Below are 144179 nucleotides of genomic sequence, written 5' to 3'. Positions count from 1 at the left end.
CAATTTGGAAAGGAATGGGAATTTAGGCATACAGTGGAGATTTTAGTACAGACTACAGGCTGGAAGACATACAAGCAAGGTGTTTTGTTTTACAAAAATTGTCTTTTCTGTTCCATGAATGAAGCAAAGAAAGAATTTTTGGAAAATGTAGAGAGGAAAACATTAATTTCTTCTGGTGACTAGGAATATTGATAGACTTTGCTTTCTGCCAACAGATAACTGGAGTCTTTATTGCCTGTTACAGATTTATCTATCTATTCTGAAACAAAAAATAAATCAGTTTTTTTCACATATATATTTGAATATGTAACCATTAAGCTTGTTTCACTGTTTTCATTTTGATAGGTTTTCCACCTGCTGTAGTGGTAGCAAAACATGAAGCAAACTTTAAAATGAACATTAAATATTCAGTCCAAATGCTGTCTTTTCATTTTAATGCAGCTATAAGCTGACAATGAAGTCCAAGCTAAACTCTAATGTGACTGGCATAGTAAAAATGATCATTTTCTTTACAGCAACAGTTAATGACAGATTCAAAATTACTATCAGAAATGAAAAATTTGAGCCAGTTTGCCTCAGGTGCATTTGTACCAACTTGGTGATTCCAATGAGTCTGCAAACCTGAAAATGGAGGAGCAGAGTTTTAACAAAATTCCCATTTTATTTTGAAATAAAATTACATCTCTGTGCAAAGCTATTCTGAACTTATGGAGCGGGTGATCTTCTCCCTGTAAAAAAGATCCATGGCCACTCAGGAGCAACCCAACATAAGAAGAACCAAAAGATACCTGATGATATAAAAAATTTATTTTTGCAGGCACAAAGCAAGTCTTTACCAGCAGTGGAGCTATGACTGTAAATAGGACAGAGCTTCAATTCCAGGTGTGCTGAACTCCTTACTGCAATGGAAAATTTGAATTTTTGTTTTTGTTGTATATATAAATATACATATATTATACATGTCAATCCTTCATTAAATTTTAAAATACAGGGAACTGAAAAAAAAAATAAAAGCGAGGGGTTCACAAGCAGCTATAAGAATGTGAATGGTTTTCAAAGCATTAGAGAGAACAGGAGGCAATTTCAGGAATAAAAATAATGAAAGTTGGCATATTCCCTATGCAACAAAAAATCACTTACAGACAAAAAAGGGAGCAGTTGCAACTAAGTCTCAAAGACATTCAGAGCCATAAAAATGTATAAATAAAAGTTCAGTGAAGTTTTCCATGGAGTTGTACACCTTCAGTTTCTTCTCATAATGTTTATTCTTTCTCAAATTTCCACTTTCCAAAAATTAAAAAAAATAAAAAAAAAAATAAAAAAAGAAAAGAAAAGAAAAGAAAAGAAAAGAAAAGAAAAGAAAAGAAAAGAAAAGAAAAGAAAAGAAAAGAAAAGAAAAGAAAAGAAAAGAAAAGAAAAGAAAAGAAAAGAAAAGAAAAGAAAAGAAAAGAAAAGAAAAGAAAAGAAAAGAAAAGAAAAGAAAAGAAATCAAAGCCCATCCTGGAGAATGTAGAGGGAAAATTGGCAAAGCCTGTTTTGTAATTACCTTCTTCAAATTAATTTCATAGCATTGCTAAAAATGAGTAGGCATTTTCAGTGACATCAGAACATTTATTCTGCTGAAATTTCATCCTTCTGAGCAGCTTTTGTTACAAATTCTGGTTTCATAGATCCCCTCTTTTCTAGAGAAAGGAAATTGAAAGAAAATGAGAAGTTCATAAAGGTAGACTGATAGACTGATACTACAATATTAAATACTTTTTATTATTGCACTCATTGCTACAGTTTTTCTATATAGAAACAGCATTTTAAAGTTGACAGAATTTAATTCTACAGAACAAAACAATGTATTGCAAAATCATATCACATAAGGGATTGATCTGGTGGAATAAATCTTGAAACTGAAAGTCATTTAACTGTTCCATCTTTTTCATCATTCTTTGTTGTTCCTTATTATTTGTTCATGCTCAATATTTGTGAAAAAAGTGATTTTTTTCCAATCCAGAATTTCTAGTGTTATATCTGTTTCTGTTAGCACTTGCATCTATGGCCAAAATTTTGTCTATTTTCTGGTACTGCAGATATAAAGATATAAACTACACTCCCAATAAGCCATCTTCACTATAGTAGCCCTGGATTGTATAACATTTTTAATAAAATTACTCCTACTTTCAATAAAGAAATAATCACTTTTTCAACCAAATTTCATGTAAAGACAGCTGCTTGTTCATTGAATGGTCTCCAGCAGGAAATAGGCACTAAAGGGTTGGATTGGTGTTGGATGGATCTCAGTAGCAGCTGTGGGGTGAAAAGAGAATGACCCAAAGGTAATGCAGCTCTCTTTGAAGAACGGAGGGAGCACAGAAAATGCTCTCTGTGCTCCATCTTTCTCTCTATTCAACTGCATTGGTTTCTCTGGGATATTTATTATCATATCCAGATACATAGAGAAAGGAATCTCCCAAATCAGAGGGCAGTAAGTATGCAAAATCTTCATTTGTCATCAGAAGAGTAATCTGAAGATGCCCATTTTTACACAGTTTTTTCTCCTTGAAACCATATCAATGCATAGTTCTTTATGACATTTTAAAACCAAGACAATGAGAGCAATCATGGTCAGTCAGCAGTGAATCTATAAAGCCACAAATGAGTATTTACAAAAGGGTGTGTTTGACCCATGTGGCACTGCAATTCCCACCAGCTATGATGAACAACAGCAAAATCTTATGCTTACAATGAAAACATCTAATATGTGCAAGAATAATGCTTGAATGTTTACACCTTTTTTTTTTAAAGTGTAGTATTTACAGTAGTTCTTGCAATTAAACTTTGTTTCTGTTGAAACTCCAATTAAAAGTTATGTTTACAGAAAACAGCAAGGATGGTAGGCATTTGTAATAATCTGTGATAAATGTTAGGAAATAATCACTATCATAGTTTGAAAGTAAACCAAAATCACATGCATTCCTTTGACCTTTGTAATAAATACTGGGAGAGAGGAATAGCATTTCTTTATTCTTTAATGCTGCAACACCCAGCCTACATCCCTGGTCAGTCCTGAAATATCTTCTGCACTAGCTATAAGAAATTTATTCCTCCAGTGTCCTGATCTTCTCTTTGTTCATGTATCTATATAAGGGATTGAGAGATATATGCACAAGCAAAGCCTGAAGGCTGAATTTACAAGGTTTCAGTAGCAATGAAAAAAAAAATCTAGATATAATGTCCCAATGTCTTTGCTGATCTTCCTTACTAGATTCCTTATAATCAATGCTTCATTTGGTGTGAAATTACAAAAGTGAATATAATTTTGGTTAAAACTGCGAAGGAAAGTAAGAATTTGCTTGCTATCTCAGCTGGAGCACTGTGCTGCCTTTGACATCTTGACCATCCCTGGTAAAGTACTTGAAAAGTACATGAAGAAAGTGAAAAAAAAAACCAAACAAATTATTTCCAGTCACCGCAGACCTGAATTATTTTTAAAGTGGTGATTGACTGATGGAAGTCTCTGTACTCTCCTGAGTGATCCAGAAATAAATCAATTAAACAACTCCATTTTGTTTTTTTTCCCCATTTTTTATTTAGGCCATCGTATCAAAGCTGGTATTTCAGTAAGCATTGAGGCACTTCAGCACTGGAGACCTTGGTGTTCAGATGCTGATTGTTCCATAGTTTATTCCACTTCATAAAAGTGTGAGTAACAGGGAATTCCTCGACAGATTTTCGTCCCATACATCCTCTGACAAAACCTGAATGTTTTCCAGAATGTCAATACAAAACTTAGTGTCCTCAGCTTTCACAAGTTTCATAAAATCTGTGGCAAACTGCCTTTGGTCTGTCACATTTCGAGTCTCACTCAGGCTTGCTGACAGCTACACGGAAGCTGGCAACTTCGAAGCAGTTTGCCTGGGGAAGAATTCCTGTAAAACGAGTGGGAAATGGAGTCAGGGTGTAAGTCCAGCCTGATTTCCAAGGGCTGTCCCAGTGATTTGAAGGCTGATACTGGTGTGCCTCAAAGCAGGACATGGACAGCTGCTCTTGCCCAGGCTGGTTTTGAGGACAGGGAAGTTCCCAGCAGGAAAGTGGGAGCTTGGGTGGCCTCCCAGCACTTTGGGGTGGCATCCCACAACTCTCAACATCCACCATCACCCTGTGCCGTGAAGCCAGCTGGTTCTCCAAGGCCCAAAGAAGGGATTTCCCCCCAGGTCTCTGCAGTGGGTTGGTAGCACAGTGCTCCTGGTTATCTGGGGGAAGATGTTGTGCTGGCAGCCTCTGCCTCACCAGCTTGTCACCTTGGACCGGGACAGAGAGACCTCGGCCAAGCTGGCCAAGCTCCCCTGGAGGACATTGGCACGGCTGGCTGCAAAAGGCCTGCTCTGCCCCACACAGCTCCTGCCAGCACACGTGCTGTGGGTGTGGGATATCCTAAGGGTGGGAGACGGGCAGGGCCTGGGGACACTTTGTGCTGGAAGGAAAAGGCACAGGATGGTGGCAGGGTGGTGGAGCAATGGGTGGGAGACAGGGGCAGGGCCTGGGGACACTTTGTGCTGGAAGGAAAAGGCACAGGATGGTGGCAGAGTGGTGGAGCAATGGGTGGGAGACAGGGGCAGGGCCTGGAGACACTTTGTGCTGGAAGGAAAAGGCACAGGATGGTGGCAGGGTGGTGGAGCGGGGGCAGGAAGGGGCCTGTGCTGGGCGCCTGCAGTTTGTGACATCACCAGAGCAACACTGGAGCGACACTGGAAGGATGGGGGAGTGAACATTCCATGCCATTCTGTCAGGTCACAGTGGCATGAGGAGCCCACTGTGAGCCCAAGTGAGATCTCGGCTATGCCACTGCAGTGAGGGGCCTGGAGCAGGCGGTGCACAGCCACCATGGATGAGAACAGATATCCTTTTCTTCTTCTACCTTCTCCTCTTCCTCTGCTCTCCCTGCCCTGTGACAGCTGCCATTGGGATGCCCCTGACATGGCCCTTTCCCCTCAGGCCTGGGCACACAGGGGATGCCCTGGAGGGCCTGGGGCAGCCAGTCCTGTCAGCCAGGGCCGGTTGATAATGTTTGGGTGGGCACAGTGCTGGGAGCACTCGTTCCCTGGTGTTTCTTGGCACTCCCCACCATTCCCTGAGCCTGCTGAATCCCCTCGGCTTCCCCACGTTTCCCTCCTCTCACTGCAGCCCTTTTTGCACCCTGACCACCCCTTGATCACACCCTCCCTTCGGCCCTTCTGTCACTGCTCTCTGGGACTTTGAGGACAGAGCAGAAATCTCTTCCTGCACACCTTGGGGCCTGCTGCATTCTCAGAGGGCAGAATGCAAGGATGTTCTAGATTATGAAGAAAGGGAAGCACAATCTTCTTAGGTTTAATGAAATTAAACTTTTCCCCCTCATCCCCTCCATTAAAAGGCAATTTAATTGGCCAGAATCTTCCTTAACCTGACGTCTCATACGTGGTTTTGGAATACAATTCAGAATGATTTCAAGAATGGGAATGTTGATTTAGAGGGCTGCAGGAGGCTGCTTGAAAAAATGCAAATAAAATTTGATGAAGACCATTTAAAACATATTTTCAAGGTAAGGTGTATGTCCATTAAGCAATGAATGGTTTAGAAGTTCAGTTACACACATCATATGTTTGCTGATTTTTTTCAAGTTAATTTTTTGGGAAATGTATTTCAAGCTAGTGTGGTGTGCAAAATCAGCAAAGAATTTTCCTCCTCCAGGTCTTTCATGTCTGTGTAAAATAGATAACCCAGGGTTTGAATTTGAATCATGAGCCTTTAGATTGGAAGGTATCTCTAAGATCACTGAGTCCAACCATTAATACATTGAAAAGTCCACCTCTGCAACTTGTCCCTAAGCACCACATCTGCAAGCATTTAAGTACTTTCAAGGAATGGTGACGCAGACACTTCCCTGGACAGCCTGTTCCAATGCTTGACAACACTTTCAGTGAAGAAATTTTTCCTAATAGCCTGGCACAACTTGAGTCCACTCCTGCTTGTCCTACTGCTTGTTACTCGGAGAGACTGACACCCACATAACTCTGTCTTTTCTCCACAACAAATTAGTGTAAGATGGAAAATATGTTGGTTTGGATTCCCAGGTTTTTTTTTGTAACATGTCTGCGCTTGAGAAAAGTTAAAGCATTCTGGTTTCATCCTATTCAGCTTCTCTGGTCAAGCTAATGAGCCCAGACATGTCTGTCTGATTCTGGACAGAGCCATGAGAGCAATCTTCTCAAAATCCTCTTTCCAGGAGGACAATTGGGATTTCTCTGAGCTGTCCAGGCTTTAGATCCAGCACACATTCATTCCTTTCTCCACAGTTCCTCTCCTGTAATATTTAAGAGGTGTGCCTGAATGGATGGGAATTGCTCTCTAACTCCCTGGGAATGGATTTGGCCTTGAGAGGTGGCAGTTTTTAAGATATTTCTGTGAAGATGACATGATACAGCTAGAAGCTGGACTTAAGTTCATTTAGTGTAGGCAAGCAAACTACTGCCAAGCAGATCTTGTCTCAGTGAGCAAATACTAACAAATGAGTACTGGATACATATTTTCTTCATGTAATGACTCAAAATATCTAAGATTTTCCCTTTACATCATTTCCCCCCCAAAAAACCCCATCTGTCTGGTAATGCTTTTTCCCTAAGGGAATGAAAACAAGTCTGTATATATATATAAATATATATATATATTTATATAAATACATGTATATTTACTTACTTTCACCTTTATAGATATGATTCTTTTGAGAATGTTGCAACCAGCTGGCAAATTTTGTCCTGATTTGGCAGAGACAATTAACTATGGCAAGTCAGAAAGGTCATAAGAAGGAAGGCACTAAGCTTTCCTCACCCTGTCTTCCTCTCTCATTGTTTGCCTTCTCAAGCCAAGGTAGAACCAGCAGCATGAGCTCAACCCTGGCTAAAGAGGCTTCCTGTGGTTTTTTGAACTTTCACTGCATGGAGAAAGTTTCAAAGCTAGAGGATCTCTTGAGAACTTAAAGATATTTCTTGTTGTTTCCTCTATCTTCCCCCTACTTTAGTTTCTGGCAGGAATGTGAGAGATGGTCAGCTGTGGGAAGAGAAAAGGAGATTTGAGGGAAGTGACCTGCAAAGAAGAAGTCTGATCTAGTTGTATTTAACAACATATTATACCCAATAGCCTGATCTAGTTATTTATAGCAGTACTGTTAGGTGCCCTATGCTATTTGAGAAAGATTTACAGGGGTTCAGTAGTTTGGGGGGTTCAAATATTTCATCAGCGAAACAATATGTAAAAATCCAAAGCATTCTGGATGTTACTGACATCTTTGTAATTAACTGCACATCAGCAGTTAATCTAATGGTTCTACATAGCAAAATACATTTTATAGAAAGCTAATTTTAAGGAATAATCAGCTTTTTTCTTCTCTGTTCTCTTTGAGCTTATTTTACTGTAATACTCTTTTGAGCAGTATCAGAATTATGAACATTAAGGTTTTAAGGAATAATAAATTTTCATCTAATTTCTCTCAAGACTTTGTCTCTTCTTTTTCTGAACAGCAAAAATTTGATGTGCATTAATAAAAATAGGAATGATAAAAATCTACCCCAAAAATTTACAATATCTTTTTATAGTGACATGATTTTTATCACTTTAATTTGAAGAGTTCTTTTGTGTAGTATTATTGCCTGTATTTCACCAGGAGGCAGCTAAAATAGAAACTTTACTTTTTTGTCCAGCTTCTCTTTGTGCCAGTAACTAAGTGAACATCCTCCAAGTCCTGATAGACTGTTTATTTTCAAAAGAAGTTGGTATTTTCTTTTCCTGCTTAATGGTTATAAGCAAATTTGCAGCACTGTTAAGAACATTAAAAATTGGATGGAAGAAATCAACCTTAGATGGGGAATTTCTCAGCAGTAATGAAATGTGTATAATTAGCATTTGTACAGAAATATTTTCTTGCTGGTGATTTCTGTTAATAATGATCATTATTATTCTCTTTTGCAAACTCAAAGCAAACACTGAAGTACTCATTTGTAAGATTTTTTCACTAGAACTCCTCATGAAATTTAATTTTGTACTCGTTTCAGTTATTTAATATATTTTTACTCCTATTGTACTTATTCAGAAGTGCAGAAAGAACTTTACTGCATAGGAAGGAACTGGCACCAGATCTTTAAACTTTTGGCTTTCATGGTATGGCTTCAAAACCAATCTAATTTAGCAGTAATCCAATCTCTTGATCAAAGAGCAGCCAGAGCTCAAGTAAGCAATTTCCTGCTTCTAGACATTTCTGTGGAAGCCAAAGCAGCCATAGTAAGGGCCATGTTTGGATGTTTGGATGCTGGAACGTGGTGTCTTTGGCATCTCAGTTTAAGGAGCCAACAACTGAGAATTTTCATCAGTTTACAGTCATAAGCACTGAGGCAGTGGATTGCCATTTGTGGTTTTTGTGAGCAATTTTGTCAGAAGATTTCTCTTGATTTGGCAGGTTTTAAGCAAAAATCAGGCTAAAATGATAGAAACATTTATATTTCTATATTGATATTAATTAATTAATCAGTACATAATTAACTAATATATAACATATATACAATATACAGCATATAGCATATACTATATTTTATATTATATATTAATAAATAATCTTAATATACATAGTATATAATATATAGTTTATATAATAGAATATGTTATATATTATTATATATATGCTATTATATCTTAATATACGTATTACATATTATATCTTATTATGGTTATATTATATTATATTATATTATATTATATTATATTATATTATATTATATTATATTATATTATATTATATTATATTATATTATATTATATTATATTATATTATATTATATTATATTAATGTTTTAATAAATTTATATTTATATTTATATTTATATTTATATTTATATTTATATTTATATTTATATTTATATTTATATTTATATTTATATTTATATTTATATAGAAATGCAATTTATATTTATATATTATATATATTATATTTATATTTTTATATATTATGTTTATATATATGCAAGACATATATTTATTTCTATGCTTATTTATATATATATATGCAGTTACTTATTTTAAGTAGAAAATTTTAAAGGAAAAATAGAATTGTTAAACCTGTGAAAAATGTAAAAAGCAGAAATGGTAAAAAAGCATTATTCTGCTCAAATTCTTTTGTGGCCTTTTAACTTTTCTAGTGACTTTTATACTGAAACACAGAAATTAATTACTATGGTAACATTTTGTAAGCTGTATGAAAACAAGCTTACAATTCAAGAATTCTGAAAGTGTGAATAATTAATCTAAGTTAAACATTCTGGCTTGTTAAGATTAGAACATGGTGTCATAGGTTATTACAAAATATCTTGTCTTCAAACTTGAATATTGTTTTGTTGTGAAACAATAAACTTCGTTTATTGAAGTGTTGAAAGGGTTGTATTTCTTGGTAATTTGGTCATCCTTATTTCATTTTTAAGATTACTGGTTGCTGATTTTGTGTGCAAATTTGACTGACAGTATTTACAATATGGTGTAAATAGCTGTTGGAGAGGTATTATACTAAATATATTTTCCACTTGATAAGTTTTATGCTGCACATTTATTTTAATGCATAGCATTTTAAAGATTTTCAACAATGTGTTTGAATATTAAAAATGCATTAAATCTAAATTTATTGCACTTATTTAGATGCTAATTGTGTCATATGGTCCATTTTACTTTATATAAAATATTTGTAGCACACAAAGTGTCATCTTAAAGTTGAGGAGTGTAATCTGATTGTAGTCACTGTTGCCTGAGGATTCTTCTATGATGCTCACTCTTATGGTCAGTTATAAAAGCGTGTTTGGTGCATAACTTTGTATAATTGCATGTTGTTTCATTAATTTCTTTTTTTTTTTAATAAATTTTGGTTGCTTTTTTCCCTCAGGAAACTGTGGACGAACAGTCAGGAAATATTATTGGCATGGACGACTTCAGAGCAATTTATCGAGCTCTTGTACACAGGCCTGAATTTGAAGAACTATTCAAGGCTTACTCGACAGATGGCAAAATTCTACCTGACAGCCAGCTCCTTAAATTTCTTATAAAAGAACAATTTCAAACTGAAGCTAATGAAACAACTGCCTTAGAAATTATTATGAAGTATGAACCCATTGATGAAGGTATGTACAGTTTAACTATTTGATATCTAGCTCTTATTTCTCGTGCTTCTCTCAATGACTGTGTTGTCCTAAACCTCATATATTTATTTCTTTAAAAGCATGTCTTTTCATCTATTTATTATGTTTTCTTCCTGTGTTTTAATTTCTTTTTATGGTGCCCTCCTTTCTCTGCTCTGTTCTTTTTTCTGTCATTTCTTTATATTTTTATTTCTAGTCCTTCTACAAATTCTGTTCTTCAGCTCATTACAAACCATTTTCAATTTGTTTTTCTTAAAGTCCATATCTGCCATTTTTCTTCTCTGCTCGTTACACTGTCTTCTCTCCCTTGAGTAACTTAGTGAAAATTCAAGGCCTCAGACAAGACTTTTATGTCCTTCTGACTTCCTTGCAGGGGCACTGTGGAAAATTTTTGTAGGTGCCTGGTCACCTTTTGTGAATCACTAGAATGCTGAGATGAGGAGGGCTTCATAAATCTGTAACATGTTCTTCACCTATTTAAAGGTGCCTCAAGTTGGGGTGTAACACTTCTGCTGAGCATCACTGATTTCAACTTGTGGCAAAATTTACAGCTAGGAAAAGGATAGAACTGCATTTTGCTGCAAGCTGTTACTTTATTCAGTGGAATATGTTCAATTCTTTCGTTTCCTTGGTTCCCAGTCGTTGAAAACGGGTGGAATTGATAAGTGGTTAAGAAAAACAAACCCAAGGGGAAAATATTTCTTCTGGGATAATAGCACTGGATTTTCTATGCTGACCTGTGGTGGAAGAAGAAAATGGAAAATGCCACTTTTTCAATGAGAAACAGAAGAACATTGGGTGTTTCATTTAGAGGCACTTACTGTCCAGTAATAAAAACATGTGACTCCTTATGCCTTTACTCTTTAAGGCTGCCTTTCAAATTTAACTGTATTTTATTAAACATATTCTGCTCTTTCAGAGGAGCTAATGTTTACTAATTGTTCAAATTACCAGCTTAAAAGGTTCCTTTTATTTTGTGTTACCTGTTTTGATGGGAAAGTTCAAATCTATAGCACAGTTAAACAATGAATAATCTTCAGTCCATTAGAAAACACCTTTATAAATATCAACTGAAGTTTCTATAGGTTTAATTTAATGTCTGGTTGAAATTTCAGATGCTGAGACAAATTCTTGTTTGTTTCTTCACCTGTGATAAATTTGTTTGTCTTGTTATTGGAAATAATCTCGCTGAACAAAATAACCTCTGTATTGTTCATGCTCCTTTGAGTGAATTCATACTCCCACTCAAACATATTTCTTGAAAAGTTCCAGTTATGATTGACATGAGAGATGATTCATATGGTATTGTGATAGACCATTTTGTGTAAGTGTCGTTCTGAATTTGCTACAGAACATTATTCATCAGGATGATCTGTTGGACTCATCTGTCACCCTTGCCCTCCCTGTGTCTTACAAAAAGGGAAAAGGCCAGGCTTTGACATTTGATTGACAGGTTTGCTAATAGGAATGACCATTCTCTCATAAATGTGATAGCACTGCTATGTCAAGATTAGGATGAAAACAATGACTACATTTTACATCTAATTTAAATAAATCCATTTATAGCATCCAGTGCATCCCTAACATTTCTGCAGAGAGATTTTCAAAGCTATTGAGCCAGATAACTTTGAATTTATTCTCTGTAGGTACTGTAGCTAGCTCAGGACAGTATGGAATAAACTAATCTTTCATTCTTGTTATACAATTTAGATGCCTAATGTCAAAATACTACACTAACAGGTTTTTTCACGTGTGCGCTAAAACCTTGCATTTTTGGTAGAAAGAGCCATTTCTATGGAATTGATCACAAAATATGTGATTCACACCTGACAGTTGTGTCTTACTAGCACCCCAATGAGAGTTTTATTCTTCCCAAACATTCCATTATCTTCCCATTTTACTATTAGCTTTGAATAGAAGACTCAACTCATTAAATGAGATTAAAGAAAACATGCTAACTAAATAATTTTTTTTTAAGCTTGGTATATATGTCTTTTTTAAAAAAAATTCTGCTCATTTACATGGATAGGATTAGAGGCACAGTGAGGATAAGAAAGTGCATCCCAGTATTATTTACAATGTAGAGCCATTCAAGGACTCTATTCCTGCCTATTTTCCTGCTAGGCAATACAAAAACAGGGCAAAAATGCAATCCTGTCTTAAAAAAAACAGCTTGCTTTGTAAATAACAATATAAGCCTGGTGCATCTGTCAGACAAGGACTTTGAGTAATCCAGAATGTATTTGTGAAGCAAAAAAAAAACATTCGCAGTTTATTCCTAGTGCACACAGTCGTGAAGGTTTTTTTTGGATTTTTGATGTATGCGAGACAGAGCTGAATGTAGAGCACAAATTTGCAGAAGAGAGCATTTGATCCCATTGGCCAAGGTAAATCAAACTTAATAAAGGAGACATCTCTGCCAAACTCCCACAGATTTCATAAAAAAACCATGTGGAGTAAGAAAGATGGCTTAAAAATCTCAACTAAGACAATGGCTGTGGCTGGATTTGAGAGACACAATATATCAGATTATGAAAAGATGTGTAAAGGTCTAGTCTCAGGGAAAAAATTCAAGACAAGGTGATTATGAGATATAAACCCTTAGAAAACTGAACTGCTGTTCAGATAGATACTTTATTCCAGCATGCACCAGTTGTAAGTGTGGGTAAGGGAGAAAAAGCCTCCCTAGAATATAAACTGAGACTAGAAAAGAATTAAGTGTATTATAACTTTAGTCAAGGAAATACTTCTCTTTACTGTTCCCTTAGAGCATGAATGTTTCATACTGATGTAGTCAAATTTCATAGTATGAAATTCCATCTGATGATGTTTCTGCCTTTTAATGACTGAAAGATTCCTCCTTCCATTATAGCAGAGTAAAACCCTTGTCTGTGATTGCAAGTATTTCTCATGGGTTCACCCCTAAAATTCCCAGCAAATGTATCTGTACCCACTCCACTCTCTCTGTCCCAAGTACCATAGACATTTAATTACTCATTTAGCTCTCTGGAAGCAAAGAGCACTCACATACATTTAAAAACATGGGAAACATCTCTCTCTCCACATTTCCTAGTCTCACATTCCGTTCAGGCTCTTCTCCTCCCCACTCCTGAGTCTCTATTTCAGTCCAGACACCTCTCCCAGACCCTGGCAGGGCTGCAGGTTGTACTCAGTCCCTTCAGGAGGAAATGGGTCTTGCAGGAGGCTCTGGCCAGTGCAGAGTGATTTCTTGCTTGTTTTGTCTGCCTCATTGTGGGTACTCTAAAGGCCTTCAGGGCAACAAACATCTTGTGATAGTTTTCCATTTTTTCTTTCTGAAGAGAAACATTTTCAAAGAAATTCCAAGGTAAATAAGAAAAATGGAATGTAATAAACTCTGAAAATAATGTATAATGTAATCCAAGTTTTTCAAATACCCAGGTTCAAATATCCATAATTCCTCTCTGATATGACAGTATTTGTATATATGGCAGAGCTGGAGTTTACCCTAACAGGAGGAATGAGAAAAATAATTTTATCTTAAATCAGATTTAAAAAAACCCCAAACAATATAAAGGAATATTGTTAATAAAATGAATTGTACACTATCCAAAAGAGGAGGGCAAGACAAAAGAAATCATTGAACTTTGTGAACAAAAAGAGGCAACGAGAAGGCAGAAATCTTTTCTTGCCTTCCCTTTCTACAACAAATGGATAGGTGTGTGCACACTAACTACTGCTAAAAGGTCCTAATGGAGAAAAAGACTGAGGTTCCTCCAGGGGAGAAATGTAAGGTCTTGATGAAAGTCTTTTCACTGTGGAATAGTTATGGAGATGAATTCCCATTTCCTTTAATGTAGAAGCAGAAAATGTCTGTAAGTGGTCAGAAAATAGCATGGCTGGGCTATTCCTCAGAAATGTAAGCTCTGTAAAAATACAAAGATTTTTAGTCTGTTGATTGGAGACATGAGCTGAATGTTTTACTGAAGTCTATGAGCTTACATATTGACTAACAAAACAATGTTAGATGTCCATTTTTTGGGGATTATGGTCATTAGCATATTTGCTTGAACATTAATTTCTCTTGAGAATATTGCAGTTAACTTTTGTCGATGACAAGAACAGCCAGGAAAACATCATAAATAATTCAGAAAAAAAGCAAGACTGAAAAGCCAGTATTTTTTCACTAATTTAATAAATAAATGCAGAAAAGGTAGAACATAAAAGATGTACACACACACACACACAAATAGTTACTAGCTCTACTTGTAATTGCTCAGAGAAATCTATAGACCATGAAAAATAAAATAATCCAAAATGAAATCCAGACAGTTCATGTAATTCATTAGAGGCAAAACATACAGGATGAGTGTATTCTGTTTTGAGTAATGTGAAAAAATTCAAAATGTTTTTTAAAGATCCAGACAGTAGAAATTTAATCCAGTTGTTACAAGTATAGAACAATATACCACGTGCATGTGGATAAATCTATAGGATTCACTTTTCAAGAGTCATCAAGGCTGCAAGAAGTCATCCTGCAAATCTCTCAGCTAAAAGAAGACCAAAGAAATTCCCGATGCAACAAGTACAGTCGGTTCTGTAATATTATTAATATTATTAATCTGAGTAAGATAGTCAAAAATATGGATGGAACAGGGTAGGACCTTCTTAAATGATGTAATCAGGTCAGTGAAGACAGGTTGACAAATCCAAGTTCTTAGAAAATTGTAACAAGCTTGACTAATACAAGTCAAAGGTTACTTTTGAAAACAGGGGGGAAATGAATGATGAATTGAAAGACTGGAAAAGATCAAATGTAATATTTGTTTTAGAAAGGGAACATCTAAAGAACTAGTCACTGTCAGTGACTAGAAAAAAAAAGGAGAAAATAATAAATACGTAAACCCTTCTAAGACGGTAAAAGTGAGTAGCAGTTTGTCAGGACATTCCATGAAGAAATAGTATCCTGTTTTCTCCTATGAAAGATTAACAATACAGATGGATAGCAGAAAAACGAAAATTATCAGAAATCTGAAACAGAAAATGCCCTGGATTGGATTTTTTTTTGAGGAAAGGAGTGGAAAGTGGGAAGTGCAAAAGCAGTGTTCATAGGAGAAAAAGTGTGAAAAAAGAGGAGAGGAATAATACCAAACAGAACAAATATTTTGGACAGCAAGGAAGTTTCAGGGTAAATTTCTGTTTCCTAATTATGAAAAATTTCCTAACAAGGTTATTTAGCAGTTGAAATGCTTTTGTTGGGTTGTCTGTGGATTCTTCATCAATGGAAGACTGGAAGAATAACTTCAGAAAGACTTCTGTTAGGAATAAGTTGTTGGGTGAATGCATGTTTGATGTCTGGATGCCCTTCTGTTTTTCTTTATCATTGTAAAACATTGCAAGTTTTCTAGTTCAAAGACCTGTGTAATTGAGAAACAATTATTTTCTGTAAATTCTCATCCAGGTGTAAAACTTCCAGTCTGTCACACACCAAAGATGGATAATTGCAATTCTAACTTGTACATTCTGATTCTTATAGCTGCAGTAAGAATTACCAGGGCAGAAAAGGGGGTTTTCCTACTGGTATTTCCAGTCCCCAAGTTTGTATACATCGACTTCTAAACTATTATTAACATAAAATAATCTTGGATTATTTACTTATTGTTAACTACTAGCCTAACGGTGACAATAAAATTATTTTAGAGTAAGAACTGAGCAAAATCCCTCACTAATTCAAACTATATTTTGAAGCAAATCTAACTTTTGAGATTATATCATTTGTAAAATGACTGCATTACAAACATGACATTGAGAGCAGTAGCTGGCAGTGTAATGGCTCTGTTTGCCATTAAATCAGTCAAAACCAAAACAAATGGGATGACTATCACTGGTATGGACTCAATTAGTTCATTTTGTTATAAATATAGTAGTGTAATAGGCTTGATTTGCAATTCATCTGTGTAGACAGTTATTTCTTTGGTTAAAATGCTATTTTTATTTCAAATATTTCTAAACATGATTTGATCAATATTTATTTGGAATTTTCCACCCCTGGCGAAGACATTTGGTGCTAGAAGTCATAGTTTCTGCAAGATTATATTGAGAATTTCTGACTTTTTAGAGAACAATCCTGGTTCTTTTAAAAGAGAAGATTCCCTTAACACGTTGTCTGGCATGTTACTTTCCAAAGTAAATGACAAATATTTTATTTATATTTAATTAGGACTACTGAAAATTCTTCTTAGTGCTGTCCATAGAAGAATAAAAGTGTCAAAACACTTTTTTTTCTCTCAGAAGTTTGAACCACAGCAATTCAGCTCCAGAGTCACACGTATCTGATGTTTGTGTTGTTTATACATTTGGTATGAATTTTAAAATTGCAGGAAAGCTTTGTGCTGTATAACCTTTAGCAGTGTTCAGAATTGGCTATTAAAAATTTCAGAAAGTGCATCAGAGTGGCTTCACAACAGAGATTTCTTTTTTTTTCCTTTTGTTTTTGTTCAGTGAGGAAGAAAAGGCAGTTGTCATTTGAAGGATTTATAAGATACATGAACTCAGACGAATGTTCAATATTTAAAAGCCAGCACAAGACCATCTATCAAGATATGAACCAGCCATTATGTGACTATTTTATTTCATCTTCTCACAACACCTACTTGATAGCTGACCAGCTAATGGGACCCAGTCACTTATGGGGCTATACCAGGTATATAGACATAATTTTTAATATTTTAAACTTTCTTTGGCTTTTTTTTTTTTTTAAATTAATGCTAAGTCACATACAATCCTACTTGGAAATAAGGGACAAAGCCATCAAAGATACAAGTTGAAATGAGAGTGGTATTTTATTTTGTGTGTACACTTTTCAATATATTTGCCAAACCATCTGTTCATAGTCTGGAAGCAATCTATTTTTTTCACTTACATCTCAGAAAATCAACCTTGCAGCAAATGGAATCTATAGTATATTGTACAGTACACGATTAAATCAGTTTTTAATCTCAACGTGCCATGCAAAAAATAAATAACTCCCTGAAAGAAATGTAAAATTCCTGGGCAAGCTGTGATCTGTTCAATGTAGAAGATGTGTGTTGGAGTATGTCTGTGTCAAGGATATCTGTGTTCAGTGCATGTTGCAGTGTGGGCAGGTTAGAAACAACAAAAACAACAAAACATGGGCTTTCAAGTAGGCAGCAGGGAGAGGAACCTGTGCAGTGTGTGACTCCAAGAGGATGATGACCAGGATGCCTTATTGCCAAGACAGGGAAGAAAGAAATTAATTGTGTAGTAAATGCAACACTGAGAGGGCAGGATGTATTAAGAATTAGGAGGAGATGTGTCCAGAATTATTTGTACTACTTTAATGAAGAGAAAGCAGCAGGAATCATCATCTATCTGAACACTTTGTAATTTTTTTTTTGGTTGCTCTCTTGATGTTCTTTAGTGACTTGCAACCATCAGAAACAGTACTGAATTTCTAACAGTATTTAAAATTCCATTATGTTAATGCTGCCTTGCTGAAAGTAATTGCAAAGAAGGTATAACCCCCTCTCTCTTTATCTCATACATGTGTGAGGAAAATGCTAAAATCAGCTAAAGGCATATTTGACATATTGTTAATGTGTGAAAAGCAGGATGTAAAAGACAGCTTGGTAATTAAGTAAAACAGTTTATAAGAAATGTTTCAGTTAGTTGCAAGTCAAATATTGGAAACCTAAGAATTTAAGGGATGACACTAACATATTCAGATTAAAGCAGTAAAGTCAGGGTGTCTCAGAAACTTTAGCACTCTTAGAAATGTGGTCTGGGGAGAGGAACTGTTTTATGTAAAGACCAAGTGCAACCTGATTCTCCAAGTACTATAGATTTTTAAATATAGTGATTCTCAAAATTCTAAGCAAGTTTGGAATAGTAGCACAAAATAGCATTGAAAATATTTATTCTTTTATTTTAAGTGGCAATTTGCCTTTGTTCTAAAATTCCTTTATTGAAATCTTTGATTTTTAGCCTTTTAAGGAAGATAATGCAGGTAATCCCATATTCTTTAAAGGTCTAATAAAGTTTATTAAATAACACACACCTAAAATAGGCAGAAACAGAAAGTATGTCTGTCTCATATAATTCTGTAGGATTTCTATTTATGGTGAAAATGAGGTGTTTTTTCTGTAATTAATCCCTGTGCTTGTAATTAGAAACACAGCAACTTGTATAAAAAAGTTTGCTATCTTTCTTTTGGCTGCAAAATTGTTTCTCTTGTTCTTCTGAAGTGCTCTGTTAAAAGGATGCCGTTGCCTGGAGATTGACTGCTGGGATGGCACCAACAACGAACCTATTGTGTATCATGGTCACACTTTAACAAGCAAAATTCCATTTCGCTCTGTAATTCATGTGATTGACAAGTATGCATTTATGGTACGTACAGATCTGTGTGTGTATACATGAGTTGGTTAGAATGGGATGGTGGCTTTAACTAAGTGGGGACATGGCTCTTGTAAATTCTCCAGGGTAAAAAAATGCAACTGAGCAATGGGTATTTTAAAAATTAATTGCAGAGCAATTGTGCTATTTGTTCTTAATGTAGTTTAAAATCTAGTTAAAGGAATCATAATCATTTTTCCTGATAATGAATATAAACCAAACTTAGTGCAAAGGATTCAGGTGATCTCACTCAGCTTGTTAGGTGGAATTCTCACCTGACATAATTTAAACAAGGACTGAATCTATATTGAAGACCTAGTTCAGATTTTTTCTGATGTTTTCCTCCTTCTTTATATCCCTTAAAGGTTTTTTTGTCACTTACTCTTCTGCTGCTATGAGTCTGTCTTGTATCCTCTGTGTGAATTTATAAAATAGACAAAAATATTAGATAATAGATGAGTTTGAGACTTTGTTTTCCATTTCCTCTCTTTTGATTTTGAATGTTGACACTGATAAATGTTAGCAGCTACTGATGTTTTTTGGTCAGGTGACCCATCAGAGCAAAGTTCCTTTTACCTATCTCTGGAAAAACACTGAAATCTGGAGAGGTTTTGCAATGTCTGAGGCTTTTGTATAAGCTTCTGGTGAAACTCCTGCTCAAAGGAAGTGCTGAATGACTATTAAGATAAATCTCAGAATCAGGCCAGCATTATGTGTATGAATATATACATCCACAATCATAAATTTATGTGGATTTTCATGCATATGTATTTATAGCCTTCTCAGTGTTAATCAAAGCTGTGTTTTTTTTCTGTTTTCTATATAAAACTTAATTAATCTCTGATTTTAAAAGTGAAATTAAAAACATGATTTTATTCCACTGTTTTTCAAAACCCACTGGATAAAACTTTCCTCTTCTTGCTAACACACAGCATATTGTGCTTAACTCTAATTCAAACTTCAGTTCTCAAGCCCAAGTGCCAATGAGATGATAAAATCACAACAGGTCATGGTTGGTACCAGCTGTCCATGCAGGCTGAGCTTTTCTTCTCTTAAAAGTCAATAGCAAGTGCTCAGGAGACAAATGTAAAGACAGGAAAAACATAAAATGTGTTTTCCTTATTGACAATTTAGGCTCTGCCTGAGCAAAGATTTCATTCAGACTATATTTTTGGTATCCACCAGTATTATTGGCAACTTATGAGATTTACTTATAAGTCTAGATGGATGCATTTCTTTTGAGTTCTTCTCTAATTTTTACTAATTTTCTCTTTTTCACCTTTTAGCTTTAATTTTTACTCAATTACCCTTGCTTGAGTAGTGTGATGAGAAAAGTGTATACTGTCCCTAGAAAAGTTTGTGGTATTATCAAAAATAAAAAATATCCATAGCTTGTTCATGTAAAGGAAATAATTTCTGAACAAGCTTTGGGGAGACTATCAAAGCCTTGATAGACAATTTGAAAAGTAGTCAAAAAATCTGTCATAAACTAAAGCAAAAGACATTTAATTCTGATTTATGCTTTCAATTTTAATTTTAGAATCTGATTTTAGCTTTTAAAACCAAAACAATGCAGTCCTTTTTTCATATATGTCTAGCTCTGTTTTAACTTTCTGAAGGTGCATTTCTTTTTTCTTCTTCAATTGTGCTTTCTTTTTTCCACAAATGTTACCTGTTTTATTGTGTTACTAACCTGGAACAAGTGATCTATATTCTGAAGTTTTTGAAAATGAATGTAAATACAGATGGCCAAGGGGACTTTTGTAAGATATTTTGGAAAAGCAATTATTCATATTTTTATTTATTAATAATAAAATCCTAAAATTATATTTCCAGTCATCTGCCTATCCAGTTATACTGTCTCTGGAGAACCACTGCAGCCCTAAACAGCAGGAAGTAATGGCAGACTGCTTGAAAAGTATTCTAGGTGACAAACTTCTCACTACACCAATTGGTGGTGCAGTAGATATGACTGAACTGCCTTCTCCTGAGGTAATAAGTTTTCATTTTTCTCTGTGAAAGAAATGGAAATGATGGTGGGGTTCTTCATTATTTTTTTTTTCAGTCCTCTGGGACTGAATTTATGGATCACATCTGTGTCAGAAATAGACTTCAGGTAGTAACAAAAATATTTAAACTGCACCAAAAAAACACATGGAAATACATCTGTTATTTGCTGATTTATTTTTTTGTTGCTTAAATTGAAGGAAATTCCTGAAATTTAAACATGTTATTGAAATGGAAACCTGAGCCTACATTTTTTGCCAATAACAGTGATGATGGAGGTTTTTTTTGGTCCTCTGCTACTGCAAAGCCATTCTCTTTCTCAGTGTGTTTCTCCCTCAGACAGCGTTTCTCAGCGGATGGCCCGAGACCCCTGGGACATGAAGTCAGAAAAGGCAATTAGATGGGTGTTGAAAATTTTATTGCAAACTAAAACAAATACATTTCCTTTGTTCCAGTCTTTGCACATAATTTTCTTTCAAGGACAAAAACTTTTTTCAAGTCTTTTGTAGCACAAATACGTGCACACATACAAAATACTTATTTCAGCTTCTCGCTGTTGCCAGTATAGCCATATTTTATTCCTTGTGTTTTTACAGTAGCTAAAAAAATGCAAATGAAAATGTGGGAAGGAAGCACTGTCATAAGGAAAAACAACACACAAAAGGTGTTTAAAATAATTTTTTAAGGATTTGTCAAGGAAAAATATTTTTGAAGTGATCTGTGCAAGAAGATGTGCTGAAATATTACCGTACTCTTATATTTCCATGACAATGTTGTAATATTTAATGTTCATGTTTCTCCACCCTTTTTTTTTTTTATTGTAGCAATATATTTTTTTGCATCATGGTTTCCAACATAATTTTGAAGCCTTGAAAACTGTTTTTTCAATTAGGAAAAAATCTAAACTCTATCAAACAGGAGGGCTTGTTGTAAAGCTTCTCAAATCACGGCTGGATTCAGTGTAGGAGATGTGCAAGGATCATATGTCCTCTGAAGCAAGCACAAAATCAGTGAAATGGAATCACTGAATCACACACTTAAAAATATTAATTTCTATGATATATGTCCCTTACCATATGGTTACTGTGATACAGGGAGTTCATACTTCATATTTCCACAGCTTAGAGTTTTCATGAGTCAGCTCTGTAGAGTTTTGCCTGAAAATGGATTGCTGGGTCTATGTATGGAAATGCTGTCAGCTGAGATTAATTCTCCTGAGCTTTTAACATATTAAAGTATTGTGAGACATATTTCCCATCTGTGCAAGGTGTAAGGATTACCTAAATAACGCCACTGTCGTCACCTGATTACAAAAGTTTTAATTCAGAAAATTATTATCTTGAGGATGAACACAAATGAGGATCTTCTCTGTTTCTCCTAGGTTTTCTGATCATGCATGTAAGAAAAGTCAGTAGGACTTTACTTAGCAATGGAAATATGTAGCTATGACTGAATTTGTAAATTCAGTTATAAGCTTGACTTTGGCTGGCATCTTTTTGAAGAGCCAAAAAAGGAGTTTAGTGACATCACATCTTTAAAGCTTGGGACCTTGTGCATTTTCAAGGCCTGGGTAAATTCATTGTCATTTGAGAAAACCAAATTCTGAATTTAGTCTTCAGACTGCTTTACTCAAGCTGTGCAAAAGAGATGTTACAGAACCACAAATGATGAATTTGAAATGCTCTTTGTTGGAAGGATCCTCAGTTAGTGTGAAAAAGAAAAAAGCTGTCACCTATATAAGTTGTTGGTCCACTTTTTTCAAGATGGAGCATTAGCAAGAAAAGGGAAAAAGCCACCTCAGTGTTCTTCAAGATCAGAATTGAATGGTTATTTTGTGGGTACATGAAGTGGGAAATCACATAGTTTCTCCAAACACTTCAAAGAAACATTAGACAATTACAGGTTCCTTTTAGGTTTTGGAGTTTTGGAGGCTTCCATCGAAATAATTTTCTTTTATATGGTCAATCTTCTACTTCTTTCTTTAAGTAGGTCTTGAACTATACCTTTGTCAACTGAGATGATTGTGTGTGTGTGGAAGGAGGTTAAAATGAGGAACACGCCCACTCTTAGGTGGTTCCTTGGACCACCTTGCAATGATGTCTCCTACCATTGTAATTCTAAGTGAAAATCACATGGAGGCGCAGGAAATAAAAGTGGAGGATCACTGAACACTTCCTCTCTCTGCTTTTCCCAACACTTGCTTCATCTGAAAAACAAACCCCAGAAAATTTCAGGACTAAAGGTTTTTTAATTCTTTGCCTTCAGTCATATGTTCACACTTCCATCTGACTATATTGATATTATTAATTCCCTGCAATTCCTGTATTCTGTGGCATCTCAGCACACAATTCCTCCTCTACATATGGAGGAAGGAGAAGACTTTTGCACTACTTCTTTCTTTCCCACAAACTTTATCCCATGAGAAACTGAGGCTGCTTTTAAGCTTCACCTGTCCCATCTCTTTCCCAAGAAGATGTTTTGCCACCCAAAGCGACAGACCTGATACAATTCTCTGCTCCCAGTCTTGGCCATCATGGTGCTTCTAAAGAGACTTCATGAACTCCCTCTAATCTTCACTGGAATAACAGGTCCTTTGAGTCAGGTCCTGCATTAAATTAGATTTGACATCAGTGACGGGCGCCAGACATCTCTGCTGGTTGTACCAGCACTCCTGGTGATGTGCTGATAGAAAGTGAAGGAATGAAGTGCCTTATGCAGCAATTTGTAGATGAACTTAGAAAATATCAGGATGCTAGAAGAGATAAGGTTTTACTTACCCTGCTGTGTTCCTCCTCTCAAGAGATCTGACAGCAATTGAAAGGAGCATGTGGGCATCCAATATAACACAGAAAAGAATGTAAGCACATTGATGCTTTGATGAAAGTTTGTTCCTCAATTATTTTGCATTGTAGAGCATTGAACTGCCTTACACTGCTGACAGGATAGATATATCAGATAGTTAGGAATCTTTTATTATTTGCAGGTTTCCTGTCACAAAGTTGGAATGAGATATTGATGTGTGATTAACTGAAAGTGAAGTGGCAACTACTGTGATTTTACAAGTTCTCTTTAATGTTTACCACACAGCTGCAAGATCAATTACTGCATTGTGATGTCTCAGAAGCATTTCTGGCCAGGATTGCCAAGGCTTCCCTATGGTTGTTAAACCTGTGGTGTCCAAATAAAAGGATCTGTTTAATGAGATCCTTGAGAAAGATCAATAGAAGGCCCCCAGTACAACTTCATGGGCTATGGATATTTTAAATTCTGCTATTATGGGGAAAACCAGCTAACTCCATAAGCCAGGACTCATCCTTCACACTTTTCTTCACCTTTATCTACTCAGTATAAAAAGGAGAGCTTTCTCTACACAGTGAGTGTTTTCAGTGAGAAATTCAAGATTAAGCACATCTAATTCTGTTGCTTCATTTATGAGATTAATTCCTATTTATTTTGACCAACACATTCACATATGCAAATGTCTTGACCAAGTCTTTGCATCAGAAATACTTTTGTTTCTTAGCAAGTCAAAATGTTTCTAGTCACTCTTATGCCTTTTGATCAGTCTATGGCATCTATTCTTTACAAAAAATATGAAAAAAAAAAGAAGAGAATGTGGTATGTCTTGGTGATGACCTCAAAAATAATAATAAAAAAATCCATACTGTTTCTCATAAAATTTCAGGAATCTCTAGGCTGTAGTGAGTACATACAGAAGACTCATCTAATTCCTTCACTATTTTTAGGCATTGCACTCTTGAGGGAACATGATTTTCCCAGAAATGTGGTAAACATGTGACAGTCATTATCTGTTAATAGCTTCTTTGCATTGTAAAGCAACTTCAGGAGATAACTAAAAACAAGACATTGCCATATTTTATATCATTACCCAGGTAGGTCTTGGGTCAATGGCTTATTTGGTGTATAAAAATCATGTGGTTTGTTTGGTAAGGCATCTTCTTGGACCATTGAACTTTGGTAAGGAATCTGTGCAATGAAGACTCTGAGCCAACCTGTAACCATCTTTCTCTGCAATCATCTGGACTTATTTCCAATGCATCCAGAGATTTAGTTGCCCATGTAGAATATAGTTTCAGCTATAGCACAGCTATTTATCCTTAAGTAGACTTAAGGTAAGTAGACTTACCTGAAGTCTACTACAGAGCGCAACACAGAAATGGAATTTTCAGGGTAGGGTGCTTCTCACTGGGTAAATGTGTTGTAGGAAAACGTGCTATGAGGTAGCTAAAATGCTGCTCCTGATATAATTAATATTTGTTTGCCTAGAGCTCAGACCTTGCTGGTGGTATTGATTAAAAATATCTGTATAATAAGTATACAGTATTGATATAAAGTATCTGTAGATGATAACTGTGATTTATAAGGCTGCCACAAAGACATCCATTCACACTTCACTAAGTGTGATTCGTTAAAGATAGCTGGTGTTGGGTTTTTTTAACAGTTGTACTTAACAAATCTTGTCATTGTCTCAAAACCTTTCCCTGTGTCAGACTTCACAGGAGGTGTTGTATCTTAACCCTATATCAGTATTTAAGGCAGCAGTATCATTCTTGAAATAGAATATTATGTAAAACTCAGAAGAGATTTTAACTTTGTTACTTAGCAAGATTTTCAAGGCTTGATATTCCTCTAACTGAGCACCTACAGCTGGTCAGGAGAGAAGAAGGGAGAACAACAAGCTCAATTTAAACAGGAGAAGCTATTCTGTCTTTAATACTTCTGTCTCAAATCCAGGGTTTGTTCCTTACATTTCTGGGCACTGAATTTTCACATTAATTGTAGTCATCAATAGGTGGGTTTGCCCGATCCAAAGTGCTTGTGATTTTTATCTTGGAAACTTGGCATTACTTCAGCTGATTTGTGTTATACATCCCATTAACCAGAATGCACAAGAAAAAGGTTTTGTTCATTTAATTATGTAAATATTTGTTCTAGTTGATTGCACTTCGAGGTTTTTGCTTATGCCAGTCTTGAAGTCCCACTATGCTCTAGGGAGGTCCTATGATGTTTTACATATTTGAATTTTTTAGTATGCTTGCAGTTTTTATAGAAGTAAACAGCAAATGTATTTTTAACATATTTTGCCTTTCATAATAAAACTAGAAAGGAGAAGTTATAGTGAATGCTCAGACTTTCAGCTCATTAAAAGGCTTTTCAGCTCTCTTAGAAGACCTGGACATGTAGAGGAAAAGGTGTCACATATTTAGCAGTGCTGATTACCAATTAAAGAACTCAGATTTCACACAGTCACTGAATTTGTAACCATACATTTGTTATAAGTTTTTTTGAAGATGTGTGAAGTTCAGACAAAAGCCTATGCCATTTTTTCACTCTGTGTTTCACTTTCAGTGATTGGGGGTAACTATTATTGTCATTTGCTTCTGGCCAAAAAATAGCAAATTCTCTGGAGTATTTTTGTAACTGTTTCTGAAAAGAACCATGATTTTAGAATGTTGCCTTTGTAGAAAACAAAGCAAACCTTAAAAAACTTCTCCTACCTCAGGATGTTTATGTTTTTGCTAACAGCTCGCAAACAGAATTTTAGAGACTGATTGACACCATGACCCATTTTTATATCATTACACACACACACTATTGTCTTTTTTTACTTAAAGTTATGTTTGCATATAGGAGGCAGTAATGTAACCATAGATAGTTTTTTCTTCCCTTGTATACCAGGTCTTTTTTTATTTTATTTTATTTTTTTTTATTTGTAGAATGAAGTCTTCCCATGAATAACAAAATACAAGATCAAAAGTGGATAGAATTGCTTTTAGATACTGGGAAATGTGAACATGCAAAGCAAAATTCAGAACTCTTAAAAAACATGAGTAGCATTAATCATATTAAAACTCTTCTAAAAATACCAGAGAAAAATAAAAAAAAGAGTGCATTAATAAGAAATGAAGGCAATGTTAAAGGGCATCCTTATCCTGAGTCACCAGTGCAGAGAGACTAATCAAACCTTCCAGCAGCATGGCATTGATAGATATTGGGCATAGGATGTCTCATTCCACTGGCACCCTGGCAAACTACCAACACGAGATCTGAAGCGATAGGGGGATTATGAGCAATGGAGCTTGCAATGGAAATAAATGGAATGTCTCTATCCTTGCCTATGGCTCTGGTTTCTACTAAAAAACTTTGGCTTTATATATTTCTGTTATCCATACCTTTCATATTTACTTCGTGGATACCTTAAAACACAGCATTTCAGTTACCTTTCATTTATTGTGAATTTTTTTGTTCCCTCTTCCCGCCACACTCCCAGTAGTGTAATCTTCCTTTCCACTAGAGCATAGGAAATTCAAAGAACATTTTTGTGGATCACTTTATTCAAGAGTGACAGTAAGTCCTGTTACTCCCTGACAGCTCCTGTGTACAGATGTACTGCTGCATAATAGAAGCTTTACTATTAATATAGTTTTGTAAATTGAAGTGAAATATATACTCATAGGATTCTGTTCCATAGATGAAAGCCATGCTGTTAGAATCAATATAATTCAATGATGTTTTTCTCCCTTTACATTACATATTATGGAGGTTGATACACGTCCATTTAAAAATAGAGAAACTGCTTAGGCAAAATCACCAAACTTTTGTTTCCCTGGCCAGGTAAGACCAGCATAAGGTTCTACTGTAAAATAACACAAGTTATAAACAAAAGTTTTCATTTGGTACACCAGAGAGATATGCACAAAGGCATTAATCAAATAACAAATTTCCTGCAGGCTTAGTGATAGATGAAAACATTCCAAATGAATAGCAGACACATCTTTAAGTGTGTATATACACATAGAAGTACATTTAGGCTTAAAATAGAAGTAAAAAAATAAGTAAAAAAATATACCTTCTATGTCTTGCCTGGCTATCACTTTTGGCTCTTACTTAGCTTTCTACTTTTATCTTTTCATAGTTTCAGCATCTGGGTTCCTGTGGAAGAGAGCCTTTTTTCCTGTCATGGTGTTAGATAGGCTCATTCTGTTGTGTACATTGATCCCCAGATTCTGTTTGGTTTCTTTGGCTTTGGCTTCTGCCTCACTCTATTTTAATTCATTTTGCAACCTCACATCATTATATTTAATAAACAACTTTGAAGATTGGTTAAATAACACCAAGAGATGAAAACCTAAGTAATTCTAGTTACTATTGTTCAACCTCTTTTCTATAGGCATTAAAATTCAAAGTTCTGATAAAAAATAAAAAAGTTGGAACAATTGAGGAAGGTCTGCTCAGGATGGATGCTGAATATGGTGGTGAGATAGAGGAACTGAGTGACTCTGAATCTGAGTCTGAGGATGATGACGCAGATGACACGTTACCTCTTCAGCCATCAAGGAGTCCCACCAGAAGAAGAAGAGATCATAGACTTTCACCCCCACCTCAAAAAAAACCAAAGGTAACTTTTGCTGCAATTGAATATAGAGAACACACAGATTTTTTTTTTTTTAAAGAAACTCGATTATCTTAAAATAGAGACTAAACTGAAAAGTTGTTATAAATAAGTTATTTTAAAATAATTTATATTTTAAATTTAATTTAAAATTTAAAGAGAAAACTTTAAAATTACTAAGATCAGTGCATTTGGAAATTACATTTTTTAGCTCGAGGTTTCAGAGTTTTCCTACTCTTATAAGAAAAGTCAGACTGGACCACATTTTAGTACCCAACTAAAAATCAACCCCTTCCTGTGCTCCCATCTTGAACTTCAACATTTTCCTCTCTCAAAACTTGTGCTTGTCCCAGGCTCTCGGTCCCACAGTAGATTTAAGATGTGTTTTGTTGGTGCCATGGCTCTCCTGGAACTATGTATAGAGAACACTTACAGCAGTACCTGATGACAACAGGCAGAGTTAACCATTTCTTCCCCAGGTCTTCCAGTCTATTTTTAAGATAGATAAAGTCTCCTATTTTCTTCAGTTCTGGATTTTTTTGCATTAAATTAGGTGCACATTCCTGGTTGTGCTGGAACATTTTTCAGCACCTGGAGCTGAAGAGGTGTTTTTAGATTTATCATGCAGAGACTTAACTTTATTTCTGAAAAAAGTGTAAAAATTTGGTGTTTGAAAGTCAAATTGAACTTAGTTTTTTTAACCAACTATAATTCTCTACCACGGAAAATCTGTTGCTTCATCAAGGTTGAAACTGCCTTGTTCAGCTTTTTTAGGATGTCAGGCAGCACCTGGTGTACCCAGTCACTCTTGCACATCATGCTCTGATTGCCTGAATGTGGCTAAACCAGCAGTGCTCCTCAGAGCCCAGCACTCTCGCTGAGAAGCAGTGTCTCTTTTTTTTTATATGATTTGAAAGTTTTTTTCTTCTTTCTCATTCCAACTGACATGGAGAAATAGTAAGGAAAAATTCTGAGGAAGGATGGACTCTGACCAGGAAGGACCAGCTCTCTAGACAATAGGTTTCAAGAATATTTGTAGGACCATGTAACGGACTAGAATGAATTCCACAGACTCTTAAACAGCAGCAACAAAAAGGATCTGCTCATGTTTCCCAGGCAGAAGAGAAAGTGGTTTCCAGGGTCCCACTCTGTTGGAATATTTGCCTTGATGTCCCACTGTATTGCTTTATGGGAGGGTGGGAGAGCATTTGAATCCACAGCCAAGATACCCCAGTGATGCTGCTGGCTTTGCCTGCCTCCAGAGTTGTATTTTTCAGGATTTCCATGGCAGTAGACTCCTGGTGTCCTCATGGGACATAGCCCCAGAATAATTAATGCACTTGAACGTTGCATAGTTTAAGAGCCATGAGCAGGCAATCTCTATTATTTTGTGGGATGAGAATTTGCCTTCAAAAGCTTTAATGGAATGTAAACATGATTAGCATCAGCAGCTCTCTGCTGGCTACTGCCCCCAATTAGCTCAGAAGTTATGCTGAGGAAAATGAAGTGGTCACACAGTGCTTCTCTGTAAGAGAGAAGATCCTGGTAAAATTTCAGTCACTTTGGCTTATTTTGGTAATTGAGCAAGACTAAATTAAGATTTTGGTGAGAGAACTTTCAACCTTAATCAAGAAGAAAAGAGTTTTCCTAACTTCAGGGCAATGCTTAAAGGAATAGGCCTTTGATTAATTTTCTTGGCGCAATGTAATATTTTCCTGTTATTCTACATTTTATAGATGAGTTTATTCTGTTGGTCTTTTCTAGTACTTTATATATTTATGAATAGAAAGTTGGAGATATATTTTTAAGGAACAATGTTAAAAGCCATGAAAAATAATGTTATTTGCAAACCACTCTTAGGAGCAGGAAAACTGTAAAGCTATCGAGAACATTCTGCTAGGAAGGATCTCTCCACTCACCCTATGATTACTGTGATAAACGTGGGCACAATAACCTCAGTTTTCTCTCAGTAGATCAGATCTCACTATTAAAGGTCATATTTATTAGATTCATTAACTGTGACATGTTTTTTCATGCTTTATGCATCCAAAATGATTGTTTCTCTGAATTATTAATATTAATAATAATGAAATACTCATCATTGTGACTTTTTAAATTCCATTATTCATCTGATGATGTTTAGGTGAGAAAGGGAAAGATTGCCCTTGCATTGTCAGACCTCGTGGTTTATACCAAATCTCAGAAGTTTGTGAGCTTTGAGCATTCCCTGCAGCATCAGCAGTGTTATGAAAATAATTCAATTGAAGAGAGTGCAGCACAAAAACTTTTAAGATCTTCAGGTAATTTCTTTGGAGTCAATCAGTTAAAAGTTACATTGGTGCTATGATTGCTTCACTGCTTAGGCATTGAAGGGTTAAAATTTCATGAAACACCTGCTGTCTGATTTTATTTGGTTCTTTGTATAACACTGTTTTAGATATGTCCTTTGCATAATATTTTTATTTCTGTTGGCTTTGTGAGAAAAACTGGAATTCAACTTTGCTTTAATTCCGTGTATTTTTATAAGAACAAATATTAACACAGTCTACAAAATGTACGTCTGCCTTTCGATTCATTGTTTTCTGCATCAAGTAATTTAGGAATTGCAGTCAGCACTTGAAAAAGCGTGGAATAAATTTCACCACCTCCCTCCCCACCCCCATGTCTGGGCTGAGAACTGAGCGGAGTTGGCTCGGCAGTCGCCTGGCTTTGGTGACAAGTGCAGATAAGAGAGTCCTCATTAATGGGATGGATAAACCCCAGAGCAGGCAGCTTGCTCCACTGGAGCAGACCTTCCATCCCAGCCAAACTGAATTATCCAAACCATTCTGGGCTGGAGCAGCTCCATTTGGTGCAGCCTCTGCTGTTTGAGCTCCAGCTGCCTGCAGAGAGCCCCGAGGGAGCGTTAAAAGCAGAGATCACCGAGCATGACAGTGACAATGACAATGAAGGCTGCCACATGCCCACTCACTTTGTGGAGGTGATTCAGTGGCTGGCTGTTGCTAAAGGACACAAAATTATTCACATGAACACTTTCCAGTGGTAGAACAGGAAAGAAGGAACTTTATTTTCTGACTCCAGTATTTATAGATTCTCAACAATGACCAGGGATTGGATAATTAAATTACACTTTCCCAAGCACACTGGTCGTGTGAAACGTCCATCAAAAGATGTTTCTTAGAAGGAATGTGATAAACAACTTCTGTTTATAGAACTTCCATGGGAAAGTAACTAAAACTATGAAAACATTATCAGAAGGTTTTAGTTTTCAGGGCAACAGCTGGCGAGGTGAATGATGCTGAACAGTGTCACAAAGTAGGATTTTCCAGCCACTGAGTCCTCTCTCTGGTTCCTCCAGCACTCTAGGAGATAGAAAAGTAGCTCTAGAACCTCTCCTCCCCCTCAATAAAACCACCCCCAAACAACAAAGCAAACCAAACTCTACCAAACAAAACCGCTAAACAAACAAAAAATGAGGTGAGAGGAAAATGGAGATCAGAGAGATGACCCTGGAAATGTAGATTTTTGTTTAATCACTAAAAAGGAATCATGCAGATAGAAGTCATCTGAAGTTTCCCACATCCCTGCAGTCAATGCTTACATATGAGAAAGGAGGGAACACTGCCAGCAGAAGGAAAAACAATGTACATGATAGTTATCTTCTGAGGCTTATATAACAAGAATTTCAGTGGCTTTTGAAAACGTGCTCTTCCCTGGTCCTAATATTATTTAGCCATTTTATTTAAACCTCCAAACAACAAACAAGCCAAGATCATCTAAAGATGAATTTTTCCCCTTTTTTTTTTCATTTTGAGCTATTATAGAAGGGGGAAACTTTTGTGCAGTTTCCTGTGTCTCAGTTTCCCATGAGAATACAGTGGGCTTTAGTGTAGAAATCATAAGCTTACCCTGCAAAAAGGTGAAGAAACAGAATATTTCAGTGAAGGGATGGTTTTTGGATAATGAACTTCTTACAAAGGAATATATATTTCTTTATACAGGAATACTGTCAGATTCAAATACACACAAAATATTAAGGTTTAAAAATTAATTATTAAATGAACAAATGAATATATTTCAAAATAAAATGATGTTAAAATAGAATAAATTGGCATAATATTGTGTAAAAAAATTGCTGGATCAAATTACTGTATTTTTATTATTTGTTCAAATAGGATTCTTTAATAACAAAGATTTTCTTACCAAGATTTTATCCTTCTGTTTATCAGCTAAAGAGTTTATTTCACATACTACAAGATTTATTACAAGAATTTACCCCAAGGGAACAAGAATGAGCTCATCAAATTATAATCCTCAGGAGTTCTGGAATGTAGGGTGTCAGATGGGTATGTATCCTTGCAGAAACTATTGCATTCTAGGCTTTACAGATAAAGGAGTTTCTTGCTTCCTATAGTATTTTGGTGTTATGTAGGTTACGTATTTTCCCCCAGTGGCATTATTTTAATTTTTGTTGTATAAAATTTTCCTTCAACCCACATATTCCACCAGTTTTTTCTCACTAGTAATTGTAAATATCACTTTGTGTTAAATAGCTGTTTCCTATCCCAGATATTCCATTTATTCTATTTTATTAATCTCTTTAAACTACCTCTTTGAATTGGATATTAAGAAAATCACTAATAACAAGCTCAGCATTTTTAAGTTTCCATTACTCAGCAATGCAAGTTTCTTCTGAAGGGTCTGTGGGTTTTCAGTGGCACTCTGTGACTTGCTTAGGTGCAGATGTGAGCACAACAATTGATAGTAGTGCCAAAAATTCCCAGAACAGGATATGCTACACAAGGCAGCACTCAAACATTCCTGGTCAGCACAACATCCAGAGACAGCTGGGAGCTGCTGGGAGTCTCCAGTCTTTATTCAGATGTAGAATTTTAATTTCCAGTACAAAACATATTCGTTTCCTGGGCAACAAAAAAAGTGGTAACTTCTGCTTCTTCATTGAAAGTTATTTATTTGAATTTTTTCAAAATAAGCATGGCATGACTTCTGTACCCAGCAGGCTTTGGAAAACCTCTCACCTGTAAGCATTTTGTCCTTTTTAATGGCTTTAGAGACAATTTTACCTTCACGTGTTTATTCTTCAGTTTAAAAGATTCTCAGTTCCAGAACATATTTCTATGTCTGCCTGCTAAATTTTCTTCAGCCCTAGGTAAAGTAGAGCAGAATAGTTTTTGTACCCAGGTATATATTCTGTCTTTGAGTCTTTGCCAAGGCCACCTGAGGGAGACTGTGGGGTGAGCAGGGCACTTTGCCTTAGGCTCTCGGTTTTGAGAGGTGAGAGGTGTGGATTCACCTTGTTATGTTGAAATACACACTCATCCAAGGACAGACACAGATTTCATTCTGTCTGTAGGGCCCTGGAGCTTATGTCACCCTTGTTCCAGGCTTCCTTTTCCACTTGTTTCCTTTCTCAGCTCTCCATATATCTTCTGTGACAAGTTACTTTCTCCATCCTGACTGTTATTTTACATAACTACATAAGGAGTACAAAAATTACTATTTAGTATAAATTTGACTTGCTTCTATGTCCTCATAAATGCTTATTTGCAGTACAGATTTGGACTTGTGCTGGACTATCCAAGTATCTTCTCATCACCATACTGTGTGAAATTGGTTTGATTATGTTGTGTCCTTGTGGTTCATCCACACTTAGTGCCATGTCTGGATTATTTACCTGGGGTGCTGCCCTCCCTGTGTGCTATCATTGCTATCTAAACTATACATTGCCATTAAAAACTAGGAAGTTTGTTTCATTCTTAGAGAAAGCACTCGCCAGAGGTCCTTAATTTAAAATTGAATTAATCTCCCAGTCTTATCATACTGCAATTTACTAGTTTTCTTTCTAGCCTGTGAATCTCCACACTTATCTCTGCAAAGGATAACCATTTGTTAGATCACAGACAGCGCCAAAATCTTTCAAAATTACTACACTGGCTGTTTACTCAGAGTGTGCCTTAATGAGAAGTCAGTCTAACATTAATATGCAAAACATATGACTTTTGGTGCATAGGGGGTTTGGGCCCCTTCCTGGAAGAATTAAAAATATGCAGGAAGTGGTTAGATTTGCCCTCTTGGTCACTTCCTTTGCATCTTCACTTAAAAACCCCTCTATTTTTCACATGGGAATAGGCTGATTAAAAACAATTCTCCACATACATTATTTCCAAGCTATGTTAGATCTATTAATTCCCTAATCTGCTTTAGATAGCTGTTTGGCAGAAATATAGCAGCTCTTCACAATGCAACTCCCAAAGTGAGGGTATCTCAGTGAATCTTCTGCTGATGTCCTTTCACTGATTTAACACAGACTTTTGATTTTTATATCTGTCCCATGTCTGTATAATTCACACACCCCTCCTGTCTGCCTGCCTTTGTGCTTTACACCCCATGCACAGAAGTGAATCCTCTAGATCCCTTTTGCAATTCCCTGAAACTCTTCAAAGGACTCTTGGATTTCTCTTTGCCACCTATTCCCCTTCTTAACTCCCTTCTCCTCCCCACACCTGCAAGCTTACATTCCTTTAACATCCATAACCTTTCTGGCTGGGCAAAGAAAATATATTAGGTTTTGTTCAAACTGCCTTCCAGGCCTCTGCATCTTGTAATTATGAGAACTGAGTTACTCCTTCACTTCCCTTAGTGATTGACTCAAAACAGTGCTTTCTTCTGTACCTTGCCAGCAATTTTCTCTGAATTGCTTGGAACATATTAACTTGGAGCAGCCTGGCACTCAGCTAAAGCAGGATGAAATGGTCCAACAGGCTCAAGACTTTTTGGGGCTGAGGACAAGACATGTAATTGTGTAAACCTAATTTCCAGAGGAAGGCAAGTTAAAAAGCTCAGTAAAAAGTACAGAGTTTCCACAAAATAGCTTTTGGATATCACTGTGTACTCCCTGTCCATTCTCTGAAAACTGAGACTCACAAGAACAGGAGGTTTTGGGAAAAAAGAGGTCTTATGGAGAAAAACCCTCACTTTTCATAGTCTGTGAAAATTAGTATGCCTCCTGCATACAACTGCAGTGAGGCACTGGAAAGAACTGGTTTGATGTATCCATGTCTCCTTTTTATTTAGGAAATAAAATGAAATGGAAAGATTTATGCAGGGAAATAAAATTCAGGACATTTATTTAAATAAACTGATATCAGTTGTTTTATATAGACTGAAAAAAACAACAAAAATCCAAAATGAAAGAAAGCCTTGGTGAAAATCATAATAAAAAAAGACTTAAATAACCTTTTGAATGTGGCATTTGGAAATGTTCTACATGTACCAAAGCACTCTGCAGGAATGACCAAAACATGCCATAACTTACAGGAGAAAACCATGGTGTTGTAGGTAGAGAATTTTATTTCAGAATATCTCATATGTGCTTTTTGGGGTGTGCATAAATTTATATGCTGCTGTGAAAGTTGTACTTGTATGATGGGTTTTTTACTTTCTGTAGGTTTTATTTTGGACTGTGACACTGAAATGCAGCTTGGCAATTTTGTCACATCTGTTTTGTGGTTCAGTCTTGTGTGCAATAATATGACAAAATATGGTAAAAAATGATGCATGAAAAGAGGAGTGATAAGGAGCTCTCTAACTAGTTCTGATTTTAACTTCTGAAGCAACCAAGGGAAAAGAAACCAACTAATTTTGATCTTGGTATGCCTCACCTGTGGAAATTAAAATGACTCAAACCTGACCCTGCTTGGGTTCTGTGTCAATAACTATATTATTGCTCTCTTCTACTGGTTTTAATAGTCCAGAAATGCCTCCTTAGCAAGTGAAACCTAGAGGACTAATTTTTTTTTTAATGTTTTCCCTTGAATTTCACTGATTTAGTCTTCACAAAGAGTGAAGTGGTACAGCTAATTCAGGTGTAGACACCTGCAAGATAGGTGGGATAATATGATTCAACATATGAAGCTCTCCAAATGCACTCAACTTTCCTTTGGAATGGCTCCAAATGCTGGGAGTGGTTTTGAATGAAGGTTTTATGTCTCTTCTGCAGAAATGCTTCTACTGCCAGGTTTATGAAAAAGCTCTTGGGCTATTCTGCTTCTTTTTAGGCAGTTTTTGGTGTGTGTCATAGATACTGGAATTTCACTTTAAAGCAAAGAAACATTGAAATTCCATTTTATCAGTTTTTCCAGCTGCCTTCACTGCAGACAACCAATAGAATAGTAAATAATTTATGTGAAGTCTAATAAATTTTAAAGGAAGATGGGAAAAAATTGCAGGAACACAATTGTTTCTGAAGTAGTTGCTGATCTTGTTCTAAAACCTGTCAGTGACTCCAGACTAAAACAGGAGAGGGAAGCTGATAATATTCACTTTTCTGCCAAGAATCACAAGTTAAGTAAATTTTAAAAATTATTTTGGAAATGTTTCAGGTGTAAAATTGGTCAAATGACAACCAAAAATACTCAGACTTACACTGAAGTGTGACTTTCAGACTGACACATTAATTAGACAGCAAAAATCAATTTAGATTTTTAGATCTGATAATTTATCAGAAATGCTTTAGGTACTTTTCCCATGAGAATCTCACAAGAGAGGATCTCTACTTAAACCCTTTGCAGATTTACTTGGACAATGGAGGACTCTTAATCACCTGACATCTCTTTTCCAGTAGGACCACTTGTAATGAAGTAGGAGCAATGTCAGCAGTTATGAACTGTGTGACTGGATTCTTCACATTTCTAATGACAGTGTCTTTAGAGCCACAGTATTAAACTGGCCCAAAGACCATACAAAAAAGACTGACTGCACATTTTAAGGATGTTATGTCATGCAGTTATGCGTTTATTCAGCTCTCAGAGGAGCAGTCCCTCTTCCTACGGCAGAATCCCTCACATTGTAAGCCATAAATCAAGCTTCTGTAGAGTGAAAACAACCATTTCAAAATGTGCAGGTGAAAAATGAAGCCAGAAGTTATCATTAAGATTAATACAATTTGGAGTCTGTTAGGGAAGAGAAAAAATACAGTTTTACTGATTTTTTTTTTTTTTGCCAGGAAGAGAGGTGATACTTTTTATGCCAAAATGTATATTGTCCATATAAGCTTGCTCTGTGTTGTAGGAAAATCAATCATTATATGTTGTTTTTGTTTTTGTTTTTTTCTGGTAGAAAAATAGAGGTTTTTTTCTTTATTTTTGGTCTAGTAGACCAAAGTCCTTGCTCATAAAGTTTGTGTGGGGTCTCACCTCTTCACGGGTTTATTCTCTTTCACTTTGAAGCTCTTCCCCCCTGTCCTGTTATGCCCCTGTAAATAGTCTCGCTCCATCTTTCCTGGACTTCTGAAATATTTCTGTAAATTTGGGCAGTGATGGATTGAGTGCAGCTGTGACCTGCATGTGAGAAGAAAGCCTAGACAGTCTGTGCCCAGCTTGGAGTGCTGGTGTGGAATGAAAGCAGTGGCTTCAAATCCAATCACATTGATCATCTCATAACCAATGGCAACATTCCAGAGCATTAGGATACGCTCCTGTTTGCAATAGCATTTCCCAGGCTGGGTGGAATTCAGCTCAGATTTGGGATATCTGAGGCACAGATTTTCGTTGCATTCATTGTGAGTGGCCCACTTTAAGAGCACAGACAACTGGAAAGAGCTGAGAGCAAGACAAGAAGGCTGATAAAAGTGTGATCTATTACATCTCTTTAGATTCAAATGAGTGAGGTAAACCATGGGGATAGGAACATTGGCACTGTGAGTGCTTTCTGAATATGAGTTTTTTTGAAAGGGCATAAAATTGATACATTTTGAGATGCATTTTTAAATGGCATAAAATGCAATTAAGTAACTCATTTCAAGAAAAAATGGTGACAAATGTGTCCTTATCTATTTTAAAATCTTCCCATTTAAATGGGAAAATGCATTAAACCTTATGGTTGTGATGTAGCTGATAGAACCAGGAAGCAAAGAACAAAAAATAAAAAATTACAATTTAAAAGTCCCACTGGGAATATTAATGAGAGGCAGGATCAAAAGATGTGCAGTTTTCCTCAATGCCTTCAAATCACAGTCACAATTATCATTTTGGTTTTACAAAGCTTTTGCTTTTAGTCCACAAATCAATTATGTCTTGAATGGTGGCACCTATAGAAGGTGCTGTGTATGAATATTTAGAGTGTCTTTAGTTCTGCAATTAGTGGTGGAACTGACTTCAGTTAACTGCTTGTGATACAGAGGTTTGGGGTCAAAAATAATATTCTTCTGTGTATTATGGATTGGCTCATTTTTTGGAGCTAGTCTATTTCCTAACCTCAATTTGCCATATGAAGTTATTTACACCTGGGGCTTACTGGGACTGCCATGGCAGCTTTGGTACTTTGCAAGATGATTTGAGTATTCAATACTCTGATCTGAAGGGGATTTAGCCTCATGGTTCTAGGAATAGTTAAATCTGTTTTAGGTGCAGGAATCACAGTGAAGAATTGCTTTGCTCAGGTTGTTCCCTGAGCCCATGTTTTGCTGTGCTGCTTTGATTTTGATGTCAATATTAAAATTCTTCTGGTGCTTAATGAAAGGACTGAGGAGAAAATTTAATGTACACCGTGTTCAACTTCAGATGCCTTTACTTCCCCATGAAAACCATGCATTAAGAGTATGTACTGCTCAGATGGTTTCATTGCAAGCTCATTTGGGTTTCTTTCCAAAATAAACTGTCAGTTTAAATCTCTCTTCATACATGCATTAAATTTATACTGTTTCATAAAACAAAAGTACAAAGAATATTATTGAACAGTTCTGCTCTTGAATTCACCAAAGCTAAAATGAAACACTGGGTAGAAGTTCAGGATTGTTTGCAGAAAGATATTGCTCAGCTCAAGCTGCTGGGCATAGCTTTTAGTTTATGATCCTTGCCATTTCTCAAGAAGTGTTAGGGCTATACTGCACCTGATTAAAAAGAAAAATTGTACATCAATGCACCATAAAGTAGTGCCCTGGGAGGCTCCAAGCAGCTATGAGCCCTGTAAACAGTTTTAGTAGAGGTTTGCATCTCAGAGAATATGACACAAAATCTCACATTTGCTTAATCACCTTAAAACTTGCAATACAAAGAAACCAGTAAGTAAATTAAAACTACTGTTCCATGCGTTTCTTAACTTGTTCTTAAGGTCAAATTAAATTAAGTGAAAACACAGTGCTGATGTTTAGAGATATCAACCCATAATAACATTGCCCTTCACTTGTGTTGCAAAAGTAATTTTCCTAATGTGATAAAATATAAAGTATTCTCGTTTGCTTGTTGCTGCTGTTACATCAGATTTTCCTGCTTAGTCGCCTATAAAGCTTGGTAAATTTAGCAATAGTCTCATTATGTGCAATCATGTAATTTGGTTCATCATGTGGAAGCTGCTATTTGAAGCTGACTGTTCGATGTGCCTAATTTCAGTTGCACTTTTAAACCCACGTATCCTGAAAGTGTGGCCTAGGACTCACCTGAGGACTGAGAGATCCTGGCTTATCTGTAGTTCAGACTTCCAGGGGCCACAGGGTTGCAGCTCCTGTAGCATCCTCTGCACAGCTTGATTCAGTGCATTAAAATATACAAGCATCATATAGCACCAAATTTGGGGCTGTTTCTGGATGATGGGTTGAGTCATAAAGAGAAAATTTTGAACCGCTGCCAAAACCATACCAAGAAAATACCAACCCTGTTTAAAAAAGGCAATGGTGGGCAATGGGCAATATGAACACTCTGAAGTTTGGTTTCTGTTGTTAAAGGTAAAACAAAATTCCTGTGTATATTAACATAAAATCATGTCTTTACATTAACACTTAGATCAAAGCAGGAGTGCATGTTGTGTTTTGTTTTGGAGGCTTTTTTTGTTTGTTTGAGGTTTTTCTAGACAGGGTTTCCAGTTATTCCTACTTGCTGCATGTTGGTTCATGATGCAGAGCAATTTTAGCTAGCACAGATGGGATTCCTTTCAGATTAAACAGATGATGCACTCTGGGAGCACTTCATATATTCCACCCATTAATTGGTTTTGAGACTACGGAACCAGAGCTCTTCAGAAGTAACCCCACCAAAAACATGTGTTTATATATCATATTATAAATATCAGGTCCATTGTACCAGCTGCTTCATTCCTATTTGTGTTGTTTGCTTCAGAATATTTTAAAATGATCATCAAAGCAGTGAAGGAATGAGTAATGTTTGCAGTGAAAACAATTTTGTGTGTTTTCCACTTGCAATAAGGATTTTTGCATTATGTCAAATGTTCATTCAACACATTCATATTATCTCCCAGGAAAATGTAATAAGGTCCTCTTTATGAATTATTATGAGTCACTTGAACTGCTTAAAATCTTCTTTTTTCATTCCTACCTAACCATCCTTTTAAGTAAATGACTTCTTATCATTCTCTGTTTAACACATGTCATGGGTTCATAATGTCATAATTCATTGCTGATTTGACTTCTGCATTTTCTATTTGGAATGTGACAAGAAGCTCCAATGCACTGGAATAGGGGGAAATTTCATTAAACAGGTCTATTTCAATGTTGGCTTTATCTCATGAATTACAATATCCTGTTGATGAGAAGTGTGATATTTTATTATTGGTGCTGCAGCAAACTGAAAATGTTTTGAACTGCCAAGGAAAGGAAAAAATCTGTCAGGTGTATTCTTAGAATAATCACCAGTACCTGAGGATTAAGCTCCAAGAGAGTGTGTGCTCACATAAATTTAAGAACACTTTTAAAATTGCTTCTAGTTCTATAAATTTATATGTATTTTCACTGAGTATTCTAACTAAACTAAAGCTTCTTAATCTTCTGGGTGAGATGTTTTTGTGATGAATTCTGCACCATAACTAAGGTTAGATACAATCCTGAGGTTTTGACTTCTGCACCAGATCTTTGATAGCAGGTTTGGAGTGCAGGGTCTTGCTGCTGTAGAGAAACTAGGATGTGAATTCAGTTCTTGCAGAGAGAAGGATCTCTTATTTCATATTCTCCAAGGTCTAATTTAGAAAGAAAAGGGAAGAGAGGTATAGCAATGTAAAAAAGATCTATAGATTAGTTCTTAAAACAGGGTGCAGTTCTAAAGAGTGTACTGTTTTTGTGCACAAATAATCCGTTATTGAGTATCACTTAATTTAAGGGAAATAACAGGATCCTACATATGAATTGAAAGATGTAGATATCTTAAGCTCATTTGAAATTTTTTTTAACATTTTTTTTATAAAATGTTATCAAATCTAATTCACTAAAATCAATACTGATATAATTTTACAGTGGCCTTAAACTTCCAAACACCGGGAACACAAATGGAATTGCAAGATGGAAAATTCCTGGACAATGGTGGTTGTGGCTATGTGCTGAAACCTGTATTCTTGAGGGATCGCAATACCACATTTACAACCCGAAATGTGGGAGGATACAGCAAACCAATGTCTCTGTCAATAAGGGTAAGATGACTGAAGTGTTGTTTTGTTCCATGAAAATGGGAAAGCAAATTTTATGTATTTCAGATGCAATTATTATCTATTTTTTTTCCCCATTTTATTCCTATTCCTGTTTGTTGGGAACTAATGTTTTCAACAAGCTGGTAAAACTCTCACAGAGTATCAACTGCTGCTTGGGTGCTTTCCCATCTGTATTTCACTTATGCTTGCTAAAAATATGTAGGGGTTCAGAGCCTCCAGGAGACTGTAAAAATACATGATTTTTAATGATGCTGTACAAATAAATATAAATAATGTAGCTGCAAAAGGAGCCAGACAATTGTGCATGTGGAAGCTGAACTGAAAACACAGAATTCAAATGTGCACTTCGGGTGTTATTTCTTTCACTATCAATAATACCACGTGTACTATTATAATGTTAATTGACAAATGGAAATTTTTAAAGATAAGATAGGAAGCTTCATGCTTCTTTTAAGTCTCATTATCTTTCTATGCATATATAAAAGACTATTTATAATCCTTAAATGGTATAAATAAGGGTGAAAGGAGGGATGAATTAATAAGTCTTTGAATTATTTCTACTTCTCCCAAATTATAATGTGATTTACTTCCCAAAAATACTTGAAATGCATGCCATTTACAAATAAATGATTAGATAAGGCCTTTATTTTGAGGTCAAGTAGATTTGTTATAATTGTTCACTAATTAGAAAAGTCCCTTTTCCCAATGAAAAGGTAATATTTCTGATTACACAGAATACCACTTGCATAAATGCTATTTAATTAGCATATAATTAGTGTGTAATTGCTATTTTGTTTCTTTCAGAGTAATAAATAGCGGAGATAAAACAATAGTTAGTGACAATTATAAAATACTTACATAATGCACGCACCTAATCAAGAACATTCTAGTGTCCTGACAGTGAGCATACCAATTGTGAATAGACATTGCTGGATGATTTCAGGCAGCCAGGCAAATACATCACTTATTTTAGCCCTAATTTGTATGAAGCTGGAATTAGGATGAGGAGAAACCCTGAATTGTAATGCAGGAGACAGACAAAACCATTGTCAATGCAGAGGAAGTGTCTGAGTTTGGAAGGAGCTGGAGAAGAGAAAGGCTGTGTTTAAGATTGAGGACTTTAGACTGAGACTTCAGGCTGGATAGTGCGGGCTGCAGAGAGGCAATGGCATCCCACTGGCTGAGGGAATGAAGGGCACAGAGAGCCCCATTCATAGCCAGCAGCAAAAACCAGGAAATTGTGGTTGAAGACAAAAGCAATTTGGAGCAGGAGTCAAAGGAAAAGCAGCTTCTGCTGAAAAAGTTACTAACCAGATGAATGCAGAAATGACAACAGAAAGCAAAGATAGAAAACATCTAAGGGGCAAATCTCTCTGAATGAATGAATGAATGAACGAATGAAGAATAGAAAAATCACATAGGGCCTGATTTTACTGAATTCCTTATCCTCAACCTAATGTGCCACAATTCCCATCAAGAGGCATAGAGCCTTTGAAGCAGAAATAGGGATGTTCAAGGTGCTTCCTAAATTTATACATCACTCTGTATGTCTGCTTCACCTTGGATCTCAAAAATTGATTTGATTTATGGCTTTGGGTCACGGTGTGCTTGAAAGAACTCACTCTTTTCCCATGCCAGGGGAGGCTTAGGCTAGGTCTAGCAGTGGGTCATGCAGGCCTTGGCAATGGCCCTCAGGACATGGCAAGGAATCTCCCATGTCCTTAGTGGGCAGCCCATCAGTGATTGCAAAGATTCCTGGTGAAGGCAGCAGCTATTCCTTAGGAAGAAAGAGCATCAGTGTTTGCCAAGCCACTGCTCTTCAGTATTTCAGGCTAGAACTTCTCTTGGGGCAAGGTGCTACAAGCACTGGAAAATATCAAAGCAAAGTGTGGGATTTGTGGGTTTTGATTTTTGGGGTGGTTGACAGGGGAATAAGAATCTCTTATGATGCTTAGGCCTGAGACCAGGATTGGGAGTCATATCTTTCACCTGGACTTTCAGGCTTGTATATCTCTCTCAATACATGTTATATACTAATTCCTAAAAGGCTGATTACTGCACAGATGTTGACTCTTTCCTAGCTACCCTGAAATATAGATAAAAAGCAGACAAAGTTGTGACTTTCATAAATCCTGTCTTAGTCTGGGTGCCAGATTACAGGGCAGTCTGAGACAAAATTTCCTGTTTTTGGAAATTTTGGTCAAAACACATCAGGAAGCTCACTGAATGAAGAGTTTTTGTCTAATACTAAGGAACACTGTGCAAGAGATGAGGCACAGGTGAGGCAGTCTGCTACATACCCTGTAGCACAATGCTGATGTCACGGTGGGTCTTGATGCTGATCCACTCCACACAGATTGGAATTCATGAGCTCGATAGCAGAAAATGTAAAAATCACTGTAGGCTGATTCCAATAGGATTATTTTGTACAGTAGCAATATATAATTTTTATGTATAGCTATTGAATAAAAAAACCTGAAAATTATTGTTTAAAATATTATTTCAGTTATTTATTTATTTATTTATTTATTTAAAAGAGGGTGGTGAAACACTGGCACAGGCAGCCCAGAGAGGTTATGTGTATCCCATCCCTCTAACCATTCAAGGTCAGTTTGGACTGGGCTCAGAGGAATCTGATCTAGTTAAAAAATGTTCCTAAACCACAATATTTCTAAAAAATTATATATAAAAAATTAAATTGGATGTGAAGCACCATATTCTTGATTCCACTGTGTTTATTACACCAGTTTATGACTGGCATATACTTAAAGTAATTTCTTTTGAAAGCTATTTCTATTATGGTGACTATATGGCTGTGGTGAATTAGTTCATTCTTACAGTTATTTCAATATAACTTTAATTTTCCAGCTGATCAGTGGCCATCAGTTACCACGCAGCAGCATCTCAAGGACCAACAAAGCTGACCCCATGGTGCAGATAGAAATCTATGGTGTGCCAGAGGACCAAACAAGAAAGAAAACTAGTATTGGTAGAATCTAGTAATGGTAGAATCTAGTAATGGTGAGCATCAGTCTGCTTCTCTAGGCTGTGAACAAAGCACAACAACATTTTATAAGGAAACACCAACTTTGCATCCCAAGGAGTTATAGAAAATGCAATTATTTCTCTCTAGACTAGGATTTCCTGGCACAAAATCTGTAGCAGAAGTTCATGCTGTGTGTGCCATTTTTCTAGACTGATAGATTAAGGAAGCACAAACACACAGCTGGGAGCACTCCCCCTTTCTAAAGGAAGGTGGAATTGTTTTTTTTTCACACTGCTGTGGGCTCATCCTGGACAGCAGCTCAGCTCCAAAGAGCTGCTTGCTTGTTCTCCTCTAGTTGGATGGGAAGAGGGCTGGAAAGGCCAAAATGAGAAAACCCCCGGGTTGAGAAGAAGACAGTTTGATAGATAAAGCAAAAGCTGCCCACACAAGCAAAGCAAAATAAGGAATTCATTCACCACTTCCCATGGGCAGGCAGGTGTAGAGCCATTCCCAGGGAAACAAGGCTTCATTTTGGAGCTCTGAGGTTACTTGGGAAGACAGACACTGCAATTCTGAATGCCCTCCCTTCCTCCTTCCCCCCAGCTGTGAGCATGACACCATTTGTAAGGAACATCCCTTTGGCCAGCTGGGGTCAGCTGTACCACTTGTGCCTCCTCCCAACTTCCTGGGTACCCCCAGCCCCCTCACTGGGATGGGGAGGCTGCTCTGCAGTGAGAAAGACAGAAATCTCGACACTGTGGAAGCCCTGTTCAGCAATAGCTCAAACACTGGGGTGTAGTCAGTGCTGTTTGAGTCAAAAATCCAAAATGCAGCACCATAGGGGTTGACATGAAGAAAGTTAACCCTATCCCAGCCTTAACCACTTAACTTAATGACGAGGTTTTCTTAAGAAATTGCTGTAACTTCATCACTCGTCTCATTTGAAGTCTCTGGTAGGAGTAATCCCTTAATTGCTTGACAGGTGAAGTGTGTACTCTTTGTAGCTGTCTGTGAGCACTCCCTTATCTTTATAATACAGATCTTCTTGATGTCTCAGACTACAAGCTTTCTGTGATCTCATTTTGTCTGTGCCTCTGTCTTCTATGCTTCCTTTTTCTTTTTTATAGATAGCTGCTGTTTAAAATCAGCCCCTGAATTTCTTTTCCCGGTATGAACATTGCTAAAGACCAGGGAAACCCCTCCTGTTCCACATTCTCTTTTTGTATTTCTGGTCAAGTGAACGTTCTACTACCTGAACTTATTCATTTCCAACACTGTGAAAGGAGAAACTTTGACAAAAGCATGAAACTGGTATGGCTATAGGAAAATTTAAGCTGAGCAGAAGTTCTTAACCTGGCTATCCTTGTCTCATTTTTCCCTCTTTTAAGGGATGACACCAACTATCTTAGGCTTTTGCCCCACTACAGTCAGTGGGAGTTTAGTTATTTGTTTAAATGGGCACAGATACCTAGGATAAAAGAAACTCTTTACCAGTTCAAACTAGTGATAGCAGCTTAGTTATAGAGTAGAAAAAAAAGAAATCATATTTTAATCCTGTTTCTTTTCTCCTTTAATTAGCTTTGAGCCCTAAATGGAATGAAACATTCTCTTTTAACATCCAAGTTCCAGAACTGGCAATGATACGCTTCTGCGTTCAGGATGAGATTTCTCTGTGTAACAACGAATTCCTTGGCCAGTACACTTTACCTGTGATGAGCCTGAATACAGGTAATATTTTTATGTCAACCACCTATAACAGCTCAAAAAAATCTGCAACATTCCAGGCTTTTTTTGTTACTGTAGCATTGAGAGACTTCAGCACTATGTTTATTTTCTAGAGCACGATTTTGTAACAAAATGAATAAATGGCACTCTCTGTTTTTGAAATAAACATATTCTCTGAATGCAAATCCATGATGTTGAAATCAGAACAATATTAATGGCAGGTGATTCTTCCCACTGCAGTGTTCCATTCTAGATGGAAACTGCTCAGGTGGTATTTTAATTCATTGCAAGAAGTGAGACTAGTCAGAGCTGCTATGAAGACAGTGGTTTTGTGCACTTAGATAAGTTCAAAACCCAATACCAAATTAAAACAAAATCAACCACCAAAACCCCCTCAGGTAACCTATCTGCAACTTTTCAGAGTGGAGCACAATGGTTAAAAATAGGGCAAAATATTCATGGTATTTTTCTTGCTGGAGTTTCTTTTGTTAAGCCAGTAGAGTTCCTGGAACTTTTGTAATGAAAAGGCTGCTCATAAAGAGCAGACACAGAAGCCAATAGGCCAAGGAGAAAGGCTTATGTAAAATGGCTGTTTACTACACTGGCTTTCCAAAGCCATTTCTGACAAAACAAACAGCTTTTATTAGTGAATAAAGACGGCAAGGCAAAACACTGGAGCTGGCAACAGGCACCACACCTTTTTTATTAAGCTTAACAGGATTTGAAATGGTGCATTTTTTTTCCCTCATGTTTGGAAGTCATAAAGCTGCTTGTGATTCTTAGTTGAGGCTGAGGAGTTATACAAGAAAAATGACATTACTCTTAGAGCTCAGTTGTTTTTCTACAACATGAATTTTTACACTGATAACCTTTTCGTTTCCTTTTATTTGTATACTTCAGGATAATGAAAGAACACTCAACCTAACAATTCACAATATCTGAGACAAATTCAAATATCAGGCACTGCTGCTTACAAGTACTTGCAAAATTATTGATTGAGGCTTTTTTAGATACAAATTTTCAGTGAGGCTTAATGTATATATTATATATTATATATTATATATATATATATTATATATATTATAATTTTGGTTACAAATGAGGGATTCATATTTTGGAAAAGTAAGAGCAGTAGATTTCTGAGGAAACATTTTCAGTGCAATAATTAAAATTCTAGGGAGTGAGTCTAGGTACAAAAATTATAAATGATGCCAAACAAATTACCCCAATCCCCACTTAACACAATATAAAAAAAGTAATTTGCTGTCAGAATGCCCAGAGGCCATAAATAAAATGCTTCTAAGAGGTAAAGTGATAAATAATTTCAAAATTTATTACAAGCATTCATTGCAATGCTTAACATTGAGATCTCTGAAAGCAGGTCTGGAACGATGGTTTTGCTTTAGGTACCCAAGTACTCTCTAAACAGTGAAATAGGAAAATAATGTTCTTGCAGAGGGAGCCACAACAAGCAGAAGACAAGGCAAGAACTGCCTAATATGCTGGAGAGTGAGCATGGATTTCAGTCTTAGTCTTCAGCATTCCAATTGCTTAAATCTGTACTACAGGACTGTCCCCAGGTCCCTAGGATTCATATCCCTGAGGGCAAGTTGCTTCCAAAAGCTGAGCAGTGCTTACATCTTTTATTTTCTTTGACAGCCAGAGGGGCAAAGTTGTGCCATTTCCTCCCTCCTCTGCATTTTCTTTTGAAAGGATTCAAATCTATATCCACACTGCCTTCCTTTCCCCAGCAGCAGACTCCCAACTACCTGTAGACTCCACTGGGGAGGAATGCTCGCTGTCCAGCTGCAGCAGAATTTGATTTTCCATGTAGTGATTATGTAGCTATACTCAGAGGGGCTGAAATTGAGAAAAATTCTCTACCTGGGTGGTTAAAGGCAAATAGGAGGGGGGAGTCCTCTCTTACAGTCCCTGTGCCAATGAATCTGCCATGGTGAATACTAATACAGGACAGGAATTCAATTTTTAACTCTATTATCATGGGATCCAAGAGTAGTTAATCATTTAATGCAAATTGGGGCAATTTCAATAACAAAAAAGAAGTTTTACTTCTCTCAGGAAACTTTGTAGAATCTTCTGTAGGTAGGGGCTAGAACACAAGTCTTCAGAAATTAGTCTTAGTCTTTGAAGTGTATCTTCGGATAAGAAATCAACCAAGCCTTCCACATATTGTGTGCATGCCTTAAAAACTGATCTCAAATGTAAATTGCCTACAACCAGCTTTAATATTTGCTGCCTAGAATCTGAACCTTAAATACCAGAGGAACTTATGTGTAGTGTGACAGAACAAGGGGAAATGGCTCAAGCTGTGCCAGGGAAGGTTCAGTTGGACATCAGGGAGAATTTTGTCACTGGTAGGGTTGTCCATTATTAGAAAGAGCTGCTCAGACAGGAGGTGGAACCACCATCTCTGAAGGTGTTCAAGAAACAATTGGATGTGGCACTCAGTGCCATGCCCTGGTTCACAAGGAGGTGTTCAGTCAAAGGCTGGACTTGATGATCTTAGAGCTCTTTTCCAATCTAAACAATTCTATGATTCTGTATGAAAGAAGCAAGAAATTCCAAACCCAGGTAAATGTGGCTCCCAAAGACTCCACAGGCATCCACACACAGCTAAAGAGGGATTTTGAAAACTGCAGTTCAGAACATGGATACTTCTACAAAACAGACTTACTTAAATAGCTGGAATTATTTACATATATACATAGAAAAAACACAGAATTTTTTTTAACCATAAGTGACATTGTCACTTGTTATTAAATAAGGGACATTTAGTCATATAAAGCAGTACAGGCCGGGATTTTTAAGAAAAAGTTGTTTTGTTTTCTAAGCAGGTAAGTGAATTATGTTTGAAATTGAGAACTATGGCTTTTCCAAATGCTTCAATAACCAGATGAACACATAGCTTCATGATGGCATGACCTATCTCTGATAAAGTGAATTACTCATATGAAATTAACTTTTTAAGAAGTCATGGTAGAAAGTCTTACACTTCACTTTTTTCTGCCTCAGCTGCACAGTGCATGGCTGCTGCAGCACCGTTCTGTAGGTGCTATCATTGCTGATTCACAAGTTCTTTCATTTGCTCTCAAAACAATGTGTGCAGCACATAACCTGGGATGTTACAATGTAAGTTTGCCCATGTTTAAATATCACTGGGCTGAAAGTCTTCCATTTGAAAAAATATCACATCCTGCAAAACACTGGGCTTTTTCACTCTGACACCAAAAATACCAGAATTGAAATACTATATATATATATAAATGAGAAAAACCAGCACAAATGATATTCAGTTCTAGTATAATTTCATTTTATTTTAAAGAGCTACTTACAGAATCATAAATTATGCCTTGTTTGCATTGGTGATCATAAAAACACTCCATCATAATATTTGTGCTTGTGGTTAATACGCTAATAAAGGTGTCATTATATTTACAGGTTACCGTAACATTCCGTTGATATCCAAAGAAGGCACCAAGCTGGAACCTGCATCACTCTTTATTCATGTTTCATATTACCAGTGATGTTCTGCAGAAGAAATCATTCTGGAGGATTGCCCCCTGCTCCAATAAAGTAACATCTGTGGCTTTGCAACAGCCCCAGTGGCCTGATTCCCAGAGAGGCATATTCACAATGATTTTGTGAAGCCAGAGGGAATATTATGGAGGGGGTATCCCAAATAAGGGCTGCTGTCCTTGGCCCTACTGCTGTTTTTCTGTAGGAGAAGACTGGGTCTGAGAAAACCTAAGGAGCCTTGAGGTGCACAGGTCCATGGGACGTGATGAGAAACATCCACAGGTCCTGAGGAAACTGGCCTGAGCCGCGATCCCTCACTTGGGAAGTCAGGGCAGGTTGGGGAAGTTCCCACTGATGGAAAAAGTGGAAACATAGCCCACATCTGCTATCAAAATCAGCGTTGAGGGAGGTGATTTTACCCTCCTAGTCTGCTCTCAGGAGGTCCCACTTGGGAAGTTGCATTTAGCTTTGGGGCCTCCAACACAAGAAAGAGGTTGATCTTTTGGAGAGAGTCTAGAGGAGGGTCATGAAAATGATCATAATTAGCATCTGTGAACTTAAAGGAACCACTCATGTTAATTATTTAATATATAAATATATATTTATAGCTCTAAGTCTATTCAATGCATGTATTGACTTGAACCCCTTATGCAGCATAGGACTGCAATGTGGGAAGACTGCTGAACAAATATCTGTGGCATCATGAGCTTAAATAAATCCCCCCTGAAAGCTCACACTCAATATAATCTCTTTATTCATGAACATCAGCTTCTCCCTCCTCTCTTCACACAAATGACCAGTTATATCTGCCTCTTGGATGTCAGAATAAAAGAAACAATGATACATATTGTTGACAAATTAATGTCCTGGATTAAATGTGACATTGTATCAAAACTTCTAACATTCTTTAAAAAACCCAAAGTATTGATTGGATAAGATTTAATGTGAAATTTGCTGGACATCTGCAGGGAAATGTATTGTCAGGGAACCATCCCATGGTCCTCTGGTGAACTCATCACATGCAATGATGATAAATTACATCATTACCAGCATTGTTTCAACACCATCAGTGGAATTAATGGGCAAAGAATGCGGCCCCACACACTGAGAATTTAGTATTTTTACTGTACTATTTAATATTAACAAAACCAAGCCCTTCATTGCTGTCATAAGAACTTCTGCATATTGCTACAAGTCCTTAGCACGTGATTCCTTAAACTCACGCTGTCAGGAATCTGTGGCAGGAACATGGTAGCACATTTAAGACAACAGCATTATGAAATGTTAGGATATGTGCTCAGCAGATGACTGCCTATTCTCAAGGGCAACTGAGACAAAATGTACCGTGGGAAATGGGATAAAGAAACATTAGTGAGTGGGCAAATAATTGAATCATCTCGGAGAGCATTTAAATTACACTGTTTCCCAGGGAGTACCACTTTTCTTCATTGAACTGGACACTGCTCAGCTGAATGTTAACAGCTCCCACAAATGTTCCTTTGCTTTTCACAACAAGCTTCAGTACACGGCCTTGGAGCTCTGGGACTCTGTCATATACAATCTGCAATAATATATAGTGAAATAGAAAAAAAAAATACAAGTTTGTTAATCTATTTGACAGGCAAAGCACTTCAAATAGGATGATGATTAATCCAACTTTGTGATAATTGCTTTAAACTTCCATCCAGAATAGTAAGCTATTAACCATGAGCCAAATTCACTTAACTTAGTGAATTTACCTCAGAAATACATTTGACCTTATCTAGTTTATATAAAGAGATTCTACCTTAGAATCATGAGCTTAAGCTCATGAAATCTGATTACCATTTTAAAATAAATTTGAAACCTGTCTTGAACAATGCTTGAGGAAAAAAACAAAACAGTATTCATAATTTTCCCTGTGAAAACTGGGAAAGATTGGACCCAGTTGAGCAAATGGAAGTTACTAAATTTAGATATATCTGATACTCCAGATGTGCTGTTGATACTTCTCCAAATAAATGAGATGGTAGTTTAGCATGTCTTAAACAATTATTAATGTCTATAGATTTAAAATAGCTTTTAAATTACCTTAATATTGTGAGAACACACAGGGATAAAGTATGAAATTATAATGGTGTAGTTTCTGAATTTTAAAAAAACCCCAAATAATCTGGAGCAATAGCCTAACAAGAATAAATTGCACTTAGAACAAATTCCCATGCTTCAGTCCCTGCATTAATCAAAAACTGTTGAGCAAACTGCATGTGGGCTGATAAAAATATGAAGGAAAATGCTCTCAGAGCGGGCCTGAAAGGTAAGTTTGCTTAAGAGAAGCTCATTTAATCTAAAATTGGTATGGCTGGAAATGTTTTTGCTATTTCACTTGCAGTGGAAAAATGCTTTAAATTTTAATCTCTCTATGCCATTTAAAAAGCAAACGTGGCGACATTCTCTCACTTCAGGAGAATGGAAAACTGAAACTGCCTTAAAGTCATTTGCCTGCTTGGATTTTCCATGGAATCTGAATGCAGGCTGTTACCTATGGCACTGCTGAGGGAAAGGAGAGGCAGACTGAGCCCCTCTGGCTTGGACCTCTGTGGGCTGGACTGATAAACCCTCTCTGTATTTCCACTTGCAATTGCATTCATGGAATGGACAGGACATCAGGTGACCCTCACAGAAAGCACCAACAGGACACCAAGAAAGGTCTTACCAGGGGGTTAAAATTCCCTTTTCCATTTAGAAGCCTTTGGAAATAATAGATTGGGATGGCTGTCATGAAATTTGCACCTGGTGCTTTTTGGTTTTCATGTTTACTGTGCCTAATTTGCCAGATTGCCCATGAATTACAGATTCCACAGCTTCTCTTTTCCTCACCAAAATAAAAGTGAGATGATGAAGAAAATCTGAAAAGCAAGGACAGGCACAGTAAGCAGAATATAATTTAGAGTAAGTCTGTGATCTGATGCTGAGGTGATGCTAATGCTATCAAAGAAAGCTGCCTTGTTTCTTTGCCAATGTATTAAAGGTACCAGCTGTTGCTTTAAATCACCAAAACCTACACGTATCAGCTGTAAATGTTAAGAAACTGAACTGGGGTAATGAGCAACTTTCAATCTTTGGCCAAAAATAGGCTTTCATCTTTGAGCAATGACAGACTTTTGCAGTGCAGGGTAGGTGGTTTTCAAATTCTCCCAGTAAACTGTTTCTAAAATGGTATTGCAAATTCAGCTGGAGTAAGGATTATTATCAGGATGTAGGGACAGAAGAAAGGTCTGGAGAAAGCTGAATAAGGGTGTGGATAAAACAAATGACACGTTCCAGAATTTGGGAACAGTTAAATCCTGAAATGATTGTGCTGTGAGAATATTTGCCTGCCTTTTACACAGACAGATCCGATGGAGGTGAGTTATATGTGGCCATGCAGCAAATCAGTGGGACAGTTAGGGCTGGAATTCAACTATTGCTGGCTGCAAAAAGAGAAACACTGTTGACCTACAGGAGTCTAATGACATTTTAATCACAAATGAGGGACAGTTGCTTCTCCATAGGTAGCCATGGCACAGTTCCTAGATTTGGTAATTAATCCAAGGCAGTTTTGATGCATGGTGCTGGAGGGAGCAGCCGTGGCTCCTGGTGCAGTTCCCCTCCTCCCCTTTCATCAGACTGGCTGGGGCTGCTCTGCCTTCCTTTTCTCTTTACACTGCATTCCACTTTTCTGTGTTCCTTCTCCTCTTCTCTACCACCATTTCTTAATGCAATATAACATTAACTGCTATGAGTGCCACAAATTCCAAAATCCAAACACAGGCACAAGAGAAAAGAAGGATTTGTTTGCTAAAAGCAGCTCCACAACATTTGCTGTAACTCATTTTATTGTCAGCCCTCCTGGACTTTCACATCTTCACTCTCACACCCGAGTAAAAATCAAACATAAAAAGCAGTTTTGCAAGGTTGATAATTTGCTGTAGGCAGTCATAAGCAATAGAAGTACAAAACTAGAATCAAAAATACCCAAGAGAAGCACATTTCAGATTTTTCTCAGTCTGGAACAAAGAAGGAAATTAATATACAGCTTCCTTCCAGCCATTTGGCTTTAATAAAAACTTATGAACTCATAAAAAAGGCTACTACATTTCTGTACACGGTGTTTTGGACAGCAACTAACTTAAGAGACAGCTGACTTATATTTTTAGTAGTTTTGCTTCCCTGGGGCGGCTTCTGCCTCAGTCTACCAGCCTTGGACAAAAAAATGCATCCAGAATGACATCACATATGGAGGAGCAGAGCTGCTAAAGCACAGGCATCGGGTTGGAAGGGGCCAAGTTCAGTGGAACCATATGTCCCCACTGTGATTAGCACTTCCCAGTGAAAAAGATTGAGCATCTGGGAAGAAGGCTCTCCGTTTTGATTAAGGACATTAAAGCTTTCACGGGATTTCTTTTAACAGCAGCGGAATACTCGTGAACCACAATTAAATCTCCTCCCAGTGACTAGTGACTAACTGCAGACGGGATTTTGGATTTCCTTGCATTCAAAGGTTTCTAAGAGCAATTTGAAAGATAATTGTCTTCCAGTGTTGCTGGCTGGCTCTTATCTGTTGTCCATTTTGGATACCTTACAATGAATGTAATGATATAATCATATTATGTTTGTTTGCTTTAAATATCTTTCAAATGTAAAGGAATTTCTTTAGACAGATTAATTAGATTTATTCCACTCTGATAGCGAAAAAAGAAGGAAAGAACAGAAAAAATAAAGCCTAGTTTCTTGTTATTCCACTGCAGTACTGTAGGGAGGGAAATTTGTCTCAGCTGTGAGCAGCAATACTACTCAGGGAGCCTTCTTACAGAACGCTGGAAGTCATCAGTGTAAGCAGGCAACTTTTGTAATTAACAGATGTGGGAAAAGAGAAATATTACAACTCCAGGACTGAGAAACGAAGAGATAAGCACTGAGACTCTGCTGACTAACCTAACCTTCATCATATCTTATCTATGGAACAGGGTGGAGTGGTAATATTTTCCACACCTTCTACTTTATAGCCTGCTGAAAGAGCATTTGTAAATTGCTTTGAGATCTTTAGGAGATTTGTTACATGTAATAATTATAATCTCCAATCCCACCTACTGTTTCAATCTCATCTGCCCTTACAAATGAACACAGTTTATACCACTTCCCATTCTGCCATAAATGCTTCTCCATACAAATGTTTCCTTTCACCCCAGAGGCATGAGCACTTCAGTGGTGTGTGAAATAATCATATATAGCTGTGAACTAATGGCATTTTAACATGAAAAGAACCTGGCTGTTCATTCTTGTGTTATCATTTAGGACAGTGACAGCCAATTTTCAAATGTTAATTTGAATAACAGCATCCATTCAATTAATACTTTTCATGCTACTGTGCATATCTTCATTCAGAACTGCTGGGTTATGGTGCAATGATGCTTGATCTCATTTGGCTAACGTGTAACTGTGGTTATGGGGTAAGACAGGGCACTGTGAAAAATCCAACTGTTTTCCTGAACAGAGAGACATAGAAGACGCTGTTTCACTTCTGAGAAAGATGCAAAGCAGACAGTCATCACCATTTGTGGTTCTCCTTATGGTACATTCCTTCTTCTTGGTCACCCTCATTGCAATGGCTCTAAAAATGTTGTATTGTTGTTTTGTTTCAAGAGAGGGCAAAGCAAATAGAACAAATTGCACCTGTGTGGGTTGTAGGTGACCTGCTGGGAAGGAGCTCTGCAGAGAAGGACCTGGGGGTTCTGGTGGACAATATGAGCCTGCAGTGTGCCCTCATGGCCAAAAAGGGATCCTGGGGTGCATCAAGAAAAGCACTGAGAGGAGGTTGAGGGAGGTGACCCTGCCTTTTTACTCAGCCCTAGTGAGGCACATCTGGAGTGCTGTGTTCAGTTCCAAGCTCAGCAGATGAAGAAAAGCAGGGAACCACTGGAGTGAGTCCAGTGAAGGGCTATGGAGATGGTGAGGAGACTGGGGCATCCCTCTCATGAGAAAACTCTGAGTGAGCTGGGCTCACCCTGGAAAAGAGACAGCTGAGAGGGGACCTCATCCATGTCTGTCAGCATCTGCAGGAAGAGGTCAGGGAATGTACCAGGATCTGCTCCATGAGGCCCAGAAATGGGACAAGAGGCAACAGGAGGAACAGATACCCAGGAAGCTCCACCTGAATGGGAGGAAGAACTTCCTTGTGCAGTGATTGAGCACTGGAGCAGATTGCCCAGAGAGGCTGTGGAGAATCCCTCACCGGTGATATCCCAGAACCATCTGGACACAATCCTGTGCCACGTGCTCTGGGATGGCCCTGCTGGAGCTGGGAGGTGGCACCAGATGACCACTGTGGGCCCTTCCAGCCTGACCCCTTCCATGATTCCATGAAACAAGAAGGGGTGGAAGAAAGTGAATGGTACTCACAAGTTCATTGTAAGTAGGGTCAGAGCCTCTTGGAGCTGTTCTTGTTTTCCTTCGACTGACCTCATAAGGATCTGGCAGAAGATAAAATTCAGCGTGTGCACTCGGGGCAGAGCCATCTGGGAGGTGCTGGAAAACAAGGTCATAAATATGAGTGTCCATGTTCTAGCAAAGAAAACAAATAAAAAGTACCAAATGAAATCTGTGTTTTTAGCAGACATAAAAACATGTTGCATTTTCAGTATTCAGTATTCCACTGGAGCGCCAGTGGAATAACAAGCATTAGTAGAATTCAGCTTAAAATGGAATCAGGAAAATAAAAATTAAATAACACAAAGACAAGGTAAAATTATCTGTCTTTAATATTTTCATTCTGATGGAAAAAATCCTTAAGCCTCAATCTACTCTAACTCATCTTAATCTGATACAAAGTCTGGCCTTTCCACTTTCCAGAGCAAGGCATAGGAACTGGATTTTAGATGGCAAGCTCCTACTGATTTTAACCCCCAAGTATCTGTGCTGATATTGGGGAGACCGATGGTTTCTAAGGGTGTTTTGTAAAACATATTGCTATAGAAGAGCCAGGAGCATTTCCTGCAGCAATATGGGCAGAACAGGATTCTTACAGCAGCCTTTCTGATCTCGCCCATCACACAGCTGCAATCTCTAATTTTCCAGTTCAGGTTACTGAATGATATTCCAGATATTCCATCTTATACAGCAGCAACTCGAGATCAGAGACAATCTATTAACCAGGCTCAGTCATCAACACCAGCCAGTGCTGGTGGGTGGAGAATTTTCTGATAACTTCTGAGGAGCTGTAAAGTCATTCCTAAAGCAGATTACAATTACTCAGGAAACACATGATATTACTTGAGGCTTCAAAAGAACACACAAGAAACATAAAAATTAAAAACTACGGAGCAAGCACATGCCATTTAATGCTTGGCTTATAATTAAATACAAACCCTTGTGTTGGTTACACAGTATACAGTCAGAAAGCACAAAATGGAGTGTATCAAAATATCAGTAATTTTGATCATATAATCAGCATTTTAGACAGGAAGTTTGCCTGTCAGCAGCCAAGCAATGCAGTGACATGATGCAAATGAGAATACAGGCAAAAAGAAGAGAACTTAAAACATTTGGAGCCAATGAACCCAAAGGATTATACAGGCACTTGCATTTCTATCTCCTGTTGTAGTTTTACACCTGGCTCAGGATGAAGAAATTTCTCAGATTTTGATTATTCACAGTATGTGTCTGGAAATGTGGGGCTTTCTACAGCATTACCAACATCATATCCCTGGGATAGAAGAAACTGCTGTCTCCTAGCAATAAATAATTTCTCTGTTGGGAAGGAAAACAGTGCTTGTGTGTGTGAACAACCAGTTCTTGCACAACAAACCTCTGGTTTTTGTTATCTGAAGTGATCCTTCAAGGCAAATGATGTGGTCTACTGCAAAGCTGATTCTTGCTACCATTAACATCATACAGCATCAAAGGATGCCCCACTCAAACCATTACATATTGTCAGCACTATGGGAGTGATTAATATTGCTATTGCTAAGTTCCCCAAAGCACATCTGATTTAAAATTCCCATGGGATTTAGATAGATGGGATTCAATAGCCAACATAAGAGAGCCATTAAAGGGCAATGGAACTAAAGGGTATTTTCCAATGTGGCCACATTGTTAATGCAGGATTTATAATTTACACTGTCCACTTGAAAACCCACCTCTGTTGATTTAGGACTGTACTAAAACTTCAATTGAGGATTACAAGTAACAGTAAACAGAGCATCTCTTAAAAATCAGGAGGGAGAATGAAATGCAGCCCTAAGTCCCAGTCCAAGGAACCAGGATCCTAAGTGCAATCTAGATCTCCACTTCTCAATGAATAGGTAAACATCACTGTAACTTGAAGGTCAACTGATTTTAGTTGTTTCAGACAAAGGAAGGAACCAGGCTGAGGTGACAGGCTCCAAAGGTAATGTAGTTTAACAGGACATGGGTGTCCAGAAGTGGATGTGATTAACTGAAAAGGAGTCAGGTAAAACTGTCACTGTGCTTTTGAACTGCTCTTTCTCATGTTACCTTGCCTTCAGCCAACTAACCTTCCTCTGTCAGCTGATTCCTCCCAAAATTTAAGGGAGGCACTTTGCAGCAGTGTTTTGGCTGTATGAGATGGACTGAAAACTACTTCCTCACTATCTCTTTGAATGTATTTAAATCTGTGTTCAAAGAGGTGAGTGGGAGGAGAGGGTCAAGAGAGAAAATTAAAAAAGAGAACATTTTAGAGATTCAGACGGGAAAACTCGACGGGGGAGCTGTTGCTCTGGATTATTTCAGAACTAAAATAAAGCCCCTTTTCATGAATAGTAGCAATCAGCAGTCAGACTGTTAGAGGTAATTTGATGTGCAGCCACCTGAATTCCAAGTAGACATTGTAGTTCTGATTATTGGTTTTTTTCTCCCCCACTTTAGAGGTGACATTTCCCCCCTTCCTCCTCTCTTGCTGAGGAAAGGCAAACAGGCTGCTCCAAATCCCACTATTGTCCCAGTTTTCCATCTGCAGAGGCACTGTTATGCCACCAAACAATCAAAAAAGCTCATATGATGAGTTTATGTCGGTTTCTCTTTTGATTGGCACAAGAGCTGAATTTCTTTTCTTGTGAAAAGCCTGTTTAACCATAGGATTTCTTGAGGCAAGACTTGCAATGGAAAGAGTTGTACTTTGCTAGACACTTCCTAGCAGGAACAAGGAGTGATAGTGGCAGTTTGACTGTAATAGTGCAAAAACAAGGCTTGGATTAACGTGGCAAAAAATCTCTTTTAAAATCATGAGTAGGTGGAATTTGAAGTAAACTGCTTTATTAAGACAACAGACATAGCAGGCAAAAAACCCCCAAGTTTTGGGCAAACTAATCCTCTCCTAGGGTTTCTGAGTTATAAATAAAGGAGAATGGAGAATAAAGGAAAAATGGAGGAAACATCAGAAATATTTTTCTTACTAAGGATTATGACTTCTGTCATATTACAGTATCACATTTAGTGATCACTTCTAACTCAGTCTGCCCTGGCTTATTTATAAATTTAGGTTAACATGAGGAATACCTGACCAAAACCACAGAATCCCAGATGGGGTCAGGCTGGAAGGGCCCACAGCGGTCATCTGGCCCCACTTCCCTGCTCCAGCAGGGTCATCCCAGAGCATATGGCACAGCATTGCATCCAGATGGTTCTGGAACATCTCCAGTGAGGGATTCTCCACACCCTCTCTGGGCAATCTGTTCCAGACTCTGGTCACCCACACAGGAAAGAAATTCTTCCTCATATTCAGGTGGAACTTCTCTCTTTGCAGCAAAGAGTACCTGCTCTGATAGTTCATGACAGAAACAGAGTAAGATTTCTAGCAGACTCATAAGTAGTTCTGAAATCCAGCAAATTCCCTCTTATTAAAAGTTTTTAAAAAATCAATTATTTTTGTCCATAGTCCAGGGCAGATGGAAAATCAAAGGGTACCTTGGGAAAGTAATTTTGCACTTTACAAAACCTTTATGGCTTGAATGGACTTGTGATCAAGATAACAGAAAAATCCTAAAGTTTTAAAATGAATTCTATTTGTGTTTAATTCTGAAGTAATTTCATTAACCCAAAAATAAAGGCTTTTACTTCCTTAAGGAGAAGTTATTCCCAATTTAAATTACTGTCTTAAAACTTTCATTGTGTTAGTTTGCAAATAAATCCAAGCTATAAAAATCTGCAAGACTGTAAAGGTGTAACACCAAGCTCCCACCAAAAATGCCATAGGTTCTCTTGATATGCTTAGGGACAAAACTCCCACAAAACTGATGATTTTGATCTGCCAATAAAAAAACCTGAATTTAGAAGTTGGCTCAAATTGAATTTAGAAACTGACTGTATTTTCTTTCTTCAACAGCCAGGTGATGATTGAACTGTCTTCTCAGAGAATGACCAGCCTACTTGACCTTGATAATGACAGATGTTTTTTAAGGAACTCAGTTACAATTGCCTGTATTTATGTGAAAAAACGAATTTACTTTGGAAACATTATTTTCTTCTAAAGTCAGGCAGAAGGTGCTGAAAATCTTTAAGAATGAGGGAGAATGAGGGAGAGAAAATAATACTCTGGATTTGCTTCTTTTCATATGTCTAATTCAATACTGAAAACCTAAAATACAGAGCCTGCATCTGTTATGACTGTTCCATTTTCCACTCCAGTTTTATTTTCCAAAACCAAAAAATGTTGATATTTGCTTACAGAAATCCACACAGATAGGTTACATCCTATATAACTTAATTTTAAAAATAGTAGCTGTGGCTGGGATATAATGGATGAAATTCAATTAATTTTTCCACAAGAAATATTTTATCCTAATGACTTTTCTCCCATGATCATTACTAATGATCCTCAACTCTCCTAACATAAGCATTCTTTGTTAGCATTACTATAGGCATAACTACTGAAAAATTTGCCATATATTCAACTATTAAGTGATTTAGCACCCAATATGAATATTGAGCCATACTCACATGATTTTTAAAATATGCATTTTAAGGATTATTTATTGTAAAACTTTTTAAAACTCACGTCTTCCTAAGCAACGTAAAATTTTCTTTTTAGGAGACTTTTGCCTCAAATTTAAATCATGTCATCAGTTTCTGTTAGTGTTAGACATGCAGATCACCTTTTGTCCTAGAGATTGATGGCTCCTGAACATTTGATAGTTCCAGCTGCTGTTCTCTTTTTCCCATTTTTCATTTTCAACAATTTTGACAGTAAAAACAAATGATCAACTTGTATTAACCAATGACATCTTTCCTCCTCTATAAATAACTACTTTTCTTCCCTGAAAAATTAATTTCCTTGACATTTTTAAATCTCAGTTTCTCTCTTCCTTTTCTTCAATGGAAAAAGAAATAATATATATCTATATAAAGATAGATATATATATATGGATATATATATATATCCAGACATTAGAAAGACTCCCATTTCAGCTCCTGTCCTCAAATAAAAATAATTCACTTTGTTCAGTAGTTCTCTTAGTCTTCCTATCCTTTACCATCCTTATGTTCTTCTCTTACATACACTGCTGTAAGACTTTATTTACATAGCGAAGAAAGGACTACAAAATATTTCTTAATTTTTAATATCAAGATATTCATACACCTTTTGAAAGCAAATCAATATAGTAAGTGGTTAGGAAAAAACCTTCAACAAGACAAAATATCTATATATTATATACAGACATTAGTTGGATTTGATTATTATCCAATAAAGGAGGATTAGGAAAAAAAATCCACAGAAGAAATCATCCTTGCACTGCAGCAACCTCTGTAAATTACTGGCTGCCTCTAGACTAAATTAAAACCAGTAAGGAACGTGGAAGAACCATCACTGCTGCTGCTTTTCACTTCCTCTGAGTCCCTGTGTAACTGAGCAGAGGAAGGCTAAACCCTGTCTGTCAAAGCTGCAGCTTAATTAGCAAATACAGCCTCTGCCTCAGGAAAAAGAGAACATCCTCTGGGCTACTTCTAAGCTTGCAGAGCTGAGAAATTAGTATTACAAAGCAAGAGGCTCCTTCAAAAGCAGGATATATAAACTTTAGGAAAAATGGGTGGTTATGGTTGCTTCCCAAATACTAATGTGGTACCAAGACCCTTCCTTCTTCTTCCTTTGAGCATATACCAAGGCATGAACACCTCTCTTCTACCCTGCTACTTTCATTTTCCTCTTGCAGAATAGACCCAAATTGCTTCGAAGAAAATTAAAAATAAAATCCCAATCGCAGTAATTCAATAATAATTACAAAAGAAGATAACCCACTCTGTCACTACGGTACACCCTGCACTGTCTGCTATCGGCAAGACAAAACTGGAAGGCAACTGGCCAAAAGTGATTGCAGAAATATGGCATTTTTCTTCCCCCAAACAACTGCCTTTTTTACCTAAAATTTGAAAATATTTAACTGCTTCTCTTCAGCAGCAGTTTCTTTTTTTGTTACATTTCCTGATCCAATTTTTTTTGGGTTATCTGGGTATGTGCATGAAGACAGAAGACACACTGACAGAGATCACTGCCATGGAGGTCAGTGGCAAGGCAACCAAAGAAGAAATTGCATTTATCTCAACTTAATGCAGGACAATAGAAATATTTTGCTGTCAGGGAAATTCTGGAGAGCAATTTTTTGAGCAGGCATTTTCTACCTTTCAGAAATCTGACAGCGTCTGTGGAGCGAGCCTCCAGATGGCTTTGTCATTTACCATGCTAAAAATGTAAAGATGCTCTATGCACGTTATTGATGTGAATATCCAAATATAGCTTATGTCCAATACCTTCAGCATCCTCATCAACCTGCCTGTAGCAGAGTGGCCAGGACTGGAGCAGCCTGGCTGGAACAGCTGCTTATGCAGCATTCCTGAGGGGGAACAATTGTGCTGGCAAAAATAGGGTTAGAGCTGTCCTGAGACACAAAATTTCTAAAAAGTCAACCAACAATTTCCAAGGGGTCCTGGCTGTCAAATGGGGAAAAAGTAGCCCTGTCAAGGGGGAAACCAGCAAGAGGTTCACTCTGTCATATTGGGGACATCTCCTGGCTTGGCTTGGTTGAATTGCCCCCACATTGGTGCCTGGCCCCAGCTGGTTTGTGCTGATCCTGCTGCTTTGTATCATCACCAGTGACAAAATGTGTGTATGGAACCAGAAACTGGAGGGAAAATGGTCCATTCTGGGGTGACCACTGGAGGTTAGGCAAGATAATTCATGGTGTTCAAAACAGCTGTGGTCAGGCAGGTGATCCATCACAATGAGATGGAAATGTGATTCCAGCGCATCTCAGTTTCAAACTGAGCCCAAGGCACAGAGATACTGGGATTTTCAAAATGAGCAGGAATTATTTGTTAAATATTTAAAAAAAACAAATTTTTGGTTTTGTTTTTTTAATTTTTTTAAAGGAGATGGTTCTGGAAAATGGACTGGATCCCAAAAGACCCAGAGTTCTATAAGAATTATGCAAAATGCTTCTCATCTGCTTCAGTCATTTATAGAGGACAGCCCATCTACCTCTGCTTAAATGAATTATATAAAATGAAAGCTGGCCTAGGATACCCAGAAGCTCACATGGGTTTCTCTCCCTTTATTCAAGCCTTTATTTCTATGGTGCTCTGAAACCAGAAAGTTGAAGAAATGCACTGAAATGTATCTCTGATGACCCATTTAAAAAGAATAATTTATTGTCCTGATGATCCACAAAGAGATAAGGAGAGACACAACCCCAACTTGATATAATGTCAATAAAATATAAATATAAATATAAATATATAAATATATATATATATATATATATATATATATATATATATAAAATAATAGAATGGAATGGAATGGGGAAGAGTCTGTACATCCACAGGATCTTCACTGATGCCTGGGACTCGATCACTGTGTGCTCCACGTGGCACCATGAGGGCATAAAAAAGTTACCAAGGCTGAAAAAAAGAATATAAAACAGAAGTGGGAATGTATGGAATAAACGTACAACTCCCAGTGAAAGAGCTGAGTGAGAATCACATAGATTTTTTTTTTCCTGAAAGAAAAGGCAATGTGTTTGCATTGCTATCTTTGAGACAATTAACTCCACTGGTTTGGGTTTTTTTCTAATAGGTGAGAGAAATCAAGAATCAAGGCTCAGTCATGCTCTATTATCCTGTGGATCAGCAATGTTGGTGCAGGGTGAAGAATGCAGAGAGTAGATTTCATAAAGAAGTCTTAGAAGCTTTTATTTCAGAATCACCACCAAGCCCATAAGGAAACTAAATTCCACTGCTTTCAGCCTTGTATTACTGCTGTGCTTGGAACATGTTACTTTCAGATGAACATTTAGTCACAAAGTCTATGACACTGGCTGAGATAAGAATGATCTTGTTTTGACCCTTAGAAACATAGATCCCAGAATTTCTTCTTTTGAATAAAACACAAAGGAGAACAAATACTTTAGACAAATCCCCGTTTCACTTTCTTTTTGAAATCACTCAGGATTAAGAGCACTGCTGCCTGTTAGAGGGCATGAAAATAAATTAGCCTTTGAGAAAAGAAACACAAGCAGAGGCTGTTGTTCTGTTTCTATCTCTCTGCCACATACAAATTCTTTTCTCTCCTTGCCTGGGCCCAGATAGTAAGTGAATATAAAAATGTGTAAAGAAACAGTGAGATTGTGATCTGTGTCTTCATTCTGCACTATTTTTCTTCTCAATTTCTTAATTAGTTACAAAAGTCTGTATGTGCCTATCTTTAATTTCTCCAACTGTACAATCTCTCTGCACTTTTCCTTCAATTATTCTACAGCATGCCATCTCCCTGTGTAAGAAAGCATTTCATTATATGAGGCTTGCAATTTCTGCTCCTTAATTAGCTCTCATTACTTCTACTTACGCTCTTGCTCAATGTTCTAAATAATTCCTCTTGAACCTTCCTGTCTTCTCCCTTAAATATTTGCACAATTGACTCGTGTCCTTGTTAGTCTGTCCTTAACTAAGTTTTAGTAACAATAAATCACTCCTGAAGAATCAATCACTCCCCAGCAACCCTACTGAGAACTGTTCTTTGAACTTGTATTCTAGTTAAGAAAACATCCTGAGAGAAATAGTTTATTATCAAAGCCTTATAAAGATGAACTACTTCATTTCTGCCCCATGACACCAGGATCTGGCCTTTCTCATTGGCATCTCTTGTAGCAACCTCATGTCTCACCATGGGCTTGTTTTATCTTCCCATTTCTCTGGGATATAGATCTCTCCCTCCCTGAGGAAATATTTTTCATTTGTCTAAGCCGGTCGTAGGGTTCTGGAAATTATTTTTATTCTCTTGATCTTGCTCTGTCTGCACTATTATTTTTAATGTTTTCTTCATTTGCAACCAGTGGCAAATCTAATTTTTGTTCACCTTCATCTCCCAGATCACTCCTATCATTAAACAGAACTCACTGTTTGTTGTCTTTTTTTTTTTTTTTTCTTATTCAACACATATCAACTATGTAGGGAATTACTTATTTAAAAATGAGCAGTTAGAATTTAGAGCTGAGGCAGTACTGTGACTGTGACAGATTAAAGTGTTTAACAAGAAATAATAACAGAACTTTCTGTACAACATATTTGTCAAACACCTTTCAAAACAAATATGTTTGAATCCAACAGTAATCCCTGTGCCACAAGAACAGACCTCATCTCTTTCCAATTTAAACTACTGCTGAGTTGTAGTACCCTTTGTTTAGAGGTGTTCAGCTAATTTTGAGTCTCAAGGAGAACATAGCTTATCAGAGCTAATTTCCTTTCACTTCAAAAGAATTTTCTATGAATATAAAATTAAATACAAATGCTTTATAAGCTATAGTTAGTATGAGAGCTTTTTTCCTATGGCTTTTTGTTTTGTTTTCCTGTGCCAGACTAAGGAGAACTTCACCTGAATGTTACCTCCCCTCTGTCAGCCAAGCTGCTGATTTAATTCTGCTACTGATACTCTCTGGATAACTTTGCTCAGCTCAAAGTGATATTTTTCCCACTTGTTTTCCATCCCTGCCTTGCCTACCTGTGCACCTCCATTCCCATCCCTGTTGGCTGCAGTAAGGAAAGCAGTACACATTCATAATATTCTGAAAGGATAATGTGGCTTTTTATTTCACTGGCAGGCACTGCGTTGTTGGCAGGTATTCTATATTTTCCATTTAAATCTATATCAGGATAATCATAAAGTGTAAAAGTTAGGGAGCCCATGAGAGGAACGATGGGAACCAGCTAAGACTGAACAACGATCTCCAACCCTTTCCCAGCTCAAGCTGAAAGAAATGCCAGAAAAGGCAGCAGAGAATCCACCTGTACTGTAGGTGGGAACATCCCTATAGCCCTGTGCTGCAGGCTTAGACTTCATCCCTTTGGATTGGGGAAAGATTGGCTTCCACCTTTCGTCCCAGCACATTTAAACCATCGCATCTCACAAACATTTTTGAAAGCAATTTGTACTCTCACGGCATAGGACACGAAATGGAAAGAGGCTGGATGTCTGTGTAAGCCTAAAGCTGATTACTCATTTGTCACCCACATATCAGCTATCCCAGAATCATTAATCACCAGGAGTGGTACATGACAGCTTCAGAGCTTTTATAAAAGGAAAGCTGGAAGTACTTTTGCACAGAACTGTAGGAGTTTATTTTTCTTGCAGCAAATTTTCCCCCTGTAAAATTGGTTCTGAATTCATCGCCCACACACGCTTTCCTGAATTCTAGTAACATTTTACATTTACTGGCATGACGTTCAGGATAACTTGGCTTTGTTTCTCCTCCCCTCTACCCCTGAGGAGTTACTCTGTCCACAAGAAGTAATGGGCAAAAATGTTTATCAGTGAGGATTGAAAGTTTAGCTGCTTATCTAGGAAAACAGGGCATGCCTGAAGTCATGGCAATGAAGTCAGTGGCAAAAACAGGCTTCCTCCTGAGCCAATGCTGAGCCACTGTTCCCTTTTCTTCTCCGTGAAGCAGGCAAGGAAATATGCTAGAAACCTCTCTCTGGATGTCAGCAATGGCTGTTTCTCTTGTCTCTGGTATTTTTTGAGGAGTGAGCAAGCCCAGCAGTAGGAAGCCTGGCTGTTTCTGCCTGTGAGGAGCTAAACCAGCCCATAGCCAGCCCTGTGTGAGACCTGGTGGGCTCTGGATAGCTCCCACTCTCTGTGTTGGTTAATGAAGGTGAACAGAACTGGACTTGTTCAAGTTCAAAACCTACATGTATTTCAGTGTTCAGAAATTCATCTCCACATCTGCACAAGCCTACATTTTTACAGTAGAGCAGCATTCCCCCTGTGTTCTGTTCCTGCCTACTGCTGCTTTTCTGGGTATTGTGCTGCCACAGTCGGACTATTCTTGTTCTAAGCTAACAAATTCTTTCAGAGGCAAAAAAAAACCTCCTCTGGGGCTCCTTTATATTCCTCCTAAGACCATTCAGTGCACTTTGCCAGGTACTGTGCTATTGTCTTTAAAAAATAAACCTGCCCTGTCTCACCCCTCCACCTGCCACATCCTCCATGACTCCAGAGGCAAAATCTCCAGGCCTCCAGGGTTTTCACCCCTACACAAATGTTTCCTTCTAGCCCAGCCTCACTTTATTAAGGCAATATTGACTGTAAACCCTATGCATAAAGTGCCCAGTGTTGCACTGTTTGTATTTGAGAGGAGTGAGCAGTGCCCCAATAAGCTGACTTCAAGTTATGTAATACACGCTTGGAAAATTGCATTTTATTGGCATCATGGCTTTTCTATATTTGAAAATGGAATTTAAAGTTATTTTCCTCAGCAGTCGTGGTGATGCCATTCAAATCATAAGCAGAAGCAGTGAGCCATCTGACTTACAGAATCTCAGGATTCAAATGAACCTATGAATTGCTGAGGGAAATCTTGAGACTGAAACATTTTTAGTATCTTCTAAATATCTGTTTAACAGAACTTGTCTTCATTGTGCACCCACAGCCTTAAACTGTAGGCAAACATTACCAACCAGTCTTAACATCTCTGTGTTCAAACAGTTTCCTTGGCTGCAAGTATTGCCTTAGTGAAAAAATACAGCTTTTACTTTGCAGAGGGTTAGATCAGATTAATGGTCCTTTCCAGTCACAAAATCCATAGGGCTGTTCTCCGTTGTTTGTCTTTGCAGAAATTTTGGTAGAGTTTCCCTCAGTCAGGACTGGCTTTTTTCACACATGACTGAAATGTTGCAGCAGTGAGGGAGAGGACACTCTGAAGCTGATCCAGGGGTGAGAGTTGTGCATCAGCAGCAAATCTGGCACGTGTGGATGTGACGGATCCAAAGGTTTTTTTCTCTAGGACACCCCACGTGAATGGGCAAATTCCCTTCAGGGAATTCCCTCTACAAGGGACGTGGATCTCCCAACAGAGTCAGCAGAGGAGCCAAAGCCTTGGGTGTAAATACAAGGGCTTAGTTTACTGCGGTTGCAAGCCTGCGCTGTGGGCTCGTCATTTGACCGCTTGCTCTGACCGGTGTCTGGATCAGTGCCGGAAGTTGACTGACTCGAGGTTTCCAGGCTGCGGTGCCTTTTTGTTGGGCTTCGCCCTCTCCCTTTTCCAGGGACGGGTTTGTCCCCTCCCTTTCTCCGCCTTCCTTCCAGCGGGCTCTTTTCCTTACTAGAGACACTTACTAGAGACACTCACTTACTAGAGACATACTAGAGCATGCTCTCCGGCTGGACCGTGAGCTCTCCTCCCCTTCACTCTCGGCGCTGTCCGCCCGCCTCCCCTTAGACTCCCGATCGCGTATGTCCGCGTGTGTTAGGCACCCTTCGCTCCGCCCCTTGCTCGTGTCCCCGGCGCCATTTCGCGGCGCATATGGCGGGGGCCTTTCCCCGACATCTCCAGGGCCCGCGGTGTCGGGTGCGCCCCGTGGCTCCGTGGCATCGGTACGCCCCGGCGGCAAAGTGTGTTCCGCGGCCAAACCTGCATTAGGACCGGGCAGGCGGGACGGCGACTTGGGTCGGCCGTCATCATTAGATGGCTCGTTAAAATCGGTGGGGTAATCAATACACGTGGTCTGAGTGGCAGCTCCTACCCCCACCCGTGGTGTAACCCTTAAACAGCTTTGAGCTGCCTTGCAAACTTTCTGCTCGTGAAGCGCTTTTCTCAGCGCTTGCGTAACTCTCACCCAGCTTTTAAGGCACTTGCTGGACTTAATGCGCAAGACGTCATTTGTGAGCGCCTCGGAACACCTATCCCAGCAATCTGGGAGAATAATATCTACGGGATCATCGGTAACACGATTCTAACAATCTGACAACCACGCATTCAAAATTCCTTGATTTTTTGCAGTCTATACCGCTCTGCTTATGCAGCTGCGAATCTACCTTGCTGATCGACTGCATCTCGGCGGTACGGGAGCGTCCTCCCCGCTGGAGTCGGTCCTGCCGCTCCAGCCGTCACTCAGCGTCCGGCGAGACTCCTGAACTCCGGCCGCTCGAACCCGCGTGTATCGGGGAGCGGTCCCGGGTTTCGGCACCACTTGTCGCCTCGGGGTGAGGCGTAGCGACCCGGTTCGTGGGTGACACGACGGCTGAACTTACAGGCCTGTCTGGCAAATCACGCGCTAACACCAATCTGGTGGACGGTGAAAAAGCCGTTATTTCCGGTGAGCTAGGTTTTTATAGCACCGAGATATGATGACGTAATCACCGTAGTATTATGGGTTATAGAACATTGTAGAAGGAGGGGCCCTATCTTCGCGTACAACGCGAGATCTTCCGATCGGCTTTCCCTGTCTATCCACAGCACCCTTTCCATAATGAAGTGAACTGAACCCTGGATTTTATGTTTGCACTACACAGCTATCTATGCTGTAATTTACTTTCATTTAATTAAATGACCAGAACTTCCTAAGAACACAGTTAGGAACCTACACATTTACAAAGATGGAAACAAGGAGAAACAAAGACTAATTCCAACACCTGCAAATTGTGTGCATCTCCACACCACCTGCTTGAAATCTCAATGATATCATCAGCATGGCAATCACTTTGATATGCCCCTCTCACCAATTAGAACTTTATCAGAAGTTTATCAAAGTCACTTAGATTTAGAAAGCTCAACACAAAAAATAAAGAGGGTCTTATGCTACATCCTGAAGGTAAAGTTTGTATAAATTGGGCCTGTCAGCAGAGGCTGATCTCACCTGTCAAAGTGACACACAGGACACAGAAAACAAGCCTCAGGACAGAGAAGTATTGAATGTTACAGACCAGAATGGAGATGCTTGAATTGCAAATGAGAAGCCAGAGTGGCCAGCAGAAAACAGTCAGAGCTATGTAAGCCTCATGTGCTTCATCCCACTAATTAAACCATCAGCCTCATTTTATTTCTGGCTGGTGCCCACATAAGCCCCTCAATCTGGCCCCATTTAGGAAAAGGATTGTAATCCAGTTTGGGATGGAGGTGGAATAGAGTATGCACTGAGAACCCACAATAGCTCATAACTGCTCTAATCCCCAGGCTAGACAAGTAAAGGCTCTCTTGCCACAGATATTGCTGGAGACGTGAGCCATGGGAATTCGAGAGCACATCTAGGCAGGGAATTCATTATGGAGCAGCTGACACGCTCCTGCACCGAGAGATCACACTTCACACACAGCCCCAGCTCCATCTCTGAAGTCACCCTCAGCAGCCAATTCCACCTGCAGGAATTCTGTGCTGCAGGAGCACTGCCAGCTTCCCCTCCCGTAGCCTGGCTCCAGGAGCACTCAACATTTACCTCTCAGCCTCCTGACAGTGTTACAAAGCTGAGCATCACACCTCCAAATGACATTGCTCCTTAAAATTCACCACTGCTCCCTCTGCTGAGCTCTTCCCTCTTCATAGACAGGCTGGACTAGAAAGCAATGTCTGGATAATCAACCCAGAGCTCCAGGCTGAGGTGCTGCAAAAAGTCATGCTGCTGCACCATGCCTTATGTCTGACTGCTATCAAAATGTGTCTGCTGAGAGGGCCAAAACAGTATCAAAATTGGTTTTCTTGGAAAAGGCCATTACCAGCCATTAAGGAAACCCAGTTTCTGTATCTGTCTCACACCTGTAACCATACTGAGTGATCTCAAAGGGAAAAACCAATTGTTAAATCATGACAGAGCAGCACTATCACTACTTTGAGTTGAAATTAGTTCTCCCAGAAAGGCTGTTTGAAGATTAATGTTTTCACAGTACTCTGCAAATGCAAGGACTTACAGGTTACACATTCTGATAAAAATACTCACAAGGTTCCTCATGTGTTTCAGCATTATTGTCAGACGGCTGTTCTCATAGGATATGACCAATTGTACTCCAGGATTGTGACCAGCTGACTGAGGACCTAAAAAAGGCCAGACAGCTTGATTATTTTTAGTTAACAACTTAGAGGAAGCAGATCTGTAAAATATTGAAATACATGTTAGCTAACATATTAAAACCTGCTCCATGCTTAAATCAGGGATGAAATTAAAAAACACAGATAAGGAGTGTGATGGAAGAAAGTGGTCTGACATGCAGTGCTCATTTTCCTTCCTGTTTGTTAACTGCCAGTGAGATTTTCTGTTTACTAATTGCCATCAGTCTGACATTTAGTGGCAAATTAATGCTTGAGTGACAAATAATTGGGGTGTTTTTTTTTTGGCAGTCACTGATGACACTATTCACTATTGTTGCAGTTCTGTCTGGTCAAAAACACTGGATTTTATTTTTTTTTTCCTCCAGTTTCCAAGAGAAAGGGAAAAATAACAAAGGGAAAAAAGAGCAAGTTTCCTGACCAGCTCCAAAACAAGTTAGAGAAACAACATCACATATAAATTCTCTCTTCCTCTTTCTCTACTTTATGTATTCCAAGTTGGTTTTCATGCAACCCATTGCTTTCATAGATTTTTCTACTAAGATGCACTTTAGGAGTCTGATACAATTCCCACTGAAAAAAGCTATTTTTCATTTTCCAAGCAAGAAGAATCAGTCTCATAATGTGGAAGAAATGACTAAGCAAATCCTGCTCCATCTTTCTGCTGGAGGCACTGAGGCAGCTGTCTTCAGTGCCAGAAAGGTGTGTCCTTGAAGCTGGTAATGTGGTTTACCTGCCCTGCAGAGACAGCAGGGAATCACAGCAGGGAAAAGATGCCTTTTACCACTGTAAATCAGGTAATGGTGAGCAAAACCTCTCCTCAATATCCATCTGACCTCCTTATTTTGTGGTGTTTCACCTGAGCAGGGGATGAGGAGCTGGGCTTGAGCCATTTTGCACCACCTGGTCAGCGAGGACAGCCCAGACACTGCCCGTGTGAAGTTGCCTGGTTTTATTCAGGCAAATAGGGCTACATTTAACTAGACCAAAGCTGTATTACAACCACAATTTACCCAAAAAAGTAAGAACTCAATCCTGCAAGGCTTACAACACAACAAGGATGTCTCATGAGCTGGGCTCTGCTCTCCCTGCTCCCTGTTAAAACAGAGACCTGAGACAGAGAAGTGCTGCTCTCCTTCCTGCACCTTGGGATCTGTCACTGACACAGCAGCCCTGAACCTGCTGCAGGGTGACATAACAACACAAGACAAGACAATAGAGTGGTAATTAATTCTTTAAATAGAAACACATCTTCTGAGAAGCAGAGGCAGTGGGAAAGGATGATGAGAACGTAAGAAGAGCCACCACGCGCCAGGGTCATGCACTGCCACAGGAGGCTTTTCAGGGAGTACCAGGACTGTTCCCCTGGGTAGCAGGAGGGTTCCCACCTGTCCCTTTCATCCTCAGCTGACACCTGGGCACTCCCTGTCCTGCTCTTGTCCTCTCCTCCCCACATGTGCCCCAGAGCTCTTACAGCCAGGGCGGTGGCAGCAAGAAATGCAACTCCCTCTGCTCAGCCTTTGCTCTGTGGCTCAGCACAGGAGGCAGCATGAGGCTGTTCTAATGAATAAGCCACACTGGGTGTATTTTTCTGAAGAAACCAAATGTGTAACCTCTGGAGTGAACAGAGACTAAAATAACTGCTCAGCAGACACAATGACAGTGGTGTCATGTACTACTGACAGCCAGAGAGCCGCTGTAATTGCCATTTATCCTAAAGAACGGAACTCGAATGAATTAGAAATAACACAGTGTGTACATGCAGCTGCCATAATATAATTTTTCCAGGCAGCCTGGATACCAGCACTGCTGAGTTTATGATGCTTGGAATGGAATCTCAGAATATGAATCCATCTCCAATGCCTCCCCTGTAGAGACTACAAAAATACATTTTTAATCACATCCTAACTAGAGAAGGGCCCGAGACATTCTTGAAGAATTGAAATTTGTGTTCTGAAAAAAAGGTGTTCTGAACTCCTTACTGCAGTGGAAAACTTGAATTTTTGTTTTTGTTGTGTATATAAATATGCATATATTATACATGTCAATCCTTCATTAAATTTTAAAATACAGGGAACTGAAAAAAAAAATAAAAGAGAGGGGTTCACAAGCAGCTATAAGAATGTGAATGGTTTTCAAAGCATTAGAGAGAACAGGAGGCAATTTCAGGAATAAAAATAATGAAAGTTGGCATATTCCCTAAGCAACAAAAAATCACTTACAGACAAAAAAGGGAGCAGTTGCAACTAAGTCTCAAAGACATTCAGAGCCATAAAAATGTATAAATAAAAGTTCAGTGAAGTTTTCCATGGAGTTGTACACCTTTAGTTTCTTCTCATAATCTTTATTCTTTCTCAAATTTCCACTTTCCAAAAATAAAAAAAAAATAAATAAAATAAATAAAATAAAATAAAATAAAATAAAATAAAATAAAATAAAATAAAATAAAATAAAATAAAATAAAATAAAATAAATCAAAGCCCATCCTGGAGAATGTAGAGGGAAAATTGTCAAAGCCTGTTTTGTAATTACCTTCTTCAAATTAATTTCATAGCATTGCTAAAAATGAGTAGGCATTTTCAGTGACATCAGAACATTTATTCTGCTGAAATTTCATCCTTCTGAGCAGCTTTTGTTACAAATTCTGGTTTCATAGATCCCCTCTTTTCTAGAGAAAGGAAATTGAAAGAAAATGAGAAGTTCATAAAGGTGGACTGATAGACTGATACTACAATATTAAATACTTTTTATTATTGCACTCTTTGCTACAGTTTTTCTATATAGAAACAGCATTTTAAAGTTGACAGAATTTAATTCTACAGAACAAAACAATGTATTGCAAAATCATATCACATAAGGGATTGATCTGGTGGAATAAATCTTGAAACTGAAAGTCATTTAACTGTTCCATCTTTTTCATCATTCTTTGTTGTTCCTTATTATTTGTTCATGCTCAATATTTGTGAAAAAGTGATTTTTTTCCAATCCAGAATTTCTAGTGTTATATCTGTTTCTGTTAGCACTTGCATCTATGGCCAAAATTTCTTCTATTTTCTGGTACTGCAGATATAAAGATATAAACTACACTCCCAATAAGCCATCTTCACTATAGCAGCCCTGGATTGTATAACATTTTTAATAAAATTACTTCTACTTTCAATAAAGAAATAATCACTTATTCAACCAAATTTCATGTAAAGACAGCTACTTGTTCATTGAATGGTCTCCAGCAGGAAATAGGCACTAAAGGGTTGGATTGGTGTTGGATGGATCTCAGTAGCAGCTGTGGGGTGAAAAGAGAATGACCCAAAAGTAATGCAGCTCTCTTTGAAGAACGGAGGGAGCACAGAAAATGCTCTCTGTGCTCCATCTTTCTCTCTATTCAACTGCATTGGTTTCTCTGGGATATTTATTATCATATCCAGATACATAGAGAAAGGAACCTCCCAAATCAGAGGGCAGTAAGTATGCAAAATCTTCATTTGTCATCACAAGAGTAATCTGAAGATGCCTATTTTTACACAGTTTTTTCTCCTTGAAACCATATCAATGCATAGTTCTTTATGACATTTTAAAACCAAGACAATGAGAGCAATCATGGTCAGTCAGCAGTGAATCTATAAAGCCACAAATGAGTATTTACAAAAGGGTGTGTTTGACCCATGTGGCACTGCAATTCCCACCAGCTATGATGAACAACAGCAAAATCTTATGCTTACAATGAAAACATCTAATATGTGCAAGAATAATGCTTGAATGTTTACACCTTTTGTTTTTAAAGTGTAGTATTTACAGTAGTTCTTGCAATTAAACTTTGTTTCTGTTGAAACTCTAATTAAAAGTTATGTTTACAGAAAACAGCAAGGATGGTAGGCATTTGTAATAATCTGTGATAAATGTTAGGAAAGAATCACTATCATAGTTTGAAAGTAAACCAAAATCACATGCATTCCTTTGACCTTTGTAATAAATACTGGGAGAGAGGAATAGCATTTCTTTATTCTTTAATGCTGCAACACCCAGCCTACATCCCTGGTCAGTCCTGAAATATCTTCTGCACTAGCTATAAGAAATTTATTCCTCCAGTGTCCTGATCTTCTCTTTGTTCATGTATCTATATAAGGGATTCAGAGATATATGCACAAGCAAAGCCTGAAGGCTGAATTTACAAGGTTTCAGTAGCAATGAAAAAAAAAATCTAGATATAATGTCCCAATGTCTTTGCTGATCTTCCTTACTAGATTCCTTATAATCAATGGTTCATTTGGTGTGAAATTACAAAAGTGAATATAATTTTGGTTAAAACTGCGAAGGAAAGTAAGAATTTGCTTGCTATCTCAGCTGGAGCACTGTGCTGCCTTTGACATCTTGACCATCCCTGGTAAAGTACTTGAAAAGTACATGAAGAAAGTGAAAAAAAAAACCAAATTATTTCCAGTCACCGCAGACCTGAATTATTTTTAAAGTGGTGATTGACTGATGGAAGTCTCTGTACTCTCCTGAGTGATCCAGAAATAAATCAATTAAACAACTCCATTTTGTCTTTTTTCCCCCATTTTTTATTTAGGCCATCGTATCAAAGCTGGTATTTCAGTAAGCATTGAGGCACTTCAGCACTGGAGACCTTGGTGTTCAGATGCTGATTGTTCCATAGTTTATTCCACTTCATAAAAGTGTGAGTAACAGGGAATTCCTCGACAGATTTTCGTCCCATACATCCTCTGACAAAACCTGAATGTTTTCCAGAATGTCAATACAAAACTTGGTGTCCTCAGCTTTCACAAGTTTCATAAAATCTGTGGCAAACTGCCTTTGGTCTGTCACATTTCGAGTCTCACTCAGGCTTGCTGACAGCTACACGGAAGCTGGCAACTTCGAAGCAGTTTGCCTGGGGAAGAATTCCTGTAAAACGAGTGGGAAATGGAGTCAGGGTGTAAGTCCAGCCTGATTTCCAAGGGCTGTCCCAGTGATTTGAAGGCTGATACTGGTGTGCCTCAAAGCAGGACATGGACAGCTGCTCTTGCCCAGGCTGGTTTTGAGGACAGAGAAGTTCCCAGCAGGAAAGTGGGAGCTTGGGTGGCCTCCCAGCACTTTGGGGTGGCATCCCACAACTCTCAACATCCACCATCACCCTGTGCCGTGAAGCCAGCTGGTTCCCCAAGGCCCAAAGAAGGGATTTCCCCCCAGGTCTCTGCAGTGGGTTGGTAGCACAGTGCTCCTGGTTATCTGGGGGAAGATGTTGTGCTGGCAGCCTCTGCCTCACCAGCTTGTCACCTCGGACCGGGACAGAGAGACCTCGGCCAAGCTGGCCAAGCTCCCCTGGAGGACATTGGCACGGCTGGCTGCAAAAGGCCTGCTCTGCCCCACACAGCTCCTGCCAGCAGACGTGCTGTGGGTGTGGGATATCCTAAGGGTGGGAGACGGGCAGGGCCTGGAGACGCTTTGTGCTGGAAGGAAAAGGCACAGGATGGTGGCAGGGTGGTGGAGCAATGGGTGGGAGACAGGGGCAGGGCCTGGGGACACTTTGTGCTGGAAGGAAAAGGCACAGGATGGTGGCAGGGTGGTGGAGCGGGGGCAGGAAGGGGCCTGTGCTGGGCGCCTGCAGTTTGTGACATCACCAGAGCAACACTGGAGCGACACTGGAAGGATGGGGGAGTGAACATCCCATGCCATTCTGTCAGGTCACAGTGGCATGAGGAGCCCACTGTGAGCCCAAGTGAGATCTCGGCTATGCCACTGCAGTGAGGGGCCTGGAGCAGGCGGTGCACAGCCACCATGGATGAGAACAGATATCCTTTTCTTCTTCTACCTTCTCCTCTTCCTCTGCTCTCCCTGCCCTGTGACAGCTGCCATTGGGATGCCCCTGACATGGCCCTTTCCCCTCAGGCCTGGGCACACAAGGGATGCCCTGGAGGGCCTGGGGCAGCCAGTCCTGTCAGCCAGGGCCGGTTGATAATGTTTGGGTGGGCACAATGCTGGGAGCACTCGTTCCCTGGTGTTTCTTGGCACTCCCCACCATTCCCTGAGCCTGCTGAATCCCCTCGGCTTCCCCACGTTTCCCTCCTCTCACTGCAGCCCTTTTTGCACCCTGACCACCCCTTGATCACACCCTCCCTTCGGCCCTTCTGTCACTGCTCTCTGGGACTTTGAGGACAGAGCAGAAATCTCTTCCTGCACACCTTGGGGCCTGCTGCATTCTCAGAGGGCAGAATGCAAGGATGTTCTAGAGTATGAAGAAAGGGAAGCACAATCTTCTTAGGTTTAATGAAATTAAACTTTTCCCCCTCATCCCCTCCATTAAAAGGCAATTTAATTGGCCAGAATCTTCCTTAACCTGACGTCTCATACGTGGTTTTGGAATACAATTCAGAATGATTTCAAGAATGGGAATGTTGATTTAGAGGGCTGCAGGAGGCTGCTTGAAAAAATGCAAATAAAATTTGATGAAGACCATTTAAAACATATTTTCAAGGTAAGGTGTATGTCCATTAAGCAATGAATGGTTTAGAAGTTCAGTTACACACATCATATGTTTGCTGATTTTTTTCAAGTTAATTTTTTGGGAAATGTATTTCAAGCTAGTGTGGTGTGCAAAATCAGCAAAGAATTTTCCTCCTCCAGGTCTTTCATGTCTGTGTAAAATAGATAACCCAGGGTTTGAATTTGAATCATGAGCCTTTAGATTGGAAGGTATCTCTAAGATCACTGAGTCCAACCATTAATACATTGAAAAGTCCACCTCTGCAACTTGTCCCTAAGCACCACATCTGCAAGCATTTAAGTACTTTCGAGGAATGGTGACACAGACACTTCCCTGGACAGCCTGTTCCAATGCTTGACAACACTTTCAGTGAAGAAATTTTTCCTAATAGCCTGGCACAACTTGAGTCCACTCCTGCTTGTCCTACTGCTTGTTACTCGGAGAGACTGACACCCACATAACTCTGTCTTTTCTCCACAACAAATTAGTGTAAGATGGAAAATATGTTGGTTTGGATTCCCAGGTTTTTTTTTGTAACATGTCTGCGCTTGAGAAAAGTTAAAGCATTCTGGTTTCATCCTATTCAGCTTCTCTGGTCAAGCTAATGAGCCCAGACATGTCTGTCTGATTCTGGACAGAGCCATGAGAGCAATCTTCTCAAAATCCTCTTTCCAGGAGGATAATTGGGATTTCTCTGAGCTGTCCAGGCTTTAGATCCAGCACACATTCATTCCTTTCTCCACTATACCTCTCCTGTAATATTTAAGAGGTGTGCCTGAATGGATGGGAATCGCTCTCTAACTCCCTGGGAATGGATTTGGCCTTGAGAGGTGGCAGTTTTTAAGATATTTCTGTGAAGATGACATGATACAGCTAGAAGCTGGACTTAAGTTCATTTAGTGTAGGCAAGCAAACTACTGCCAAGCAGATCTTGTCTCAGTGAGCAAATACTAACAAATGAGTACTGGATACATATTTTCTTCATGTAATGACTCAAAATATCTAAGATTTTCCCTTTACATCATTTCCCCCCCAAGAAACCCCATCTGTCTGGTAATGCTTTTTCCCTAAGGGAATGAAAACAAGTGTGTATATATATATAAATATATATATATATTTATATAAATACATGTATATTTACTTACTTTCACCTTTATAGATATGATTCTTTTGAGAATGTTGCAACCAGCCGGCAAATTTTGTCCTGATTTGGCAGAGACAATTAACTATGGCAAGTCAGAAAGGTCATAAGAAGGAAGGCACTAAGCTTTCCTCACCCTGTCTTCCTCTCTCATTGTTTGCCTTCTCAAACCAAGGTAGAACCAGCAGCATGAGCTCAACGCTGGCTGAAGAGGCTTCCTGTGGTTTTTTGAACTTTCACTGCATGGAGAAAGTTTCAAAGCTAGAGGATCTCTTGAGAACTTAAAAATATTTCTCATTGTTTCCTCTATCTTCCCCCTACTTTGGTTTCTGGCAGGAATGTGAGAGATGGTCAGCTGTGGGAAGAGAAAAGGAGATTTGAGGGAAGTGACCTGCAAAGAAGAAGTCTGATCTAGTTGTATTTAACAACATATTATACCCAATAGCCTGATCTAGTTATTTATAGCAGTACTGTTAGGTGCCCTATGCTATTTGAGAAAGATTTACAGGGGTTCAGTAGTTTGGGGGGTTCAAATATTTCATCAGCGAAACAATATGTAAAAATCCAAAGCATTCTGGATGTTACTGACATCTTTGTAATTAACTGCACATCAGCAGTTAATCTAATGGTTATACATAGCAAAATACATTTTATAGAAAGCTAATTTTAAGGAATAATCAGCTTTTTTTCTTCTCTGTTCTCTTTGAGCTTATTTTACTGTAATACTCTTTTGAGCAGTATCAGAATTATGAACATTAAGGTTTTAAGGAATAATAAATTTTCATCTAATTTCTCTCAAGACTTTGTCTCTTCTTTTTCTGAACAGCAAAAATTTGATGTGCATTAATAAAAATAGGAATGATAAAAATCTACCCCAAAAATTTACAATATCTTTTTATAGTGACATGATTTTTATGACTTTAATTTGAAGAGTTCTTTTGTGTAGTATTATTGCCTGTATTTCACCAGGAGGCAGCTAAAATAGAAACTTTACTTTTTTGTCCAGCTTCTCTTTGTGCCAGTAACTAAGTGAACATCCTCCAAGTCCTGATAGACTGTTTATTTTCAAAAGAAGTTGGTATTTTCTTTTCCTGCTTAATGGTTATAAGCAAATTTGCAGCACTGTTAAGAACATTAAAAATTGGATGGAAGAAATCAACCTTAGATGGGGAATTTCTCAGCAGTAATGAAATGTGTATAATTAGCATTTGTACAGAAATATTTTCTTGCTGGTGATTTCTGTTAATAATGATCATTATTATTCTCTTTTGCAAACTCAAAGCAAACACTGAAGTACTCATTTGTAAGATTTTTTCACTAGAACTCCTCATGAAATTTAATTTTGTACTCGTTTCAGTTATTTAATATATTTTTACTCCTATTGTACTTATTCAGAAGTGCAGAAAGAACTTTACTGCATAGGAAGGAACTGGCACCAGATCTTTAAACTTTTGGCTTTCATGGTATGGCTTCAAAACCAATCTAATTTAGCAGTAATCCAATCTGTTGATCAAAGAGCAGCCAGAGCTCAAGTAAGCAATTTCCTGCTTCTAGACATTTCTGTGGAAGCCAAACCAGCCATAGTAAGGGCCATGTTTGGATGTTTGGATGCTGGAACGTGGTGTCTTTGGCATCTCAGTTTAAGGAGCCAACAACTGAGAATTTTCATCAGTTTACAGTCATAATCACTGAGGCAGTGGATTGCCATTTGTGGTTTTTGTGAGCAATTTTGTCAGAAGATTTCTCTTGATTTGGCAGGTTTTAAGCAAAAATCAGGCTAAAATGATAGAAACATTTATATTTCTATATTGATATTAATTAATTAATCAGTACATAATTAACTAATATATAACATATATACAATATACAGCATATAGCATATACTATATTTTATATTATATATTAATAAATAATATTAATATACATAGTATATAGTATATAGTTTATATAATAGAATATATGTTATATATTATTATATATATGCTATTATATCTTAATATACGTATTACATATTATATCTTATTATGGTTATATTATATTATATTATATTATATTATATTATATTATATTATATTATATTATATTATATTATATTATATTATATTATATTATATTATATTATATTAATGTTTTAATAAATTTATATTTATATTTATATTTATATTAATATTTATATTAATATTTATATTAATATTTATATTTATATTTATATTTATATTTATATTTATATTTATATTTATATAGAAATGCAATTTATATTTATATATTATATATATTATATTTATATTTTTATATATTATGTTTATATATATGCAAGACATATATTTATTTCTATGCTTATTTATATATATATGCAGTTACTTATTTTAAGTAGAAAATTTTAAAGGAAAAATAGAATTGTTAAACCTGTGAAAAATGTAAAAAGCAGAAATGGTAAAAAAGCATTATTCTTCTCAAATTCTTTTGTGGCCTTTTAACTTTTCTAGTGACTTTTATACTGAAACACAGAAATTAATTACTATGCTAACATTCTGTAAGCTGTATGAAAACAAGCTTACAATTCAAGAATTCTGAAAGTGTGAATAATTAATCTAAGTTAAACATTCTGGCTTGTTAAGATTAGAACATGGTGTCATAGGTTATTACAAAATATCTTGTCTTCAAACTTGAATATTGTTTTGTTGTGAAACAATTAACTTCGTTTATTGAAGTGTTGAAAGGGTTGTATTTCTTGGCAATTTGGTCATCCTTATTTCATTTTTAAGATTACTGGTTGCTGATTTTGTGTGCAAATTTGACTGACAGTATTTACAATATGGTGTAAATAGCTGTTGGAGAGGTATTATACTAAATATATTTTCCACTTGATAAGTTTTATGCTGCACATTTATTTTAATGCATAGCATTTTAAAGATTTTCAACAATGTGTTTGAATATTAAAAATGCATTAAATCTAAATTTATTGCACTTATTTAGATGCTAATTGTGTCATATGGTCCATTTTACTTTACATAAAATATTTGTAGCACACAAAGTGTCATCTAAAAGTTGAGGAGTGTAATCTGATTGTAGTCACTGTTGCCTGAGGATTCTTCTATGATGCTCACTCTTATGGTCAGTTATAAAAGAGTGTTTGGTGCATAATTTGTATAATTGCATGTTGTTTCATTAATTTCTTTTTTTTTTTTTAATAAATTTTGGTTGCTTTTTTCCCTCAGAAAACTATTGACAAACAGTCAGGAAATATTATTAGCATGGATGACTTCAGAGCAATTTATCGAGCTCTTGTACACAGGCCTGAATTTGAAGAACTATTCAAGGCTTACTCGACAGATGGCAAAATTCTACCTGACAGCCAGCTCCTTAAATTTCTTATAAAAGAACAATTTCAAACTGAAGCTAATGAAACAACTGCCTTAGAAATTATTATGAAGTATGAACCCATTGATGAAGGTATGTACAGTTTAACTATTTGATATCTAGCTCTTATTTCTCGTGCTTCTCTCAATGACTGTGTTGTCCTAAACCTCATATATTTATTTCTTTAAAAGCATGTCTTTTCATCTATTTATTATGTTTTCTTCCTGTGTTTTAATTTCTTTTTATGGTGCCCTCCTTTCTCTGCTCTGTTCTTTTTTCTGTCATTTCTTTATCTTTTTATTTCTAGTCCTTCTACAAATTCTGTTCTTCAGCACATTACAAACCATTTTCAATTTGTTTTTCTTAAAGTCCATATCTGCCATTTTTCTTCTCTGCTCGTTACACTGTCTTCTCTCCCTTGAGTCACTTAGTGAAAATTCAAGGCCTCAGACAAGACTTTTATGTCCTTCTGACTTCCTTGCAGGGGCACTGTGGAAAATTTTTGTAGGTGCCTGGTCACCTTTTGTGAATCACTAGAATGCTGAGATGAGGAGGGCTTCATAAATCTGTAACATGTTCTTCACCTATTTAAAGGTGCCTCAAGTTGGGGTGTAACACTTCTGCTGAGCGTCACTGATTTCAACTTCTGGCAAAATTTACAGCTAGGAAAAGGATAGAACTGCATTTTGCTGCAAGCTGTTATTTTATTCAGTGGAATATGTTCAATTCTTTTGTTTCCTTGGTTCCCAGTCGTTGAAAACGGGTGGAATTGATAAGTGGTTAAGAAAAACAAACCCAAGGGGAAAATATTTCTTCTGGGATAATAGCACTGGATTTTCTATGGTGACCTGTGGTGGAAGAAGAAAATGGAAAATGCCACTTTTTCAATGAGAAACAGAAGAACATTGGGTGTTTCATTTAGAGGCACTTACTGTCCAGTAATAAAAACATGTGACTCCTTATGCCTTTACTCTTTAAGGCTGCCTTTCAAATTTAACTGTATTTTATTAAACATATTCTGCTCTTTCAGAGGAGCTAATGTTTACTAATTGTTCAAATTACCAGCTTAAAAGGTTCCTTTTATTTTGTGTTACCTGTTTTGATGGGAAAGTTCAAATCTATAGCACAGTTAAACAATGAATAATCTTCAGTCCATTAGAAAACACCTTTATAAATATGAACTGAAGTTTCTATAGGTTTAATTTAATGTCTGGTTGAAATTTCAGATGCTGAGACAAATTCTTGTTTGTTTCTTCACCTGTGATAAATTTGTTTGTCTTGTTATTGGAAATAATCTCGCTGAACAAAATAACCTCTGTATTGTTCATGCTCCTTTGAGTGAATTCATACTCCCACTCAAACATATTTCTTGAAAAGTTCCAGTTATGATTGACATGAGAGATGATTCATATGGTATTGTGATAGACCATTTTGTGTAAGTGTCGTTCTGAATTTGCTACAGAACATTATTCATCAGGATGATCTGTTGGACTCATCTGTCACCCTTGCCCTCCCTGTGTCTTACAAAAAGGGAAAAGGCCAGGCTTTGACATTTGATTGACAGGTTTGCTAATAGTAATGACCATTCTCTCATAAATGTGATAGCACTGCTATGTCAAGATTAGGATGAAAACAATGACTACATTTTACATCTAATTTAAATAAATCCATTTATAGCATCCAGTGCATCCCTAACATTTCTGCAGAGAGATTTTCAAAGCTATTGAGCCAGATAACTTTGAATTTATTCTCTGTAGGTACTGTAGCTAGCTCAGGACAGTATGGAATAAACTAATCTTTCATTCTTGTTATACAATTTAGATGCCTAATGTCAAAATACTACACTAACAGGTTTTTTCACGTGTGCGCTAAAACCTTGCATTTTTGGTAGAAAGAGCCATTTCTATGGAATTGATCACAAAATATGTGATTCACACCTGACAGTTGTGTCTTACTAGCACCCCAATGAGAGTTTTATTCTTCCCAAACATTCCATTATCTTCCCATTTTACTATTAGCTTTGAATAGAAGACTCAACTCATTAAATGAGATTAAAGAAAACATGCTAACTAAATAATTTTTTTTTTAAGCTTGGTATATATGTCTTTTTTAAAAAAAATTCTGCTCATTTACATGGATAGGATTAGAGGCACAGTGAGGATAAGAAAGTGCATCCCAGTATTATTTACAATGTAGAGCCATTCAAGGACTCTATTCCTGCCTATTTTCCTGCTAGGCAATACAAAAACAGGGCAAAAATGCAATCCTGTCTTAAAAAAAACAGCTTGCTTTGTAAATAACAATATAAGCCTGGTGCATCTGTCAGACAAGGACTTTGAGTAATCCAGAATGTATTTGTGAAGCAAAAAAAAAACATTCGCAGTTTATTCCTAGTGCACACAGTCGTGAAGGTTTTTTTTGGATTTTTGATGTATGCAAGACAGAGCTGAATGTAGAGCACAAATTTGCAGAAGAGAGCATTTGATCCCATTGGCCAAGGTAAATCAAACTTAATAAAGGAGACATCTCTGCCAAACTCCCACAGATTTCATAAAAAATCATGTGAAGTAAGAAAGATGGCTTAAAAATCTCAACAAAGACAATGGCTGTGGCTGGATTTGAGAGACACAATATATCAGATTATGAAAAGATGTGTAAAGGTCTAGTCTCGGGGAAAAAATTCAAGACAAGGTGATTATGAGATATAAACCCTTAGAAAACTGAACTGCTGTTCAGATAGATACTTTATTCCAGCATGCACCAGTTGTAAGTGTGGGTAAGGGAGAAAAAGCCTCCCTAGAATATAAACTGAGACTAGAAAAGAATTAAGTGTATTATAACTTTAGTCAAGGAAATACTTCTCTCTTTACTGTTCCCTTAGAGCATGAATGTTTCATACTGATGTAGTCAAATTTCATAGTATGAAATTCCATCTGATGATGTTTCTGCCTTTTAATGACTGAAAGATTCCTCCTTCCATTATAGCAGAGTAAAACCCTTGTCTGTGATTGCAAGTATTTCTCATGAGTTCACCCCTAAAATTCCCAGCAAATGTATCTGTACCCACTCCACTCTCTCTGTCCCAAGTACCATAGACATTTAATTACTCATTTAGCTCTCTGGAAGCAAAGAGCACTCACATACATTTAAAAACATGGGAAACATCTCTCTCTCCACATTTCCTAGTCTCACATTCCGTTCAGGCTCTTCTCCTCCCCACTCCTGAGTCTCTATTTCAGTCCAGACACCTCTCCCAGACCCTGGCAGGGCTGCAGGTTGTACTCAGTCCCTTCAGGAGGAAATGGGTCTTGCAGGAGGCTCTGGCCAGTGCAGAGTGATTTCTTGCTTGGTTTGTCTGCCTCATTGTGGGTACTCTAAAGGCCTTCAGGGCAACAAACATCTTGTGATAGTTTTCCATTTTTTCTTTCTGAAGAGAAACATTTTCAAAGAAATTCCAAGGTAAATAAGAAAAATGGAATGTAATAAACTCTGAAAATAATGTATAATGTAATCCAAGTTTTTCAAATACCCAGGTTCAAATATCCATAATTCCTCTCTGATATGACAGTATTTGTATATATGGCAGAGCTGGAGTTTACCCTAACAGGAGGAATGAGAAAAATAATTTTATCTTAAATCAGATTTAAAAAAACCCCAAACAATATAAAGGAATATTGTTAATAAAATGAATTGTACACTATCCAAAAGAGGAGGGCAAGACAAAAGAAATCATTGAACTTTGTGAACAAAAAGAGGCAAGGAGAAGGCAGAAATCTTTTCTTGCCTTCCCTTTCTACAACAAATGGATAGGTGTGTGCACACTAACTACTGCTAAAAGGTCCTAATGGAGAAAAAGACTGAGGTTCCTCCAGGGGAGAAATGTAAGGTCTTGATGAAAGTCTTTTCACTGTGGAATAGTTATGGAGATGAATTCCCATTTCCTTTAATGTAGAAGCAGAAAATGTCTGTAAGTGGTCAGAAAATAGCATGGCTGGGCTATTCCTCAGAAATGTAAGCTCTGTAAAAATACAAAGATTTTTAGTCTGTTGATTGGAGACATGAGCTGAATGTTTTACTGAAGTCTATGAGCTTACATCTTGACTAACAAAACAATGTTAGATGTTCATTTTTTGGGGATTATGGTCATTAGCATATTTGCTTGAACATTAATTTCTCTTGAGAATATTGCAGTTAACTTTTGTCGATGACAAGAACAGCCAGGAAAACATCATAAATAATTCAGAAAAAAAGCAAGACTGAAAAGCCAGTATTTTTTCACTAATTTAATAAATAAATGCAGAAAAGGTAGAACATAAAAGATGTACACACACACACACACAAATAGTTACTAGCTCTACTTGTAATTGCTCAGAGAAATCTATAGACCATGAAAAATAAAATAATCCAAAATGAAATCCAGACAGCTCATGTAATTCATTAGAGGCAAAACATACAGGATGAGTGTATTCTGTTTTGAGTAATGTGAAAAAATTCAAAATGTTTTTTAAAGATCCAGACAGTAGAAATTTAATCCAGTTGTTACAAGTATAGAACAATATACCACGTGCATGTGGATAAATCTATAGGATTCACTTTTCAAGAGTCATCAAGGCTGCAAGAAGTCATCCTGCAAATCTCTCAGCTAAAAGAAGACCAAAGAAATTCCCGATGCAATAAGTACAGTCGGTTCTGTAATATTATTAATATTATTAATCTGAGTAAGATAGTCAAAAATATGGATGGAACAGGGTAGGACCTTCTTAAATGATGTAATCAGGTCAGTGAAGACAGGTTGACAAATCCAAGTTCTTAGAAAATTGTAACAAGCTTGACTAATACAAGTCAAAGGTTACTTTTGAAAACAGGGGGGAAATGAATGATGAATTGAAAGACTGGAAAAGATCAAATGTAATATTTGTTTTAGAAAGGGAACATCTAAAGAACTAGTCACTGTCAGTGACTAGAAAAAAAAAGGAGAAAATAATAAATACGTAAACCCTTCTAAGATGGTAAAAGTGAGTAGCAGTTTGTCAGGACATTCCATGAAGAAATAGTATCCTGTTTTCTCCTATGAAAGATTAACAATACAGATGGATAGCAGAAAAACGAAAATTATCAGAAATCTGAAACAGAAAATGCCCTGGATTGGATTTTTTTTTGAGGAAAGGAGTGGAAAGTGGGAAGTGCAAAAGCAGTGTTCATAGGAGAAAAAGTGTGAAAAAAGAGGAGAGGAATAATACCAAACAGAACAAATATTTTGGACAGCAAGGAAGTTTCAGGGTAAATTTCTGTTTCCTAATTATGAAAAATTTCCTAACAAGGTTATTTAGCAGTTGAAATGCTTTTGTTGGGTTGTCTGTGGATTCTTCATCAATGGAAGACTGGAAGAATAACTTCAGAAAGACTTCTGTTAGGAATAAGTTGTTGGGTGAATGCATGTTTGATGTCTGGATGCCCTTCTGTTTTTCTTTATCATTGTAAAACATTGCAAGTTTTCTAGTTCAAAGACCTGTGTAATTGAGAAACAATTATTTTCTGTAAATTCTCATCCAGGTGTAAAACTTCCAGTCTGTCACACACCAAAGATGGATAATTGCAATTCTAACTTGTACATTCTGATTCTTATAGCTGCAGTAAGAATTACCAGGGCAGAAAAGGGGGTTTTCCTACAGGTATTTCCAGTCCCCAAGTTTGTATACATCGACTTCTAAACTATTATTAACATAAAATAATCTTGGATTATTTACTTATTGTTAACTACTAGCCTAACGGTGACAATAAAATTATTTTAGAGTAAGAACTGAGCAAAATCCCTCACTAATTCAAACTATATTTTGAAGCAAATCTAACTTTTGAGATTATATCATTTGTAAAATGACTGCATTACAAACATGACATTGAGAGCAGTAGCTGGCAGTGTAATGGCTCTGTTTGCCATTAAATCAGTCAAAACCAAAACAAATGGGATGACTATCACTGGTATGGACTCAATTAGTTCATTTTGTTATAAATATAGTAGTGTAATAGGCTTGATTTGCAATTCATCTGTGTAGACAGTTATTTCTTTGGTTGCAATGCTATTTTTATTTCAAATATTTCTAAACATGATTTGATCAATATTTATTTGGAATTTTCCACCCCTGGCAAAGACATTTGGTGCTAGAAGTCATAGTTTCTGCAAGATTATATTGAGAATTTCTGACTTTTTAGAGAACAATCCTGGTTCTTTTAAAAGAGAAGATTCCCTTAACACGTTGTCTGGCATGTTACTTTCCAAAGTAAATGACAAATATTTTATTTATATTTAATTAGGACTACTGAAAATTCTTCTTAGTGCTGTCCATAGAAGAATAAAAGTGTCAAAACACATTTTTTTCCTCTCAGAAGTTTGAACCACAGCAATTCAGCTCCAGAGTCACACGTATCTGATGTTTGTGTTGTTTATACATTTGGTATGAATTTTAAAATTGCAGGAAAGCTTTGTGCTGTATAACCTTTAGCAGTGTTCAGAATTGGCTATTAAAAATTTCAGAAAGTGCATCAGAGTGGCTTCACAACAGAGATTTATTTTTTTTTCCTTTTGTTTTTGTTCAGTGAGGAAGAAAAGGCAGTTGTCATTTGAAGGATTTATAAGATACATGAACTCAGACGAATGTTCAATATTTAAAAGCCAGCACAAGACCGTCTATCAAGATATGAACCAGCCATTATGTGACTATTTTATTTCATCTTCTCACAACACCTACTTGATAGCTGACCAGCTAATGGGACCCAGTCACTTATGGGGCTATACCAGGTATATAGACATAATTTTTAATATTTTAAACTTTCTTTGGCTTTTTTTTTTTATTTTTTAATTAATGCTAAGTCACATACAATCCTACTTGGAAATAAGGGACAAAGCCATCAAAGATACAAGTTGAAATGAGAGTGGTATTTTATTTTGTGTGTACACTTTTCAAGATATTTGCCAAACCATCTGTTCATAGTCTGGAAGCAATCTATTTTTTTCACTTACATCTCAGAAAATCAACCTTGCAGCAAATGGAATCTATAGTATATTGTACAGTACACGATTAAATCAGTTTTTAATCTCAACGTGCCATGCAAAAAATAAATAACTCCCTGAAAGAAATGTAAAATTCCTGGGCAAGCTGTGATCTGTTCAATGTAGAAGATGTGTGTTGGAGTATGTCTGTGTCAAGGATATCTGTGTTCAGTGCATGTTGCAGTGTGGGCAGGTTAGAAACAACAAAAACAACAAAACATGGGCATTCAAGTAGGCAGCAGGGAGAGGAACCTGTGCAGTGTGTGACTCCAAGAGGATGATGACCAGGATGCCTTATTGCCAAGACAGGGAAGAAAGAAATTAATTGTGTAGTAAATGCAACTCTGAGAGGGCAGGATGTATTAAGAATTAGGAGGAGATGTGTCCAGAATTATTTGTACTACTTTAATGAAGAGAAAGCAGCAGGAATCATCATCTATCTGAACACTTTGTAATTTTTTTTTTGGTTGCTCTCTTGATGTTCTTTAGTGACTTGCAACCATCAGAAACAGTACTGAATTTCTAACAGTATTTAAAATTCCATTATGTTAATGCTGCCTTGCTGAAAGTAATTGCAAAGAAGGTATAACCCCCTCTCTCTTTATCTCCTGTATGTGTGAGGAAAATGCTAAAATCAGCTAAAGGCATATTTGACATATTGTTAATGTGTGAAAAGCAGGATGTAAAAGACAGCTTGGTAATTAAGTAAAACAGTTTATAAGAAATGTTTCAGTTAGTTGCAAGTCAAATATTAGAAACCTAAGAATTTAAGGGATGACACTAACATATTCAGATTAAAGCAGTAAAGTCAGGGTGTCTCAGAAACTTTAGCACTCTTAGAAATGTGGTCTGGGGAGAGGAACTGTTTTATGTAAAGACCAAGTGCAACCTGATTCTCCAAGTACTATAGATTTTTAAATATAGTGATTCTCAAAATTCTAAGCAAGTTTGGAATAGTAGCACAAAATAGCATTGAAAATATTTATTCTTTTATTTTAAGTGGCAATTTGCCTTTGTTCTAAAATTCCTTTATTGAAATCTTTGATTTTTAGCCTTTTAAGGAAGATAATGCAGGTAATCCCATATTCTTTAAAGGTCTAATAAAGTTTATTAAATAACACACACCTAAAATAGGCAGAAACAGAAAGTATGTCTGTCTCATATAATTCTGTAGGATTTCTATTTATGGTGAAAATGAGGTGTTTTTTCTGTAATTAATCCCTGTGCTTGTAATTAGAAACACAGCAACTTGTATAAAAAAGTTTGCTATCTTTCTTTTGGCTGCAAAATTGTTTCTCTTGTTCTTCTGAAGTGCTCTGTTAAAAGGATGCCGTTGCCTGGAGATTGACTGCTGGGATGGCACCAACAATGAACCTATTGTGTATCATGGTCACACTTTAACAAGCAAAATTCCATTTCGCTCTGTAATTCATGTGATTGACAAGTATGCATTTATGGTACGTACAGATCTGTGTGTGTATACATGAGTTGGTTAGAATGGGATGGTGGCTTTAACTAAGTGGGGACATGGCTCTTGTAAATTCTCCAGGGTAAAAAAATGCAACTGAGCAATGGGTATTTTAAAAATTAATTGCAGAGCAATTGTGCTATTTGTTCTTAATGTAGTTTAAAATCTAGTTAAAGGAATCATAATCATTTTTCCTGATAATGAATATAAACCAAACTTAGTGCAAAGGATTCAGGTGATCTCACTCAGCTTGTTAGGTGGAATTCTCACCTGACATAATTTAAACAAGGACTGAATCTATATTGAAGACCTAGTTCAGATTTTTTCTGATGTTTTCCTCCTTCTTTATATCCCTTAAAGGTTTTTTTGTCACTTACTCTTCTGCTGCTATGAGTCTGTCTTGTATCCTCTGTGTGAATTTATAAAATAGACAAAAATATTAGATAATAGATGAGTTTGAGACTTTGTTTTCCATTTCCTCTCTTTTGATTTTGAATGTTGACACTGATAAATGTTAGCAGCTACTGATGTTTTTTGGTCAGGTGACCCATCAGAGCAAAGTTCCTTTTACCTATCTCTAGAAAAACACTGAAATCTGGAGAGTTTTTGCACCGTCTCAGGCTTTTGTATAAGCTTCTGGTGAAACTCCTGCTCAAAGGAAGTGCTGAATGACTATTAAGATAAATCTCAGAATCAGGCCAGCATTATGTGTATGAATATATACATCCACAATCATAAATTTATGTGGATTTTCATGCATATGTATTTATAGCCTTCTCAGTGTTAATCAAAGCTGTGTTTTTTTTCTGTTTTCTATATAAAACTTAATTAATCTCTGATTTTAAAAGTGAAATTAAAAACATGATTTTATTCCACTGTTTTTCAAAACCCACTGGATAAAACTTTCCTCTTCTTGCTAACACACAGCATATTGTGCTTAACTCTAATTCAAACTTCAGTTCTCAAGCCCAAGTGCCAATGAGATGATAAAATCACAACAGGTCATGGTTGGTACCAGCTGTCCATGCAGGCTGAGCTTTTCTTCTCTTAAAAGTCAATAGCAAGTGCTCAGGAGACAAATGTAAAGACAGGAAAAACATAAAATGGTGTTTTCCTTATTGACAATTTGGGCTCTGCCTGAGCAAAGATTTCATTCAGACTATATTTTTGGTATCCACCAGTATTATTGGCAACTTATGAGATTTACTTATAAGTCTAGATGGATGCATTTCTTTTGAGTTCTTCTCTAATTTTTACTAATTTTCTCTTTTTCACCTTTTAGCTTTAATTTTTACTCAATTACCCTTGCTTGAGTAGTGTGATGAGAAAAGTGTATACTGTCCCTAGAAAAGTTTGTGGTATTATCAAAAATAAAAAATATCCATAGCTTGTTCATGTAAAGGAAATAATTTCTGAACAAGCTTTGGGGAGACTATCAGAGTCTTGATAGACTATTTGAAAAGTAGTCAAAAAATCTGTCATAAACTAAAGCAAAAGACATTTAATTCTGATATATGTTGTCAATTTTAATTTTAGAATCTGATTTTATCTTTTAAAACCAAAACAAAGCAGTCCTTTTTTCATATATGTCTAGCTCTGTTTTAACTTTCTGAAGGTGCATTTCTTTTTTCTTCTTCAATTGTGCTTTCTTTTTTCCACAAATGTTACCTGTTTTATTGTGTTACTAACCTGGAACAAGTGATCTATATTCTGAAGTTTTTGAAAATGAATGTAAATACAGATGGCCAAGGGGACTTTTGTAAGATATTTTGGAAAAGCAATTATTCATATTTTTATTTATTAATAATAAAATCCTAAAATTATATTTCCAGTCATCTGCCTATCCAGTTATACTGTCTCTGGAGAACCACTGCAGCCCTAAACAGCAGGAAGTAATGGCAGACTGCTTGAAAAGTATTCTAGGTGACAAACTTCTCACTACACCAATTGGTGGTGCAGTAGATATGACTGAACTGCCTTCTCCTGAGGTAATAAGTTTTCATTTTTCTCTGTGAAAGAAATGGAAATGATGGTGGGGTTCTTCATTATTTTTTTTTTTCAGTCCTCTGGGACTGAATTTATGGATCACATCTGTGTCAGAAATAGACTTCAGGTAGTAACAAAAATATTTAAACTGCACCAAAAAACCACATGGAAATACATCTGTTATTTGCTGATTTATTTTTTTGTTGCTTAAATTGAAGGAAATTCCTGAAATTTAAACATGTTATTGAAATGGAAACCTGAGCCTACATTTTTTGTCAATAACAGTGATGATGGAGGTTTTTTTTGGTCCTCTGCTACTGCAAAGCCATTCTCTTTCTCAGTGTGTTTCTCCCTCAGACAGCGTTTCTCAGCGGATGGCCCGAGACCCCTGGGACATGAAGTCAGAAAAGGCAATTAGATGGGTGTTGAAAATTTTATTGCAAACTAAAACAAATACATTTCCTTTGTTCCAGTCTTTGCACATAATTTTCTTTCAAGGACAAAAACTTTTTTCAAGTCTTTTGTAGCACAAATACGTGCACACATACAAAATACTTATTTCAGCTTCTCGCTGTTGCCAGTATAGCCATATTTTATTCCTTGTGTTTTTACAGTAGCTAAAAAAATGCAAATGAAAATGTGGGAAGGAAGCACTGTCATAAGGAAAAACAACACACAAAAGGTGTTTAAAATAATTTTTTAAGGATTTGTCAAGGAAAAATATTTTTGAAGTGATCTGTGCAAGAAGATGTGCTGAAGTATTACCGTACTCTTATATTTCCATGACAATGTTGTAATATTTAATGTTCATGTTTCTCCACCCTTTTTTTTTTTTATTGTAGCAATATATTTTTTTGCATCATGGTTTCCAACATAATTTTGAAGCCTTGAAAACTGTTTTTTCAATTAGGAAAAAAATCTAAACTCTATCAAACAGGAGGGCTTGTTGTAAAGCTTCTCAAATCACGGCTGGATTCAGTGTAGGAGATGTGCAAGGATCATATGTCCTCTGAAGCAAGCACAAAATCAGTGAAATGGAATCACTGAATCACACACTTAAAAATATTAATTTCTATGATATATGTCCCTTACCATATGGTTACTGTGATACAGGGAGTTCATACTTCATATTTCCACAGCTTAGAGTTTTCATGAGTCAGCTCTGTAGAGTTTTGCCTGAAAATGGATTGCTGGGTCTATGTATGGAAATGCTGTCAGCTGAGATTAATTCTCCTGAGCTTTTAACATATTAAAGTATTGTGAGACATATTTCCCATCTGTGCAAGGTGTAAGGATTACCTAAATAACGCCACTGTCGTCACCTGATTACAAAAGTTTTAATTCAGAAAATTATTATCTTGAGAATGAACACAAATGAGGATCTTCTCTGTTTCTCCTAGGTTTTCTGATCATGCATGTAAGAAAAGTCAGTAGGACTTTACTTAGCAATGGAAATATGTAGCTATGACTGAATTTGTAAATTCAGTTATAAGCTTGACTTTGGCTGGCATCTTTTTGAAGAGCCAAAAAAGGAGTTTAGTGACATCACATCTTTAAAGCTTGGGACCTTGTGCATTTTCAAGGCCTGGGTAAATTCATTGTCATTTGAGAAAACCAAATTCTGAATTTAGTCTTCAGACTGCTTTACTCAAGCTGTGCAAAAGAGATGTTACAGAACCACAAATGATGAATTTGAAATGCTCTTTGTTGGAAGGATCCTCAGTTAGTGTGAAAAAGAAAAAAGCTGTCACCTATATAAGTTGTTGGTCCACTTTTTTCAAGATGGAGCATTAGCAAGAAAAGGGAAAAAGCCACCTCAGTGTTCTTCAAGATCAGAATTGAATGGTTATTTTGTGTGTACATGAAGTGGGAAATCACATAGTTTCTCCAAACACTTCAAAGAAACATTAGACAACTACAGGTTCCTTTTAGGTTTTGGAGTTTTGGAGGCTTCCATCGAAATAATTTTCTTTTATATGGTCAATCTTCTACTTCTTTCTTTAAGTAGGTCTTGAACTATACCTTTGTCAACTGAGATGATTGTGTGTGTGTGGAAGGAGGTTAAAATGAGGAACACGCCCACTCTTAGGTGGTTCCTTGGACCACCTTGCAATGATGTCTCCTACCATTGTAATTCTAAGTGAAAATCACATGGAGGCGCAGGAAATAAAAGCGGAGGATCACTGAACACTTCCTCTCTCTGCTTTTCCCAACACTTGCTTCATCTGAAAAACAAACCCCAGAAAATTTCAGGACTAAAGGTTTTTTAATTCTTTGCCTTCAGTCATATATTCACACTTCCATCTGACTATATTGATATTATTAATTCCCTGCAATTCCTGTATCCTGTGGCATCTCAGCACACAATTCCTCCTCTACATATGGAGGAAGGAGAAGACTTTTGCACTACTTCTTTCTTTCCCACAAACTTTATCCCATGAGAAACTGAGGCTGCTTTTAAGCTTCACCTGTCCCATCTCTTTCCCAAGAAGATGTTTTGCCACCCAAAGCGACAGACCTGATACAATTCTCTGCTCCCAGTCTTGGCCATCATGGTGCTTCTAAAGAGACTTCATGAACTCCCTCTAATCTTCACTGGAATAACAGGTCCTTTGAGTCAGGTCCTGCATTAAATTAGATTTGACATCAGTGACGGGCGCCAGACATCTCTGCTGGTTGTACCAGCACTCCTGGTGATGTGCTGATAGAAAGTGAAGGAATGAAGTGCCTTATGCAGCAATTTGTAGATGAACTTAGAAAATATCAGGATGCTAGAAGAGATAAGGTTTTACTTACCCTGCTGTGTTCTTCCTCTCAAGAGATCTGACAGCAATTGAAAGGAGCATGTGGGCATCCAATATAACACAGAAAAGAATGTAAGCACATTGATGCTTTGATGAAAGTTTGTTCCTCAATTATTTTGCATTGTAGAGCATTGAACTGCCTTACACTGCTGACAGGATAGATATATCAGATAGTTAGGAATCTTTTATTATTTGCAGGTTTCCTGTCACAAAGCTGGAATGAGATATTGCTGTGTGATTAACTGAAAGTGAAGTGGCAACTACTGTGATTTTACAAGTTCTCTTTAATGTTTACCACACAGCTGCAAGATCAATTACTGCATTGTGATGTCTCAGAAGCATTTCTGGCCAGGATTGCCAAGGCTTCCCTATGGTTGTTAAACCTGTGGTGTCCAAATAAAAGGATCTGTTTAATGAGATCCTTGAGAAAGATCAATAGAAGGTCTCCAGTACAACTTCATGGGCTATGGATATTTTAAATTCTGCTATTATGGGGAAAACCAGCTAACTCCATAAGCCAGGACTCATCCTTCACACTTTTCTTCACCTTTATCTACTCAGTATAAAAAGGAGAGCTTTCTCTACACAGTGAGTGTTTTCAGTGAGAAATTCAAGATTAAGCACATCTAATTCTGTTGCTTCATTTATGAGATTAATTCCTATTTATTTTGACCAACACATTCACATATGCAAATGTCTTGACCAAGTCTTTGCATCAGAAATACTTTTGTTTCTTAGCAAGTCAAAATGTTTCTAGTCACTCTTATGCCTTTTGATCAGTCTATGGCATCTATTCTTTACAAAAAATATGAAAAAAAAAAAAAAAAGAATGTGGTATGTCTTGGTGATGACCTCAAAAATAATAATAAAAAAATCCATACTGTTTCTCATAAAATTTCAGGAATCTCTAGGCTGTAGTGAGTACATACAGAAGACTCATCTAATTCCTTCACTATTTTTAGGCATTGCACTCTTGAGGGAACATGATTTTCCCAGAAATGTGGTAAACATGTGACAGTCATTATCTGTTAATAGCTTCTTTGCATTGTAAAGCAACTTCAGGAGATAACTAAAAACAAGACATTGCCATATTTTATATCATTACCCAGGTAGGTCTTGGGTCAATGGCTTATTTGGTGTATAAAAATCATGTGGTTTGTTTGGTAAGGCATCTTCTTGGACCATTGAACTTTGGTAAGGAATCTGTGCAATGAAGACTCTGAGCCAACCTGTAACCATCTCATCTTTCTCTGCAATCATCTGGACTTATTTCCAATGCATCCAGAGATTTAGTTGCCCATGTAGAATATAGTTTCAGCTATAGCACAGCTATTTATCCTTAAGTAGACTTAAGGTAAGTAGACTTACCTGAAGTCTACTACAGAGCACAACACAGAAATGGAATTTTCAGGGTAGGGTGCTTCTCACTGGGTAAATGTGTTGTAGGAAAACTTGCTATGAGGTAGCTAAAATGCTGCTCCTGATATAATTAATATTTGTTTGCCTAGAGCTCAGACCTTGCTGGTGGTATTGATTAAAAATATCTGTATAATAAGTATACAGTATTGATATAAAGTATCTGTAGATGATAACTGTGATTTATAAGGCTGCCACAAAGACATCCATTCACACTTCACTAAGTGTGATTCGTTAAAGATAGCTGGTGTTGGGTTTTTTTAACAGTTGTACTTAACAAATCTTGTCATTGTCTCAAAACCTTTCCCTGTGTCAGACTTCACAGGAGGTGTTGTATCTTAACCCTATATCAGTATTTAAGGCAGCAGTATCATTCTTGAAATAGAATATTATGTAAAACTCAGAAGAGATTTTAACTTTGTTACTTAGCAAGATTTTCAAGGCTTGATATTCCTCTAACTGAGCACCTACAGCTGGTCAGGAGAGAAGAAGGGAGAACAACAAGCTCAATTTAAACAGGAGAAGCTATTCTGTCTTTAATACTTCTGTCTCAAATCCAGGGTTTGTTCCTTACATTTCTGGGCACTGAATTTTCACATTAATTGTAGTCATCAATAGGTGGGTTTGCCCGATCCAAAGTGCTTGTGATTTTTATCTTGGAAACTTGGCATTACTTCAGCTGATTTGTGTTATACATCCCATTAACCAGAATGCACAAGAAAAAGGTTTTGTTCATTTAATTATGTAAATATTTGTTCTAGTTGATTGCACTTCGAGGTTTTTGCTTATGCCAGTCTTGAAGTCCCACTATGCTCTAGGGAGGTCCTATGATGTTTTACATATTTGAATTTTTTAGTATGCTTGCAGTTTTTATAGAAGTAAACAGCAAATGTATTTTTAACATATTTTGCCTTTCATAATAAAACTAGAAAGGAGAAGTTATAGTGAATGCTCAGACTTTCAGCTCATTAAAAGGCTTTTCAGCTCTCTTAGAAGACCTGGACATGTAGAGAAGAAGGTGTCACATGCTTAGCAGTGCTGATTACCAATTAAAGAACTCAGATTTCACACAGTCACTGAATTTGTAACCATACATTTGTTATAAGTTTTTTTGAAGATGTGTGAAGTTCAGACAAAAGCCTATGCCATTTTTTCACTCTGTGTTTCACTTTCAGTGATTGGGGGTAACTATTATTGTCATTTGCTTCTGGCCAAAAAATAGCAAATTCTCTGGAGTATTTTTGTAACTGTTTCTGAAAAGAACCATGATTTTAGAATGTTACCTTTGTAGAAAACAAAGCAAACCTTAAAAAACTTCTCCTACCTCAGGATGTTTATGTTTTTGCTAACAGCTCGCAAACAGAATTTTAGAGACTGATTGACATCATGACCCATTTTTATATCATTACACACACACACTATTGTCTTTTTTTACTTAAAGTTATGTTTGCATATAGGAGGCAGTAATGTAACCATAGATAGTTTTTTCTTCCCTTGTATACCAGGTCTTTTTTTATTTTATTTTATTTTTTTTTATTTGTAGAATGAAGTCTTCCCATGAATAACAAAATACAAGATCAAAAGTGGATAGAATTGCTTTTAGATACTGGGAAATGTGAACATGCAAAGCAAAATTCAGAACTCTTAAAAAACATGAGTAGCATTAATCATATTAAAACTCTTCTAAAAATACCAGAGAAAAATAAAAAAAAGAGTGCATTAATAAGAAATGAAGGCAATGTTAAAGGGCATCCTTATCCTGAGTCACCAGTGCAGAGAGACTAATCAAACCTTCCAGCAGCATGGCATTGATAGATATTGGGCATAGGATGTCTCATTCCACTGGCACCCTGGCAAACTACCAACACGAGATCTGAAGCGATAGGGGGATTATGAGCAATGGAGCTTGCAATGGAAATAAATGGAATGTCTCTATCCTTGCCTATGGCTCTGGTTTCTACTAAAAAACTTTGGCTTTATATATTTCTGTTATCCATACCTTTCATATTTACTTCGTGGATACCTTAAAACACAGCATTTCAGTTACCTTTCATTTATTGTGAATTTTTTTGTTCCCTCTTCCCGCCACACTCCCAGTAGTGTAATCTTCCTTTCCACTAGAGCATAGGAAATTCAAAGAACATTTTTGTGGATCACTTTATTCAAGAGTGACAGTAAGTCCTGTTACTCCCTGACAGCTCCTGTGCACAGATGTACTGCTGCATAATAGAAGCTTTACTATTAATATAGTTTTGTAAATTGAAGTGAAATATATACTCATAGGATTCTGTTCCATAGATGAAAGCCATGCTGTTAGAATCAATATAATTCAATGATGTTTTTCTCCCTTTACATTACATATTATGGAGGTTGATACACGTCTATTTAAAAATAGAGAAACTGCTTAGGCAAAATCACCAAACTTTTGTTTCCCTGGCCAGGTAAGACCAGCATAAGGTTCTACTGTAAAATAACACAAGTTATAAACAAAAGTTTTCATTTGGTACACCAGAGAGATATGCACAAAGGCATTAATCAAATAACAAATTTCCTGCAGGCTTAGTGATAGATGAAAACATTCCAAATGAATAGCAGACACATCTTTAAGTGTGTATATACACATAGAAGTACATTTAGGCTTAAAATAGAAGTAAAAAAATAAGTAAAAAAATATACCTTCTATGTCTTGCCTGGCTATCACTTTTGGCTCTTACTTAGCTTTCTACTTTTATCTTTTCATAGTTTCAGCATCTGGGTTCCTGTGGCAGAGAGCCTTTTTTCCTGTCATGGTGTTAGATAGGCTCATTCTGTTGTGTACATTGATCCCCAGATTCTGTTTGGTTTCTTTGGCTTTGGCTTCTGCCTCACTCTATTTTAATTCATTTTGCAACCTCACATCATTATATTTAATAAACAACTTTGAAGATTGGTTAAATAACACCAAGAGATGAAAACCTAAGTAATTCTAGTTACTATTGTTCAACCTCTTTTCTATAGGCATTAAAATTCAAAGTTCTGATAAAAAATAAAAAAGTTGGAACAATTGAGGAAGGTCTGCTCAGGATGGATGCTGAATATGGTGGTGAGACAGAGGAACTGAGTGACTCTGAATCTGAGTCTGAGGATGACGACGCACATGACACGTTACCTCTTCAGCCATCAAGGAGTCCCACCAGAAGAAGAAGAGATCATAGACTTTCACCCCCACCTCAAAAAAAACCAAAGGTAACTTTTGCTGCAATTGAATATAGAGAACACACAGATTTTTTTTTTTAAAGAAACTCGATTATCTTAAAATAGAGACTAAACTGAAAAGTTGTTATAAATAAGTTATTTTAAAATAATTTATATTTTAAATTTAATTTAAAATTTAAAGAGAAAACTTTAAAATTACTAAGATCAGTGCATTTGGAAATTACATTTTTTAGCTCGAGGTTTCAGAGTTTTCCTACTCTTATAAGAAAAGTCAGACTGGACCACATTTTAGTACCCAACTCAAAATCAACCCCTTCCTGTGCTCCCATCTTGAACTTCAACATTTTCCTCTCTCAAAACTTGTGCTTGTCCCAGGCTCTCGGTCCCACAGTAGATTTAAGATGTGTTTTGTTGGTGCCATGGCTCTCCTGGAACTATGTATAGAGAACACTTACAGCAGTACCTGATGACAACAGGCAGAGTTAACCATTTCTTCCCCAGGTCTTCCAGTCTATTTTTAAGATAGATAAAGTCTCCTATTTTCTTCAGTTCTGGATTTTTTTGCATTAAATTAGGTGCACATTCCTGGTTGTGCTGGAACATTTTTCAGCACCTGGAGCTGAAGAGGTGTTTTTAGATTTATCATGCAGAGACTTAACTTTATTTCTGAAAAAAGTGTAAAAATTTGGTGTTTGAAAGTCAAATTGAACTTAGTTTTTTTAACCAACTATAACTCTCTACCACGGAAAATCTGTTGCTTCATCAAGGTTGAAACTGCCTTGTTCAGCTTTTTTAGGATGTCAGGCAGCACCTGGTGTACCCAGTCACTCTTGCACATCATGCTCTGATTGCCTGAATGTGGCTAAACCAGCAGTGCTCCTCAGAGCCCAGCACTCTCGCTGAGAAGCAGTGTCTCTTTTTTTTTATATGATTTGAAAGTTTTTTTCTTCTTTCTCATTCCAACTGACATGGAGAAATAGTAAGGAAAAATTCTGAGGAAGGATGGACTCTGACCAGGAAGGACCAGCTCTCTAGACAATAGGTTTCAAGAATATTTGTAGGACCATGTAACGGACTAGAATGAATTCCACAGACTCTTAAACAGCAGCAACAAAAAGGATCTGCTCATGTTTCCCAGGCAGAAGAGAAAGTGGTTTCCAGGGTCCCACTCTGTTGGAATATTTGCCTTGATGTCCCACTGTATTGCTTTATGGGAGGGTGGGAGAGCATTTGAATCCACAGCCAAGATACCCCAGTGATGCTGCTGGCTTTGCCTGCCTCCAGAGTTGTATTTTTCAGGATTTCCATGGCAGTAGACTCCTGGTGTCCTCATGGGACATAGCCCCAGAATAATTAATGCACTTGAACGTTGCATAGTTTAAGAGCCATGAGCAGGTAATCTCTATTATTTTGTGGGATGAGAATTTGCCTTCAAAAGCTTTAATGGAATGTAAACATGATTAGCATCAGCAGCTCTCTGATCTGAGATCAGCAGTGCTCTGAGCCCCCAATTAGCTCAGAAGTTATGCTGAGGAAAATGAAGTGGTCACACAGTGCTTCTCTGTAAGAGAGAAGATCCTGGTAAAATTTCAGTCACTTTGGCTTATTTTGGTAATTGAGCAAGACTAAATGAAGATTTTGGTGAGAGAACTTTCAACCTTAATCAAGAAGAAAAGAGTTTTCCTAACTTCAGGGCAATGCTTAAAGGAATAGGCCTTTGATTAATTTTCTTGGCGCAATGTAATATTTTCCTGTTATTCTACATTTTATAGATGAGTTTATTCTGTTGGTCTTTTCTAGTACTTTATATATTTATGAATAGAAAGTTGGAGGTATATTTTTAAGGAGCAACATTAAAAGCCATGAAAAATTATATTATTTGCAAACCACTCTTAGGAGCAGGAAAACTGTAAAGCTATTGAGAAGAACATTCTGCTAGGAAGGATCTCTCCACTCACCCTATGATTGCTGTGATAAACGTGGGCACAATAACCTCAGTTTTCTCTCAGCAGATCAGATCTCACTATTAAAGGTCATATTTATTAGATTCATTAACTGTGACATATTTTTTCATGCTTTATGCATCCAAAATGATTGTTTCTCTGAATTATTAATATTAATAATAATGAAATACTCATCATTGTGACTTTTTTATTCCATTATTCATCTGATGATGTTTAGGTGAGAAAGGGAAAGATTGCCCTTGCATTGTCAGACCTCGTGGTTTATACCAAATCTCAGAAGTTTGTGAGCTTTGAGCATTCCCTGCAGCATCAGCAGTGTTATGAAAATAATTCAGTTGGAGAGAGTGCAGCACGAAAACTTTTAAGATCTTCAGGTAATTTCTTTTGAGTCAATCAGTTAAAAGTTACATTGGTGCTATGATTGCTTCACTGCTTAGGCATTGAAGGGTTAAAATTTTATGAAACACCTGCTGTCTGATTTTATTTGGTTCTTTGTATAACACTGTTTTAGATATGTACTTTGCATAATATTTTTATTTCTGTTGGCTTTGGGAGGAAAACTGAAATTCAACTTTGCTTTAATTCCGTGTATTTTTATAAGAACAAATATTAACACAGTCTAAAAAATGTACGTCTGCCTTTCGATTCATTGTTTTCTGCATCAAGTAATTTAGGAATTGCAGTCAGCACTTGAAAAAGCGTGGAATAAATTTCACCACCTCCCTCCCCACCCCCATGTCTGGGCTGAGAACTGAGCGGAGTTGGCTCGGCAGTCGCCTGGCTTTGGTGACAAGTGCAGATAAGAGAGTCCTCATTAATGGGATGGATAAACCCCAGAGCAGGCAGCTTGCTCCACTGGAGCAGACCTTCCATCCCAGCCAAACTGAATTATCCAAACCATTCTGGGCTGGAGCAGCTCCATTTGGTGCAGCCTCTGCTGTTTGAGCTCCAGCTGCCTGCAGAGAGCCCCGAGGGAGCGTTAAAAGCAGAGATCACCGAGCATGACAGTGACAATGACAATGAAGGCTGCCACATGCCCACTCACTTTGTGGAGGTGATTCAGTGGCTGGCTGTTGCTAAAGGACACAAAATGATTCACATGAACACTTTCCAGTGGTAGAACAGGAAAGAAGGAACTTTATTTTCTGACCCCAGTATTTATAGATTCTCAACAATGACCAGGAATTGGATAATTAAGTTACACCTTCCCAAGCACACTGGTCGTGTGAAACGTCCATCAAAAGATGTTTCTTAGAAGGAATGTGATAAACAACTTCTGTTTATAGAACTTCCATGGGAAAGTAACTAAAGCTATGAAAACATTATCAGGTTTTAGTTTTCAGGGCAACAGCTGGCGAGGTGAATGATGCTGAACAGTGTCACAAAGTAGGATTTTCCAGCCACTGAGTCCTCTCTCTGGTTCCTCCAGCACTCTAGGAGATAGAAAAGTAGCTCTAGAACCTCTCCTCCCCCTCAATAAAACCACCCCCAAACAACAAAGCAAACCAAACTCTACCAAACAAAACCGCTAAACAAACAAAAAATGAGGTGAGAGGAAAATGGAGATCAGAGAGATGACCCTGGAAATGTAGATTTTTGTTTAATCACTAAAAAGGAATCGTGCAGATAGAAGTCATCTGAAGTTTCCCACATCCCTGCAGTCAATGCTTACATATGAGAAAGGAGGGAACACTGCCAGCAGAAGGAAAAACAATGTACATGATAGTTATCTTCTGAGGCTTATATAACAAGAATTTCAGTGGCTTTTGAAAACGTGCTCTTCCCTGGTCCTAATATTATTTAGCCATTTTATTTAAACCTCCAAACAACAAACAAGCCAAGATCATCTAAAGATGATTTTTTTTCCTTTTTTTTTCATTTTGAGCTATTATAGAAGGGGGAAACTTTTGTGCAGTTTCCTGTGTCTCAGTTTCCCATGAGAATACAGTAGGCTTTAGTGTAGAAATCATAAGGTTACCCTGCAAAAAGGTGAAGAAACAGAATATTTCAGGGAAGGGATGGTTTTTGGATAATGAACTTCTTACAAAGGAATATATATTTCTTTATACAGGAATACTGTCAGATTCAAATACACACAAAATATTAAGGTTTAAAAATTAATTATTAAATGAACAAATGAATATATTTCAAAATAAAATGATGTTAAAATAGAATAAATTGGCATAATATTGTGTAAAAATATTGCTGGATCAAATTACTGTATTTTTATTATTTGTTCAAATAGGATTTCTTTAATAACAAAGGTTTTCTTACCAAGATTTTATCCTTCTGTTTATCAGCTAAAGAGTTTATTTCACATACTACAAGATTTATTACAAGAATTTACCCCAAGGGAACAAGAATGAGCTCGTCAAATTATAATCCTCAGGAGTTCTGGAATGTAGGGTGTCAGATGGGTATGTATCCTTGCAGAAACTATTGCATTCTAGGCTTTACAGATAAAGGAGTTTCTTGCTTCCTATAGTATTCTGGTGTTATGTAGGTTACGTAATTTTCCCCCAGTGGCATTATTTTAATTTTTGTTGTATAAAATTTTCCTTCAACCCACATATTCCACCAGTTTTTTCTCACTAGTAATTGTAAATATCACTTTGTGTTAAATAGCTGTTTCCTATGCCAGATATTCCATTTATTCTATTTTATTAATCTCTTTAAACTACCTCTTTGAATTGGATATTAAGAAAATCACTAATAACAAGCTCAGCATTTTTAAGTTTCCGTTACTCAGCAATGCAAGTTTCTTCTGAAGGGTCTGTGGGTTTTCAGTGGCACTCTGTGACTTGCTTAGGTGCAGATGTGAGCACAACAATTGATAGTAGTGCCAAAAATTCCCAGAACAGGATATGCTACACAAGGCAGCACTCAAACATTCCTGGTCAGCACAACATCCAGAGACAGCTGGGAGCTGCTGGGAGTCTCCAGTCTTTATTCAGATGAACATACATGTAGAATTTTAATTTCCAGTACAAAACATATTCGTTTCCTGGGCAACAAAAAAAAGTGCTAACTTCTGCTTCTTCATTGAAAGTTATTTATTTGAATTTTTTCAAAATAAGCATGGCATGACTTCTGTACCCAGCAGGCTTTGGAAAACCTCTCACCTGTAAGCATTTTGTCCTTTTTAATGGCTTTAGAGACAATTTTACCTTCACGTGTTTATTCTTCAGTTTAAAAGATTCTCAGTTCCAGAACATATTTCTATGTTTGCCTGCTAAATTTTCTTCAGCCCTAGGTAAAGTAGAGCAGAATAGTTTTTGTACCCAGGTATATATTCTGTCTTTGAGTCTTTGCCAAGGCCACCTGAGGGAGACTGTGGGGTGAGCAGGGCACTTTGCCTTAGGCTCTCGGTTTTGAGAGGTGAGAGGTGTGGATTCACCTTGTTATGTTGAAATACACACTCATCCAAGGACAGGCACAGATTTCATTCTGTCTGTAGGGCCCTGGAGCTTATGTCACCCTTGTTCCAGGCTTCCTTTTCCACTTGTTTCCTTTCTCAGCTCTCCATATATCTTCTGTGACAAGTTACTTTCTCCATCCTGACTGTTATTTTACATAACTACATAAGGAGTACAAAAATTACTATTTAGTATAAATTTGACTTGCTTCTATGTCCTCATAAATGCTTATTTGCAGTACAGATTTGGACTTGTGCTGGACTATCCAAGTATCTTCTCATCACCATACTGTGTGAAATTGGTTTGATTATGTTGTGTCCTTGTGGTTCATCCACACTTAGTGCCATGTCTGGATTATTTACCCGGGGTGCTGCCCTCCCTGTGTGCTATCATTGCTATCTAAACTATACATTGCCATTAAAAACTAGGAAGTTTGTTTCATTCTTAGAGAAAGCACTCGCCAGAGGTCCTTAATTTAAAATTGAATTAATCTCCCAGTCTTATCATACTGCAATTTACTAGTTTTCTTTCTAGCCTGTGAATCTCCACACTTATCTCTGCAAAGGATAACCATTTGTTAGATCACAGACAGCGCCAAAATCTTTCAAAATTACTACACTGGCTGTTTACTCAGAGTGTGCCTTAATGAGAAGTCAGTCTAACCATTTATATGCAAAACATATGACTTTTGGTGCATAGGGGGTTTGGGCCCCTTCCTGGAAGAATTAAAAATCTGCAGGAAGTGGTTAGATTTGCCCTCTTGGTCACTTCATTTGCATCTTCACTTAAAAACCCCTCTATTTTTCACATGGGAATAGGCTGATTAAAAACAATTCTCCACATACATTATTTCCAAGCTATGTTAGATCTATTTATTCCCTAATCTGCTTTAGATAGCTGTTTGGCAGAAATATAGCAGCTCTTCACAATGCAACTCCCAAAGTGAGGGTATCTCAGTGAATCTTCTGCTGATGTCCTTTCACTGATTTAACACAGACTTTTGATTTTTATATCTGTCCCATGTCTGTATAATTCACACACCCCTCCTGTCTGCCTGCCTTTGTGCTTTACACCCCATGCACAGAAGTGAATCCTCTAGATCCCTTTTGCAATTCCCTGAAACTCTTCAAAGGACTCTTGGATTTCTCTTTGCCACCTATTCCCCTTCTTAACTCCCTTCTCCTCCCCACACCTGCAAGCTTACATTCCTTTAACATCCATAACCTTTCTGGCTGGGCAAAGAAAATATATTAGGTTTTGTTCAAACCTACACATAACACTGCCTTCCAGGCCTCTGCATCTTGTAATTATGAGAACTGAGTTACTCCTTCACTTCCCTTAGTGATTGACTCAAAACAGTGCTTTCTTCTGTACCTTGCCAGCAATTTTCTCTGAATTGCTTGGAACATATTAACTTGGAGCAGCCTGGCACTCAGCTAAAGCAGGATGAAATGGTCCAACAGGCTCAAGACTTTTTGGGGCTGAGGACAAGACATGTAATTGTGTAAACCTAATTTCCAGAGGAAGGCAAGTTAAAAAGCTCAGTAAAAAGTACAGAGTTTCCACAAAATAGCTTTTGGATATCACTGTGTACTCCCTGTCCATTCTCTGAAAATTGAGACTCATAAGAACAGGAGGTTTTGGGAAAAAAGAGGTCTTATGGAGAAAAACCCTCACTTTTCATAGTCTGTGAAAATTAGTATGCCTCCTGCATACAACTGCAGTGAGGCACTGGAAAGAACTGGTTTGATGTATCCATGTCTCCTTTTTATTTAGGAAATAAAATGAAATGGAAAGATTTATGCAGGGAAATAAAATTCAGGACATTTATTTAAATAAACTGATATCAGTTGTTTTATATAGACTGAAAAAAACAACAAAAATCCAAAATGAAAGAAAGCCTTGGTGAAAATCATAAAAAAAGACTTAAATAACCTTTTGAATGTGGCATTTGGAAATGTTCTACATGTACCAAAGCACTCTGCAGGAATGACCAAAACATGCCATAACTTACAGGAGAAAACCATGGTGTTGTAGGTAGAGAATTTTATTTCAGAATATCTCATATGTGCTTTTTGGGGTGTGCATAAATTTATATGCTGCTGTGAAAGTTGTACTTGTATGATGGGTTTTTTACTTTCTGTAGGTTTTATTTTGGACTGTGACACTGAAATGCAGCTTGGCAATTTTGTCACATCTGTTTTGTGGTTCAGTCTTGTGTGCAATAATATGACAAAATATGGTAAAAAATGATGCATGAAAAGAGGAGTGATAAGGAGCTCTCTAACTAGTTCTGATTTTAACCTCTGAAGCAACCAAGGGAAAAGAAACCAACTAATTTTGATCTTGGTATGCCTCACCTGTGGAAATTAAAATGACTCAAACCCGACCCTGCTTGGGTTCTGTGTCAATAACTATATTATTGCTCTCTTCTACTGGTTTTAATAGTCCAGAAATGCCTCCTTAGGAAGTGAAACCTAGAGGACTAATTTTTTTTTTAATGTTTTCCCTTGAATTTCACTGATTTAGTCTTCACAAAGAGTGAAGTGGTACTGCTAATTCAGGTGTAGACACCTGCAAGATAGGTGGGATAATATGATTCAACATCTGAAGCTCTCCAAATGCACTCAACTTTCCTTTGGAATGGCTCCAAATGCTGGGAGTGGTTTTGAATGAAGGTTTTATGTCTCTTCTGCAGAAATGCTTCTACTGCCAGGTTTATGAAAAAGCTCTTGGGCTATTCTGCTTCTTTTTAGGCAGTTTTTGGTGTGTGTCATAGATACTGGAATTTCACTGTAAAGCAAAGAAACACTGAAATTCCATTTTATCAGTTTTTCCAGCTGTCTTCACTGCAGACAACCAATAGAATAGTAAATAATTTATGTGAAGTCTAATAAATTTTAAAGGAAGATGGGAAAAAATTGCAGGAACACAATTGTTTCTGAAGTAGTTGCTGATCTTGTTCTAAAACTTGTCAGTGACTCCAGACTAAAACAGGAGAGGGAAGCTGATAATATTCACTTTTCTGCCAAGAATCACAAGTTAAGTAAATTTTAAAAATTATTTTGGAAACATTTCAGGTGTAAAATTGGTCAAATGACAACCAAAAATACTCAGACTTACACTGAAGTGTGACTTTCAGACTGACACATTAATTAGACAGCAAAAATCAATTTAGATTTTCAGATCTGATAATTTATCAGAAATGCTTTAGGTACTTTTCCCATGAGAATCTCACAAGAGAGGATCTCTACTTAAACCCTTTGCAGATTTACTTGGACAATGGAGGACTCTTAATCACCTGACATCTCTTTTCCAGTAGGACCACTTGTAATGAAGTAGGAGCAATGTCAGCAGTTATGAACTGTGTGACTGGATTCTTCACATTTCTAATGACAGTGTCTTTAGAGCCACAGTATTAAACTGGCCCAAAGACCATACAAAAAAGACTGACTGCACATTTTAAGGATGTTATGTCATGCAGTTATGCATTTATTCAGCTCTCAGAGGAGCAGTCCCTCTTCCTACGGCAGAATCCCTCACGTTGTAAGCCATAAATCAAGCTTCTGTAGAGTGAAAACAACCATTTCAAAATGTGTAGGTGAAAAATAAAGCCAGAAGTTATCATTAAGATTAATATAATTTGGAGTCTGTTAGGGAAGAGAAAAAATACAGTTTTACTGATTTTTTTTTTTTTGCCAGGAAGAGAGGTGATACTTTTTATGCCAAAATGTATATTGTCCATATAAGCTTGCTCTGTGTTGTAGGAAAATCAATCATTATATATTTTATTTTTTTTCTGGTAGAAAAAAAAGAGGTTTTTTTTCTTTATTTTTGGTCTAGTAGACCAAAGTCCTTGCTCATAAAGTTTGTGTGGGGTCTCACCTCTTCACGGGTTTATTCTCTTTCACTTTGAAGCTCTTCCCCCCTGTCCTGTTATGCCCCTGTAAATAGTCTCGCTCCATCTTTCCTGGACTTCTGAAATATTTCTGTAAATTTGGGCAGTGATGGATTGAGTGCAGCTGTGACCTGCATGTGAGAAGAAAGCCTAGACAGTCTGTGCCCAGCTTGGAGTGCTGGTGTGGAATGAAAGCAGTGGCTTCAAATCCAATCACATTGATCATCTCATAAGCAATGGCAACATTCCAGAGCATTAGGATACGCTCCTGTTTGCAATAGCATTTCCCAGGCTGGGTGGAATTCAGCTCAGATTTGGGATATCTGAGGCACAGATTTTCGTTGCATTCATTGTGAGTGGCCCACTTTAAGAGCACAGACAACTGGAAAGAGCTGAGAGCAAGACAAGAAGGCTGATAAAAGTGTGATCTATTACATCTCTTTAGATTCAAATGAGTGAGGTAAACCATGGGGATAGGAACATTGGCACTGTGAGTGCTTTCTGAATATGAGTTTTTTTGAAAGGGCATAAAATTGATACATTTTGAGATGCATTTTTAAATGGCATAAAATGCAATTAAGTAACCCATTTCAAGAAAAAATGGTGACAAATGTGTCCTTATCTATTTTAAAATCTTCCCATTTAAATGGGAAAATGCATTAAACCTTATGGTTGTGATGTAGCTGATAGAACCAGCAAGCAAAGAACAAAAAATAAAAAATTACAATTTAAAAGTCCCACTGGGAATATTAATGAGAGGCAGGATCAAAAGATGTGCAGTTTTCCTCAATGCCTTCAAATCACAGTCACAATTCTCATTTTGGTTTTACAAAGCTTTTGCTTTTAGTCCACAAATCAATTATGTCTTGAATGGTGGCACCTATAGAAGGTGCTGTGTATGAATATTTAGAGTGTCTTTAGTTCTGCAATTAGTGGTGGAACTGACTTCAGTTAACTGCTTGTGATACAGAGGTTTGGGGTCAAAAATAATATTCTTCTGTGTATTATGGATTGGCTCATTTTTTGGAGCTAGTCTATTTCCTAACCTCAATTTGCCATATGAAGTTATTTACACCTGGGGCTTACTGGGACTGCCATGGCAGCTTTGGTACTTTGCAAGATGATTTGAGTATTCAATACTCTGATCTGAAGGGGATTTAGCCTCATGGTTCTAGGAATAGTTAAATCTGTTTTAGGTGCAGGAATCACAGTGAAGAATTGCTTTGCTCAGGTTGTTCCCCAAGCCCATGTTTTGCTGTGCTGCTTTGATTTTGATGTCAATATTAAAATTCTTCTGGTGCTTAATGAAAGGACCGAGGAGAAAATTTAATGTACACCGTGTTCAACTTCAGATGCCTTTACTTCCCCATGAAAACCATGCATTAAGATTATGTACTGCTCAGATGGTTTCATTGCAAGCTCATTTGGGTTTCTTTCCAAAATAAACTGTCAGTTTAAATCTCTCTTCATACATGCATTAAATTTATACTGTTTCATAAAACAAAAGTACAAAGAATATTATTGAACAGTTCTGCTCTTGAATTCACCAAAGCTAAAATGAAACACTGGGTAGAAGTTCAGGATTGTTTGCAGAAAGATATTGCTCAGCCCAAGCTGCTGGGCATAGCTTTTAGTTTATGATCCTTGCCATTTCTCAAGAAGTGTTAGGGCTATACTGCACCTGTTTAAAAAGAAAAATTGTACATCAATGCACCATAAAGTAGTGCCCTGGGAGGCTCCAAGCAGCTATGAGCCCTGTAAACAGTTTTAGTAGAGGTTTGCATCTCAGAGAATATGACACAAAATCTCACATTTGCTTAATCACCTTAAAACTTGCAATACAAAGAAACCAGTAAGTAAATTAAAACTACTGTTCCATGCGTTTCTTAACTTGTTCTTAAGGTCAAATTAAATTAAGTGAAAACACAGTGCTGATGTTTAGAGATATCAACCCATAATAACATTGCCCTTCACTTGTGTTGCAAAAGTAATTTTCCTAATGTGATAAAATATAAAGTATTCTCGTTTGCTTGTTGCTGTTGTTACATCAGATTTTCCTGCTTAGTCGCCTATAAAGCTTGGTAAATTTAGCAATAGTCTCATTATGTGCAATCATGTAATTTGGTTCATCATGTGGAAGCTGCTATTTGAAGCTGACTGTTCGATGTGCCTAATTTCAGTTGCACTTTTAAACCCACGTATCCTGAAAGTGTGGCCTAGGACTCACCTGAGGACTGAGAGATCCTGGCTTATCTGTAGTTCAGACTTCCAGGGGCCACAGGGTTGCAGCTCCTGTAGCATCCTCTGCACAGCTTGATTCAGTGCATTAAAATATACAAGCATCATATAGCACCAAATTTGGGGCTGTTTCTGGATGATGGGTTGAGTCATAAAGAGAAAATTTTGAACCGCTGCCAAAACCATACCAAGAAAATACCAACCCTGTTTAAAAAAGGCAATGGTGGGCAATGGGCAATATGAACACTCTGAAGTTTGGTTTCTGTTGTTAAAGGTAAAACAAAATTCCTGTGTATATTAACATAAAATCATGTCTTTACATTAACACTTAGATCAAAGCAGGAGTGCATGTTGTGTTTTGTTTTGGAGGCTTTTTTTGTTTTGTTTGAGGTTTTTCTAGACAAGGTTTCCAGTTATTCCTACTTGCTGCATGTTGGTTCATGATGCAGAGCAATTTTAGCTAGCACAGATGGGATTCCTTTCAGATTAAACAGATGATGCACTCTGGGAGCACTTCATGTATTCCACCCATTAATTGGTTTTGAGACTATGGAACCAGAGCTCTTCAGAAGTAACCCCACCAAAAACATGTGTTTATATATCATATTATAAATATCAGGTCCATTGTACCAGCTGCTTCATTCCTATTTGTGTTGTTTGCTTCAGAATATTTTAAAATGATCATCAAAGCAGTGAAGGAATGAGTAATTTTTGCAGTGAAAACAATTTTGTGTGTTTTCCACTTGCAATAAGGATTTTTGCATTATGTCAAATGTTCATTCAATGCATTCATATTATCTCCCAGGAAAATGTAATAAGGTCCTCTTTATGAATTATTATGAGTCACTTGAACTGCTTAAAGTCTTCTTTTTTCATTCCTACCAAACCATCCTTTTAAGTAAATGACTTCTTATCATTCTCTGTTTAACACATGTCATGGGTTCATAATGTCATAATTCATTGCTGATTTGACTTCTGCATTTTCTATTTGGAATGTGACAAGAAGCTCCAATGCACTGGAATAGGGGGAAATTTCATTAAACAGGTCTATTTCAATGTTGGCTTTATCTCATGAATTACAATATCCTGTTGATGAGAAGTGTGATATTTTATTATTGGTGCTGCAGCAAACTGAAAATGTTTTGAACTGCCAAGGAAAGGAAAAAATCTGTCAGGTGTATTCTTAGAATAATCACCAGTACTTGAGGATTAAGCTCCAAGAGAGTGTGTGCTCACATAAATTTAAGAACACTTTTAAAATTGCTTCTAGTTCTATAAATTTATATGTATTTTCACTGAGTATTCTAACTAAACTAAAGCTTCTTAATCTTCTGGGTGAGATGTTTTTGTGATGAATTCTGCACCATAACTAAGGTTAGATACAATCCTGAGGTTTTGACTTCTGCACCAGATCTTTGATAGCAGGTTTGGAGTGCAGGGTCTTGCTGCTGTAGAGAAACTAGGATGTGAATTCAGTTCTTGCAGAGAGAAGGATCTCTTATTTCATATTCTCCAAGGTCTAATTTAGAAAGAAAAGGGAAGAGAGGTATAGCAATGTAAAAAAGATCTATAGATTAGTTCTTAAAAGAGGGTGCAGTTCTAAAGAGTGTACTGTTTTTGTGCACAAATAATTCGTTATTGAGTATCACTTAATTTAAGGGAAATAACAGGATCCTACATATGAATTGAAAGATGTAGATATCTTAAGCTCATTTGAAATTTTTTTTAACTTTTTTTTATAAAATGTTATCAAATCTAATTCACTAAAATCAATACTGATATAATTTTACAGTGGCCTTAAACTTCCAAACACCGGGAACACAAATGGAATTGCAAGATGGAAAATTCCTGGACAATGGTGGTTGTGGCTATGTGCTGAAACCTGTATTCTTGAGGGATCGCAATACCACATTTACACCCCGAAATGTGGGAGGATACAGCAAACCAATGTCTCTGTCAATAAGGGTAAGATGACTGAAGTGTTGTTTTGTTCCATGAAAATGGGAAAGCAAATTTTATGTATTTCAGATGCAATTATTATCTAATTTTTTTCCCCATTTTATTCCTATTCCTGTTTGTTGGGAACTAATGTTTTCAACAAGCTGGTAAAACTCTCACAGAGTATCAACTGCTGCTTGGGTGCTTTCCCATCTGTATTTCACTTATGCTTGCTAAAAATATGTAGGGGTTCAGAGCCTCCAGGAGACTGTAAAAATACATGATTTTTAATGATGCTGTACAAATAAATATAAATAATGTAGCTGAAAAAGGGGCCAGACAATTGTGCATGTGGAAGCTGAACTGAAAACACAGAATTCAAATGTGCACTTTGGGTGTTATTTCTTTCACTATCAATAATACCACCTGTACTATTATAATGTTAATTGACAAATGGAAATTTTTAAAGATAAGATAGGAAGCTTTATGCTTCTTTTAAGTCTCATTATCTTTCTATGCATATATAAAAGACTATTTATAATCCTTAAATGGTATAAATAAGGGTGAAAGGAGGGATGAATTAATAAGTCTTTGAATTATTTCTACTTCTCCCAAATTATAATGTGATTGACTTCCCAAAAATACTTGAAATGCATGCCATTTACAAATAAATGATTAGATAAGGCCTTTATTTTGAGGTCAAGTAGATTTGTTATAATTGTTCACTAATTAGAAAAGTCCCTTTTCCCAATGAAAAAGTAATATTTCTGATTACACAGAATACCACTTGCATAAATGCTATTTAATTAGCATATAATTAGTGTGTAATTGCTATTTTGTTTCTTTCAGAGTAATAAATAGCAGAGATAAAACAATAGTTAGTGACAATTATAAAATACTTACATAATGCACGCACCTAATCAAGAACATTCTAGTGTCCTGACAGTGAGCATACCAATTGTGAATAGACATTGCTGGATGATTTCAGGCAGCCAGGCAAATACATCACTTATTTTAGCCCTAATTTGTATGAAGCTGGAATTAGGATGAGGAGAAACCCTGAATTGTAATGCAGGAGACAGGCAAAACCATTGTCAATGCAGAGGAAGTGTCTGAGTTTGGAAGGAGCTGGAGAAGAGAAAGGCTGTGTTTAAGATTGAGGACTTTAGACTGAGACTTCAGGCTGGATAGTGCGGGCTGCAGAGAGGCAATGGCATCCCACTGGCTGAGGGAATGAAGGGCACAGAGAGCCCCATTCATAGCCAGCAGCAAAAACCAGGAAATTGTGGTTGAAGACAAAAGCAATTTGGAGCAGGAGTCAAAGGAAAAGCAGCTTCTGCTGAAAAAGTTACTAACCAGATGAATGCAGAAATGACAACAGAAAGCAAAGATAGAAAACATCTAAAGGGCAAATCTCTCTGAACGAATGAATGAATGAACGAATGAAGAATAGAAAAATCACATAGGGCCTGATGTTACTGAATTCCTTATCCTTAACCCAATGTGCCACAATTCCCATCAAGAGGCATAGAGCCTTTGAAGCAGAAATAGGGATGTTCAAGGTGCTTCCTAAATTTTTACATCACTCTGTATGTCTGCTTCACCTTGGATGTCAAAAATTGATTTGATTTATGGATTTGGGTCATGGTGTGCTTGAAAGAACTCACTCTTTTCCCATGCCAGGGGAGGCTTAGGCTAGGTCTAGCAGTGGGTCATGCAGGCCTTGGCAATGGCCCTCAGGACATGGCAAGGAATCTCCCATGTCCTTAGTGGGCAGCCCATCAGTGATTGCAAAGATTCCTGGTGAAGGCAGCAGCTATTCCTTAGGAAGAAAGAGCATCAGTGTTTGCCAAGCCACTGCTCTTCAGTATTTCAGGCTAGAACTTCTCTGGGGGCAAGGTGCTACAAGCACTGGAAAATATCAAAGCAAAGTGTGGGATTTGTGGGTTTTGATTTTTGGGGTGGTTGACAGGGGAATAAGAATCTCTTATGATGCTTAGGCCTGAGACCAGGATTGGGAGTCATATCTTTCACCTGTGCTTTCAGGCTTGTATATCTCTCTCAATACATGTTATATACTGATTCCTAAAAGGCTGATTACTGCACAGATGTTGACTCTTTCCTAGCTACCCTGAAATATAGATAAAAAGCAGACAAAGTTGTGACTTTCATAAATCCTGTCTTAGTCTGGGTGCCAGATTACAGGGCAGTCTGAGACAAAATTTCCTGTTTTTGGAAATTTTGGTCAAAACACATCAGGAAGCTCACTGAATGAAGAGTTTTTATCTAATACTAAGGAACACTGTGCAAGAGATGAGGCACAGGTGAGGCAGTCTGCTACATACCCTGTAGCACAATGCTGATGTCACGGTGGGTCTTGATGCTGATCCTCTCCACACAGATTGGAATTCATGAGCTCGATAGCAGAAAATGTAAAAATCACTGTAGGCTGATTCCAATAGGATTATTTTGTACAGTAGCAAAATATAATTTTTATGTATAGCTATTGAATAAAAAAACCTGAAAATTATTGTTTAAAATATTATTTCAGTTATTTATTTATCTATATATTTATTTATTTATAAAGAGGGTGGTGAAACACTGGCACAGGCAGCCCAGAGAGGTTATGTGTATCCCATCCCTCTAACCATTCAAGGTCAGTTTGGACTGGGCTCAGACCAATCTGATCTAGTTAAAACATGCTCCTATACCACAATATTTCTAAAAAAAAAATATATATATATATATAAGTAAATTAGATAGGAAGCACCATATTCTTGATTCCACTGTGTTTATTACACCAGTTTATGACTGGCATATACTTAAAGTAATTTCTTTTGAAAGCTATTTCTATTATGGTGACTATATGGCTGTGGTGAATTAGTTCGTTCTTACAGTTATTTCAATATAACTTTAATTTTCCAGCTGATCAGTGGCCATCAGTTACCACCCAGCAGCATCTCTAGGACCAACAAAGCTGACCCCACAGTGCAGATAGAAATCTATGGTGTACCAGAGGACCAAACAAGAAAGAACTCTAGTATTGTAAGAAGCAATGGTGAGCATCAGTCTGCTCCTCGAGGCTGTGAACAAAGCACAACAACATTTTATAAGGAAACACCAACTTTGCATCCCAAGGAGTTATAGAAAATGCAATTATTTCTCTCTAGACTAGGATTTCCTGGCACAAAATCTGTAGCAGAAGTTCATGCTGTGTGTGCCATTTTTCTAGACTGATAGATTAAGGAAGCACAAACACACAGCTGGGAGCACTCCCCCTTTCTAAAGGAAGGTGGAATTGTTTTTTTTGCACACTGCTGTGGGCTCATCCTGGACAGCAGCTCAGCTCCAAAGAGCTGCTTGCTTGTTCTCCTCTAGTTGGATGGGAAGAGGGCTGGAAAGGCCAAAATGAGAAAACCCTCGGGTAGAGAAGAAGACAGTTTGATAGATAAAGCAAAAGCTGCCCACACAAGCAAAGCAAAATAAGGAATTCATTCACCACTTCCCATGGGCAGGCAGGTGTAGAGCCATTCCCAGGGAAACAAGGCTTCATTTTGGAGCTCTGAGGTTACTTGGGAAGACAGACACTGCAATTCTGAATGCCCTCCCTTCCTCCTTCCCCCCAGCTGTGAGCATGACACCATTTGTAAGGAACATCCCCTTGGCCAGCTGGGGTCAGCTGTACCACTTGTGCCTCCTCCCAACTTCCTGGGTACCCCCAGCCCCCTCACTGGGATGGGGAGGCTGCTCTGCAGTGAGAAAGACAGAAATCTCGACACTGTGGAAGCCCTGTTCAGCAATAGCTCAAACACTGGGGTGTAGTCAGTGCTGTTTGAGTCAAAAATCCAAAATGCAGCACCATAGGGGTTGACATGAAGAAAGTTAACCCTATCCCAGCCTTAACCACTTAACTTAACTTAATGACGAGGTTTTCTTAAGAAATTGCTGTAACTTCATCACTCGTCTCATTTGAAGTCTCTGGTAGGAGTAATCCCTTAATTGCTTGACAGGTGAAGTGTGTACTCTTTGTAGCTGTCTGTGAGCACTCCCTTATCTTTATAATACAGATCTTCTTGATGTCTCAGACTACAAGCTTTCTGTGATCTCATTTTGTCTGTGCCTCTGTCTTCTATGCTTCCTTTTTCTTTTTTATAGATAGCTGCTGTTTAAAATCAGCCCCTGAATTTCTTTTCCCGGTATGAACATTGCTAAAGACCAGGCAAACCCCTCCTGTTCCACATTCTCTTTTTGTATTTCTAGTCAAGTGAACGTTTTACTACCTGAATTTATTCATTTCCAACACTGTGAAAGGAGAAACTTTGGCAAAAGCATGAAACTGGTATGGCTATAGGAAAATTTAAGCTGAGCAGAAGTTCTTAACCTGGCTATCCTTGTCTCATTTTTCTCTCTTTTAAGGGATGACACCAACTATCTTAGGCTTTTGCCCCACTACAGTCAGTGGGAGTTTAGTTATTTGTTTAAATGGGCACAGATACCTAGGGTAAAAGAAACTCTTTACCAGTTCAAACTAGTGATAGCAGCTTAGTTATAGAGTAGAAAAAAAAGAAATCATATTTTAATCCTGTTTCTTTTCTCCTTTAATTAGCTTTGAGCCCTAAATGGAATGAAACATTCTCTTTTAACATCCAAGTTCCAGAACTGGCAATGATACGCTTCTGCGTTCAGGATGAGATTTCTCTGTGTAACAACGAATTCCTTGGCCAGTACACTTTACCTGTGATGAGCCTGAATACAGGTAATATTTTTATGTCAACCACCTATAACAGCTCAAAAAAATCTGCAACATTCCAGGCTTTTTTTGTTACTGTAGCATTGAGAGACTTCAGCACTATGTTTATTTTCTAGAGCACGATTTTGTAACAAAATGAATAAATGGCACTCTCTGTTTTTGAAATAAACATATTCTCTGAATGCAAATCCATGATGTTGAAATCAGAACAATATTAATGGCAGGTGATTCTTCCCACTGCAGTGTTCCATTCTAGATGGAAACTGCTCAGGTGGTATTTTAATTCATTGCAAGAAGTGAGACTAGTCAGAGCTGCTATGAAGACAGTGGTTTTGTGCACTTAGATAAGTTCAAAACCCAATACCAAATTAAAACAAAATCAACCACCAAAACCCCCTCAGGTAACCTATCTGCAACTTTTCAGAGTGGAGCACAATGGTTAAAAATAGGGCAAAATATTCATGGTATTTTTCTTGCTGGAGTTTCTTTTGTTAAGCCAGTAGAGTTCCTGGAACTTTTGTAATGAAAAGGCTGCTCATAAAGAGCAGACACAGAAGCCAATAGGCCAAGGAGAAAGGCTTATGTAAAATGGCTGTTTACTACACTGGCTTTCCAAAGCCATTTCTGACAAAACAAACAGCTTTTATTAGTGAATAAAGACGGCAAGGCAAAACACTGGAGCTGGCAACAGGCACCACACCTTTTTTATTAAGCTTAACAGGATTTTAAATGGTGCATTTTTTTTCCCTCATGTTTGGAAGTCATAAAGCTGCTTGTGATTCTTAGTTGAGGCTGAGGAGTTATACAAGAAAAATGACATTACTCTTAGAGCTCAGTTGTTTTTCTACAACATGAATTTTTACACTGATAACCTTTTCGTTTCCTTTTATTTGTATACTTCAGGATAATGAAAGAACACTCAACCTAACAATTCACAATATCTGAGACAAATTCAAATATCAGGCACTGCTGCTTACAAGTACTTGCAAAATTATTGATTGAGGCTTTTTTAGATACAAATTTTCAGTGAGGCTTAATGTCTTTATAATTTTGGTTACAAATGAGGGATTCATATTTTGGAAAAGTAAGAGCAGTAGATTTCTGAAGAAACATTTTCAGTGCAATAATTAAAATTCTAGGGAGTGAGTCTAGGTACAAAAATTATAAATGATGCCAAACAAATTACCCCAATCCCCACTTAACACAATATAAAAAAAGTAATTTGCTATCAGAATGCCCAGAGGCCATAAATAAAATGCTTCTAAGAGGTAAAGTGATAAATAATTTCAAAATTTATTACAAGCATTCATTGCAATGCTTAACATTGAGATCTCTGAAAGCAGGTCTGGAACGATGGTTTTGCTTTAGGTACCCAAGTACTCTCTAAACAGTCAAATAGGAAAATAATGTTCTTGCAGAGGGAGTCACAACAAGCAGAAGACAAGGCAAGAACTGCCTAATATGCTGGAGAGTGAGCATGGATTTCAGTCTTAGTCTTCAGCATTCCAATTGCTTAAATCTGTACTACAGGACTGTCCCCAGGTCCCTAGGATTCATATCCCTGAGGTTTCCCTGAGGGCAAGTTGCTTCCAAAAGCTGAGCAGTGCTTACATCTTTTATTTTCTTTGACAGCCAGAGGGGCAAAGTTGTGCCATTTCCTCCCTCCTCTGCATTTTCTTTTGAAAGGATTCAAATCTATATCCACACTGCCTTCCTTTCCCCAGCAGCAGACTCCCAACTACCTGTAGACTCCACTGGGGAGGAATGCTCGCTGTCCAGCTGCAGCAGAATTTGATTTTCCATGTAGTGATTCTGTAGCTATACTCAGAGGGGCTGAAATTGAGAAAAATTCTCTACCTGGGTGGTTAAAGGCAAATAGGAGGGGGGAGTCCTCTCTTACAGTCCCTGTGCCAATGAATCTGCCATGGTGAATACTAATACAGGACAGGAACTCAATTTTTAACTCTATTATCATGGGATCCAAGAGTAGTTAATCATTTAATGCAAATTGGGGCAATTTCAATAACAAAAAAGAAGTTTTACTTCTCTCAGGAAACTTTGTAGAATCTTCTGTAGGTAGGGGCTAGAACACAAGTCTTCAGAAATTAGTCTTAGTCTTTGAAGTGTATCTTCGGATAAGAAATCAACCAAGCCTTCCACATATTGTGTGCATGCCTTAAAAACTGATCTCAAATGTAAATTGCCTACAACCAGCTTTAATATTTGCTGCCTAGAATCTGAACCTTAAATACCAGAGGAACTTATGTGTAGTGTGACAGAACAAGGGGAAATGGCTCAAGCTGTGCCAGGGAAGGTTCAGTTGGACATCAGGGAGAATTTTGTCACTGGTAGGGTTGTCCATTATTAGAAAGAGCTGCTCAGACAGGAGGTGGAACCACCATCTCTGAAGGTGTTCAAGAAACAATTGGATGTGGCACTCAGTGCCATGCCCTGGTTCACAAGGAGGTGTTCAGTCAAAGGCTGGACTTGATGATCTTAGAGCTCTTTTCCAATCTAAACAATTCTATGATTCTGTATGAAAGAAGCAAGAAATTCCAAACCCAGGTAAATGTGGCTCCCAAAGACTCCACAGGCATCCACACACACCTAAAGAGGGATTTTGAAAACTACTGTTCAGAACATGGATACTTCTACAAAACAGACTTACTTAAATAGCTGGAATTATTTACATATATACATAGAAAAAATACAGAATTTTTTTTAACCATAAGTGACATTGTCACTTGTTATTAAATAAGGGACATTTAGTCATATAAAGCAGTACAGGCCGGGATTTTTAAGAAAAAGTTGTTTTGTTTTCTAAGCAGGTAAGTGAATTATGTTTGAAATTGAGAACTATGGCTTTTCCAAATGCTTCAACAACCAGATGAACACATAGTTTCATGATGGCATGACTTATCTCTGATAAAGTGAATTACTCATATGAAATTAACATTTAAGAAGTCATGGTAGGAAGTCTTACACTTCACTTTTTTCTGCCTCAGCTGCACAGTGCATGGCTGCTGCAGCACCGTTCTGTAGGTGCTATCACTGCTGATTCACAAGTTCTTTCATTTGCTCTCAAAACAATGTGTGCAGCACATAACCTGGGATGTTACAATGTAAGTTTGCCCATGTTTAAATATCACTGGGCTGAAAGTCTTCCATTTGAAAAAATATCACATCCTGCAAAACACTGGGCTTTTTCACTCTGACACCAAAAATACCAGAATTGAAATACTATATATATATATAAATGAGAAAAACCAGCACAAATGATATTCAGTTCTAGTATAATTTCATTTTATTTTAAAGAGCTACTTACAGAATCATAAATTATGCCTTGTTTGCATTGGTGATCATAAAAACACTCCATCATAATATTTGTGCTTGTGGTTAATACACTAATAAAGGTGTCATTATATTTACAGGTTACCGTAACATTCCATTGATATCCAAAGAAGGCATCAAGCTGGAACCTGCATCACTCTTTATTCATATTTCATATTATCGATGATATTCTGCAGAAGAAATCATTAAAATAACATCTGTGGCTTTGCAACAGCCCCAGTGGCCTGATTCCCAGAGAGGCACATTCACAATGATTTTGTGAAGCCAGAGGGAATATTATGGAGGGGGTATCCCAAATAAGGGCTGCTGTCCTTGGCCCTACTGCTGTTTTTCTGTAGGAGAAGACTGGGTCTGAGAAAACCTAAGGAGCCTTGAGGTGCACAGGTCCATGGGACGTGATGAGAAACATCCACAGGTCCTGAGGAAACTGGCCTGAGCCGCGATCCCTCACTTGGGAAGTCAGGGCAGGTTGGGGAAGTTCCCACTGATGGAAAAAGTGGAAACATAGCCCACATCTGCTATCAAAATCAGCGTTGAGGGAGGTGATTTTACCCTCCTAGTCTGCTCTCAGGAGGTCCCACTTGGGAAGTTGCATTTAGCTTTGGGGCCTCCAACACAAGAAAGAGGTTGATCTTTTGGAGAGAGTCTAGAGGAGGGTCATGAAAATGATCATAATTAGCATCTGTGAACTTAAAGGAACCACTCATGTTAATTATTTAATATATAAATATATATTTATAGCTCTAAGTCTATTCAATGCATGTATTGACTTGAACCCCTTATGCAGCATAGGACTGCAATGTGGGAAGACTGCTGAACAAATATCTGTGGCATCATGAGCTTAAATAAATCCCCCCTGAAAGCTCACACTCAATATAATCTCTTTATTCATGAACATCAGCTTCTCCCTCCTCTCTTCACACAAACGACCAGTTATATCTGCCTCTTGGATGTCAGAATAAAAGAAACAATGATACATATTGTTGACAAATTAATGTCCTGGATTAAATGTGACATTGTATCAAAACTTCTAACATTCTTTAAAAAACCCAAAGTATTGATTGGATAAGATTTAATATGAAATTTGCTGGACATCTGCAGGGAAATGTATTGTCAGGGAACCATCCCATGGTCCTCTGGTGAACTCATCACATGCAATGATGATAAATTACATCATTACCAGCATTGTTTCAACACCATCAGTGGAATTAATGGGCAAAGAATGCGGCCCCACACACTGAGAATTTAGTATTTTTACTGTACTATTTAATATTAACAAAACCAAGCCCTTCATTGCTGTCATAAGAACTTCTGCATATTGCTACAAGTCCTTAGCACGTGATTCCTTAAACTCACGCTGTCAGGAATCTGTGGCAGGAACATGGTAGCACATTTAAGACAACAGCATTATGAAATGTTAGGATATGTGCTCAGCAGATGACTGCCTATTCTCAAGGGCAACTGAGACAAAATGTACCGTGGGAAATGGGATAAAGAAACATTAGTGAGTGGGCAAATAATTGAATCATCTCGGAGAGCATTTAAATTACACTGTTTCCCAGGGAGTACCACTTTTCTTCATTGAACTGGACACTGCTCAGCTGAATGTTAACAGCTCCCACAAATGTTCCTTTGCTTTTCACAACAAGCTTCAGTACACGGCCTTGGAGCTCTGGGACTCTGTCATATACAATCTGCAATAATATATAGTGAAATAGAAAAAAAAATACAAGTTTGTTAATCTATTTGACAGGCAAAGCACTTCAAATAGGATGATGATTAATCCAACTTTGTGATAATTGCTTTAAACTTCCATCCAGAATAGTAAGCTATTAACCATGAGCCAAATTCACTTAACTTAGTGAATTTACCTCAGAAATACATTTGACCTTATCTAGTTTATATAAAGAGATTCTACCTTAGAATCACGAGCTTAAGCTCATGAAATCTGATTACCATTTTAAAATAAATTTGAAACCTGTCTTGAACAATGCTTGAGAAAAAAAAAAAATCAGTATTCATAATTTTCCCTGTGAAAACTGGGAAAGATTGGACCCAGTTGAGCAAATGGAAGTTACTAAATTTAGATATATCTGATACTCCAGATGTGCTGTTGATACTTCTCCAAATAAATGAGATGGTAGTTTAGCATGTCTTAAACAATTATTAATGTCTATAGATTTAAAATAGCTTTTAAATTACCTTAATATTGTGAGAACACACAGGGATAAAGTATGAAATTATAATGGTGTAGTTTCTGAATTTTAAAAAAACCCCAAATAATCTGGAGCAATAGCCTAACAAGAATAAATTGCACTTAGAACAAATTCCCATGCTTCAGTCCCTGCATTAATCAAAAACTGTTGAGCAAACTGCATGTGGGCTGATAAAAATATGAAGGAAAATGCTCTCAGAGCGGGCCTGAAAGGTAAGTTTGCTTAAGAGAAGCTCATTTAATCTAAAATTGGTATGGCTGGAAATGTTTTTGCTATTTCACTTGCAGTGGAAAAATGCTTTAAATTTTAATCTCTCTATGCCATTTAAAAAGCAAACGTGGCGACATTCTCTCACTTCAGGAGAATGGAAAACTGAAACTGCCTTAAAGTCATTTGCCTGCTTGGATTTTCCATGGAATCTGAATGCAGGCTGTTACCTATGGCACTGCTGAGGGAAAGGAGAGGCAGACTGAGCCCCTCTGGCTTGGACCTCTGTGGGCTGGACTGATAAACCCTCTCTGTATTTCCACTTGCAATTGCATTCATGGAATGGACAGGACACCAGGCGATCCTCACAGAAAGCACCAACAGGACACCAAGAAAGGTCTTACCAGGGGGTTAAAATTCCCTTTTCCATTTAGAAGCCTTTGGAAATAATAGCTTGGGATGGCTGTCATGAAATTTGCACCTGGTGCTTTTTGGTTTTCATGTTTACTGTGCCTAATTTGCCAGACTGTCCATGAATTACAGATTCCACAGCTTCTCTTTTCCTCACCAAAATAAAAGTGAGATGATGAAGAAAATCTGAAAAGCAAGGACAGGCACAGTAAGCAGAATATAATTTAGAGTAAGTCTGTGATCTGATGCTGAGGTGATGCTAATGCTATCAAAGAAAGCTGCCTTGTTTCTTTGCCAATGTATTAAAGGTACCAGCTGTTGCTTTAAATCACCAAAACCTACACATATCAGCTGTAAATGTTAAGAAACTGAACTGGGGTAATGAGCAACTTTCAATCTTTGGCCAAAAATAGGCTTTCATCTTTGAGCAATGACAGACTTTTGCAGTGCAGGGTAGGTGGTTTTCAAATTCTCCCAGTAAACTGTTTCTAAAATGGTATTGCAAATTCAGCTGGAGTAAGGATTATTATCAGGATGTAGGGACAGAAGAAAGGTCTGGAGAAAGCTGAATAAGGGTGTGGATAAAACAAATGACACGTTCCAGAATTTGGGAACAGTTAAATCCTGAAATGATTGTGCTGTGAGAATATTTGCCTGCCTTTTACACAGACAGATCCGATGGAGGTGAGTTATATGTGGCCATGCAGCAAATCAGTGGGACAGTTAGGGCTGGAATTCAACTATTGCTGGCTGCAAAAAGAGAAACACTGTTGACCTACAGGAGTCTAATGACATTTTAATCACAAATGAGGGACAGTTGCTTCTCCATAGGTAGCCATGGCACAGTTCCTAGATTTGGTAATTAATCCAAGGCAGTTTTGATGCATGGTGCTGGAGGGAGCAGCCGTGGCTCCTGGTGCAGTTCCCCTCCTCCCCTTTCATCAGACTGGCTGGGGCTGCTCTGCCTTCCTTTTCTCTTTACACTGCATTCCACTTTTCTGTGTTCCTTCTCCTCTTCTCTACCACCATTTCTTAATGCAATATAACATTAACTGCTATGAGTGCCACAAATTACAAAATCCAAACACAGGCACAAGAGAAAAGAAGGATTTGTTTGCTAAAAGCAGCTCCACAACATTTGCTGTAACTCATTTTATTGTCAGCCCTCCTGGACTTTCACATCTTCACTCTCACACCCGAGTAAAAATCAAACATAAAAAGCAGTTTTGCAAGGTTGATAATTTGCTGTAGGCAGTCATAAGCAATAGAAGTACAAAACTAGAATCAAAAATACCCAAGAGAAGCACATTTCAGATTTTTCTCAGTCTGGAACAAAGAAGGAAATTAATATACAGCTTCCTTCCAGCCATTTGGCTTTAATAAAAACTTATGAACTCATAAAAAAGGCTACTACATTTCTGTACACGGTGTTTTGGACAGCAACTAACTTAAGAGACAGCTGACTTATATTTTTAGTAGTTTTGCTTCCCTGGGGCGGCTTCTGCCTCAGTCTACCAGCCTTGGACAAAAAAATGCATCCAGAATGACATCACATATGGAGGAGCAGAGCTGCTAAAGCACAGGCATCGGGTTGGAAGGGGCCAAGTTCAGTGGAACCATATGTCCCCACTGTGATTAGCACTTCCCAGTGAAAAAGATTGAGCATCTGGGAAGAAGGCTCTCCGTTTTGATTAAGGACATTAAAGCTTTCACGGGATTTCTTTTAACAGCAGCGGAATACTCGTGAACCACAATTAAATCTCCTCCCAGTGACTAGTGACTAACTGCAGACGGGATTTTGGATTTCCTTGCATTCAAAGGTTTCTAAGAGCAATTTGAAAGATAATTGTCTTCCAGTGTTGCTGGCTGGCTCTTATCTGTTGTCCATTTTGGATACCTTACAATGAATGTAATGATATAATCATATTATGTTTGTTTGCTTTAAATATCTTTCAAATGTAAAGGAATTTCTTTAGACAGATTAATTAGATTTATTCCACTCTGATAGCGAAAAAAGAAGGAAAGAACAGAAAAAATAAAGCCTAGTTTCTTGTTATTCCACTGCAGTACTGTAGGGAGGGAAATTTGTCTCAGCTGTGAGCAGCAATACTACTCAGGGAGCCTTCTTACAGAACGCTGGAAGTCATCAGTGTAAGCAGGCAACTTTTGTAATTAACAGATGTGGGAAAAGAGAAATATTACAACTCCAGGACTGAGAAACGAAGAGATAAGCACTGAGACTCTGCTGACTAACCTAACCTTCATCATATCTTATCTATGGAACAGGGTGGAGTGGTAATATTTTCCACACCTTCTACTTTATAGCCTGCTGAAAGAGCATTTGTAAATTGCTTTGAGATCTTTAGGAGATTTGTTACATGTAATAATTATAATCTCCAATCCCACCTACTGTTTCAATCTCATCTGCCCTTACAAATGAACACAGTTTATACCACTTCCCATTCTGCCATAAATGCTTCTCCATACAAATGTTTCCTTTCACCCCAGAGGCATGAGCACTTCAGTGGTGTGTGAAAGAATCATATATAGCTGTGAACTAATGGCATTTTAACATGAAAAGAACCTGGCTATTCATTCTTGTGTTATCATTTAGGACAGTGACAGCCAATTTTCAAATGTTAATTTGAATAACAGCATCCATTCAATTAATACTTTTCATGCTATTGTGCATATCTTCATTCAGAACTGCTGGGTTATGGTGCAATGATGCTTGATCTCATTTGGCTAACGTGTAACTGTGGTTATGGGGTAAGACAGGGCACTGTGAAAAATCCAACTGTTTTCCTGAACAGAGAGACATAAAAGACGCTGTTTCACTTCTGAGAAAGATGCAAAGCAGACAGTCATCACCATTTGTGGTTCTCCTTATGGTACATTCCTTCTTCTTGGTCACCCTCATTGCAATGGCTCTAAAAATGTTGTATTGTTGTTTTGTTTCAAGAGAGGGCAAAGCAAATAGAACAAATTGCACCTGTGTGGGTTGTAGGTGACCTGCTGGGAAGGAGCTCTGCAGAGAAGGACCTGGGGGTTCTGGTGGACAATATGAGCCTGCAGTGTGCCCTCATGGCCAAAAAGGGATCCTGGGGTGCATCAAGAAAAGCATTGACAGGAGGTTGAGGGAGGTGACCCTGCCTTTTTACTCAGCCCTAGTGAGGCACATCTGGAGTGCTGTGTTCAGTTCCAAGCTCAGCAGATGAAGAAAAGCAGGGAACCACTGGAGTGAGTCCAGTGAAGGGCTATGGAGATGGTGAGGGGACTGGGGCATGTCTCTCAAGAGAAAACTCTGAGTGAGCTGGGCTCACCCTGGAAAAGAGACAGCTGAGAGGGGACCTCATCCATGTCTGTCAGCATCTGCAGGAAGAGGTCAGGGAATGTACCAGGATCTGCTCCGTGAGGCCCAAAAATGGGACAAGAGGCAACAGGAGGAACAGATACCCAGGAAGCTCCACCTGAATGGGAGGAAGAACTTCCTTGTGCAGTGATTGAGCACTGGAGCAGATTGCCCAGAGAGGCTGTGGAGAATCCCTCACCGGTGATATCCCAGAACCATCTGGACACAATCCTGTGCCATGTGCTCTGGGATGGCCCTGCTGGAGCTGGGAGGTGGCACCAGATGACCACTGTGGGCCCTTCCAGCCTGACCCCTTCCATGATTCCATGAAACAAGAAGGGGTGGAAGAAAGTGAATGGTACTCACAAGTTCATTGTAAGTAGGGTCAGAGCCTCTTGGAGCTGTTCTTGTTTTCCTTCGACTGACCTCATAAGGATCTGGCAGAAGATAAAATTCAGCGTGTGCACTTGGGGCAGAGCCATCTGGGAGGTGCTGGAAAACAAGAAGGTCATAAATATGAGTGTCCATGTTCTAGCAAAGAAAACAAATAAAAAGTACCAAATGAAATCTGTGTTTTTAGCAGACATAAAAACATGTTGCATTTTCAGTATTCTCTGGGCTAAACTGGAGTGCCAGTGGAATAACAAGCATTAGTAGAATTCAGCTTAAAATGGAATCAGGAAAATAAAAATTAAATAACACAGAGACAAGGTAAAATTATCTGTCTTTAATATTTTCATTCTGATGGAAAAAATCCTTAAGGCTCAATCTACTCTAACTCATCTTAATCTGATACAAAGTCTGGCCTTTCCACTTTCCAGAGCAAGGCATAGGAACTGGATTTTAGATGGCAAGCTCCTACTGATTTTAACCCCCAAGTATCTGTGCTGATATTGGGGAGACCGATGGTTTCTAAGGGTGTTTTGTAAAACATATTGCTATAGAAGAGCCAGGAGCATTTCCTGCAGCAATATGGGCAGAACAGGATTCTTACAGCAGCCTTTCTGATCTCACCCATCACACAGCTGCAATCTCTAATTTTCCAGTTCAGGTTACTGAATGATATTCCAGATATTCCATCTTATACGGCAGCAACTCGAGATCAGAGACAATCTATTAACCAGGCTCAGTCATCAACACCAGCCAGTGCTGGTGGGTGGAGAATTTTCTGATAACTTCTGAGGAGCTGTAAAGTCATTCCTAAAGCAGATTACAATTACTCAGGAAACACATTCTATTACTTGAGGCTTCAAAAGAACACACAAGAAACATAAAAATTAAAAACTACGGAGCAGGCACGTGTCACTTAATGCTTGGCTTATAATTAAATACAAACCCTTGTGTTGGTTACACAGTATACAGTCAGAAAGCACAAAATGGAGTGTATCAAAATATCAATAATTTTGATCATATAATCAGCATTTTAGACAGGAAGTTTGCCTGTCAGCACCCAAGCAATGCAGTGACATGATGCAAATGAGAATACAGGCAAAAAGAAGAGAACTTAAAACATTTGGAGCCAATGAACCCAAAGGATTATACAGGCACTTGCATTTCTATCTCCTGTTGTAGTTTTACACCTGGCTCAGGATGAAGAAATTTCTCAGATTTTGATTATTCACAGTATGTGTCTGGAAATGTGGGGCTTTCTACAGCATTACCAACATCATATCCCTGGGATAGAAGAAACTGCTGTCTCCTAGCAATAAATAATTTCTCTGTTGGGAAGGAAAACAGTGCTTGTGTGTGTGAACAACCAGTTCTTGCACAACAAACCTCTGGTTTTTGTTATCTGAAGTGATCCTTCAAGGCAAATGATGTGGTCTACTGCAAAGCTGATTCTTGCTACCATTAACATCATACAGCATCAAAGGATGCCCCACTCAAACCATTACATATTGTCAGCACTATGGGAGTGATTAATATTGCTATTGCTAAGTTCCCCAAAGCACATCTGATTTAAAATTCCCATGGGATTTAGATAGATGGGATTCAATAGCCAACATAAGAGAGCCATTAAAGGGCAATGGAACTAAAGGGTATTTTCCAATGTGGCCACATTGTTAATGCAGGATTTATAATTTACACTGTCCACTTGAAAACCCACCTCTGTTGATTTAGGACTGTACTAAAACTTCAATTGAGGATTACAAGTAACAGTAAACAGAGCATCTCTTAAAAATCAGGAGGGAGAATGAAATGCAGCCCTAAGTCCCAGTCCAAGGAACCAGGATCCTAAGTGCAATCTAGATCTCCACTTCTCAATGAATAGGTAAACATCCCTGTAACTTGAAGGTCAACTGATTTTAGTTGTTTCAGACAAAGGAAGGAACCAGGCTGAGGTGACAGGCTCCAAAGGTAATGTAGTTTAACAGGACATGGGTGTCCAGAAGTGGATGTGATTAACTGAAAAGGAGTCAGGTAAAACTGTCACTATGCTTTTGAACTGCTCTTTCTCATGTTACCTTGCCTTCAGCCAACTAACCTTCCTCTGTCAGCTGATTCCTCCCAAAATTTAAGGGAGGCACTTTGCAGCAGTGTTTTGGCTGTATGAGATGGACTGAAAACTACTTCCTCACTATCTCTTTGAATGTATTTAAATCTGTGTTCAAAGAGGTGAGTGGGAGGAGAGGGTCAAGAGAGAAAATTAAAAAAGAGAACATTTTAGAGATTCAGACGGGAAAACTCGACGGGGGAGCTGTTGCTCTGGATTATTTCAGAACTAAAATAAAGCCCCTTTTCATGAATAGTAGCAATCAGCAGTCAGACTGTTAGAGGTAACTTGATGTGCAGCCACCTGAATTCCAAGTAGACATTGTAGTTCTGATTATTGTTTCTTTTCTCCCCCACTTTAGAGGTGACATTTCCCTCCTTCCTCCTCCCTTGCTGAGGAAAGGCAAACAGGCTGCTCCAAATCCCACTATTGTCCCAGTTTTCCATCTGCAGAGGCACTGTTATGCCACCAAACAATCAAAAAAGCTCATATGATGAGTTTATGTCGGTTTCTCTTTTGATTGGCACAAGAGCTGAATTTCTCTTCTTGTGAAGAGCCTGTTTAACCATAGGATTTCTTGAGGCAAGACTTGCAATGGAAAGAGTTGTACTTTGCTAGACACTTCCTAGCAGGAACAAGGAGTGATAGTGGCAGTTTGACTGTAATAGTGCAAAAACAAGGCTTGGATTAACGTGGCAAAAAATCTCTTTTAAAATCATGAGTAGGTGGAATTTGAAGTAAACTGTTTTATTAAGACAACAGACATAGCAGGCAAAAAACCCCCAAGTTTTGGGCAAACTAATCCTCTCCTAGGGTTTCTGAGTTATAAATAAAGGAGAATGGAGAATAAAGGAAAAATGGAGGAAACATCAGAAATATTTTTCTTACTAAGGATTATGACTTCTGTCATATTACAGTATCACATTTAGTGATCACTTCTAACTCAGTCTGCCCTGGCTTATTTATAAATTTAGGTTAACATGAGGAATACCTGACCAAAACCACAGAATCCCAGATGGGGTCAGGCTGGAAGGGCCCACAGCGGTCATCTGGCCCCACTTCCCTGCTCCAGCAGGGTCATCCCAGAGCATATGGCACAGCATTGCATCCAGATGGTTCTGGAACATCTCCAGTGAGGGATTCTCCACACCCTCTCTGGGCAATCTGTTCCAGACTCTGGTCACCCACACAGGAAAGAAATTCTTCCTCATATTCAGGTGGAACTTCTCTCTTTGCAGCAAAGAGTACCTGCTCTGATAGTTCATGACAGAAACAGAGTAAGATTTCTAGCAGACTCATAAGTAGTTCTGAAATCCAGCAAATTCCCTCTTATTAAAAGTTTTTAAAAAATCAATTATTTTTGTCCATAGTCCAGGGCAGATGGAAAATCAAAGGGTACCTTGGGAAAGTAATTTTGCACTTTACAAAACCTTTATGGCTTGAATGGACTTGTGATCAAGGTAACAGAAAAATCCTAAAGTTTTAAAATGAATTCTATTTGTGTTTAATTCTGAAGTAATTTCATTAACCCAAAAATAAAGGCTTTTACTTCCTTAAGGAGAAGTTATTCCCAATTTAAATTACTGTCTTAAAACTTTCATTGTGTTAGTTTGCAAATAAATCCAAGCTATAAAAATCTGCAAGACTGTAAAGGTGTAACACCAAGCTCCCACCAAAAATGCCATAGGTTCTCTTGATATGCTTAGGGACAAAACTCCCACAAAACGGATGATTTTGATCTGCCAATAAAAAAACCTGAATTTAGAAGTTGGCTCAAATTGAATTTAGAAACTGGCTGTATTTTCTTTCTTCAACAGCCAGGTGATGATTGAACTGTCTTCTCAGAGAATGACCAGCCTACTTGACCTTGATAATGACAGATGTTTTTTAAGGAACTCAGTTACAATTGCCTGTATTTATGTGAAAAAACGAATTTACTTTGGAAACATTATTTTCTTCTAAAGTCAGGCAGAAGGTGCTGAAAATCTTTAAGAATGAGGGAGAATGAGGGAGAGAAAATAATACTCTGGATTTGCTTCTTTTCATATGTCTAATTCAATACTGAAAACCTAAAATACAGAGCCTGCATCTGTTATGACTGTTCCATTTTCCACTCCAGTTTTATTTTCCAAAACCAAAAAATGTTGATATTTGCTTACAGAAATCCACACAGATAGGTTACATCCTATATAACTTAATTTTAAAAATAGTAGCTGTGGCTGGGATATAATGGATGAAATTCAATTAATTTTTCCACAAGAAATATTTTATCCTAATGACTTTTCTCCCATGATCATTACTAATGATCCTCAGCTCTCCTAACATAAGCATTCTTTGTTAGCATTACTATAGGCATAACTACTGAAAAATTTGCCACATATTCAACTATTAAGTGATTTAGCACCCAATATGAATATTGAGCCATACTCACATGATTTTTAAAATATGCATTTTAAGGATTATTTATTGTAAAACTTTTTAAAACTCACGTCTTCCTAAGCAACGTAAAATTTTCTTTTTAGGAGACTTTTGCCTCAAATTTAAATCATGTCATCAGTTTCTGTTAGTGTTAGACATGCAGATCACCTTTTGTCCTAGAGATTGATGGCTCCTGAACATTTGATAGTTCCAGCTGCTGTTCTCTTTTTCCCATTTTTCATTTTCAACAATTTTGACAGTAAAAACAAATGATCAACTTGTATTAACCAATGACATCTTTCCTCCTCTATAAATAACTACTTTTCTTCCCTGAAAAATTAATTTCCTTGACATTTTTAAATCTCAGTTTCTCTCTTCCTTTTCTTCAATGGAAAAAGAAATAATATATATCTATATAAAGATATATATATATATATATGGATATATATATCCAGACATTAGAAAGACTCCCATTTCAGCTCCTGTCCTCAAATAAAAATAATTCACTTTGTTCAGTAGTTCTCTTAGTCTTCCTATCCTTTACCATCCTTATGTTCTTCTCTTACATACACTGCTGTAAGACTTTATTTACATAGCGAAGAAAGGACTACAAAATATTTCTTAATTTTTAATATCAAGATATTCATACACCTTTTGAAAGCAAATCAATATAGTAAGTGGTTAGGAAAAAACCTTCAACAAGACAAAATATCTATATATTATATACAGACATTAGTTGGATTTGATTATTATCCAATAAAGGAGGATTAGGAAAAAAAATCCACAGAAGAAATCATCCTTGCACTGCAGCAACCTCTGTAAATTACTGGCTGCCTCTAGACTAAATTAAAACCAGTAAGGAACGTGGAAGAGCCATCACTGCTGCTGCTTTTCACTTCCTCTGAGTCCCTGTGTAACTGAGCAGAGGAAGGCTAAACCCTGTCTGTCAAAGCTGCAGCTTAATTAGCAAATATAGCCTCTGCCTCAGGAAAAAGAGAACATCCTCTGGGCTACTTCTAAGCTTGCAGAGCTGAGAAATTAGTATTACAAAGCAAGAGGCTCCTTCAAAAGCAGGATATATAAACTTTAGGAAAAATGGGTGGTTATGGTTGCTTCCCAAATACTAATGTGGTACCAAGACCCTTCCTTCTTCTTCCTTTGAGCATATACCAAGGCATGAACACCTCTCTTCTACCCTGCTACTTTCATTTTCCTCTTGCAGAATAGACCCAAATTGCTTCGAAGAAAATTAAAAATAAAATCCCAATCGCAGTAATTCAATAATAATTACAAAAGAAGATAACCCACTCTGTCACTACGGTACACCCTGCACTGTCTGCTATCGGCAAGACAAAACTGGAAGGCAACTGGCCAAAAGTGATTGCAGAAATATGGCATTTTTCTTCCCCCAAACAACTGCCTTTTTTACCTAAAATTTGAAAATATTTAACTGCTTCTCTTCAGCAGCAGTTTCTTTTTTTGTTACATTTCCTGATCCAATTTTTTTTGGGTTATCTGGGTATGTGCATGAAGACAGAAGACACACTGACAGAGATCACTGCCATGGAGGTCAGTGGCAAGGCAACCAAAGAAGAAATTGCATTTATCTCAACTTAATGCAGGACAATAGAAATATTTTGCTGTCAGGGAAATTCTGGAGAGCATTTTTTTGAGCAGGCATTTTCTACCTTTCAGAAATCTGACAGCGTCTGTGGAGCGAGCCTCCAGATGGCTTTGTCATTTACCATGCTAAAAATGTAAAGATGCTCTATGCACGTTATTGATGTGAATATCCAAATATAGCTTATGTCCAATACCTTCAGCATCCTCATCAACCTGCCCTCAGCAGAGTGGCCAGGACTGGAGCAGCCTGGCTGGAACAGCTGCTTATGCAGCATTCCTGAGGGGGAACAATTGTGCTGGCAAAAATAGGGTTAGAGCTGTCCTGAGACACAAAATTTCTAAAAAGTCAACCAACAATTTCCAAGGGGTCCTGGCTGTCAAATGGGGAAAAAGTAGCCCTGTCAAGGGGGAAACCAGCAAGAGGTTCACTCTGTCATATTGGGGACATCTCCTGGCTTGGCTTGGTTGAATTGCCCCCACATTGGTGCCTGGCCCCAGCTGGTTTGTGCTGATCCTGCTGCTTTGTATCATCACCAGTGACAAAATGTGTGTATGGAACCAGAAACTGGAGGGAAAATGGTCCATTCTGGGGTGACCACTGGAGGTTAGGCAAGATAATTCATGGTGTTCAAAACAGCCGTGGTCAGGCAGGTGATCCATCACAATGAGATGGAAATGTGATTCCAGCGCATCTCAGTTTCAAACTGAGCCCAAGGCACAGAGATACTGGGATTTTCAAAATGAGCAGGAATTATTTGTTAAATATTTTAAAAAAACAAATTTTTGGTTTTGTTTTTTTAATTTTTTTAAAGGAGATGGTTCTGGAAAATGGACTGGATCCCAAAAGACCCAGAGTTTTATAAGAATTATGCAAAATGCTTCTCATCTGCTTCAGTCATTTATAGAGGACAGCCCATCTACCTCTGCTTAAATGAATTATATAAAATGAAAGCTGGCCTAGGATACCCAGAAGCTCACATGGGTTTCTCTCCCTTTATTCAAGCCTTTATTTCTATGGTGCTCTGAAACCAGAAAGTTGAAGAAATGCACTGAAATGTATCTCTGATGACCCATTTAAAAAGAATAATTTATTGTCCTGATGATCCACAAAGAGATAAGGAGAGACACAACCCCAACTTGATATAATGTCAATAAAATATAAATATAAATATAAATATAAATATAAATATAAATATAAATATAAATATATATATATAAAAATATAAATATATATATATTATATATATAAATATATATATATATATATATATATATATATATATATATATATATATATATATATATATATATAAAATAATAGAATGGAATGGAATGGGGAAGAGTCTGTACATCCACAGGATCTTCACTGATGCCTGGGACTCGATCACTGTGTGCTCCACGTGGCACCATGAGGGCATAAAAAAGTTACCAAGGCTGAAAAAAAGAATATAAAACAGAAGTGGGAATGTATGGAATAAACGTACAACTCCCAGTGAAAGAGCTGAGTGAGAATCACATAGATTTTTTTTTTCCTGAAAGAAAAGGCAATGTGTTTGCATTGCTATCTTTGAGACAATTAACTCCACTGGTTTGGGTTTTTTTCTAATAGGTGAGAGAAATCAAGAATCAAGGCTCAGTCATGCTCTATTATCCTGTGGATCAGCAATGTTGGTGCAGGGTGAAGAATGCAGAGAGTAGATTTCATAAAGAAGTCTTAGAAGCTTTTATTTCAGAATCACCACCAAGCCCATAAGGAAACTAAATTCCACTGCTTTCAGCCTTGTATTACTGCTGTGCTTGGAACATGTTACTTTCAGATGAACATTTAGTCACAAAGTCTATGACACTGGCTGAGATAAGAATGATCTTGTTTTGACCCTTAGAAACATAGATCCCAGAATTTCTTCTTTTGAATAAAACACAAAGGAGAACAAATACTTTAGACAAATCCCCGTTTCACTTTCTTTTTGAAATCACTCAGGATTAAGAGCACTGCTGCCTGTTAGAGGGCATGAAAATAAATTAGCCTTTGAGAAAAGAAACACAAGCAGAGGCTGTTGTTCTGTTTCTATCTCTCTGCCACATACAAATTCTTTTCTCTCCTTGCCTGGGCCCAGATAGTAAGTGAATATAAAAATGTGTAAAGAAACAGTGAGATTGTGATCTGTGTCTTCATTCTGCACTATTTTTCTTCTCAATTTCTTAATTAGTTACAAAAGTCTGTATGTGCCTATCTTTAATTTCTCCAACTATACAATCTCTCTGCACTTTTCCTTCAATTATTCTACAGCATGCCATCTCCCTGTGTAAGAAAGCATTTCATTATATGAGGCTTGCAATTTCTGCTCCTTAATTAGCTCTCATTACTTCTACTTACGCTCTTGCTCAATGTTCTAAATAATTCCTCTTGAACCTTCCTGTCTTCTCCCTTAAATATTTGCACAATTGACTCGTGTCCTTGTTAGTCTGTCCTTAACTAAGTTTTAGTAACAATAAATCACTCCTGAAGAATCAATCACTCCCCAGCAACCCTACTGAGAACTGTTCTTTGAACTTGTATTCTAGTTAAGAAAACATCCTGAGAGAAATAGTTTATTATCAAAGCCTTATAAAGATGAACTACTTCATTTCTGCCCCATGACACCAGGATCTGGCCTTTCTCATTGGCATCTCTTGTAGCAACCTCATGTCTCACCATGGGCTTGTTTTATCTTCCCATTTCTCTGGGATATAGATCTCTCCCTCCCTGAGGAAATATTTTTCATTTGTCTAAGCCGGTCGTAGGGTTCTGGAAATTATTTTTATTCTCTTGATCTTGCTCTGTCTGCACTATTATTTTTAATGTTTTCTTCATTTGCAACCAGTGGCAAATCTAATTTTTGTTCACCTTCATCTCCCAGATCACTCCTATCATTAAACAGAACTCACTGTTTGTTGTCTTGTCTTTTTTTTTTTTTTTCTTATTCAACACATATCAACTATGTAGGGAATTACTTATTTAAAAATGAGCAGTTAGAATTTAGAGCTGAGGCAGTACTGTGACTGTGACAGATTAAAGTGTTTAACAAGAAATAATAACAGAACTTTCTGTACAACATATTTGTCAAACACCTTTCAAAACAAATATGTTTGAATCCAACAGTAATCCCTGTGCCACAAGAACAGACCTCATCTCTTTCCAATTTAAACTACTGCTGAGTTGTAGTACCCTTTGTTTAGAGGTGTTCAGCTAATTTTGAGTCTCAAGGAGAACATAGCTTATCAGAGCTAATTTCCTTTCACTTCAAAAGAATTTTCTATGAATATAAAATTAAATACAAATGCTTTATAAGCTATAGTTAGTATGAGAGCTTTTTTCCTATGGCTTTTTGTTTTGTTTTCCTGTGCCAGACTAAGGAGAACTTCACCTGAATGTTACCTCCCCTCTGTCAGCCAAGCTGCTGATTTAATTCTGTTACTGATACTCTCTGGATAACTTTGTTCAGCTCAAAGTGATATTTTTCCCACTTGTTTTCCATCCCTGCCTTGCCTACCTGTGCACCTCCATTCCCATCCCTGTTGGCTGCAGTAAGGAAAGCAGTACACATTCATAATATTCTGAAAGGATAATGTGGCTTTTTATTTCACTGGCAGGCACTGCGTTGTTGGCAGGTATTCTATATTTTCCATTTAAATCTATATCAGGATAATCATAAAGTGTAAAAGTTAGGGAGCCCATGAGAGGAACGATGGGAACCAGCTAAGACTGAACAACGATCTCCAACCCTTTCCCAGCTCAAGCTGAAAGAAATCCCAGAAAAGGCAGCAGAGAATCCACCTGTACTGTAGGTGGGAACATCCCTATAGCCCTGTGCTGCAGGCTTAGACTTCATCCCTTTGGATTGGGGAAAGATTGGCTTCCACCTTTCGTCCCAGCACATTTAAACCATCGCATCTCACAAACATTTTTGAAAGCAATTTGTACTCTCACGGCATAGGACACGAAATGGAAAGAGGCTGGATGTCTGTGTAAGCCTAAAGCTGATTACTCATTTGTCACCCACATATCAGCTATCCCAGAATCATTAATCACCAGGAGTGGTACATGACAGCTTCAGAGCTTTTATAAAAGGAAAGCTGGAAGTACTTTTGCACAGAACTGTAGGAGTTTCTTTTTCTTGCAGCAAATTTTCCCCCTGTAAAATTGGTTCTGAATTCATCGCCCACGCACGCTTTCCTGAATTCTAGTAATATTTTACATTTACTGGCATGATGTTCAGGATAACTTGGCTTTGTTTCTCCTCCCCTCTACCCCTGAGGAGTTACTCTGTCCACAAGAAGTAATGGGCAAATATGTTTATCAGTGAGGATTGAAAGTTTAGCTGCTTATCTAGGAAAACAGGGCATGCCTGAAGTCATGGCAATGAAGTCAGTGGCAAAAACAGGCTTCCTCCTGAGCCAATGCTGAGCCACTGTTCCCTTTTCTTCTCCGTGAAGCAGGCAAGGAAATATGCTAGAAACCTCTCTCTGGATGTCAGCAATGGCTGTTTCTCTTGTCTCTGGTATTTTTTGAGGAGTGAGCAAGCCCAGCAGTAGGAAGCCTGGCTGTTTCTGCCTGTGAGGAGCTAAACCAGCCCATAGCCAGCCCCGTGTGAGACCTGGTGGGCTCTGGATAGCTCCCACTCTCTGTGTTGGTTAATGAAGGTGAACAGAACTGGACTTGTTCAAGTTCAAAACCTACATGTATTTCAGTGTTCAGAAATTCATCTCCACATCTGCACAAGCCTACATTTTTACAGTAGAGCAGCATTCCCCCTGTGTTCTGTTCCTGCCTACTGCTGCTTTTCTGGGTATTGTGCTGCCACAGTCGGACTATTCTTGTTCTAAGCTAACAAATTCTTTCAGAGGCAAAAAAAAACCTCCTCTGGGGCTCCTTTATATTCCTCCTAAGACCATTCAGTGCACTTTGCCAGGTACTGTGCTATTGTCTTTAAAAAATAAACCTGCCCTGTCTCACCCCTCCACCTGCCACATCCTCCATGACTCCAGAGGCAAAATCTCCAGGCCTCCAGGGTTTTCACCCCTACACAAATGTTTCCTTCTAGCCCAGCCTCACTTTATTAAGGCAATATTGACTGTAAACCCTATGCATAAAGTGCCCAGTGTTGCACTGTTTGTATTTGAGAGGAGCGAGCAGTGCCCCAATAAGCTGACTTCAAGTTATGTAATACACGCTTGGAAAATTGCATTTTATTGGCATCATGGCTTTTCTATATTTGAAAATGGAATTTAAAGTTATTTTCCTCAGCAATCGTGGTGATGCCATTCAAATCATAAGCAGAAGCAGTGAGCCATCTGACTTACAGAATCTCAGGATTCAAATGAACCTATGAATTGCTGAGGGAAATCTTGAGACTGAAACATTTTTAGTATCTTCTAAATATCTGTTTAACAGAACTTGTCTTCATTGTGCACCCACAGCCTTAAACTGTAGGCAAACATTACCAACCAGTCTTAACATCTCTGTGTTCAAACAGTTTCCTTGGCTGCAAGTATTGCCTTAGTGAAAAAATACAGCTTTTACTTTGCAGAGGGTTAGATCAGATTAATGGTCCTTTCCAGTCACAAAATCCATAGGGCTGTTCTCCGTTGTTTGTCTTTGCAGAAATTTTGGTAGAGTTTCCCTCAGTCAGGACTGGCTTTTTTCACACATGACTGAAATGTTGCAGCAGTGAGGGAGAGGACACTCTGAAGCTGATCCAGGGGTGAGAGTTGTGCATCAGCAGCAAATCTGGCACGTGTGGATGTGACGGATCCAAAGGTTTTTTTCTCTAGGACACCCCACGTGAATGGGCAAATTCCCTTCAGGGAATTCCCTCTACAAGGGACGTGGATCTCCCAACAGAGTCAGCAGAGGAGCCAAAGCCTTGGGTGTAAATACAAGGGCTTAGTTTACTGCGGTTGCAAGCCTGCGCTGTGGGCTCGTCATTTGACCGCTTGCTCTGACCGGTGTCTGGATCAGTGCCGGAAGTTGACTGACTCGAGGTTTCCAGGCTGCGGTGCCTTTTTGTTGGGCTTCGCCCTCTCCCTTTTCCAGGGACGGGTTTGTCCCCTCCCTTTCTCCGCCTTCCTTCCAGCGGGCTCTTTTCCTTACTAGGAGACACTCTAGAGCATGCTCTCCGGTTGGACCGTGAGCTCTCCTCCCCTTCACTCTCGGCGCTGTCCGCCCGCCTCCCCTTAGACTCCCGATCGCGTATGTCCGCGTGTGTTAGGCACCCTTCGCTCCGCCCCTTGCTCGTGTCCCCGGCGCCATTTCGCGGCGCATATGGCGGGGGCCTTTCCCCGACATCTCCAGGGCCCGCGGTGTCGGGTCCGCCCCGTGGCTCCGTGGCATCGGTACGCCCCGGCGGCAAAGTGTGTTCCGCGGCCAAACCTGCATTAGGACCGGGCAGGCGGGACGGCGACTTGGGTCGGCCGTCATCATTAGATGGCTCGTTAAAATCGGTGGGGTAATCAATACACGTGGTCTGAGTGGCAGCTCCTACCCCCACCCGTGGTGTAACCCTTAAACAGCTTTGAGCTGCCTTGCAAACTTTCTGCTCGTGAAGCGCTTTTCTCAGCGCTTGCGTAACTCTCACCCAGCTTTTAAGGCACTTGCTGGACTTAATGCGCAAGACGTCATTTGTGAGCGCCTCGGAACACCTATCCCAGCAATCTGGGAGAATAATATCTACGGGATCATCGGTAACACGATTCTAACAATCTGACAACCACGCATTCAAAATTCCTTGATTTTTTGCAGTCTATACCGCTCTGCTTATGCAGCTGCGAATCTACCTTGCTGATCGACTGCATCTCGGCGGTACGGGAGCGTCCTCCCCGCTGGAGTCGGTCCTGCCGCTCCAGCCGTCACTCAGCGTCCGGCGAGACTCCTGAACTCCGGCCGCTCGAACCCGCGTGTATCGGGGAGCGGTCCCGGGTTTCGGCAGCACTTGTCGCCTCGGGGTGAGGCGTAGCGACCCGGTTCGTGGGTGACACGACGGCTGAACTTACAGGCCTGTCGGGCAAATCACGCGCTAACACCAATCTGGTGGACGGTGAAAAAGCCGTTATTTCCGGTGAGCTAGGTTTTTATAGCACCGAGATATGATGACGTAATCACCGTAGTATTATGGGTTATAGAACATTGTAGAAGGAGGGGCCCTATCTTCGCGTACAACGCGAGATCTTCCGATCGGCTTTCCCTGTCTATCCACAGCACCCTTTCCATAATGAAGTGAACTGAACCCTGGATTTTATGTTTGCACTACACAGCTATCTATGCTGTAATTTACTTTCATTTAATTAAATGACCAGAACTTCCTAAGAACACAGTTAGGAACCTACACATTTACAAAGATGGAAACAAGGAGAAACAAAGACTAATTCCAACACCTGCAAATTGTGTGCATCTCCACACCACCTGCTTGAAATCTCAATGATATCATCAGCATGGCAATCACTTTGATATGCCCCTCTCACCAATTAGAACTTTATCAGAAGTTTATCAAAGTCACTTAGATTTAGAAAGCTCAACACAAAAAATAAAGAGGGTCTTATGCTACATCCTGAAGGTAAAGTTTGTATAAATTGGGCCTGTCAGCAGAGGCTGATCTCACCTGTCAAAGTGACACACAGGACACAGAAAACAAGCCTCAGGACAGAGAAGTATTGAATGTTACAGACCAGAATGGAGATGCTTGAATTGCAAATGAGAAGCCAGAGTGGCCAGCAGAAAACAGTCAGAGCTATGTAAGCCTCATGTGCTTCATCCCACTAATTAAACCATCAGCCTCATTTTATTTCTGGCTGGTGCCCACATAAGCCCCTCAATCTGGCCCCATTTAGGAAAAGGATTGTAATCCAGTTTGGGATGGAGGTGGAATAGAGTATGCACTGAGAACCCACAATAGCTCATAACTGCTCTAATCCCCAGGCTAGACAAGTAAAGGCTCTCTTGCCACAGATATTGCTGGAGACGTGAGCCATGGGAATTCGAGAGCACATCTAGGCAGGGAATTCATTATGGAGCAGCTGACACGCTCCTGCACCGAGAGATCACACTTCACACACAGCCCCAGCTCCATCTCTGAAGTCACCCTCAGCAGCCAATTCCACCTGCAGGAATTCTGTGCTGCAGGAGCACTGCCAGCTTCCCCTCCCGTAGCCTGGCTCCAGGAGCACTCAACATTTACCTCTCAGCCTCCTGACAGTGTTACAAAGCTGAGCATCACACCTCCAAATGACATTGCTCCTTAAAATTCACCACTGCTCCCTCTGCTGAGCTCTTCCCTCTTCATAGACAGGCTGGACTAGAAAGCAATGTCTGGATAATCAACCCAGAGCTCCAGGCTGAGGTGCTGCAAAAAGTCATGCTGCTGCACCATGCCTTATGTCTGACTGCTATCAAAATGTGTCTGCTGAGAGGGCCAAAACAGTATCAAAATTGGTTTTCTTGGAAAAGGCCATTACCAGCCATTAAGGAAACCCAGTTTCTGTATCTGTCTCACACCTGTAACCATACTGAGTGAGCTCAAAGGGAAAAACCAATTGTTAAATCATGACAGAGCAGCACTATCACTACTTTGAGTTGAAATTAGTTCTCCCAGAAAGGCTGTTTGAAGATTAATGTTTTCACAGTACTCTGCAAATGCAAGGACTTACAGGTTACACATTCTGATAAAAATACTCACAAGGTTCCTCATGTGTTTCAGCATTATTGTCAGACGGCTGTTCTCATAGGATATGACCAATTGTACTCCAGGATTGTGACCAGCTGACTGAGGACCTAAAAAAGGCCAGACAGCTTGATTTTTTTTAGTTAACAACTTAGAGGAAGCAGATCTGTAAAATATTGAAATACATGTTAGCTAACATATTAAAACCTGCTCCATGCTTAAATCAGGGATGAAATTAAAAAACACAGATAAGGAGTGTGATGGAAGAAAGTGGTCTGACATGCAGTGCTCATTTTCCTTCCTGTTTGTTAACTGCCAGTGAGATTTTCTGTTTACTAATTGCCATCAGTCTGAAATTCAGTGGCAAATTAATGCTTGAGTGACAAATAATTGGGGTGTTTTTTTTTTGGCAGTCACTGATGACACTATTCACTATTGTTGCAGTTCTGTCTGGTCAAAAACACTGGATTTTATTTTTTTTTTCCTCCAGTTTCCAAGAGAAAGGGAAAAATAACAAAGGGAAAAAAGAGCAAGTTTCCTGACCAGCTCCAAAACAAGTTAGAGAAACAACATCACATATAAATTCCCTCTTCCTCTTTCTCTACTTTATGTATTCCAAGTTGGTTTTCATGCAACCCATTGCTTTCATAGATTTTTCTACTAAGATGCACTTTAGGAGTCTGATACAATTCCCACTGAAAAAAAGCTATTTTTCATTTTCCAAGCAAGAAGAATCAGTCTCATAACATGGAAGAAATGACTAAGCAAATCCTGCTCCATCTTTCTGCTGGAGGCACTGAGGCAGCTGTCTTCAGTGCCAGAAAGGTGTGTCCTTGAAGCTGGTAATGTGGTTTACCTGCCCTGCAGAGACAGCAGGGAATCACAGCAGGGAAAAGATGCCTTTTACCACTGTAAATCAGGTAATGGTGAGCAAAACCTCTCCTCAATATCCATCTGACCTCCTTATTTTGTGGTGTTTCACCTGAGCAGGGGATGAGGAGCTGGGCTTGAGCCATTTTGCACCACCTGGTCAGCGAGGACAGCCCAGACACTGCCCGTGTGAAGTTGCCTGGTTTTATTCAGGCAAATAGGGCTACATTTAACTAGACCAAAGCTGTATTACAACCACAATTTACCCAAAAAAGTAAGAACTCAATCCTGCAAGGCTTACAACACAACAAGGATGTCTCATGAGCTGGGCTCTGCTCTCCCTGCTCCCTGTTAAAACAGAGACCTGAGACAGAGAAGTGCTGCTCTCC

At 37.8% G+C, this 144179-nt stretch overlaps 3 protein-coding genes and 1 pseudogene across 3 annotated transcripts; 2 read left to right on the top strand and 2 right to left on the bottom strand.

Moving 5' to 3' along the window:
• Positions 1 to 3594: 3594 nt before the first annotated feature.
• Positions 3595 to 4139, bottom strand: LOC131586082 (F-actin-capping protein subunit alpha-3-like; annotated as a pseudogene).
• A 115-nt stretch (positions 4140 to 4254) lies between these two features.
• On the top strand, positions 4255 to 49784 carry LOC131586081 (1-phosphatidylinositol 4,5-bisphosphate phosphodiesterase zeta-1-like). Its single transcript, XM_058852819.1, has 13 exons — positions 4255 to 4409; positions 5422 to 5572; positions 9947 to 10181; positions 16680 to 16881; positions 18443 to 18587; positions 20430 to 20585; positions 27793 to 28020; positions 30158 to 30314; positions 32244 to 32360; positions 41273 to 41445; positions 44332 to 44452; positions 46028 to 46177; positions 49634 to 49784. Exons 1-13 carry the CDS (start codon positions 4255 to 4257, stop codon positions 49717 to 49719), a joined length of 2076 nt encoding a protein of 691 aa, XP_058708802.1. The 3' UTR covers positions 49720 to 49784.
• Positions 49785 to 75625: 25841 nt separating this feature from the next.
• On the bottom strand, positions 75626 to 76170 carry LOC131586080 (F-actin-capping protein subunit alpha-3-like). The gene is given in 4 exon segments (XM_058852818.1): positions 75626 to 75741; positions 75744 to 75892; positions 75894 to 76068; positions 76071 to 76170. Coding segments are annotated over 4 exon segments (540 nt in total).
• A 115-nt stretch (positions 76171 to 76285) lies between these two features.
• On the top strand, positions 76286 to 123204 carry LOC131586079 (1-phosphatidylinositol 4,5-bisphosphate phosphodiesterase zeta-1-like). The gene is made up of 15 exons (XM_058852817.1): positions 76286 to 76440; positions 77371 to 77521; positions 81890 to 82124; positions 88626 to 88827; positions 90392 to 90536; positions 92380 to 92535; positions 99751 to 99853; positions 100054 to 100068; positions 101597 to 101625; positions 102130 to 102286; positions 104213 to 104329; positions 113257 to 113429; positions 116328 to 116460; positions 118009 to 118158; positions 121584 to 123204. Exons 1-15 carry the CDS (start codon positions 76286 to 76288, stop codon positions 121667 to 121669), a joined length of 2007 nt encoding a protein of 668 aa, XP_058708800.1. The 3' UTR covers positions 121670 to 123204.
• Positions 123205 to 144179: the final 20975 nt, after the last annotated feature.

The sequence above is a fragment of the Poecile atricapillus genome, chromosome 18, assembly GCF_030490865.1.
Source record: "Poecile atricapillus isolate bPoeAtr1 chromosome 18, bPoeAtr1.hap1, whole genome shotgun sequence".
NCBI classification, from domain to species: Eukaryota; Metazoa; Chordata; class Aves; order Passeriformes; family Paridae; genus Poecile; species Poecile atricapillus.
The sequence above is the reverse complement of the archived record's forward strand: the minus strand, read 5'-3'. Positions and strand labels throughout refer to the sequence as shown.

Bases quoted from the DNA above. Each gene is read 5' to 3' on its own strand.
- LOC131586081 (XM_058852819.1), top strand. From the start codon at position 4,255: ATGTTGTGCTGGCAGCCTCTGCCTCACCAGCTTGTCACCTTGGACCGG. The intron at 5,573-9,946 runs GTAAGGTGTATG...TTTTTCCCTCAG, and splicing joins ATTTAAAACATATTTTCAAG to GAAACTGTGGACGAACAGTC. The intron at 16,882-18,442 runs GTATATAGACAT...GTTCTTCTGAAG, and splicing joins CACTTATGGGGCTATACCAG to TGCTCTGTTAAAAGGATGCC.
- LOC131586079 (XM_058852817.1), top strand. From the start codon at position 76,286: ATGTTGTGCTGGCAGCCTCTGCCTCACCAGCTTGTCACCTCGGACCGG. The intron at 101,626-102,129 runs GTTTTCCTAACT...GATGATGTTTAG, and splicing joins CCTTAATCAAGAAGAAAAGA to GTGAGAAAGGGAAAGATTGC. The intron at 118,159-121,583 runs GTAATATTTTTA...TTATATTTACAG, and splicing joins TGTGATGAGCCTGAATACAG to GTTACCGTAACATTCCATTG.